Genomic DNA, 144,179 nt, shown 5'->3' with positions numbered 1-144,179 from the left:
GGTAGTCATGACATTAATGATAGGTGGTTGAGGTGGATGGGAGGAAGAGACATAAAAGGGGAAGGATGATGAGCGGAGAGGAATAAATCCTTGGTTTTGGAAGATTTTGTTTTGGGAGGAATGTGGAGAAAGAGAAGGGAGAGTGTTGGTTTAATTTGTACACACTGCAACTGGTTGAACTTGGTCTCGGAGGGCTAGGGAACCTGTAGAGGTTTCCCAGGCTAGGAAATCATTCCTAGTTGGCTGAGAGGTAAATTCAATCAGGTAGTCCAGAGGAGTATCCCAACAGAGTCAGGAGCATCTTAACCAAGCTGTTGGAACATGTATTCTTCCATTTATTGATTACTTATGTAAATGGTTGTAAGGAAATTTTTACTTGTTTAATATGTTGTAAATAAATTTTAATTGTATATTGTCATCAAATAAATGTTGAGTTATAAATAAGTTATTTCCCTTCTTATTATGTTTAAATTAAATAAATTTAGTTTTTAGTTAGAGGACCCAAGGATGGATCCTCACATATGGTATCAGAGCCTACGTTCAAAATTTAGACCTTGAAACCTACCTACTAGCAAAAAAATAACAACAAACAACATTGCAAACAAATTTAATTATATTAGAAACCAAAATAAATTGAATTATTAAATTATTAAATGACATTGACCATAAATTTAAATGATGGAAAAATAATATTTTTATATTTTTTATTTTATTATTTTCCATATTTTCATCAAAATCAATATATATCTATCTATATATATATATATATATATATATATGTGGGGCAAAATGTCACGTTTACTTTTTCCCTACAATTTGTAAAGTTACAGAATTTTACCATTGCCATATGTAACCACGATGTAAAAAAAAAAGGTATAGATTTAACTATCAACATTTTGAAAAATTAAAATCTATTGAAAATAAAAATTATCACAAAACAATGGTGTTAAACCAGAGAGCAAGTATATAAAATTTTAAATTTGAACTAAGTTTTTAGCGTGGAGCTTGTCTCCTTTCAATGATGAAGAATGAGAGAATATGGAGCATGTTTCCTTTGAATGATGAAGAATGAGAGAATATGGAATAAGTAAGGGAATTTTAAAGTTAAATCAAAGGTTACATGTCTCAAAGATCCCAGAAATTAGAAACTTCCTCCCTGCACATCCTATACACTTTGGTTGGTTACAAAAGTACAGTGCAAAAATTTTGCCTCTATCTTAGCCCTCATATCCCAACTTTTGCATCTATCATCAACATATAGAAGAAACACCCATGACTAAGATCAAGTCGAAGGTTCCATGACCATCGTACACCTATCCTCACCATCTTTGAAGTACTGTCACTAGCTTGGGCTGGATTTTGAATATTGTTCATCATTGCTCAGAAACAGGGGAAACTCCCAAAGTTCCACTGCAAATATTTAGTTGCAAATGTGTAGGATATCGCTGCTACTTATAATGAAAAAACTTCGAAGAAATCAAGTTTAATATTTTTTTTACTCGAAAAAAATCAAGTTTAATGTAACCCAACTTGTCGTATATGATTTCCTAACAAAAAAAATTAAATTTAGTTACAATGATAAAAAAAAGGGTCATAAATATTTATAGGGAGGAAGATCGCAATGTTTTGTGATGGAACTTGGTTACAAGGCAACTAAAAAAAGGGTTATAAATATTTACAGGGAGGAAGATAGCAATGGTCTGTGATGGAACCTGGTTACAAGGAAACTAAAAATAAGGGTTATAAATATTTATAGTCATAAATATTTACAGTGAGGAAGCTCACAATGTTTAGTGATGGAACTTAATTAAAAGGTAGCGAAATAGGGTTATAGAAAGGATATTGGCACACCTAATATCAAACCTTGAATTTCAGTTGGATCATAACCATGAATTTTCGTGAGATTATAATCATGAATTTTGTTCAAACTTAGTTTGAAAAGAAAGAACAACAGCAAAAATATCTTCCTGGTCTTTAATCACTTTGCCATTGCTTGCACAGTATGTGAATGCGTTGGTAGTAACCACTTTGTCATTGCTTGCACAATATGTGAATGTGTTGGTACTGAGAGGAATTCTTAACGTGGTATTTGATGGTGAGCATCTTGGTGTGTGTGAAATATTGCACCCTGTACAAGCTTTTGAGCCACACACATCCTCTGCAACACCATCTTGGAAGAAGACAATAGAAAATCTATTTACATCAATAATAACTTTATGGGATCACAAAAATAACTATTTTACTGTATCTTAGCTCTGCGGCGAAAAAAGTAATTCTTAGAATCACATGTAATAACTTATTCCATAACTCTTTTATGCTGGTGAAAACAAACACACTTTATTATACTGCTATCAACACACTTTGTTAAATTCTACTCTTTTACGATGGTGAAAAAAAAACACACACTTTGTTATATTTCTATCAACACACTTTGTTATACTGCTACCAATATCTTTGCATATTGTGTCAGTTGGCTGCATATGAAATTTAGTGTCTCTCCAGAAATTATTAAAAAAAAATATTAAGAAACCATATAATTTATAAATTATACAATTAATAATTATAATACATATAATTTTAATTTAAATATTTTTACATGGTAAATATATATATATATATATATATATATATATATATATAAGAAAATTAAAAATTACTTTATTTAAAAAAAAATAACTTTGAACTAAAATAATAAAGTGAATTAGACTTGGTGAAGTTACCTGGTTTTGAGCATATATGTGTGTGGATAGAATAAAATATTAAAGTCAAAGCATATTCATTTAGATTTGAATTACTCATAATATTTTAACTTTAGTTGAAATTGCTTTTAGAATCTGTATATTAAAGAGGAAGCCATGATTTAAGGGTTTTAACATAAGAATATAGAGGTTATAAAAATTAAATAAAAGTGATATATTCAATTATGACATAAATTTATGAGAAAATTATTTGTAAAATTAATATTGCAATAGACATAAAATTGTTTTTAGTCATATATCATCTAGAGGAATTTAGTAACTTTCATACTATTTCAATGTGTTATATATTCTTTATATTATCATCAGTTAAGAATGATTGGGATTTGAAAGGGTGGAGTTATAGAAGTATAGTTTGAAATAACCACTTGTTGTTGATCTATGATGTCAATTGATGGAAAAAAATACAACATACATTCATGGTTATTTCCTAAACTTTGCTTCAAAAACCAATTGTCTATATGACCTCTAGGAAATCTTAAGATTCATAAAATGGATATAAATGATTTTAAAACATGGTATAAAGGTTGGGAAGAAGCAACTAATTCCCATAGAAGGAAGACAAGACTAAAAGGGTATTTTTCACATTAGTATTTAATCTAATTATTTGAATATATCAAACCAATTTATTAATTAGCTTTAATAAAAAATTAAATAAATAACTATGGTTACTAAAGAAAGCAATTTTGTGTTAATAAAGCATTAGAGCATGACTTACAAGTACATTGCACTAGTACCCTAGCTAGTATCAAGAAAATTTTGTAAGTGATGTAGAACTCACACATGAGAGGAATTGGTAGATCATTGGGAATCTGCTCAGTATTAATAATGCTTGTTTATGAGAATAGTAAAAGAAAAACTTATGACTATCGTTATATACATGTGTGTGAGTCAACTAAGAGTGGACAAGTCTTAAGTTGAATTAATAAGTCTCACGTATCATACAGATATTTGAACAATTCAAAATGGCGAGGACGTGAAGAAATCAAAGTCAAGGAGGGTCATCACAAGGACCTCCTACAAATAACCCATTACCATCATCGGAGTTGGCTCTCCTCTTGCGTTTTCTAGAAGCAATTAATGAGACTTTAAGAGGGCACCAAACAATTGAAGTGGAAGTAGAGCACCCTCCATCATGGTTGGGCAATCTCGAGGGATCAAGAGACTCTGATAGAGGACCTCCAATCAAGGACATTACTAGGGAGCTCCAAAAGATTAAGCTCCTAGAGTTTGCTGGAGGTTGTGCCAGCGAACGCGCATAACCCTAGTTAGAAGGAACGAGAAGGTGCTTCACTCTAAGAGATTATACTTCCAATTCAAAAGCTAAAATAGCATATTCCAATTCAGAGATAGTGCTCTGAATTGGTGGGGTAACTTAAAGCGTCAACTACATTTCACTCTGGACACAGTTACTTGGAAGTTATTTGAGGAGAGATTTAGGAAAAAGTACCTACCACCATATTATGAAGAAAAACAGGTAGGAGCCTTCCATGCTTTGGTACAGGGAAATCGTATGGTAGAAGAATATGAGATTAGATTCATGGAATTGGTCAAGTATGTCTCCTACATGGATACTGATCAGCACCAAGCAGATCGTTTCATTTATGGATTGAACCCTAAGATTAGGGAAATGGTGCGGATGTGGAAACCATCCTCAGTTGCAGAAGCTGTGGAACATGCTCGTTATGTTGAAGAGAACTTAGACTTAAAGGGTGGAAACAAAACCATTTTTCCACAACAACCAAGGTTTATGGGGAAGGCCCCTCGTACCTTCCCCAGGGGAGGAAGTTTGAGGCCACCACCATATGGAAACAGGGTTGTACCCAGAGCACCGACAGTGGGGATTTCAATGGTTACTAGTGCAGCTTCACCTGCAGCTTCAAGGGCGTGTGCAAATCAAGGTCATACACGAGGAGAAACAAGTAGGGGCAAGGGTCCCAAGGGAAGGAACTCTTTCCAAAGAACTCCACAACATTCTGTTCAAAGTCTACCATGCATCACTTGTTGGGGATGTGGGGGACCTCATTACCAGCATGATTGTCCTGAGTTACAAACTGGTAACAACCGTAGAGAAGGAAAATCACCAATGGGGGAAGCAAGTAGCCACCATAGAATCTATGCAGCAGTCGATAACCAACAAGTGGAACACCAATCTGCCCAACTCTCTGTTTACCCCTGAATGCGTTCGTTCAGCTCGTCGAACGAACCGTGTCGTTTGCCCAACTTGGGCGCCCACCCATGTCACCGTGCACGCCTGCCCGGCACGTTCGCACGTCGATCACACTTCGTTCACAAAAACAACACTTCGTTTCGTTCGCACCTTACCTGGCTCGTTCATCGTTCGTTCAGAAAACGCCTTCACCGTGTTACCCTGCCCGACATTATCGTTCAACCACCCATGCCTTCGTTCAGCGAGCGCACACGCACCTGTGTTGCCTCTCACCTGAACTCCCGTTCACAGACTTGACCTCCCTTTGTTCAGTGGGCCACACGTAGTACCACCTGCACGAACTCTTGTTCACGCCCTCTGGTTCACCTGCTCTTCGTTCGGGGGACGCCCTCACTGGGTCACCCTATACGAACCTTCATTCGGCGGACACCCTCACCGGGTCACCCTGCACGATCCTCCCGAACGGCACCTGAACGACGCCCTTTCACGTCCTGTTCAGTTCGCCCGTCGTGCGGGCACATCTGCCTTGCGTCCTGCACTCATCGCAGTCCTGAACGAATTCCTAGCTCACACCTTAGACTTCGTTGTTCGGTTGATCTTTGAATGTCCTCCCAACCAACTCGTCGTTTCCTATATGTATGCCCGCCCACGTGTTGTTTGGTTGTTCAGCCGACCTGCCACCATGTCACACAACTATCGGTCTGTTCCATGTTTTGTCCGTCGGCCCGCTCGTTCACTCGCCCGAGACCGCCTACCCATGTGTTGGTTCACCCATCGGTTCGCCTGCTTGTCGGGTCCCCTGGGACCACCCACATGGTATAAACATACTAACACTCAAAACACTTCGCTTTTTCTCCTGTTTGCTTTGCGTGTCTCCCATCGTGTCGCAGCTCGTCCACTCGCCTGCGCGCCTGAATGCCCTGCAGCTCGTGGGCCTTATAGAGGAGGGTGAGAGAAGGAGAGAGGGAGGGAGATAGTGACAAAGTTCGAGGGTAGAGAGAGATATGTGGGGGTAAAAAACAAAGGGATGTGGGAGAGAAAGGGAGAGAGAAGAAGGAAGAGAGAGAGGAGAGAGGGAGGGAGAGAGTAGAGCAAGATGGAAGAGAGAGATTGAGCGAGAGAAAAAGAGAGCCAAAGATAAATCTACCCTAAATATGGTATGTATGTATATAAAAACTAGCCTAGATAGTCTTAACCCTAGATCTATTAAGAGCTAGAAGAATCAAATCATTTTTCACCTTAAAAATATTTGTATTTGAAGATATTTGATCCCTATCAAAACTTGATAACTCTGAAATTAAAATAAATCTAAATTAATTTCAATTAATTCAATTTTCCATATAATAATATATTAATATTATTTGATTTGACATAGATGGAATAGTTAAGTTTTATCGACATTATAAAAACAAAATCTCGATTTAGATATAGATTATGGAGCACAAAGTTTTCCGTTATCTTTGAATATGGAATGTGTGATAGTTAATAAATAACAAAGCTTTCACTTTATCTTTGGAATGTTTTCAATTTGACGATAATTTTAATTAATATAGAACATTCACTTTATCTTTCCAAATGGAAAATTCCGAATAAGGTTGGGCCGTATTTTTCACTTTATGTTTCAATGTTGGGCCGTGATCATCACGTGGATCCGAAGCTTTCACTTTAGCTTTGCATCAATGCGGCCTTGCATGATGTTTATAAACGACTCCTTCAATAGGGTAATTGTCATGAGTTCCCACTATCGATACCCACACTCCAGTTTCTATCGTCTCTCACTTTAGCTCTGCATCAATGCAGCCTTGCATGATGTTTATAAAAGACTCCTTCAATGGGGTAATTGTCATGAGTTCCCATTATCGATATGCACACTCCAGTTTCTATCCATCGTTCGAAGCTTGCAATTTTCAAATTTGTTTCTTCATACGTGTACTGAATTTCCAACCCAGCCTTTCATACTCATAACAATGGCAAAAAAATGCTGATGTTGCTCAAGTTTCTTCTGATGCCTTGCAAGCCTTTCAGGAAATACACGCCCACCTATTGATTCAACTGAAAGTGCCCCCGTTCTCGAGGATACGAGTGCCAATAATGTTCTAAATACTAATCCAGAAGCCCAATCTTCTTCTTCTGCCAATGCTACTACTAATGTTTCTCCGGCAACTACTCCGGAAGAAACCGATCGAAGGGGGGATGACCCCAGTACCAGCTTGACATCAGTTCCTCCTATTCAGACCTCTATGCAGGTTGCCTCCACTTCTGTCGTTCCAACTGCGATTGATGAAGCCGATGGACGGCGGCATGACCCTAGCACCTGTTGGAAATTTCTGGTAATTTCAAACAATTACTGAACAGAGAATGATACTATGTTTTGCACAGGATCTTAACACAGGGAAGCAAAAAAAAATTCTCCAGAGAATAGAGTTTCAGAAACACACATAAAACTTTCTATTCATTAATAAGCTGCCTGTTACATATTTCTTCCTCTTTCTCAGAGGGATTCACCAAGAACTTCCACAAAAAAAATACTCTGTTTCTTCTTGCACAAAATTACACTGTTGTGTGTGTAAGATTTTTACATTTACTGCTACGTAAAATTTCTTTACATATGCCCTGCTGTTACATACATTTCAACAAAAAAAAAAAAAAAATCATACAGTCATTCGCACTCTATGCGTTCTTCCCCTTTTCCTTATCGCGTTGTTGCGCCTCCACTTTCATTACATTACATTGGACAACCAAAAAAAACTTACCTCACACTGCTGTGTGTATTTCCTCTCACGCACTGCCTCACTTACATTACGCAAAAATCTACGACCATAATAAATTCATTTATTACTTCGGCATGGTGAAAATTAAATTTCTCGTCCTTTTGCTGACAAACTTGGCGGTCAACCAAAACATTCACTTCACGCAAGTTCAGATGGTGCAGGTCCGTTGATTTAATTGGATGGTTGACGGCAATCCCCCGGAGGTCCCTATCTGCCGAACTTTACCGGTTGGGGAAATGGTGGTTTTGAAACCGTACTGTGGACACGCGTCGGCATATCGCACTGATCGGAGCCCCTTCGGAAAATACCATTGATGCGTGAAGGCGATGCGGGGAAATCAGCCTGGTTTCCGGAATTAAATGACGCAGCAGTTGGAAATTAATATTTCAACACTCCCCTTTAATTTCAACTGCTGGGTTATCAGTCATACCCAGACATTTCCTCAAAAATTCAAAACTTTTCTGCCCCAATGGCTTGGTCAAAATGTCTGCTACCTGCTCTTGAGTCCTGCAGTGTTGTAAAACAATTTCTCCATTGCTTACCAATTCCCTGATGTAATGAAACTTTGTGTCTATGTGTTTCGTTCTCTTATGAAACACTGAATTATTGGATAATGCAATAGTTGAGCTATTGTCACAAAAAATCACAGTTGCTTGTGCTTGCTCTTGGCATAAACTTCTTAACATCCTTCTCATCCAAACTGCTTGACATGCTGCTGCTGTAGCTGCCACATATTCAGCCTTTGCTGTAGACAACGCTACAATAGGCTGTCTCTTAGAATCCTATGAAATAGCTCCTGAACCCATGTGAAAAACATAACCGAATGTGCTTTTCCGATCATCTACACTTCCAGCCCAATCACTATCAGTGTATCCAATTAAATCTGAACATTCTGAGACAGTATATAAAATGCCAAACCTTTTAGTACCTTTAACATACCTCAGAATTCTTTTTGTTGCCTGCTAATGTGCTTCTTTTGGCCTCTCCATGAATCTGGAAATTAAACTAACAACATGCATTATATCTGGCCTATTTGAATTCAAATAAATGAGGCTGCCAACTATGCTCTTATACAAACTAGGATCAAATCCTTGCTGCTGTCCTCTTTGCTGAGTTTTAATCCCATTACCGTGGGAGTGATTGCTGCCTTGTTGTCCTGCATATTAAATCTTTCCAACACTTCATTTTCATATTTATCTTGTGAGATAAAAATCCCATTTCCATTTTGTTCTACTTCTATTCCTAAGAAGTATCTTAGCAAACCCATGTCAATCATCTCAAATTCCTCTTTCATGACTGCTTTGAAATTCTCAATAAGATAATCATAATTACCCGTGAAAATAACATCATCAACATATAACACAACAATTAGAATTTTACCATCCTTTTCTTTGATGTAGAGGGTGGGTTCTCCCTCACATTTTTCAAATCCATTTTCCTGTAGATAGGAATCTATCCTGCTGTACCATGCTCTTGGTGCTTGCTTCAGCCCATAAAGAGCTTTCTTCAATCTGCACACTTTGTGCTCTTGGCCTTTCTTTTCATAGCCTGGAGGTTGTTCAATGTAAACCTCTTCCATTAATACTCCATTTAGGAATGCTAACTTCACGTCCATTTGGTAAACTTTCCACTTGTTTTGTGCTGCTATGGACAGCACTGCTCTTACGGTTTCCATTTTTGCAACCGATGCAAAAGTTTCCTCATAATCTTTCCCATATTGGTGCTTATATCCTTTGACAACAAGTCTTTCCTTGTGTCTTTTTATTTTGCCTTTAGCATTACTCTTGGTCTTGTAAACCCATTTAACTCCAACGACTTCTTTTCCTTTTGGTAATTCAACTAAATCCCATGTCTTGTTTCTTTCTATGGCATTGATCTCCTCATCCATAACTTCTATCCATTTCCTATCCTTAATTGCTTCTTCGAAATGAATAGGGTCATCAACATGACAATATAAAGCAAACAAAGAATTCATACCTTCATCATAAATGTCACTTAAATTTCTGAACTTCTTACCTCTTTCATTTGGTGTACAAGTGCTTGAAGAAGCACTTGAATTTCCTCCTTGTGATGTGCTTGGAGAAGCACTTTCATTTCTCCTCAAGGGTGTCTCTTGCTGCCCTTGTGTTGGCGTTGCTATTTGGGGATGTATTTCAGCCATCTCCTCATCATCTTCATCATGTGACAAAGAGGTTTTAACATTCACTGTTTTCTCTATGCTTCCATCCCAAGCTTCCTCCTCAATGAACTGAACATCTCTGCTCACAAAAAACTTCTTGGTGGATGGGTTATACAACCTGTAAGCTTTGGATTCCTCACTGTATCCAATGAAAATACATTTCTCCCCTTTGCTATCCAACTTCTTCCTTAGCTGATCTGGAATGTGTGCATAAGCCACACATCCAAAAACTTTCATGTGGGTGACTCCTTGCTTTCTCCCACTCCATGCTTCTTCTGGCACTCTGTTCATGACTGCTTTTGTAGGGCATCTATTCAAAATGTACGCTGCACAGTGTACAGCTTCAGCCCAATAATCATTTGGCAAATGCTTTGCCTTTAACATACTCCTCGCCATATCCATGATGGTCTTGTTCTTCCTTTCAACAACTCCATTTTGCTGCGGAGTGTACTTAGTGGTAAATTGCTTATGAATTCCATTTTCTCTACAAAAACATAGAAATTCTTTGGAGATATACTCACCTCCTCTATCAGTTCTTAGAACTTTGATATGCAGCCCACTTTGGTTTTCTACAAGTGCTTTGAAATTTCGAAATTTTTCAAACACTTCACTTTTGTTCTTCATGAAATAAACCCAAGTTTTTCTAATGAAATCATCAACGAATGTTAAAATATATTGGCTGCCTACTAGTGATGGAGTTTGCATCGGTCCACATAAGTTTGAGTGGACAATCTCTAAGGGTGCTTTTGCCCTTATGCTTTTCCCTGATGGAAAACTTTCTCTGTGTTGTTTCCTCAAGATACAACCTTCACAAAGGCTATCCGGTTTTTCTATCAATGGTAATCCTCTTACCATTCCTTTTCTATGCAACAAGTTAAGACCTCCAAAGTTGAGATGTCCAAATCTCAAGTGCCACAACCAATTTTCATCCTTTGGTTCGCTTTGGAAAGCCTCTTGTGTAACTGCTGCAATTTCTACTCCATCTTTCAAAACTGCTTTTATCCTGAGAGGGAACATCCTGTTCCTTGTTATCTTCACTTCAGCAATACATAGTTTGCTGGGTTTTCTATCCATGATGGTGCATACATCATTCTCAAAGAAAACATTGTAGCCCTTTTGAACAAGCTGTCCAATACTTAAGAGATTACATCTCATTCCAGGAACATAATAGACATCTGCTATGGTTTTCTTTTCACCTTTCTTTGTAAATATTTTTACATCTCCTTTTCCCATAACAAAAACTTTACTATCAGTCCCAAGTGTGACTTGTGACTTCACACTCTGATCTAACTTAGAAAACAGGGCTATTTTTCCTGTCATATGGTTACTGCAACTGGAGTCTAGAAACCATATATCTAACTTAGAAAACAGGACTATGTTTCCTGTCATATGGTTACTGCAACTGGAGTCTAGAAACCATATATCATCACTCTTTGTTTCAGCCATATTACAAGCTAACAACAAATTATCTTGGCTGATATTTTCTCTAGTGAAATTTGCACTAGATCTATTATTCATATCATGCTGCTTCTTCCTACATTCATTTGCATAATGCCCATATTTTTTACAATAATAACATTGGACATTGGATTTTTCATACCTTTGTCCTTGAGCATGATGTTGTCCACTTTGTTGACTGCTGCCTTGGCCTTGGTTCTGATTTGGATTTCTGCCTCTTCCTTGAGTGTTTGCTAGACTGTTTCTTCCACCTCTGTTTTAGCTTCTGCCTCTTCCTCTCTTGTTTCCTCTACCTTGACCTCTTCCTCTTCCAAAGGACATCTGGGTCTTAAAGGCTTGCTCTAGAGATGAGTTTCCATTTCTACTCAATCTCTTCTCATGTGTTATCAGTGATGCATGTAGTTCATCAACTGAGAAATTTGTGAGATCCTTTGTCTCTTCTATGGTGGTGACAATCACATCAAACTTTGAGGGTAGGACTCTCAATAGTTTCTCCACAATCCTCCTTTCTTCAAGAATCTCTCCATGAGACCTTATTTGTGTGACCAGACCAATGACTTGTGTGAAGAATGGGTCAATATTATCTGATTCCTTCATGCATAGATTCTCAAAATCTCTCCTTAGCAACTGTAGTTTTGCTGTCTTCACTTTCTCCATGCCTTGATAGGTTGTCTTGAGAGTTTGCCATGCTTTTTTGGATGTCTTGGTTGCTGCTATCCTTGGAAACACACTCTCATGCACTGCTTGATATAGGAAGAGGAGGGCTTTAGAATCCTTCTTCTTATAGCTCTTCAACCGTTCTTTCTTTGCCTGAGTTAAATTATTAAATTCATTTTCATCTGTTGGTTCTTCAAAACCATCCTCAACAAATTCCCATAAATCTTGTGAGGCAAACAGGGCTCTCATGGTTATTGCCCAATAGTCATAGTTTTTTCCGTTAAATTGTGGGAGCTGAGTATTACAGATACCCATGCTAGGCTGGTGCTGGTGCTAGAGCCAGCCATTCTTGCACTCTAAACTATGCTTCTAAATCCTTGACTATGTATTTAAAAGTAACTGACTGTCTTCAACAGCTACACAGAAAAAAACTTTGAGAAATACTTTGGATTCTTTTGACTGAGTCTTCACTCTGCTGGAGAAGCTACTGCAGCAAAAATCCTTCCTTCAGCTTCTTTGACACCTTCAAAGAGCCTGGACAAGCTCTGATACCATGTTGGAAATTTCTGGTAATTTCAAACAATTACTGAACAAAGAATGATACTCTGTTGTGCACAAGATCTTAACACAGGGAAGCAAAAAAAATTTTCTCCAAAGAACAGAGTTTCAGCAACACACATAAAACTTTCTATTCATTAATAAGCTGTCTGTTACATATTTCTTCCTCTTTCTCAGAGGGATTCACCAAGAACTTCCACAAAAAAAATATTGTGTTTCTTCTTGCACAAAATGACACTGCTGTGTGTGTAAGATTTTTACATTTACTGCTGCGTAAAATTTCTTTACATATGCCCTGCTGTTACATACATTTCAACCAAAAAAAAAAAAAAACTTCATACAGTCATTCGCACTCTGTGCGTTCTTCCCCTTTTTCTTATCGCGCTGCTGCACCTCCACTTTCATTACATTACATTGGACAACCAAAAAAAACTTACCTCACACTGCTGTGTGTATATCCTCTCACGCGCTGCCTCACTTACATTACACAAAAATCTACGACCATAATAAATTCATTTATTACTTCGGCATGGTGAAAATTAAATTTCTCGTCCTTTTGCTGACAAACTTGGCAGTCAACCAAAACATTCACTTCACGCAAGTTCAGATGGTGCAGGTCCGTTGATTTAATCGGACGGTTGACGGCAATCCCCCGGAGGTCCCTATCTGCCGAACTTTACCGGTCGGGGAAATGGTGGTTTTGAAACCGTACTGTGGACATGCGTCGGCATATCGCACTGATCGGAACCCCTTTAGAAAATACCACTGATGCGTGAAGGCGGTGCGGGGAAATCAGCCTGGTTTCCGGAATTAAATGACGCGGCAATTGGAAATTAATATTTCAACAGCACCAGCTCAGCATCAGCTCCTCCTTTGCAAGCCTCCACCTCTACCATTCCAATGCAGGATGCTCCAGCTAGGGGTAGCTCATCCTCCAGCGCTTCAACGATTTCTGATACCATTGACGACATACAGAAAGCTGCTCATGGACTTTCTGCTCATGGAGTTGATGGCGACAATGGGAACGTCAATCTAGAAGAACTCATTCAACATATATCGGAACTTTTAGCATTAATCTAGGGTGAATCACTATTTTTGATATCTTACATTCTATTGTTAAATTTAAGCTTCTGTGATCTATATCAAGTTTAATGAAAAATATTTGGGCGAAAATCACATTGAAATATTTTTGAGGCGGAACCAACAAGTGTGGTTCATCATCAGGATAATGAACCACACTCGTTGGTTAGAAATGCCTTGACAAAAATATTTCAATGTGATTTTCGCAGAAATATTTCTCATTAATCTTACATTCTATCGAATAGCATTATTAAGATCAGAGTTGTTTTTAGTGTGATTTTTTTGGATGTTTTAGTCATTTGATGTGAAATTTTGATTTATGTTATTTAAATTAGTTTTTTTTTTATTGTATATATAGATTTAGCATTTTGAAAAACTCTAGGTAAAGATTACCCATAAAATTTGTGATTTCAATAAATTCCTATCAAATTTGAGAGAAATTAGATAAGAAAAACAGATATACAAAACTTCCAAAAAAAACCTCACTAAAAACAACTTTACACACCCATTTTAACACCATATTTATTCTGTTCATAGAAAAATGAGTTTACACATCAATTTTAACACCATATTTATTCTGTTCATAGAAAAATGAGTTTTGACTCATTACACACCAATTTTAACACCATATTTATTCTGTTCATAGAAAAACGAGTTTGATAAAAAACAATCTACTGATCACCACTGGCCGAAAAGTTCTGGCTTCCTGAAGTTAAAGGAGGTCCTGTCAGAGGGAACAGAGGCAGCGTCCTCTTTGGTGCGTATTAAATGTTAGTGGAATTTTGATGATCAACTAAAGTTGTAATAACCGAGTATAAATAAGATTAGATCTAAATGCCCTTGAAATTCTCTCTCTTTCTTATGTTCAAAAGGATATTATCCCAACAACGAAGAGCCTCCTCAAAGGAATAGGGCAGGCACACTAGGCTATTGCAGGGCTTCTTGTAGTCTCGAAGGCTTTGCAAAGATTCGAAGCCGTTTCTGCAAATCGAGATGAGTGCCTCCATCTTTTGGACGAAATGTACAATTTGGCCAAATATGTGAAGCAGCTTAAAGAACGGCCTCTATTGAAGCATGGAATGAACGATTTAATTCAAGAATCACTAGAGATGATAGTCAAAGCTTCTATCATGTGCTGCGTTCAAATTAATTCGTCAAAATTTTCCAGGCGAGTACTGAACGCTCTCATGCCCATTTTTATGTTTTCTTACATCTCTCTTATCAAATAATCCGGTAAGACTAAATCTAAATTTGTTCAAGGAACTTTACTCATAGGTTTTTCTCAGCGCCTGTCGACAAGAAAGAGCTGGTTGAATTTCAAGCAGAGTTAGAAAAATTTTACAAGCATATGAAGACCCGATTCGATATCTGTCTTTACTATGCCATTGATTGTAGGGCGGTGCGTCCACCGATACCACTGGAGCGAGAATATCCTACATATGCAGGTAAACTATGACACATTGTGAGTGTTGATTGGTTTTGTACAAATATGAATATTATTTTTAAGGTTTTAGGAGAGTTTTTTATATGTTTTTATATGGTTAAATAGTGGGAATTGAAGAACCCATAAAAGAAGTTGTTAATCTTCTGGAATGGGAAAGTGAGAAAAATGAAATTGCAGTTATCGTGTATGGTTTTGGTGGAGTGGGAAAGTCTACTCTGGCGGATGCTGTGTTTGCTAGACTTGATATTGTAGGCTGTAAATATTCGATGGTCAGATTGTTTGATGATATAACATCAACTCCAAATATTGTAGAGTTGCAAAAATGTATATTGAGAGATTTGATGGTGGGCATAGCTGAAGAAAAGGCGGCAAAGCTAGATATTAGAACGTTTGAAATTGGACAGCATCAAATTAATTGGGAGCGTGTTACAGAAAGAAGTAGCCTTTCTCTACGTAGACAATGTTTTGGACGGTGATAAGCTGCAGCAGCTTTTGCCTAGGGACATGCATTTGGCCAAAAAAGTGAGGGTGCTCATCACTGCGCGGGAAATGGGTGTGCGTACTGTGTGTACAGGGTGCAAAATGGAAACCAAACAGTATCCTCTGAATGGTCTTCCCACATCTGAAGCGAGGATTCTTTTAGAGAGGGAAATGAAGGAGGCACAAATAGAGTCTAGCCAAATGGAGGAGATAGTAAAGATGTGCGGTGGAATCCCAAAACTTTTGACAGTGGTTGCAAGCTTTATAATCTCCGAAGAGGACAAACAGAAAGCCTTTCGGATAGTGATGGAAGACAAATAACATTTGAAGGGTCAAGCACTGGGGGACATAGAGCGCTATGTCTTCGCCTATGATCATCTTCCTGAAAGGTGCAAGGGTCCATTTCTTGACATCTGCGTATTTTTCAAGGGAATGAATTGGAATTCTGTGGAAGATGTTCTGGGAGAGTCTGAATTGGATATGCTAAAAAAGAGAGCACTGGTTTCTAAAGGCAGATTCATGCGCCTAAATGTGCACGATGTGATTTTGAAGATTGGTACCATAAGGGCAGAGGAGACTAGATTTAATTTCTGTTGGTTATTTTTAAATGGAGAAATACCAAAACCAGCAAAATATTCACCACAGAGACAATGCTCTGTTTCTTCTGTCCAAGATCTTTTGACAGGGATCCTCTTAAAACCAAAATGACTCACAAGACAGCATTACACAGTCACAAAGCATTTCTATTAATTAAAACAAACATTCTGTTACATATTTCTTCCTCTGTTCAAAGAGGGAATCACAAAAAAAAACTCCGCTGCTCTCACAGATTTTCCACTGTTGTGGATATTACAAAATCAATTTCAAGGAACTCCTGTATATTAACAATACCATATGACTATTACAACCCCTGTTCCATTATATTCTCGCACTGCTGTGCGTTCTGTGCTTACAGGAAGAAGAACAAAAAAAACTACTTCAAAACTACCGCACGTAGACATACATAACAATATATAAAGAAAACATATAAAAAAAATATCGTATATGATATGTGACATATGCCCATAACCAAAATTAAACACATGCCCATAATCATATTAAAAGCATGGGACGTATGCCCATCACCATAATAAAAGCCGCCACCCAATTCTACGTAAATGCATTAAAACTACAACGTTTCCTCCACGGCGGTCAACGAGGAAAACGACAAAATTTGATGTGTCGTGGGCGGACAGCACCTTCGGAAAATTGACGGCTGAGATCACGCGATCAAATCGCTGAGCCGATCCTACGTGGTTCGCACGCCAACCTCCAGCAAACCAAACGAACTTTACTGTCCGGGGAAAGCGGTTTTGGTGTTTGTACAAGGGACGCGTGGCGGAGAGTGATTGCGGCGGCTCCCTTCATACGGAAACAGCTTTTTCGGAAAAGCGGTGCGATATCCCTTCAGCCGGTTTGTGGTTTTGTTTGGTGGTTTTGGGCTGCGTTGAAATTACAAATTTAACACTCCCCTTTAATTTCAACAGCCGCGCGTTCGGTCATTCCCAAACACTTTCTCAAAAATTCGAAACTCTTCTGAACCAGTGGCTTTGTCAAGATGTCTGCAACCTGTTCCTGGGTCCTGCAATGTTCTAGGACAATTTCTCCATTGTTCACTAATTCTCTGATGTAGTGAAACCTTGTATCGATGTGTTTCGTTCTCTTATGAAACACTGAATTCTTTGACAAAGCAATAGCTGAGCTATTGTCACAAAAGACCACTGTTGCTTTTGCCTGCTCTTGGCCTAAGCTTCTCAACATTCTTCTCATCCAAACTGCCTGACATGCTGCTGCTGTAGCTGCCACATATTCAGCCTCTGCTGTAGACAATGCTACTATGGACTGCTTCTTAGAAGCCCATGAGATGGCTCCTGAACCCATGTTAAAAACATAACCGGAAGTGCTCTTCCGATCATCTACACTTCCAGCCCAATCGTTATCTGTGTACCCAACCAAATCTGAATGTTCTGAGGCATGATATAAAATTCCAAACATTTTGGTGCCTTTGACATACCTCAAAATTCTCTTTGCTGCCTGCCAATGTGCCTCCTTTGGCCTCTCCATAAATCTGGAAATCAAACTAACAGCATACATGAAATCAGGCCTAGTTGCTGTTAAATACATAAGGCTGCCCATAATGCTTTTATACAAGCTAGGATCAAAATCCTTGCTGATGTCCTCTCTGCTGAGCTTTAATCCCATCACTGTGGGAGTGATGGCTGCCTTGCATTCTTGCATGTTAAATCTGCCCAAAACTTGATTTACATATCTTGCTTGAGATATAAAAATTCCTTTTTCATTTTGATCTACTTCTATGCCTAAGAAGTATCTCAACAAACCCATGTCAGTGATTTCAAATTCATCCTTCATGACTGATTTAAAATTCTCAATGAGCTGATCATCATTACCTGTGAAAATAACATCATCAACATATAAGACAACAATTAAAATTTTATCATCCTTTTCCTTGATGTAGACTGTGGGTTCTCCTTCACATTTGTCAAATTCATTATCCAATAGATATGAATCTATCCTGCTGTACCATGCTCTCGGCGCTTGCTTCAGCCCATAAAGAGCTTTCTTCAATTTGCACACTTTGTGCTCTTCTCCTTTCTTCTCATATCCGAGAGGTTGTTCAACATAAACCTCTTCCATTAACACTCCATTTAGGAATGCTGATTTCACATCCATTTGGTAGACTTTCCATTTGTTTTGAGCTGCTATAGACAACACTGCTCTCACGGTTTCCATTCTTGCAACCGGGGCGAAAGTCTCCTCATAGTCTCTTCCATACTGCTGCTTGTAGCCTTTGACAACCAGCCTTGCTTTGTGCCTTTCAATCTTGCCTTCAGCATTGCTCTTGGTCTTGTAGACCCATTTCACACCAATGACTTCTTTGCCTTTTGGTAACTCAACCAAATCCCATGTTTTGTTTCTCTCTATGGCATTGATCTCCTCATCCATAGCTTCTATCCATTTCCTATCTTTGATTGCTTCTTCGAAATGAATAGGATCATCAACATGACAATACAAGGCAAATAAGGAATTCATTCCTTCTTCATAAATTTCACTTAGATTTCTAAATTTCTTACCTCTTTCACTTGGTGTGTAAGTGCTTGAAGATGCACTTGAATTTCCTCCTTGTGGTGTGCTTGGAGAAGCACTCTCATTTATCCTCAATGGTGTCCCTTGCTGTCCTTGTGTTGGCGCTGCTGTTTGGGGATTCATTTCAGCCACTTCCTCTTCATCTTCATCATGAGACAAACAACTTTTAATGTTCACTGTTTTCTCTATGCTTCCATCCCAAGCTTCCTCTTCAATGAATTGAACATCCCTGCTGACAAAGAACTTCTTTGTAGATGGAATGTACAACCTGTAGGATTTGGATTCCTCACTGTATCCAATGAAGATGCATTTCTCCCCTTTGCTGTCCAACTTCCTCCTTAGCTGATCCGGAATGTGTGCATAGGCCACACACCCAAAAACTCTCATGTGGGTGACTCCTTGCTTTCTCCCACTCCATGCCTCTTCTGGCACTTTGTTCATGACTGCTTTTGTAGGACACCTGTTCAGTATATACACTGCACAATGTATAGCTTCAGCCCAATACTCATTTGGCAAATGCTTTGCCTTCAACATGCTCCTTGCCATCTCCATGATGGTTCTGTTCTTCCTTTCAGCAACTCCATTTTGTTGTGGGGTGTACCGAGTTGTGAACTGTTTATGTATTCCATTTTCTCTACAAAACTTTAGGAATTCATTTGAGATATACTCACCTCCTCTATCAGTTCTCAATACTTTTATGTGCAGCCCGCTTTGGTTCTCCACAAGTGCTTTGAAATTTTGGAATTTCTCAAACACTTCACTCTTGTTTTTAAGAAAATATATCCATGTCTTTCTTGTAAAATCATCAATGAATGTCAAGAAATATAGGCTGCCAGCTAATAATGGAGCTTGCATTGGTCCACACAAATCTGAGTGGATAATCTCTAAGGGTGCCTTTGCCCTTATACTTTTCCCTGATGGAAAACTCTCTCTATGTTGTTTGCCCAATATGCAACCTTCACAAAGGCTGTCCGGCTTCTCTATCAATGGTAATCCCTTTACCATTCCTTTTCTGCTCAATAAGTTTAGACATACAAAATTTAGATGCCCGAATCTCAAGTGCCATAACCAGTTCTCATCCTTTGGCACGATTTAGAAGGCCTCTTGGGTGACTGTTGCCATTTCCCTTTTGTTCTTCATGTCTGCCCTAATCCGGAGAGGGAACATCCTGTTCCTTGTCGTCTTCACTTCAGCAATGCATCTTTTGTTGGGTGGTATGTCCATGATGGTGCACACATCATTTACAAAGTAAACCTTGTAACCCTTTTGGATAAGCTGTCCAACACTCAATAGGTTACATCTCATTCCGGGGACATAGTAGACATCTGCTATGGTTTTCCTTTCTCCTTGCTTTGTAAATATTTTTACCTCCCCTTTTCCCATAACAGACACTTTACTATCAGTTCCTAGTGTGACCTCTGATTTCAAATTCTGATTTAAGGCTGAAAAGAGGGCTATATTCCCTGTCATATGGTTGATGCAACCTGAGTCTAAAAACCATATGTCCTCACTATGTGTTTCAGCCATGTTACAAGCTAACAGGACATTTTCTTGACTGCTGTTTTCTCTTGTAACATTTGCATTTTGTCTGCTGTTCATATCATGCTGTTTCTTTCTACAATCACTAGCATAATGTCCATACTTTTTGCAATAATAGCATTGAACATTAGATTTATCATACCTTTGTCCTTGAGCCTGATACTGATCTCTTTGTTGGCTGCTGCCTTGACCTTGGTTCTGATTTGGATTGCTGCCTCTTCCTTGTGCATTTGATGGGATGTTCCTTCCACCTCTGTTCTGACTTCTGCCTCTTCTTCTTTTGTTTCCTCTTCCTTGACCTCTTCCTCTTCCAAAGGACATCTGGGTCTTGAAGGCTTGCTCTAGAGATGAGTTTTCATTCCTACTCAACCTCTGCTCATGTGTTATCAGTGATGCATGTAGCTCATCAACTGAATAGTTTGAGAGATCCTTTGTCTCTTCAATGGTGGTGACTATGGCATCAAACCTTGAGGGTAAGACCCTCAATATTTTCTCCACTATTCTTCTATCTTCAATTGTTTCTCCATGAGTTCTCATTTGTGTGATTACACCAATCACATGAGTGAAGAATGATTCAATGTTATCTGACTCCTTCATGTTCAAGTTCTCAAAATCCTTTCTCAGCAATTGTAGTTTTGCTGTCTTCACTCTCTCCATGCCTTGATAGGCTGTCTTGAGGGTTTTCCATGCTTCATTTGATGTTTTAGTTGCTGCTATCCTTGGAAATATACTCTGGTCTACTGTTAGATGCAACAATAAAATGGCCTTTGCATCCTTCTTCCTATTGCTCTTCAGGAGATCTCTCTCTCCCTGAGTTAATGCATTGAACTCAGTTTCATCTGCTGGTTCTTCAAAACCATCTTCAACTATTTCCCATAAATCTTGAGAGGCAAACAGGGCTCTCATAGTTATTGACCAGTAGTCATAGTTCTTCCCATTAAACTGTGGGAGCTGGGTATTAAACATACCCATACCAGTGCTTGTGATGGCCATTCCTTGACTGTGTATTTTTTTAAAACAACTAACTGTCTTCAGCAATAACAAAAGAAATGCTTTTGAAGAATACCTGAATCCTGCGCTGTCTGAGTCTTCTGTCTGCCTGAGAAGTTTTGCTGCAACTACAAACCTTCTCTCTTCAGCTTCTTTAACTTCTTTAAAGAGCCCGAGCCAGCTCTGATACCACTGTTGGTTATTTTTAAATGGAGAAATACCAAAACCAGCAAAATATTCACCACAGAGACAATGCTCTGTTTCTTCTGTCCAAGATCTTTTGACAGGGATCCTCTTAAAACCAAAATGACTCACAAGACAACATTACATAGTTACAAAGCATTTCTATTAATTAAAACAAACATTCTGTTACATATTTCTTCCTCTGTTCAAAGAGGGAATCACAAAAAAAAAACTCTGCTGCTCTCACAGATTTTCCACTGCTGTGGATATTACAAAATCAATTTCAAGGAACTTCTGTATATTAACAATACCATATGACTATTACAGCCCCTGTTCCATTATATTCTCGCACTGCTGTGTGTTCTGTGCTTACAGGAAGAAGAACAAAAAAACTACTTCAAAACTACCGCACGTAGACATACATAACAATATATAAAGAAAACATATAAAAAAAATATCGTATATGATATGGGACATATGCCCATAACCAAAATTAAACACATGCCCATAATCATATTAAAAGCATGGGACGTATGCCCATCACCATAATAAAAGCCGCCACCCAATTCTACGTAAATGCATTAAAACTACAACGTTTTCTCCACGGCGGTCAACGAGGAAAACGACAAAATTTGATGTGTTGTGGGCGGACAGCACCTTCGGGAAATTGACGGCTGAGATCACGCGATCAAATCGCTGAGCCGATCCTACGTGGTTCGCACGCCAACCTCCAGCAAACCAAACGAACTTTACTGTCCGGGGAAAGCGGTTTTGGTGTTTGTACAAGGGACGCGTGGCGGAGAGTAATTGCGGCGGCTCCCTTCATACGGAAACAACTTTTTCGGAAAAGTGGTGCGATATCCCTTCAGACGATTTGTGGTTTTGTTTGGTGGTTTTGGGCTGCGTTGAAATTACAAATTTAACAATTTCACCAATGCAAATAGGAGTCAATTTCAAGAGCTTTTAGAAAAGGTAATAGAAATTGGAAAATAAATGCGGTCAATTATCTCATACAATCTCTATCTCGATTATTATGACTAACTTAATTATAATTGCAGGACATCTCAGGAATCGAAGGCCTCTGGTTTTATCATTATGGAGATCCATTGGAAATGCCGGCAACAAAATTAGATTCAATGTCTAATTCGTTGAGAATTCTTCGGTTTGGAGTTTTAAATGTGAAGGGTAAATGTGAGAAGAGATTTGAGAAGCTGATGTTTTTCCAAGGAAAAGTTGCCGGTCTCCCATTTAGTATATCTCAGGTAAACGAATTGAGATATTTGAATGACAAATCTTTGATAAAGCAACTCGGCTTCATATATTTATATACGCGTGCTCATTTGCTCCAATGATTTGATAATGCTGTATAAGTTGCATTCATTTAATTATGTGCAGATGACTTCCAACGTGAAACACATGGAATTAAATGGAAAGGGCTCTTCCCATGATTTTGAAATCTCTCCGAGTGATCTTCAGCGGCTCCAGAATTTACGGGTGCTCCGATTAATCAATTTTGAAGCATGGAGAAAATTGCCTGGAGAGTTGGGAGAGATAATACATGAGTTACGAGAATTAACTCTTTCCCGGTGCACATCTATAGAGGAAATACCAAGATCCATATCAAAGCTTCAATATTTAAGAGTATTGAATATGGAGGAATGTTATGGATTGACGGGGTTGCCTGAGGATATTGGATCATTGAGTTCTTTACAGAAACTCGATCTCTCAAAATGCAAGCATATAGAACTACCGGAATCAACTTCAAAACTTCGATCTTTAAAAGAATTGAGATTAGCGGGTTGTGAGAATCTAAAGCTTTTGCCAACAGATTTTGATTCATTGAATACTTTACAACTATTAACATTATATGGTTGTAAAAGTCTTCAAATTGATCTAGAGATTCTTAAAAAATATGAAAAAGTTATAACACATCTTTCACTTTCTCCTCGGGGGGATAAAACCGAAAATGTTGAGTTCCCTCCTTTTGGAGATGTCACAATTCACCATTAGGGCCACATAAGATGTCACAATTCACCATTAGGCCCACATAAAATGTCGCAATTTGTGGAAGATCCAAAACTTTTTAGAGATTTTAACCGTAATAGATTTTTCAGCTGCCGTTGCCTTTTCCAATCGTTTTATGTCTTATGTGATATATTTATTAACGGTGGCTCAATGAAAAAAATTCCTATACATATTCTGAATTTTGTTTAATTTATACTTGTATTTGTTAACGGTGGGTCAATGAAAAAAACCTCTATACATACTTTGAATTTTGTTGTTTTAATATTTTTTTTCAATTTATATAAAAGTTATGTTTAAATCTTTGGATAATTTATAAGAACGACCAAAAGATTTTTGTTATTAATGAGTGTTATAAATTCAGGAAATTTATTTAATATTATTAATAAAATTATAATTAAATATTATTTAAAAATATATATTTTTTAATAATGAAAACTCATTATTGTTAATGTTGGTGTCTTATTAATAAGATATATAAAATCAATCTGAGCAATAAAATTATTTATCTTATTTTTTTTTATTATAATGGAAAGAAAAATGTCACAAAAATACATTGATATCTTTTACATAAAATAAATGAATCCTAAAAAAATACTTTATAATTTGAAAATTATATATGTATATATATTTATAATTTGAAAATTTAAAATTATTATATATATATAAATAAATTACGCTAAAAGGCATAACCAACCATTCATACAATGCTTGCGTTTATCAATGGCGTTCTATGATTTGAGGCTTGAGTATGCCCTTGATGGCAGTTCAAACTATATAGCTTGGAAGGATCGCATGGAGGCAGTTTTGGAAGATAATGGCTTTAAGGATTTCATTGATCAAGAAATTTCTAAGCCTATTGACAAGACTGAGCAGGTGGAATGGAGGAAGTGTGTGGCTAGAGTTAGGAGAATTCTCTTGGAGGGAGTGCAAGATCACAATGTCTCGAGCCTCCATGGGAAAGAAACTCTGCATGCAATGTGTAAAACATTGAAAGATTTATATCAGAATAGCAATAATCAAAGGAAGTTGGCACTGAAGGACAAGCTTCGAAAGATCAAGTGTGAAAGGGATGAGACGATCTCTATGTATCTGACCAAGCTCATCACATGCAGTGATGAGCTTGCAAGTGTAGGGGTCATGACATCGGATGAGGATATGGTGAGTCTAGCACTCCTTGGCTTTCCTAAAAGCTGGCATAGCTACCAGGACTCTGTGAATGGAAGGGAGAAATTTCCATATTGGAAATGACTATGGTCGGATTTGACGCAGGAGGAGAACAGAGAGAGCACCAGACACAGTTCTTCATCCATGCATGATGAGGAGAACTGTGCCTTAGCGAGTTAAGGCGAAGAAGGGGAAGGCGAAGGTTTCTCTTTCCGAATCCAGTTCTTCCAATGATGGGAAGAAGGTTGACAAATCGAAAGTGCGATGCTTTTGTTGTCATGAGGTGGGCCATTATGCTGCAAATTGTCCATGGAGGAAATCCAAGAAGGGATCCGGGGAAGGATCCGAAGGTGGGGAACTTGTTTCACAGTTTGAGTTGGATTTCACACTCTTCGCATGCATGGTTTCATCCATGGTGGGAAGTGGTTGGTTTCTTGACAGTGGAGCTTCTTTCTACATGACCGGCGATGAGAGTATGTTCAGTACTTTGGAGGAGAAGGATCTCCAAATACTCATAACGATGGGTAATGATGAGAAGTATAGTGTCTCAGGTGTAGACACGGTTATTTTTCAAAGGGAGCATGGAGGTCGCCTTACCTTGACCGATGTCAAGTATGTACCTGGACTGAAGAGAAACTTGGTGTCGTTCGCGATGCTGGAAGACAGGCTATGATGTAGTCTTCAGTAAGGGAAAGGTTTTCCTTAGACACATCATCACTAGACAGGTGAAACAGATTGGTTCACGGGTCAAGAACTTGTATGCTCTTGAGGTTCAAGATGCATGCAAAGCCTTGAGCAGCAAGGCAACTGATGGAGACTTGGTGGTTGAGAGGGAGGGTATATTACCTCTCAACATGCAGAGCCAGAAGAAGTCTCAGACGATTGTGGAAGAGCCACGATTGATGCAACAGCTTCAGGAGATTGTGGAGCAGCCACAACAGGGGAAGTTGAGTGGAGATCGAGTAGAGACATCTACTCATGCAGAGACCTCCAGTAAGGGGGAACTTTGAGCCAGGTGGGCTGAGAGATCACATGCAGCCATACCTCCAGGTAGGAGGTGGGGCGATATAGAGTGATCGTCCCAAGGAGGAGGGGTAGGATTCTTGAGGTACTCAACTTCTTGGATGAGACCTTGCTACAGGAGTCCCGATGTGAAGTAGCAGGAATTCACTGATTGGGTAGAGATATATGCGGATGGAGCGGCAAAGAGAACAACAGTGCAGGGAATCCCAGGATAGAGCATAGCTAGCAGGCTACAGCAATGCGAGAGGCACAAGTGTTTTGCACAGTGCTAGGTGGCACAGAGAGGTGTGCAATGGTGCGAGATGCATGGAGATGATGCAATATCGCAGATGTCAAAGAGGGAGCACTTGTCAGCAGCAAGTAGAGCTTCAGCATCAGAGTATGTTCCTAGCCCAATACGAGTGGTCCATTGGGAGTGTTTTTGTTCCAAGTGTTGTTGGAGCAAGTGGACCGGGTAGATGTGTTGCATGCAGAACATTTCAAAGTTACATGATCAGGTTCGAGAGAAAGCCTTTCTTGTTGAGAGGGAGTGTTGAAAAATGTGCAACAAGAAATGTTAAATTTAGAATGTGCTAAAAATAGCATGTCTAAAAATAGCAGTTTGGCCAGTGAGGTCATTGGCCACATTGGGTGAGGTGAAACTGCTAAAAATAGAAATTTCTAAAAATAATATTTCTGAGTCCCTTCCTATTTATAGCAGTTCTTAGTCTATCTATAGGAAGTAAAATTAATTTTGGTCTTAACAGCAGTTGGAAATATTAATTAATTAATTCAATTGAGTTAATTAGTTAAGGAAATTCGAATGTGAAGTCTTTGTGAGCATGCACATGAGTTGCCCCACTGATTGAGGAATTTATCTTTAATTTCCTCCACTGATTGAGGGAATAAGTATGAGTTCTATAATGAGAGAATCATTTGACTTAGTTCTAACTAGTCAAGTCCAGTTAGATTATTTTAACAAGTTGTTAAAATAATAAAATATAGTTTGTTAATGCTTGCATGCATGTGACAACTATTATCTTAGATAACTGAGAATTCACTCATGGATAACCGTTGCATGTCAGTTCTGTCAAAGACCCAGTTGAGATCAAATGTGGGACAATGTACTATTAGATGCTTGACTATTTCTAGTATGTAGTTTTTGTATGGTTGAGGAACTAATGTCCTCAAGGATTGCGTAGTTGGACCATTGGTTAACTTGGTATGTTTGGAATTAATTGCATATGCTTTTGCTATTATTTCCTAAGCAAATTGTGCAAGGAAATAGGGATTGAACCATAGGTAAAGCCTTTATACAGGGCTTGGTTGGTTCATGAGATATAACTTCATATCTTCATAGTTTATTGAGAACTGAATAGCTTGAGAGCTAATTCCTTTTGTATTTTGAAGAGGATTTCCACTTGATTGATAATACATGGTTGGGGTTTTATGTTGGTGCTTTCCCGTGGATATATCTTGCGTTATGTGATTATTTCTCTTGATCAGTTATGCATGTTTTTACTTGGTGTTGCTTATGAATTCGATTATGCTTTCGCTTAATTTTTTGTAAAAGTAGAACAAGTATTATGCTTTAGGACATTGCATATATCGGTTTGTTCTACAATTGAAATTTCTACATGGTATCAGAGCACATGTGATCAAGCAAGAACAATATACTAGCAGGATAAATTTGAAGTTTATTATTCGGGATATAGATCTCAAGTTCTTATCACATCTATTTCATCGATGGCGTTCTATGATTTGAGGCTTGAGTATGCCCTTGATGGCAGCTCAAACTATATAGCTTGGAAGGATCGCATGGAGGCAGTTTTGGAAGGTAATGGCCTTAAGGATTTCATTGATCAAGAAATTCCTAAGCTTACTGAGAAGACTGAGCAGGTGGAATGGAGGAAGTGTGTGGCTAGAGCTAGGAGAATTCTCTTGGAGGGAGTGCGAGATCACATTGTCTCGAGCCTCCATGGGAAGGAGACTCCGCATGAAATGTGGAAAACATTGAAAGATTTATATCAGAATAGCAGTGATCAAAGGAAGTTGGCACTGAAGGACAAGCTTCGAAAGATCAAGTGTGAAAGGGATGAGATGATCTCTATGTATCTGACCAAGCTCATCACATGCAGGGATGAGCTTGCAAGTGTAGGGGTCATGACATCGGATAAGGATATGGTGAGTCTAGTACTCCTTGGACTTCTTAAGAGCTGACATAGCTACCAGGACTCGGAGAATGGAAGGGAGTAACTGTCAGATTGGGAATGATTATGGTCGGATTTGATGCAGGAGGAGATCAGACGGAGTACCAGAGATAGTTCTTCATCCATGCATGATGAGGAGAACTGTGCCTTAGCAAGTAAGGCGAAGAAGGGGAAGGAGAAGGTTTCTCTTTCCGAATCCATTTCTTCCAATGATGGGAAGAAGGTTGACAAATCGAAAGTGCGATGCTTTCGTTGTCATGAGGTGGGCCATTATGCTGCAAATTGTCCCCGGAGGAAATCTAAGAAGGGATCCAGGGAAGAATCTGAAGGTGAGGCACTTGCTTCATAGTTTGAGTTGGATTTCACACTCTTGCATACATGGTTTCATCCATGGTGGGTTGGTTTCTTGACAGTGGAGCTTCTTTCCACATGACCGACGACAAGAGTTTGTTTAATACTTTGCAGGAGAAAGATCTCCAGATACTCATAGCGACGAGTAATGATGAGAAGTATAGTGTCTCAGGTGTAGGCATGATTATTTTTCAGAGGGAGCATGGAGCTCGCCTTACCTTGACCGATGTCAAGTATGTACTAGAATTGAAGAGAAACTTGGTGTCAATCGTGATGCTGAAAGATAGAGGCTATGATGTAGTCTTCAGTATGGGAAAGGTTTTCCTTAGACACATCATCATTAGACAGGTGAAGCAGATTGGTTCAAGGGTCAAGAACCTATATGCTCTTGAGGTTCAAGATGCATGCAAAGCCTTGAGTAGCAACGCAACTAATGGAGACTTGGTGGTTAAGAGGGAGGGTATATTACCACTCAACATGTAGAGCCAGAAGAAGTCTCAGAAGATTGTGGAGGAGCCACGATTGGTGCAGCAGCTTCAGGAGGTTGTGGAGCAGCCACAATAGAGGAAGCTGAGTGGAGATCAAGTAGAGACATCTCCTCATGTAGAGACCTCCAATAGGGGGAAACTTCGAGCCAGGTGGGCTGAGGGATCACATGCAACCATATCTCTAGGTAGGAGGTGGGGCGATATAGAGTGATCGTCCCAAGGAGGAGGGGCAGGATCCTTGAGGTACCCAACCTCTTGGATGAGACCTTGCTACAGGAGCCCCGATGTGGAGTAGCAGGAACTGACTGATTGGGTAGAGATATATGCGGATGGAGCAACAGAGAGAGCGACAGTGCAGGAAATCCCAAGACAACGCATAGCTAGCAAGCAGCAGCAATGCGAGAGAAACAAGTGTTTTGCACAGTGTTAGGTGGCACAGAGAGATGTGCAATGGCGTGAGATGCATGGAGATGTTGCAGTAGCGCAAATGTCATAGAGGGAGCACTTGTCAGCAGCAGGTAGAGTTTCAACATCAGAGTATGTTCCTAGCCCAACAAAGTGGTCTGTTGGGAGTGTTTTTGTTCCAAGTGTTGTTGGAGCAAGTGGACCAGGTAGATGTGTTGCATGCAGAACATTCCAGAGTTACAGGATCAGGTTCAAGAGAAAGCCTTTCTTGTTGAGAGGGAGTGTTGAAAAATGTGCAACAAGAAATTTTAAATTTAGAATGTGCTAAAAATAGCATGTCTAAAAATAGCAGTTTGGCCAGTGAGGTCATTGGCCACATTGCGTGAGAGGTGAAACTGGTAAATATAGAAAGTTTTAAAATAGTATTTCTGGGTCCCTTCCTATTTATAGCAGTCCCTAGTCTATCTATAGGAAGTAAAATTAATTTTGGTCTTAACTGCAATTGGAAATATTAATTAATTAATTCAATTGAGTTAATTAGTTAAAGAAATTTGAATTTGAAGTCTTTGTGAGCATGCACATGAGTTGTCCCACTGATTGAGGAATTTATCCTTAATTTCCTCCACTGATTGAGGGAATAAGTATGAGTTCTATAATGAGAGAATCATTTGACTTATTTCTAACTAGTCAAGTTCAATTAGATTATTTTAACAAGTTGTTAAAATAATAAAATATAGTTTGTTAATACTTGCATGCATGTGACAACTATTATTCTAGATAATAGAGAATTCACTCATGGATAATTGTTGCATGTCAGTTCTTTCAGAGACCCAGTCGAGATCAGATGTGGGACAGTGTACTATTAGATGCTTGACTATTTCTAGTAAGTAGTTTTTGCATGGTTGAGGAACTAGTGTCCTTAAGGATTGCGTAGTTGGACCATTGGTTAATTTGGTAAGTTTGGAATTAATTGCATATGCTTTTGCTATTATTTCCTAAGCAAACTGCGCAAGGAAATAGGGATTGGACCATAGGTAAAGCCTTTATATACAGGGCTTGGTTGGTTCATGAGATATATCTTCATATCTTCATAGTTCATTGAGAACTGAATAACTTGAGAGCTAATTCGTTTTGTATTTTGAAGAGGATTTCCACTTGAATGATAATACATCGTTGGGGTTTTTGGCTTGTGCTTTTACCTGGATATATCTTGTGTTATGTGTGATTATTTCTCTTGATCAGTTATGCATGTTTCTACTTGATGTTTCTCATGAATTCGATTATGCTTCTGCTTAATGTTTTGTAGAAGTAGAACAAATATTATGCTTTAGGATAGTGCATGTATCGGTTTGTTCTACAGGTGAATTTTTTACATGGTATCAGAGCACAAGTGATCAAGCAAGAACAATATACTAGCATGAGAAATTCGAAGTTTATTATTCGAGATATAGATCTCAAGTTCTTATCACATCTATTTCATCGATGGCATTCTATGATTTGAGGCTTGAGTATGCCCTTGATGGCAACTCAAACTATATAGCTTAGAAGGATCGCATGGAGGCAATTTTGGAAGATAATGGCCTTAAGGATTTCATTGATCAAGAAATTCCTAAGCTTACTGACAAGACTGAGTAGGTGGAATGGAGGAAGTGTGTGGCTAGAGCTAGGAGAATTCTCTTGGAGGGAGTGCGAGATCACATTATCTCGAGCCTCCATGGGAAGGAGACTCTGCATGCAATGTGGAAAAAATTGAAAGATTTATATCAGAATAGCAGTGATCAAAGGAAGTTGGCACTGAAGGACAAGCTTCGAAAGATCAAGTGTGAAAGGGATGAGACGATCTCTATGTATCTGACCAAGCTCATCACATGCAGGGATGAGCTTGCAAGTGTAGGGGTCGTGACATCGGATGAGGATATGGTGAGTCTATCACTCCTTGGCCTTCCTAAGAGCTGGCATAGCTACCAGGACTCGTTGAATGGAAGGGAGAAACTGCCAGATTGGAAACGACTATGGTCGGATTTGATGCAGGAGGAGATCGGATGGAGCACCAGAGACAGTTCTTCATCCATGCATGATGAGGAGAACTATGCCTTAGCGAGTAAGGCGAAGAAGGGGAAGGAGAAGGTTTCTCTTTCCGAATCCAGTTCTTCCAATGATGGGAAGAAGGTTGACAAATTGAAAGTGCGATGCTTTCGTTGTCACGAGGTAGGCCATTATGCTGCAAATTGTTCACGGAGGAAATCCAAGAAGGCATCCGAGGAAGGATCTGAAGGTGAGGCACTTGCTTCACAGTTTGAGTTGGATTTCACATTCTTTGCATGCATGGTTTCATCCATGGTGGGAAGTGGTTGGTTTCTTGACAGTGGAGCTTCTTTCCACATGACTGGCAACAAGAGTTTGTTCAGTACTTTGGAGGAGAAAGACCTCCAGATACTCATAGTGATGGGTAATGATGAGAAGTATAGTGTCTCAGGTGTAGGCATGATTATTTTTCAGAGGGAGCATGGAGCTCGGCTTACCTTGACCGATGTCAAGTATGTACCAGGACTGAAGAGAAACTTGGTGTCGATCGCGATGCTGGAGGACAGAGGCTATGATGTAGTCTTCACTAAGGGAAAGGTTTTCCTTAGACATATCATCACTAGACAAGTGAAGTAGATTGGTTCACAGGTCAAGAACCTGTATGCTCTTGAGGTTCAAGATGCATGCAAAGCCTTGAGAAACAAGGCAACTGATGGAGACTTGATGGTTGAGAGGGAGGGTATATTACTTCTCAACATGCAGAGCCAGAAGAAGTCTCATACGATTGTGGAGGAGCCACGATTAGTGCAACAGCTTCAGGAGGTTGTGGAGCAGCCACAACAGGGGAAGTTGAGTGGAGATCGAGTAGAGACATCTATTCATGCAGAGACCTCCAGTAGGGGGAAACTTCGAGTCAGGTGGGCTGAGGGATCACATGCAGCCATACCTCCAGGTAGGAGATAGGGCGATATAGAGTGATCGTCCCAAGGAGGAGGGGAAAGATCCTTGAGGTACCCAACCTCTTGGATGAGACCTTACTACAAGAGTCTCGATGTGGAGTAGCAGGAACTGACTGATTGGGTAGAGACAGATGCGGATGGAGCGGCAGAGGGAGTGACAGTGCAGTGAATCCTAGGACAGTGCATAGCTAGCAGGGTGCAACAAAGCGAGAGGCACAAGTGTTTTGCACAGTGCTAAGTGGCACAGAGAGGTGTGCAATGGTGCGATATGCATGGAGATGTTGTAGTAGCGCAGATATCAGAGAGGGAGTACTTGTCAATGCAGGTAGAGCTTCAACACCAGAGTATCTTCCTATCCCAACAGAGTGGTCAGTTGGGAGTGTTTTTGTTCCAAGTGTTGTTGGAGCAAGTGGACCGGGTAGATGTGTTGCATGCAGAACATTCCAAAGTTACAGGATCAGGTTTGAGAGAAAGCCTTTCTTGTTGAGAGGGAGTGTTGAAAAATGTGCGACAAGAAATGTTAAATTTAGAATGTGCTAAAAATAGCATGTCTAAAAATAGTTGTTTGGCTAGTGAGGTCATTGGCCACATTGGGTGAGAGGTGAAACTACTAAAAATAGCATTGTTGGGTCCCTTCCTATTTATAGCAGTCCCTAGTCTATCTATAGGAAGTAAAATTAATTTTGGTCTTAACAACAGCTGGAAATATTAATTAATTAATTCAATTGAGTTAATTAGTTAAAAAAATTCGAATTTGAAGTCTTTGTGAGCATGCACATGAGTTATCCGACTGATTGAGGAATTTATCCTTAAATTCCTCCACTGATTGAGGGAATAAGTATGAGTTCTATAATGAGAGGATCAGTTGACTTAGTTCTAACTAGTCAGGTCCAGTTAGATTATTTTAACAAGTTAAAATAATAAAATATAGTTTGTTAATGCTTGCATGCATGTGACAACTATTATTTTAGATAATAGAGAATTCACTCATGGATAACTGTTGCATGTCAGTTCTGTCAGAGACCCAGTTGAGATTAGACGTGGGACAGTGTACTATCACATGCTTGACTATTTCTAGTAAGTAGTTTTTTCATGGTTGAGGAACTAGTGTCCTCAAGGATTGCGTAGTTGGACTATTGGTTAACTTGGTATGTTTGGAATTTTGCTATTATTTCCTAAGCAAATTGCGCAAGGAAATAGGGATTGGACCATAGGTAAAGCCTTTATATACAAGGCTTGGTTGGTTCATGAGATATATCTTCATATCTTCATAGTTCATTGAGAACTGAATAGCTTGAGAGCCAATTCCTTTTGTATTGTGAAGAGGATTTCCACTTGATTGATAATACATGGTTGGGGTTTTATGCTGGTGTTTTCCCCTGGATATATCTTGTGTTATATGTGATTATTTCTCTTGATCAGTTATGCATGTTTCTACTTGATGTTTCTCATGAATTTGATTATGCTTCCACTTAATGTTTTGTAGAAGTAGAACAAGAATTATGCTTTAGGAGATTGCATATATCGGTTTGTTCTACAGGTGAAATTTCTACATGGTTTCAGAGCACAGGCGATCAAGCAAGAACAATATACTAGTAGGAGAAATTCAAAGTTTATTATTCGGGGTATAGATCTCAAGTTCTTATCACTTCTATTTCATCGATGGCGTTTTATGTTTTGAGGCTTGAGTATGCCCTTGATGGCAGCTCAAACTATATAGCTTGGAAGGATCGCATGGAGGCAGTTTTGGAAGATAATGGCCTTAAGGATTTCATTGATTAAGACATTCCTAAGCCTACTGAGAAGACTGAGCAGGTGGAATGGAGGAAGTGTGTGGCTAGAGCTAGGAGAATTCTCTTGGAGGGAGTGCGAGATCACATTGGCTTGAGCCTCCATGGCAAGGAGACTTTGCATGCAATGCGGAAAACATTGAAAGATTTATATCAAAATAGCAGTGATCAAAGGAAGTTGGCACTGAAGGACAAGCTTCGAAAGATCAAGTGTGAAAGGGATGAGACAATCTCTATGTATCTGACCAATCTCATCACATGCAAGGATGAGCTTGCAAGTGTAGGAGTCGTGATATCGGAAGAGGATATGGTGAGTATAGCACTCCTTGGCCTTCCTAAGAGCTGGCATAGCTACCAGGACTCGGTGAATGGAAGGGAGAAACTGCCAGATTGGGAACAACTATGGTCGGATTTGATGCAGGAGGAGATCAGACGGAGCACCAGACATAGTTCTTCATCCATGCATGATGAGGAGAACTGTGCCTTAGCGAGTAAGGTGAAGAAGGGGAAGGAGAAGGTTTATCTTTCCGAATCCAGTTCTTCCAATGATGGGAAGAAGGTTGACAAATTGAAAGTGCAATGCTTTCGTTGTCATGAGGTGGGCCATTATGTTGCAAATTGTCCATGGAGGAAATCCAAGAAGGGATCCGGGGAAGGATCTGAAGGTGAGGCACTTGATTCACAGTTTGATTTGGATTTCACACTCTTCGCATACATGGTTTCATCCATGGTAGGAAGTGGTTGGTTTCTTGACAGTGGAGCTTCTTTCCACATGACCGACGACAAGAGTTTGTTCAGTACTTTGGAGGAGAAAGATCTTGAGGTACTCATAGTGATGGGTAATGATGAGAAGTATGGTGTCTCAGGTGAAGGCATGGTTATTTTTTAGAGGGAGCATGGAGCTCACCTTACCTTGACCGATGTCAAGTATGTACCAGGAGTGAAGAGGAACTTGGTGTCGATTGTGATGCTGGAAGACAGAGGCTATGATGTAGTCTTCAGTAAGGGAAAGGTTTTCCTTAGACACATCATCACTAAACAGGTGAATCAGATTGGTTCACGGGTCAAGAACCTATATTCTCTTGAGGTTCAAGATGCATGCAAAGCCTTGAGAAACAAGGCAACTGATGGAGACTTGGTGGTTGAGAGGGAGGGTATATTACCTCTCAACATGCAGAGCCAGAAGAAGTCTCAGACGATTGTAGAAGAGCCACGATTGGTGCAGCAGCTTCAGGAGGTTGTGGAGTAGCCACAACAGGGGACGCTGAGTGGAGATCAAGTAGAGACATCTACTCATGCAGTGACTTCCAGTAGGGGGAAACTTCGAGCCAGGTGGGCCGAGGGATCACATGCAACCATACCTCCAGGTAGGAGGTGGGGTGATATAGAGTGATCGTCCCAAGGAGGAGGGGCAGGATCCTTGAGGTACCCAACCTCTTGGATGAGACCTTGCTATAGGAGCCCCAATGTGAAGTAGCAGGAAATGACTGATTGGGTAGAGACAGATGCGGATGGAGCGGCAGAGAGAGCGACAGTGCAGGTAATCCAAGGACAACGCATAGCTAGCAGGCTGCAACAATGCGAGAGGCATAAGTGTTTTGCACAGTGCTAGGTGGCACAGAGAGGTGTGCAATGGTGCTAGATGTATTGAGATGTTGCAGTAGCACAGATGTCATAGAGGGAGTACTTGTCAATAGCAGGTAGAGCTTCAGGATCAGAGTATGTTCCTAGCCCAACAAAGTGGTCATTTGGGAGTATTTTTGTTCCAAGTGTTGTTGGAGCAAGTGGACCGGGTAGATGTGTTGGATGCAGAACATTCCAGAGTTACAGGATCGGGTTCGAGAGAAAACCTTTCTTGTTGAGAGGGAGTGTTGAAAAATATGCAACAAGAAATGTTAAATTTAGAATGTGTTAAAAATAGCATGTCTAAAAATAGCAGTTTGGCCAGTGAGGTCATTGGCCACATTGGGTGAGAGGTGAAACTGCTAAAACTAGAAAGTTCTAAAAATAGCATTTCTAGGTCCCTTCCTATTTATAACAGTCCCTAGTCTATCTATAGGAAGTAAAATTAATTTTGGTTTTAATAGTAGTTGGAAATGTTAATTAATTAATTCAATGGAGTTAATTAGTTAAGGAAATTCGAATTTGAAGTTTTTGTGACCATGCACATGAGTTGTCCCACTGAATGAGGAATTTATTCTTAATTTCTTCCACTGATTGAGGGAATAAGTATGAATTCTATAATGAGAAAATCAGTTGACTTAGTTCTAACTAGTCAAGTCCAGTTAGATTATTTTAACAAGTTGTTAAAATAATAAAATATAGTTTGTTAATGCTTGCATGCATGTGACAACTATTATTTTAGATAACTGAGAATTCACTCATGGATAATTGTGGCATGTCAGTGCTGTCAGAGACCCATTTGAGATCAGATGTGGGACAGTGTACTATCAGATGCTTGACCATTTCTAGTAAGTAGTTTTTGCATGGTTGAGGAACTAGTGTCCTCAAGGATTGTGTAGTTGGACCATTGGTTAACTTGGTATGTTTGGAATTAATTGCATATGCTTTTGCTATTATTTCCTAAGCAAATTGCGCAAGGAAATAGGGATTGGACCATAGGTAAAGCCTTTCTATACAGGGCTTGGTTGGTTCATGAGATATATCTTCATATCTTCATAATTCATTGAGAACTGAATAATTTGAAAGCTAATTACTTTTGTATTGTGAAGAGGATTTCCACTTGATTGATAATACATGGTTGGGGTTTTATGCTGGTGTTTTCCTTTGGATATATCTTGTGTTATGTGTGATTATTTCTCTTGATCAGTTATGCATGTTTCTACTTGATGTTGCTCATGAATTCGATTATGCTTCCGCTTAATGTTTTGTAGAAGTAGAAAAAGTATTATGCTTTAGAACATTGCATATATCGGTTTGTTCTACAAGTGAAATTTCTACAGTTTTCTCCAATTTATTCCAAATTAAATATCCATATCCCAAGGTGTCTTCTCAAATCTAGTTTTGAGAAGATATGGTATTAGCTAATTTATTCTAAATCAAATATCCATATCCTAAAGTATTTTTTCAAATCTAGTTTTTAGAGGATATGGTCTTCTCCAATTAATTTTCAAATTAAATATCCATATCTCAAGGTGTCTTCTCAAATCTACTTGGGAGAAGATATGGTATTCTCCAATTTAATTCTAAATTAAATATCCATTTTTTATTCTCAAAATGTTTTCTCAAATATAATTTGAATAAGATATGGTAAGAAAATTCAAGGATATTAAATGAAAGGATGAGGGGGTAGTCATGACATTAATGATAGGTGGTTGAGGTGGATGGGAGGAAGAGACATAAAAGAGGGAGGATGATGAGAGGGGAGGAAGAGACATAAAAGAGGGAGGATGATGAGAGGGGAGGAAGAAATCATTGGTTTTGGTTTTGTAGGATTTTGTTTTGGGAGGAATGTGGAGAAAGAGAAGGGAGAGTGTTGGTTTAACTTGGACACACTACAGCGGATTGAACTTGGTCTCGGAGGGCTAGGGAATCTGTGGAGGTTTCCTAGACTAGGAAATCATTCCTAGTTGGCTGGGAGGTAAATTCAGTCGAGTAGTCGAGATGAATATCCTAACAGAGTCAGAAGCATCTTAACCAAGTTGTTGGAGCATGTATTCTTTCATTTATTGATTACTTATGTAAATAGTTGTAAGGAAATTTTTACTTGTTTAATATGTTGTAAATAAATTTTAATTGTATATTGTCATCAAATAAATGTTGAGTTATAAATATGTTACTTCCCTTCTTATTATGTTTAAATTAAATAAATTTAGTTTTTAGTTAGAGGACCCAAGGATGGATACTCACATATGGTGTCAGAGCCTAGGTTCAAAATTTGGACCTTGAAACCTACCTACTAGCAAAAAAAAAACAATAAACAACATTGCAAACAAATTTAATTATATTATAAACCAAAATAAATTGAATTATTAAATTATTAAATGACATTGACCATATATTTAAGGGAAAATAATATTTATATATATATATATATATATTTTATTTTTTTTTATTTTTCATATTTTCACCAATATATATATATATATAGGGGGGGAATGTCACATTTACTTTTTCCCTAAAATTTGTAAAGGAGCAGAATTTTACCATTGCTATATGTAACCACAATGTAAAAAAAAAGTATAGATTTAATCATCAACATTTTGAAAAATTAAAATTTATTGAAAATAAAAATTATCACAAAACAATGGTGTTAAGCATGAGAGCAAGTATATAAAATATTAAATTTGAACTAAGTTTTTAGCGTGGAGCTTGTCTCCTTTAATGATGTAGAATGAGAGAATATGGAGCATGTTTCCTTTGAATGATGAAGAATGAGAGAATAAGGAATAATTTAGGGGTTTTTAAAGTTAAATGAAAGGTTACGTGTCAAAGATCCCAGAAACTAGAAACTTCCTCCTTGCGCATCCTATACACTTTGGTTGGTTACAAAAGTACAGTGCAAAAATTCTGCCTCTATCTTAGCCCTCATATCCCAACTTTTGCATCTATCATCAACATATAGAAGAAACACCCATGACTAAGATCAAGTTGAAGGTTCCATGACCATCGTACACCTATCCTCACCATCTTTGAAGTATTGTCACTAGGTTGGGCTGGATTTTGAATATTGTTAATCATTGCTGAGAAACAGGGGAAACTCCCAAAGTTCCACTGCAAATATTTAGTTGCAAATGTGTAGGGTATTGCTGCTACTTATAGTGAAAACACTCCGAAGAAATCAAGTTTAATATTTTTTTTTTTACTCGAAAAAAATCAAGTTTAATGTAACCCAACTTGTCGTATATGATTTCCTAACAAAAAAAATAAAATTTAGTTACAATGATTAAAAAAAGGGTCATAAATATTTACAGGGAAGAAGCTCGCAATGTTTTGTGATGGAACCTCATTACAAAACAACTAAAAAAAGGGTTATAAATATTTACAGGGAGGAAGCTAGCAATGTTTTGTGATGGAACCTGGTTACAAGGCAACTAAAAAAAAGGGTTATAAATATTTATAGTCATAAATATTTACAGGGAGGAAGCTCGCAATGTTTTGTGATGGAACCTAGTTACAAGGCAACGAAATAGGGTTATAGAAAGGATATTGGCACACCCAATATCAAACCATGAATTTCAATTGGATCATAACCATGAATTTCAGTGAGATCATAATCATGAATTTTATTTGAACTTAGTTTGAAAAGAAAGAGCAACCACAAATTTTTTTTCCTGGTCTTTAATCACTTAACCACAAATTTTTTTTCCTGGTCTTTAATCACTTTGCCATTGTTTGCACAATATGTGAATGTGTTGGTAGTAACCACTTTGTCATTGCTTGCACAATATGTGAATGTGTTGGTAGTAACCACTTTGTCATTGCTTGCACAATATGTGAATGCGTTGGTAGTGAGAGGAATTCTTAACGCAGTATTTGATGGTGAGCATCTTGGTGTGTGTGAAATATTATTCTATACAAGCTTTTGAGCCACACACATCCTCTTCAACACCATTTTGGAAGAAGACAATAGAAAATCCGTTTACATTAATAATAACTTTATGGAATCACAAAAATAACTATTTTACTGTATCTTAGCTCTGCGGCAAAAAAAATAAAATTCTTAGAATCAAATGTAATATCTTATTCCATAACAAACAATTTTTTTTCTTAGAATGAGGTGTAATAACTAATTCCATAACTCTTTTATGCTGGCAAAAACAAACACACTTTACTATACAGCTATCAACACACTTTGTTAAATTCTACTCTTTTACGCTGGTGAAAAAAAACACACACTTTGTTATATTGCTATCAACACACTTTGTTATATCGCTATCAACGCACTTTGTTATACTGCTACCAATATTTTTGCGTATCGTGTCCATTCGCTGCATATGAAATTTAGTGTCCCTCCAGAAATTATTAAAAAAAATATATTAAGAAACCATATAATTTATAAATTATACAATTAATAATTATAATACATATAATTTTAGTTTAAATATTTTTACATGGTAAATATATATGTATAAGAAAATTAAAAATCACTTTACGTAAAAAAAAATAACTTTGAACTAAAATAATAAAGTAAATTAGACTTGGTGAAGTTACCTGGTTTTGAGCATATGTGTGTGGATAGAATAAAATATTAAAGTCAAAGCATATTCATTTAGATTTGAATTACTCATGATATTTTAACTTTAGTTGAAATTGCTTTTAGAATCTGTCTATGAAAGAGGAAGCCATGATTTAAGGGTTTTAACATAAGAATATAGAGGTTATAAAAATTAACTAAAAGTGATAAACCATAATGGATATATTCAATTATGACATAAATTTATGAGAAAATTATTTGTAAAATTAATATTGCAATAGACAAAAAAAAAATAAAAAAAAAAAATTAGAAATTAGTCATATATCATCTAGAGGAATTTAGTAACTTTCATACTATTTCAATGTGTTATATATTCTTTATATTTTCATTAGTTAAGAATGATTGGGATTTGAAAGGGTGGAGTTATAGAAGTATAATTTGAAATAACCACTTCTTGTTGATCTATGATGTCAACTGATGGAAAAAAATACAACATACGTTCATGGTTATTTCATAAACTTTGCTTTAAAAACCATCTATATGACCTCTAGGAAATCTTAAGATTCATAAAATGTATATAAATGATTTTAAAACATAGTATAAAAGTTGGGAAGAAGCAACTAATTCCCATAGAAGGAAGACAAGACTAAAAGGGTATTATTCACATTAGTATTTAATTTAATTATTTGAATATATTAAACCAATTTATTAATTAGCTTTAATATTAAATTAAATAAATAACTATGGTTACTAAAGAAAACAATTTTGTGTTAATAAAGCATTAGAGCGTGACTTACAAGTACATTGCACTAGTACCCTAGCTAGTATCAAGAGAAAATTTGTAAGTTATGTAGAACTCACACATGAGAGGATTTGGTAGATCCTTGGGAATCTGCTCAGTATTAATAATGCTTGTTTACGAGCATAGTAAAAGAAAAACTTATGACTATCGTTATATACATGTGTGTGAGTCAGCTAAGAGTGGACAAGTCCTAAGTTGAATTAATAAGTTTCACGTATCATACAGATATTTGAATAATTCTGTTAGCGCCTAAATCTACTTCAAGCTGAGAAAGGCAAGATCTAGGGTAACATCAAACCACGCTTAACTTAGTAGCTAGCCCTACCAGGTCGGGAGAGGGCTCTCTCCTTGTCAATCTCAGGAAAAGATGGCCAATAAAGCTTGAGATAACTGATATAATCACTGATTTTAGGCTAGGTATGTGTACAGAGATGTTTGATTGAATTTAATCATGTTTTGTTGGCTCAAATGTGAAAGGCAGATTTGGGTTCGGGGAATGAGGCTCAGTTTTGCAGAGATCTCTATGGGGCAAGGTAGGCAAATGGTTTGGTACTTCAAATTGAGTGAGATTGAGAGATTTTAGACCGGTGAGGAGTTGGAGAGGGCATGAAAGTCTTAGGGATCCTCTTCAACAGCTGAAAACATAGATAACTAAACAAACCCTAGGTAGAGCACTGCAATTTCAATGTATTCTACCTTTTATCCTTGTTTGGTTTAGTTAAAATGAAGCAAAGAGAGATAATGGTATACATAAATCACATGTGAACTTACAATTATAGAAGGAAACACAATACCAAAGCAAGATGCCACAGGAATCCCATAAAGTGCTGCAAACCCTCGACTATTCCTTTTCCAAAACTGCTGAAATGAATATACAATGAAGCCCCAAGCTTTCCCAAAAGTCCAACCATGCTAATGATTGAAAAATTACAAGATATAGGCATCCAACAACTCATCCTAGCCTCTAGGGGTCGAGTTCATAAGTTTAAGAGTTGTTCTAACAAAATCTAAACTGAGAACTAAAAAGTAGGCAATGGAACAACTTTCTTCTAAAAACTAGGGAACTGATTCATTCAGTTGCAAACTACCTTTTCATGGATGAATCTACCTCTAAGAGTGAAAATTTAGCATAATTACATCAAAATCCATCATGTCACATTAAATTACATCATGAGTTTGACAATTAGAAGGAGAAATGTCAAACTGTGAAAAAACTAGGTAAAAAACAGAGTTTTTGGCCAAAAATGAGCAAAATTCCTCCAATTCGCTGCGCTGATTTCCCTATGCGTAGCGCCTTTCTGTAGCTGATTTTGGAGGCCTTCTCGATGTCCAAATTTGCTCTAAGTGGGCTTGTTGGAAAGGTCTTCCTGTCTACTTTCCAGAACAAGTGGAATTTCTGAATTTGGCCTCCAGTTGCCACTCCAAAACTGAGTTCTCCCAACACTATTTCCTGTGTGTCCAAAAAGTGGCAGAAAGATCATTTTTGAGGTGTTTGTGACCTTTTTGGAAGCTCAAAACTTGTCAAAATTTATTGGCCATTTGTGGGCATTCATATATTTTCATGACAAATCCATAAATTCTGAGTTTTCCTCAAAAGGACGTCCCTAGGAAAAGCGCGCGCTAGGTGGCGCGGCGCATCAGGCAGAAAGACTTGTTTTTTAGGCCAAAAATTTTAAAATTGCAAAAAGTGTCCCAAATTTCTTGAAATTTGGGCTGAGTGTCCCTCATCAAGTGTTGTGTTGGGCCAAGGAAGCCTTCGCCAAGTTCTGAAGTCTATCTTGCTCTTTTCGCTTCCTTGATGCCTTCTTCAACTTAGCCTTCAAAATCTTGATTATTGCTTTGCACACTTTGTTTCTCGCTAAGTAATGATGTGCCATGTGCCTCAACATAGTTTCATCTCTGTTGGCATTCCCTAGAATCTTTTCCAAGTGGATATTTTCCCTCTTAAGCCAAGATTCACAATCAGCATTGATTTCTTGTTTAAGTGGTGTGAACTTGACTTTCCTCCTCTTGGCAGCTTGTCGGTTTTCTCGTATGTTTTGTAGCTCCATGTATGAGTGGGACTGATGAGGGGAGGATTTGATGCTAGCTGTAGGGTTTTGGGGAATGAAAGGGTTTAGGGAATAGTATTTAGGCTTTGGGATAGCAATTAGGGTTTGGGGATATTTGACTAGGGTTTGGGAATAGTGGGATTAGGTATTAGGGTTTTTAGTTTTAGGGATAAGGGGATAGGTGAGTGTGAATGAAAGGGGAGAGGGAAAGTGATATGAGTGAAGTGTAGTGAGAGCAAAATGAAAATGGGGATACAACAGCAAAACTGCAATTTTGCAAACCCTAGGCAATTTTCTCAACACAACTTTGCAAGGAACTAGGGTTTTGTTTTTAACCTATTGAAACACCATAAACACTGATGGAAACTCATACATTGGCAATATGGAGGTGTTAACTTACTTGTGGAATGAAGAATTTGCAATTTTGGAGCTTTGGAGGAAGATTTGAATGGATTTCAGGCTTTTTAGACCTATGCGCCACGCTGCCCCAATGCGTAGCGCCAGTTATAAAATTACATTGTAAATCATTGCCTAATGTGTAGCGCCAGATGAATGCGTAGCGCCTTTTTGCAGAAAAGTTTTGGAGGCCTTCCCGGTGTCCAAATTGGGCATGGGATAGCTCGTTGGAAAGCTTATTGAGTCTAATTTCCAACCCAACTTGAATTTTTCAATTTGGAGTTCATTTGCCTTGTCAAAAGTCAAATCTCCCAAGACTGGTCAAAATGTGCAAAATGAGGTTGCCTCAAGGCAGAGTGCTGTTGCAGTCAAATTGTGAAGGTCTTCCTTAACCCCAAATGGAGCTCATGATAGCTCATTGGAAAGCTATTTGTGTCTAGTTATCATTTTACTCATCAAGCAAGTCATTTGGCCAACCAAGCTAGGAGAAATTTTGATTTGCCCAAGGTCATTTAGAGGTGCATAAATTCTCCTGAGGCAACTGTATTTTTGACATTTCTCTAAAACCATGACACCTGTGTAAAAAGTGAAGGAGTTTTTTCTTCCTTGGCCTATTGTGGACAAAAACCTCTCTCAGTTTTCTAAAATTCATCTTTTCTTGCTCAGAAACATCATTGGAGTAAAACCTATCCTAATATGTGGAACAGGGGATTTGTCAAAATGAAGTGAAATGAAGGGGATAAGGAGCTTCTAAATTCTTTGAGAAAATTTTGGGAAGTAGGGAGGGATGTTAGGAAGTAGGGGAAAGTGGAATTTCAAAGATTGAGTGAGGAGAAGGGGTCCAAAAGGGAAAAACACAGGCCTAGCCTAGAAAATTGTCAAGTTGTAGCAAGAAACTAGGGTTTGTGCGAAAATGAGGAATTTGAGGGATATTAGTGATGGGAAATGTTTAATAAGGTACATTAAGGATAGGGGAAGGTGTATGAACATCAGGATACAAGTTTTGCTGATGATTTGACCATCCAAGAGAAATTATCTTCAAAACCCTAGGAGAGGGAAATGAACCTTACCTAGGCACAACTGAAGCATGAACAAGGTGTAAAATGACCCATTGGAACCTGACGTGATGGTGAAAACCCTTTGAATGATGGCACACTCAGCTGAATGGTGACATGGACCGACATTTGGAAAACTTTTAAGGGAGTAAAAACAAACCCTAGACCTAATACCTAGTGACCAAATTTTGCTTGAAGACTCACTGAAATGACAAAATTTGACCTTGACACTTTAAAATCACTTTGTAAGAGCATGTTTGATCATTGGAGGAAGGCTGCAAATACTGACACTAACAAATTCAAAATGGCGAGGACGTGAAAAAATCAAGGTCAAGGAGGGTCATCACAAGGACCTCCTACAAATAAACCATTACCATCACCGGAGTTGGCTCTCATCTTGTGTTTTCTAGAAGCAATTAATGAGACTTTAAGAGGGCACCAAACAATTGAAGTGGAAGTAGAGCACCCTCCATCAGGGTTGGGCAATCTCGAGGGATCAAGAGACTCTGATAGAGGACCTCCAATCAAGGACATTACTAGGGAGCTCCAAAAGATTAAGCTCCCAGAGTTTGCTGGAGGTTGTGCCAGCGAACGTGCAGAAGCCTGGTTAGAAGGAATGAGAAGGTGCTTCACACTAAGAGATTATACTTCCAATTCAAAAGCTAAAATAACATATTCCAATTAAGAGATAGTGCTCTGAATTGGTGGGGTAACTTAGAGCGTCAACTATATTTCACTCCGGACATAGTTACTTGGGAGTTATTTGAGGAGAGATTCAGGAAAAAGTACATACCAACCTATTATGAAGAACAACAGGTAGGAGCCTTCCATGCTTTGGTATAGGGAAATCATATGGTAGAAGAATATGAGATTAGATTCATGGAATTGGTCAAGTATGTCTCCTACATGGATACTGATCATCACCAAGCAGATCGTTTCATTTATGGATAGAACCCTAAGATTAGGGAAATGGTGCGGATGTGGAAACCATTCTCAGTTGCAGAAGAGGTGGAACATGCTTGTTATGTTGAAGAGTACTTAGACTTAAAGGGTGGAAACAAAACCGTTTTTCCACAACAACCAAGGTTTATGGGGAAGGCCCCTCGTACCTTCCCAGGCGACGAAGTTTGAGGCCACCACCATATGGAAACAGGGTTTTACCCACAACACTGATAGTGGGGATTTCAATGGTTACTAGTGCAGCTTCACCCACAACTTCAAGGACATGTGAAAATCAAGGTCATACATGAGGAGAAACAAGTAGGTGCAAGGGTCTCAAGGGAAGGAACTATTTCCAAAGAACTCCACAACATTCTGTTCAAATTCTACCATGAATCACTTGTTGGGGATGTGGGGGACCTCATTACCATCATGGCTATCCTGAGTTACAAACTGGTAACAACCGTAGAGAAGGAAAAGCACCAATTGGGGGAGCAAGTAACCACCATTGAATCTATGCAGCAATTGATAACCAACAAGTGGAACACCAATCTTCTATGGTAGAAACCTTAGGTATGATAAACAAAGTAAAAGTTAAAATTTTGTTTGATTCAGGTGCTACAGATAGTTTCATTTCACCAGTTGCATTATAAAAATGTGGGTTGGAAGCCTATGAGCACGATGATTTTAAGAAAGTTGAGATGGCTTCTAGGATAAAACAAGTAGTAGGACCTAGCGTTGACCAATGTCAGGTAAACCTCAGGGTGTGTATAACTAAGTTGAAGGCATACATCACAGCATTGGAGATGTACACTGTAATTATTGGAATGGAATGGCTGGAAGCTCATCGAGCTTTGGTGGACAGTTTCAAGAAGAAGGTGATTTGTTTAGATGATGAAGGTAGGTCGCTTGAGATTTGTGGAATCAATAGAGGAGTGTCCCTACAATTCATATCCATGATGAAGGTAAAACATTGTCTTCGACAAGGTTGCAAACTATATGTGGTTGAGGCTGTAAGTGACCAGAAAGGACCCTCCCTAGATCAACACCCAATTTTGTCAGAATTCAAGGATGTTTTTCCTAAGGAATTGCCTAGATTACCTCCTGTAAGGGAGATTGATTTCACAACAGACCTAAAACCTGGTGTAGAACCAATATTTAAGACACCCTATAGGTTGACAACTCCAAAACTTTGTGAGTTGCAGATGCAGTTAAAAGAATTTTTAGACTTGGGATTTATCAGACCTAGTATTTCACCTTGGGGTGCACTAGTGATTTTTTTCAAGAAGAAGGATGGTTCCTTAAGGCTATGCATAGATTATAGGGACTTGAATAGAGCCACAAAAAAGAATAGGTACCCGATACGTAGAATAGATGACCTATTTGATCAAATGAAAGGAGAAACAGTTTTCTAAAAGATCGATCTACAATCTGGATACCACCAATTGAATATTAAGGAAGGTGACATCTCAAAAACTGCATTTCGAACTCAATTTGGGCATTATGAGTTAGTAGTTGTTCCATTTGGTTTGACCAATGCACGAGCAATATTCATGAGCCTCATGAATGGTGTGTTCAAGAAGTATTTGGACCAATTTGTGCAAATCTTTTTAGATGACATTCTTGTGTATTCCAAGAATGAAAAAGAGCATGAAAATCACCTAAGGTGTTATGAAACCAGCTCAAGAAAAGATAAAAAAGATAGATCAACGCCTTAGAATTCAACCTCTTCGAGGGGGCAACCTCCTTTACATTACATAAATGAACAATTCTTCGATGATTCAAATGACAAAACCTCCTTTCTATATATAGGAGTCTAAGGAGTCACAATATAATCCAGCCAACCTAACAATAATAATATAAAGCCACAAAAATAACAATAGAGGGATTCTATGGGGCACAGTAATAACACTATGGGGGCAATAGGGGCACAACAATATTAATAAGGGGTATAACTACAATAGTCATGGGGTAATCACTAGTATTATAGGGACCCAACATGCCCCTCGCCTTCAAAAAAGTGTTGTCCTCAACGCTTGAGTAGTTCTGGATACTTCTGCATAAAATTCTCATCCTCCCATGTGGAATCTTCAGTGGATAAGTTCTTCCACTTGATAAGATACTCTGAAATTGATCGATTTCGTAGCTGTCGAGTTCTTGTTTCTATGACTGCTTCCGGTTCCAATATAATTTTTCCTTCCTCATCAAGTTCTGGCAATATTGTTTGAACTGGGAGCTTGTCGCCTATAACCTTCTTTAAACATGAAACATGGAAAACTGGGTGCAATCGAGAAGCTGCAGGAAGCTCCAATTTGTATGCCATAGTACCAATCTTTTGCAACACCTTGTACGGACCATAATACTTTGGTGATAATTTATTATCCTTCTTAGCTTGCTTGAGGGACATTTGCTTATATGGTTGTAGTCGTAGGAATACCCAATCACCTACATCAAAACTTCTTTCACTGCGATGTTGATCTGCCTATTGTTTCATTCTATTCTGTGCCAACACGAGGTTATCCTTTAAGAGTTGGAGGACTTGTTGTTGATGTTCGATGTGATGTTCCACTGCCTGAACCTTAGAATTTTCTCTTAAATATGATGTGATGGATGGTGGTTGATACCCATAAAGTGCCATAAATGGGGTCATTTTTGTTGTTGTATGGAAGGAAGTGTTATACCACCATTCAGCCAGAGGCAACCATTTGACCCATTGTGTCTGTTTATCAGATACAAAGCAACGAAGATATCCTTCCAAACATTTGTTTACTATCTCAGTTTGCCCATCAGATTGAGGATGATAAGATGAGCTATGAGCTAACTGAGTACCAAGACAAGAAAATAATTCTGTCCAAAAATTTCCAGTGAAAATGGGATCTCTGTCACTTACAATAATCTTTGGGTTTCCATGTAGCTTTTGAATTGTTTCCATAAATGCAGTAGAAACTGTACTGGCTTTAAATGGATGTGATAATGCACAAAAGTGTGCATACTTGGTAAGTCTGTCAACTACCACCATGATGACACTCTTTCCCTCAGACTTGGGAAAACCTGTGATAAAATCCATTGAAACCTCCTCCCAACGTTGGCTTGGAATGGATAAAGGTTGTAATAGACCCAGTGTCTTAATTGTTTCAACTTTATTTTGTTGGCAAACCAAACATTCCGCCACAAACTTTTGAATATCTGATTTAAGGCCATCCCAAAAAAATTCCTTCTTAACCCTGTGGTAAGTTTTTAAAAATATTGAGTGCCCTCCTAAGGGAGAAGTGTGCAATTCCATAAGAATCTTTTGTTTTAGCTGGGAATTCTTACAGAGGTATAAGCGATCTTTGTACCATAACGAATCATTTTGCCAGCTAAATGTATCAGACGTACTGGAATCTTGTTGTAGCTTTCGAATAAGTGCCCACACTTCTTCGTCATTCTTCCATTCCTCCCTTGCTTCATTTATCCAATCTGGTTGGATAATAGAAATGGCGCACAACAATGCTTCCACATCCTCATCCTTTCTTGAGAGTGCATCTGCCACCACATTTTGCTTCCCTTTTTTGTAGATGATTTCAAAGTCATAACCCAACATCTTTGTGACCCACTTTTGTTGCTCTTCAGAGGATAATCTTTGTTCTAAAAAGTATTTAAGGCTATCATGATCCGTTTTTACCTTGAAGTGTCTTCCCATTAGGTAGGGTCGCCATTTTTTAAGTGCATGGAGTATTGCCAACATTTCCTTCTCATAAATAGCTTTGCTTAAAAACTTTCCCTTGATTGGACGACTTTCAAAAGCAATGGGTCTTTCATCTTGCATTAGAACAGCACCAATTCCATTTCCTGAAGCATCACATTCCACAATAAAGGTTTTTGTGAAGTCCGGTGTAGCTAAGACCGGTGCTTGGCACATTGCCTCTTTAAGATGTTCAAAGGCCTTTGTTGCTTTCGGAGTCCATGAAAATGCATCTTTCTTCAATAATGTTGTTAGAGGTGTTGCTATTCTCCCATAATTCTTAACAAACTTGCGATAATACCCTGTCAACCCAAGAAATCCTCGCAGATGCTTTATGGATGTGGGGATTTTCCATTCCTTAATGGCTTTAATTTTGCTAGGGTCTACCTTAACTCCTTCATGAGATACAATATGACCCAAATATTCCACCTCCTGGACTCCAAAGAAACATTTGGATCTTTTTGCATATAATTGTTTCTCCTCCAATAGTTGTAGCACCCTGTCAACATGTTCAACATGATCCTTCCAAGACTTGTTGTAGATTAGTATATCATCAAAAAATACTAACACAAATTTTCTAAGGAATGGTTTGAAAATTGAATTCATCAAACCTTGAAATGTTGAAGGTGCATTGGTAAGGCCAAAAGGCATGACCAAAAATTCATAATGACCCTCATGAGTTCTAAATGCTGTTTTCGGAATGTCTTCAATCTTCATTCTGATTTGATGATATCCTGAACGAAGATCCAACTTGGTGAAGTAAATTGATCCATGCAATTCATCCAGTAATTCATCAATGACAGGAATGGGGAACTTATCTTTAATAGTGAGCTTGTTGAGCTCCCTATAATCCGGACACATGCGCCATGATCCATCCTTCTTGTGCACCAATACTACTGGAGCAAAGAAAGAACTTTGACTCGGTTGAATTATACCAGCCTCTAGCATTTCTGCAACCATACGTTCAATTTCACTCTTTTGGACATAGGGATATCTGTACGGCCTGATGTTTGGAGGAACACTTCCTGGAATCAGATGAATAGCATGATCATGATCACGCATAGGTGGGAGACCTTTGGGAGTCTCAAATACCTTGGAATGATTGTCCAGGACTTTTTGGAGATCTGGAGAAATAGATGATTCCAATGTGGAAACATCTAGCGAACATAATTGTGCAATTACACCTCTTTGCTCCTTTTTTAGAAGCTTTGTCATACCATTAGAGCTGATTATCTTTCCTGGTTTCCCTGCAATACCCCTTAATTCAACTTCCTTTCCTTCCGTAGAAAATTTGATGAAAATTTCTTGAAAATTAAAAGCTATTGTACCCAAGGATTGTAGCCATTGGACTCCTAGTACAACATCAGCACCTCCCATTGGAATGGAAAGCATTGGGCTAGTCAATACATATTCTCCCATGGATAGCTTGATATTATGGCACTTTCCAGAGCAATTTATTGTTCCTCCATTTGCAATCATCACTTGACACTCTGGTGCTGGATATAGGAAGCAATTCAATTCTTTTGCTACCCTACAATGAATAAAATTGTGGGTGCTTCCTGAATCAATCAACACTATTACCTTTTTCTTCTTGATTTGTCCTTCTATCTTGATGGTTTGAGGAGTGGTAATTCCCGCCAATGCATTACAAGATATGGTCGGATTTATTTGTTCTTCATCTAGGCTTTGTTCCTGGAGTATATCCTCTTCTTTTGACCTTTCTTGCTCCTTTTCTTCTTCCTCTTCACAATCTATGTAGAATAATTTCTTCTCAGCACACTTATGACCTTTAGTGTATTTGCTATCACAACTGTAACAAAGCCCTTTTGCTCTTTTTTCTTCCAATTGTTGTGGTGTCAACCTTATAGGTTGTGGAAGACTATGGGCAACAACACTTCCGTCTTTATAGTTGTGAATGGTATGCTTCCTAGTTGCCATAATTTTGCTTTCCATTTTTCTTGCTAACCTGAATGCCTTCTCTAATGAATCAGGTTCCCAAAGGCGAACATCATGTTGGATATTATCCTTTAAAGACCCTATGAACACATCAATCCTATGCTCCTCTGGAATATCTTTTACCCTTATGTTCAATTTTTGGAACTCCTCAATGTGCTCCATTATTGAACCCTTTTGTTTGAGACTTATCAATTGGCTAAAAAAAGTGTTGCTTTTTGTATCCTCATAATGTGCTATCAATTCTTCCGTAAAAATTGCCCAAGTGATAAATTGTTTACGAGAGCAAAGCCATTGATACCATACAAACTGATTTGGTTCCAAATATAAAGTTGCCATATGTACCTTTTGTGTGTTTTGCACATTATTGAGATCGAAGAATTGCTCCATCTGTAATATCCATGTGGCGGGATCCTTGCCATCAAACTTCCCATATCGATTTTTGGAATATGGTGAGTCTTCGATCCAACATTAGAGTCTATGGAGTCATGATTAACATTTCTTTTGTTCTCATCATGAGTTTCCTTTAGTACCCTTTCACCCTTAGACAATTTCTTGTAGCAATTTATTCATATTTATCTTCAATTCTTCCATCTTATCATCCATGCCATCAATTTTAGCTTCTACGCATTTTTTTAAACCATCCATCTTAGCTTCTACATCTTTCCTTAAACCATCCATCTTAGATTCTGTTGCTTTTTGTGCAAGTGACACTTGTTGCACTTGTTCTTGTAATTTTGATATATCATATAGCATTTCTTCTTCTTCTTCATGAGTCATGCTAGAGCTTCAGGTTCCTTACTAGGTGTTTGCATTTTCTTTCCTCGGGGCATCAATTACCGATAATAATGCTCTATTATGCCCTTTGAATTCCTTCAAAATAAATTTTCAAACCAAGCTTAAGCAAAAATTTAAGAAAATCTACACACCTTTTTTCACTTTGTAGGAGCTTGATATTGCCTCTGATGTATCTCTGTACTTTCCGATCATCTAGTTCTGAATTTGTGACCTGTAGTAGCCCTTTGTGTCATCTTTCCAATGCCACAAGTATGACCCAAATTGGTTTCTCCAAGGAAGAGTTATGCGAAATCTCCCACAGTGACTTGATTATAGACTAGTTCAGTAGAGCGAACTTGTACGACGTGCCACGAGTCACTGTTTCGAACTTTGGATCTGAAAAATGCATACAAGAAACTAGAGTCTGTCCTCTTTCTGTACCTTCTTACGAAATTTCAATCTGATCCCCAGAGAGAAAGTTATGACGATTTTCCCCAGGTCACCTGTTTGGAATGTAATTCAAGAGTCTGCAAAAAGACCAACTTCCTCAGATCATATCTCCGCAAATGTAGCGGGAAAAGCTCTGAAATTCAGACCCGATTTTCAGCGCGATTTCTTCTCAAATGGGTTTTTTTTGCAACTTCTGAAATTTCATAGAAAAAAAGTTATAGCGAAATTCCACGATGACCTGTTTGGAGTAGCGAAACCCTAGAATCCAAAGCTCTGATACCAAATGTTATGAAACCAGCTCAAGAAAAGATAGAAAAGATAGATCAACGCCTTAGAATTCATCCTCTTCAAGGGGGCAACCTCATTTACATTACATAAATGAACAATTCTTCAATGATTCAAATGACAAAACCTCCTTTCTATAAATAGGAGTCTAAGGAGTCACAATATAATCCAGCGGACCTAACAATAATAATATAAAGCCACAGAAATAACAATAGAGGGATTCTATGGGGCATAGTAATAACAATATGGGGGCAATAGGGGCACAACAATATTAATAAGGGGTATAACTGCAATAGTAATGGGGTAATCACTAGTATTATAGGGACCCAACATAAGGGTTGTATTGACTTACTTAAGGGAAAATCAATTGTATGGAAAATTGTGAAATTGTTCCTTCTTTCAGGTGAAAGTTCATTATCTTGGGCACATCATTTCAGGAGAAGGGATTTCAGTTGAGCCGGAAAAGGTAAAGGCCATAATGGATTGGCCAGTACCAAAAAATTCTCACAAGGTGCGTAGTTTTATAGGTCTAGCAGGTTATTATCGCAGGTTTGTCGAAGGGTTTTCGAGGATTGAAAAACCCATCACCACATTACAGTAAAAATGGGTCAGGTATGAATGGACATATAAATGTGACACTACATTCACTGAACTAAAGAGGTTATTAACTAGTGCATCAATCCTTCGAGTACCGGACATGGAAAAAGACTTCACTGTCTGCGTCAATCCTTCGAAGCAAGGATTGGGAGCAGTATTTATGAAAGAAGGCGAAGTAATAGCTTACGCATCTAGAAACTTGAAGAAACATGAAGAGTTGTATGCTACCCATGACTTAGAGTTAGCATCAGTGATGTTAGCTTTGAAATTGTGTAGACACTACCTCGTTGTGAGAAGATTTGAGTTAAGAACAGATCATCAAAGCCTGAAGCACTTCTTCACTCAAAGGGATTTGAATGCTAGACAAAGGCGGTGGAGTGAATTCATGAGTGAGTATGATTTTGAGATCTCATACATTAAGGGAAAGGAGAATGTGGTGGAAGATGCACTAAGCAGGAGGCCACGAACCTTCCCCTAGTAGCTGTGAGGGTCAATTTGAGGGAACGTGTGTTGGAGAAACTCTTTGAAGATAGTTGGTATCTAAAGGTTATATCAGCACTCCAGAGTGGGAACCAGATAGAACCAAAGTTTGAGAGATATGTCCTTGAACTAGATGGACTATTGAGATTTCAAGGGAGAATGTACATACCTAAGGAAGGGAGTATAAGAAGAACCATCCTCGAAGAGTCACATAGATCACTCTATTGCGCACATCCTGGAGTGAAGAAGATGTATGTGGACATGAAGAAACTCTTCTTTTGGGCAGGCATGAAGCATGACATAGTCTAGTTTGTCGCTAAATGTCTCGAATGTTAAGGAGTGAATGCTCATCATCTCCATCCAGCATGACTCCTACAACCACATGACATCCCTATGTCTAAATGGGAGGTAATTTCTATGGATTTTGTTGTGGGTTTGCCACTCACTTCACAGAGGCACAATGCTATATTGGTTGTAGTTGATAAATTGACCAAAAGTGCCCATTTCATCCTAGTGAGAGACACTTATGATGTTACTGATGTGGCACGAGTTTTTATAAGTGAAGTTATTTGACTACATGGGTTACCCACAAAGATCATTTCTGATAGAGACTCTTGATTTACATCTAGGTTTTGGACAAGTTTGTAGTTAGCACTAGGGACTCAGTTGAACCTGAGCACTGCATATCATCCAGAAACATATGGGCAGACTGAAAGAGTAAATCAGGTTATGGAAGACATGCTTAGAATGTACGCCATGGATAATCAGACTTAGTGGGAAAGGTACTTACCATTGGTAGAGTTTTCCTATAATAACAATTACCACAGTTCAATCGGGATGCCTCCTTATAAATCTCTATATGGGAGGCCATGTAGGACGCCATTGAGTTTGGAAAAGTTGGAGGACCGAGTAATAGTTGGGCCGGAATTAGTTCAAGAAACGGAGGAACAGGTAAGAAATAAATCAACGCATATGACAGGGAACAAGCAATGGTTTGATTTTTTTTTTTAAAGAAATCAACGACGAAGCACAAATCTACCTAGGTGATGATATAATCATCAGAGAGGGTGTGGGAAAATTTCTTTCATTTTACCTAATGGTACTATAAGACAAATTCATAATGTCATGTATGTGCCTGGTGTAACAAAGAACTTGATTTATGTATCCATGATTACAGATCAATATCTTAAAGTTGAATTTTTTAAATCTAACTATTATATTAAAGATCTGCTAGATGGCATGAAGACTATTGCTACAGGAATTCGAACAGGAGGTCTGTACAAATTGGATGTAAGACCAGCACCAGTTTGAGCTTTAACAATAGTGGGTTTGACTACAGAAGAGCTGTGGCATCAGAGATTTGGTCATATCAACTACAATGATTTGCTGTTACTTCAGAAAAAGGAAATGGTAAGAGATATTCCTATGTTAAAACAAGTGCATAATGATTGTGGTGCCCGTACATTAGGAAAGATGCATAGAGAAGAATTCCCTATTCGAGTAGAGAAGAAACAAAGAGATATACTTGAATTAGTGCACACAAATCTTTGTGGACCCATGCAAACAAGGTCATTAGGAGGTGCATGTATCTTTTACTGTTTATTGATGACTGCACAAAGTTTTCTTGGGTATATTTTTTGAGTAATAAGAGTCACACATTTGAATACTTTAAGCAGTTCAAAAACATGATTGAAAAGCAAACATGGAAGCAGATAAAAATTCTCTGCTCTGATCAAGGGGGAGAATACAGGAAGGATGAACTTATCAAGTATTGTAAAGACCATGGGATATGACAACAATTCACAGTACTTCGTACTCCTCAACAGAATGGAGTAACAGAAAGAAAGAACAGAACATTGGTGGAATGCGCTAGAAGCATGTTGAAAGGTAATAATCTTTCAAATGGTTTTTGGGCTGAAGCATTGAATATTGCAGTTTATTTGAAAAATAGGAGTCCTACAAAGATTCTTGAGTTTAAAACTCTTTATGAAGAATTATATGGATTTAAGCCTGTAGTGAAACATTTAAGAGTATTTGGGTCTAAAGCATTTGCCCATATTCCAAAGGAAGACAGAAGAAAACTAGATTCAAAAGCCATCAGATGTACCTTTATAGGGCATTGTTCACAATATAAATCTTATAGATTATTTAATCCCTCTACTCAAAATTTTTTTGTTAGTAGAGATGTCATATTCCATGAGCAGGATCATGAAGAATCTGATAAGCACAATGAGGAATGGGATATTCCATTCTTGGTGGAAGAAGAAAGTGAAGAAACAGGAAACAATCAGGATCAGCAACAGACAAAGGCAGAAGATGAACAACAGTAGATACAACAGCAACAACAGCAGATACAACAACAATAGCAGCAACAATAACGGGAAGAAAAAGAAAATGATGATCAGACAAGGTTTGAAGCTACCCCACCACTCAGGAGATCAGGTAGGAAAGCTCAATTTCCTGCAAGATATAGGGAAAATGCTTTTATAACTAGTATGATGAATGTTGTTGAACCTTCTAGTTATAAGGAAGCAAATGAATGTAGTGAATGGAAAATAGCTATGGAATAGGAATATGAATCTATAATCAGGAACAACACTTGGGAATTGGTTGAAATTCCTAAAGGGAAACAAACCATAGGTTGCAAATGGTTGTATAAACCCAAGATTAATGCATATGGAACCATAGATAAATTAAAAGCTAGATTGGTAGCAAAGGGATATTCACAAAACGAAGGCATTGACTATGAAGAAACCTTTGCCCCTGTAGCTAAACTAAATATCATCAAAATCTTGATTACTTTAGTTACTAAGAAACATTGGATGATTCACCAACTAGATGTAAAGTCTGCATTTTTAAACAGAGAATTGAAAGAGGAGGTTTATTTAGAGCAACCTGAAGGGTTTTTCCAGAAAGGGAAAGAACATTTAGTCTGTAGATTAAAGAAAGCTCTTTATGGACTAAAGCAAGCACCCAGGTCTTGGTATGAAAAGATTGATTCATTTTTTCTGCAATTTGGCTACAACAGAAGTAAAAATGACCCTAATCTATATACCATGCAAGATGAACAAGGGCGCATAGTGTTGATTTCTTTGTATGTAGATGATTTGATTATTACAGGTGATGCTACTTATCTAATCAAAGAAATCAAGCAACAGATGTCACAGGTGTTCGAAATGAAACACCTTGGTGAATTAAGATATTGTTTGGGTCTTGAGATCTGGAGAGATTCAGGACAAACATTTATGTCCCAGGGAAAGTATGTCAAAGGTCTATTAGAAAGATTCAGGATGGATCAGTGTAAGGCTGCAGTAGTACCATTACAGCAGAACATCAAACTACAGAGTGAGGATGGCTCTAAAGAGGCAGATGCGACACTTTACAGACAGCTGGTTGGGAGCCTAATCTACCTGACCACTACTAGACTAGATTTGGCTTATGTAGTCAGTGTGCTAAGTCAATACATGTCCAAGCCACTTGAAAGTCATTGGAATGTAGAGAAATGTGTTTTGAGGTATCTACAAGGTACTGTAGATTATGGTATTATTTACATTGATTCCTCTTATGTTAGATTGACAGGATTTACAGACTCAAAGTCGGCTGGAAATGTAGACAACTACAGATCCATAATAGGTTATGCATTTAGCATTGGATCCGGGGTGATTACATGGAGCAGTAAGAAACAAAACACAGTTTCCTTGTCTTCAGCGGAAGCAAAGTATCAAGCTATGTGTGCAGCAACATGTGAGGCAGTTTGGTTGCGGAGACTTCTCCAGGATGTTGGGGAAGAACAGAAAGATGCAACAACAATCAGATGTGACAATCAGAGTTCAATCAAACTTGCTAATAATCTGGTGTTTCACAAAAACACTAAACACATTGATACACAGTTCCACTTTGTCAGGGAGAAAGTGCAATCAAAAGAAATCCATTTGGTATATTGTAATACATGTGATAATGTTGCAGACATTTTCACTAAGCCTCTTGGAAAAATCAAGTTTGAAATGTTTAGGGAGATGTTAGGCATATTTGTGAACCCCTTCTCCATTAAGGGGGAGTGTTAGAGATAATGGAGAATATCTTAGAATAGTGAGTTGGTTCACGAGACCTCAGGATAGGAATTAGTTTCTATTTTTTAGGTTATGGTTCTAACTTCCCTAAATCTATGACTACTATATAATGTGTGATGTACATGAACAATGTAGAGAATTCTGCAGAGCCAGACTCTCCTGGTTCAGACTCTTTGTCGTAGAGCTGACTAGTGGGTGTTTATTTCATTTAATACAAACATCGCCTTTTTTAACAGGATGACCCCAGCACCAGCTCGGCATCAGCTCCTCCTTTTTAGACCTCTTCGTAGGTTGCCTCCACTTCTTCCGTTCCAACTGCTATTGAAGAAGCCAATGGACAGCGACATGACCCTAGCACTAGCTCGGCTTCAGCTCCTCCTTTGCAGGCCTCTACCTCTGCCGTTCCAACAGAGGACACTCCAGCTAGGGGTAGCCTGTCCTCCAGCTCTTCAATGGTTTCTGATACCATTGACAACATATAGAAAGCTGCTCAAGGAGTTGATGGCGACAATGGCAACGTCAATCTGAAAGCACTCATTCAACATATATCGGAACTTTTAGCATTAATCAAGGTAGGGAGAATCACTATTTTTGATATCTTACATTCTATCGAATAACATTATTAGGATCAGAGTTGTTTTTAGTGTGATTTTTTTTGGATTTTTTAGTCATTTGATGTGAAATTTTGATTTGTGTTATTTAAATTGTTTTTTTATTGTATATATAGATTTAGCACTTTGAAAAGCTCTAGGTAGAGATTAGCCATCGAACTTGTGATTCCAATAAATTCCTATGAAAAACCGATATACAAAACTTCCCAAAAAACTCACTAAAAACAACTCTATTAGGATCTCTTTACACACCAATTTTAACACCATATTTGTTCTGTTCATAGAAAAATGAATAGATTTAGCACTTTGAAAAACTCTAAGTAGAGATTACCCATCGAACTTGTGATTTCAATAAATTCCTATGAAAAACCTATATACAAAACTTCCCAAAAATACTCACTAAAAACAACTCTATTAGGATCTCTTTACACACCAATTTTAACACCATATTTATTTTGTTCAGAGAAAAATGAATTGGATAAAAAACAGTCTATTGATCACCACTGGCCGAAAAGTTCTGGCTTCCTGAAGTTAAAGGATGTCCTGTCAGAGGGAACAGAGACAACGTTCTCTTCGGTGCGTATTAAATGTTAGTGGGATTTTGATGATCAACAAAAGTTGTAAAAACCGAGTATAAATAAGGTTAGATCTAAATGCGGTTTAAATTCTTGCTTTTCTTATGTTCAGAAGGATATTATCCCAACAATGTAGAGCCTCCTCAAACGAATAGGGCAGGCGCACTGGGCTACTGCAGGGCTTCTTGTAGTCTCGAATGTTTTGGAAATATTTGAAGCCGTTTCTGCCAATCGAGATGAGTGCCTCAATCCGTTGGACGAAATGTACAATTTGGCCAAATATGTGAAGCAGTTTAAAGAACGGCCTTGATTGAAGGATGGAATGAACAATTTGATTGAAGAATCACTAGAGATGATAATCAAAGCTTCTATCATGTGTTGCATTCAAATTAATTTGTGAAAGTTTTCCAGGCTGAGTACTGAATGCTCTCATGCCCAATTTTATGTTTTTCTTACATCCCTCTTGTCAAATAATCCGGTAAGACTAAATCTAAATTTGTTTGTGGAACTTTACTCACAGGTTTCTCTCAGCGCCCGTCGACAAGAAAGAGTTGGTTGAATTTCAAGCAGAGTTAGAAAAATTGTACAAGCATATCAAGACCCGATTCGATATCTGTCTTTACGATGCCATTGATTGTAGGGCAGTGCGTCCACCGACACCACTGGAGCGAGAATATCCTACATATGCAGCTAAATTATGACACATTGTGAGTGTTGATTGGTTTTGTACAAATATGAATATTGTTTTTAAAGTTTTATGAGAGTTTTTGATATGTTTTTATATGGTTAAACAGTGGGAAATGGAACCCATAAAAGAAGTTGTTAATCTTCTCAAATGGGAAAGTGAGAAAAATGCAGTTGCAGTTATCGTGTATGGTTTTGGTGGAGTGGGAAAGTCTACTCTGGCGAATGCTGTGTTTGCTAGACTTGATATTGTAGGCTGTAAATATTCGATGGTCAGATTGTTTGATGATATAACATCAACTCCAAATATTGTAGAGTTGCAAAAATGTATATTGAGAGATTTGATGGTGGGCATAGCTGAAGAAACAACGGCAAACACAGATGGTGTGAGAATGTTTGAATGTGAATAGAATCAAATTGGGAGCGTGTTACAGAAAGAAGTAACAGAGAACATAATCGCACTCAGAACATATCTCTTTTATTACTAAACCCTGCAATTTATAGAGGTTTTGAGCCACAAAGGAGCAATAACTGCGCCGAATAACTTTATTATCTATTGACATTAGCTTACTTCCTAACAGTGATCGTCGCCGTTTGAATAGTGAGCGGCACCGTTCATGATTAATACCCGACACCTCCCCTTAATCATGATCTACATGTTAACTTGCCTGCTGGTCTAAGTCTCAGCTAGGCTTACAACATAATTTGGATTTTCTACAACACATAACTTACTTCTACACATTTCAAATTTAGCCTTTCCAAGAGACTTGGTGAATATGTCAGCCACATTTTCATTTGTATTACAATATGATAAGTCAATTTCTTTTGATTGCAATTTTTCTCTTACAAAATGATGTTGTGTGTCAATGTGTTTTGTCCTTGCATGATATATAGGATTGTTTGCCAATTTGATAGTGCTTTGATTGTCACATCTGATTACTGTAGGTGCTTGTTGTGTTTCTCCAACATCTTCAAGTATCCTTCTAAGCCATATTGCTTCACAGGTAGCACTGCATAATGCTTTATACTCAGCTTCAGTGGATGACAAGGAAACAGTTGGTTGTTTCTTATTGCTCCATGATATTGGTCCTGAACCAATATTGAACACGTATCCAGTAGTAAATTTCCTATCATCTAGATTTCCAGCCCAATCAAAATCAGAATAACCTGCCAACTCAACATCAAATTCATCAGTATACATAATACCAAAATTAAGTGTTCCTTTCAGATATCGAAGGACTTTCTTTGCTGCTTTCCAATGGCTTTCACAAGGCTTAGCCATGAACTGACTAAGTATGCTGACAGAATATGCTATATCTAGCCTGGTAGTGGTGAGATAGTTCAGACTTCCCACCAGTTGACGATACAAAGTTCCATTCACCTCTTTGGTTCCATCATATTGAACCTTTTAAGGATTTCCCTTGTATATTTGCTTTGTGTGATTAGTGTCTTACCAGATTCCCTCCAAACTTCAAGACCTAAACAATAATGCAATTCACCAAGATCCTTCATCTCAAATACATGTGACAACTGAATTTTAATTTCTTCAATCAACTTGCATGCATTTCTTGTTATGATAAGATCATCAACATATACAGATATTAAAGCAACATTCCCACCTTCATCTTCCTTGATGTACAAGTTAGGATCATTTTTGCTTCTCATAAAACCTTTCTCATAAAAGAAAGAATCAATTTTCACATACCAAGATCTTGGTGCTTGTTTCAAACCATATAAAGCTTTCTTTAACCTGCAAACCAAATGCTCTTGTCCCTGTTTTACAAACCCTTCAGGTTGAACCAAATAAACTTCTTTTTTTAACTCACCATTCAAAAATGCAGATTTGACATCTAACTGATGCATTTTCCAATTATATTTTGTAGCTAATGCAATCATGATTCTAATTGTGTTCAACTTAGCTACAGGTGCAAAAGTATCTTCATAATCAATTCCCTCCTTTTGTGAATATCCTTTTGCAACCAATCTAGCTTTATGTTTATCAATACTTCCATCAACATTAAACTTGGATTTATACAGCCATTTGCATCCTATGGGAACTTTTTTTTTAGGCAATTCTGTTAATTCCCTTGTGTCATTCTTCATTATAGAGTTATATTCTTCATTCATTGCATCTCTCCATTCTTCATATTCTTTAGCTTCCTCGAAGGTTCTACAACATTCATAACAAGAGACATTAATGCATAACCTTTATACCTTGCAGATACTTGACTTTGACGTGATGACCTTCTTGGAGTTTTACTGCTTTCATCTTTCTTTCTGCTTTGTGGAGTCTCCTCTCATTTTCTCAGAGTATCATGACTTCTTGATGCTCGTTGCTCTTGAATTTGTACCTGTGCCTGTGCTTGTTCCTGTTCTTTTTCAACACTTGTATCTAATTTGACATAATCATCAATATCATGCCATACACTAGTATTATTCATTTTATCACCTTCATTTGCATTCTCATGAAACACCACATCCCTACTTGCAAGAAGTCTATGAGTACTGGGATCAAACAACTTGTATGCTTTTTGATCATCACAATAACCAATAAATATGCACTTAATGGACTTTGCATCAAGTTTTCTTCTTTCATCTTTTGGAATATGAGCAAATGCCTTGCAACCAAAAACTCTTAAATGACTCACTTTTGGTTTGTACCCATAAAATGCTTCAAAAGGTGTTTTAAGCTCTAAACTTTTGGTTGGACTCCTATTTTTCAAATAAATAGCAGTATTAATAGCTTCAACCCAAAAACCATTAGAGATATTTTTACCTTGAAGCATACTATGTGCACATTCAACTAATGTTTTGTTTTTCCTCTCAGCAACTCCATTTTGCTGAGGTATATGTGGCACTGTAAATTGTTGCAGAATCCCATTGCTTTTACAATATTGATTAAATTCTCTTGATTTGTATTCTCCCCCCCGATCAGATCTCAAAATTTTGATGTAATTACCAGTTTGTTTTTCCACCATACTCTTAAACTCTCTAAAGTACTCAAAAACATCACTCTTCTTTCTTATGAAATAAACCCATGTATACCTAGATCTATCATCCACAAAAACAAGAAAATACCATGCTCCACCAATAGATCTAGTTTGCATAGGTCCACATATATCAGTATGAATTAATTCAAGTATTTCACTTTTCCCTTTTTCTTTATGTATAGGAAATTCCTCCCTATGTTGCTTGCCAAGTACACATGCTTCACATTCAACGTGATCATTCTTCAAGACAAGAAGACCTTCAACCATTGTGTTCTTTTGAAGTAGCATTAAATCTTTGTGATTTAGCTGTCTATACCTTTGATGCCATAAATATTTTGTTGATATTGTTGTAGATGCCAACACTTGATGACTTTTCCTCGTCACATCCAACTTATACAAGCCTCCAACTCTGGTACCTGTGGCAATAACCTTGTACTGATCTTGAATGTCTTTCACTACACACTGTGATTTAACAAATTCCACCTTCAAATCTTGGTCAACAATAGTAGAAACAGAAATTAAATTCCTTTTGATACTAGGAACATACATCACATTATGGATCTGTCTCTCTTGTCCATTAGGAAAATTCACGTCTATTACTTCATAACCTTAAACTTTAAGTGATCTGTTATCTCCTAGATAAACATATGTTCCATCAATGTTTTCATAATATTCATCAAACCACTCCTTATTACAAGACATATGGAGTGATGCACCAGAATCAATGAACCAAGCATTCACATCATCATTTTCCACAGACAATGCAGCGTCAGAAACAAACAATTTAAGATTTTTAAATCCATCACTGATTGAGGTGTCTTTGTCCACAAAATTTCCATTATGCCTTCTATTTCTTTGCCTAGACTCATTATATTTCCTTTTATAGAAATCTTTAGAATGATGCCTAGGTTTGCCACAATAATAACAATCATCATTTCTCTTATCATGGATTGGAAATTTAGACTGTGTCATACCTTTCTGTTTTGCTTGAAACTTGCCTCCTTTGTTCTTGTCCCACAGCTTGCTTCTGTATGGATGTTTTCCCTTGGCTACCAACACCAGATATGAAATACTAGAGCCCAAATTAAAGCTCTTCATCCTCTCCTCCTCTTGTAGAAGAATTCCTATCAATTCATCAAATGTAGGGGGATTCTCTCTAGCGAAAGACTTGTAACAAAAATTTGATAATCTTGCACTAAGCCATTTAATGTGATGGTGACTAAGTCAGTACTAGACACCTTTTCACCAATATCTCCTAACTTATCACTTAAATCTTTGACACGAGATATGAAATTGCTTATATTTTCATTTTCTCTCATTTTTAGAGATAAAAGCTTAGTCTTCAAAAACAAGATCCGGTTTTCATTTGTTGTTTCATACAAACCCTTTAGCGTATCCCATGTTTCTTTTGATATCTTGCAATCTCTGATGTGAGGAATAATGTTGTCCTTTACGGACATACGCAACAACACCTTTGCTTTCGTCTCCCTTCTCTCCCAATCTGGAATAGAAGCTGCAACAATGGGTTTGGGCTCATCCCCACTCACAATGGACCACAAATTATAACCTTCTAAAATAGTCAGCAACTTGAATTTCCAATTCACATAATTTCCTCCCTCAAGTTTGGCGGATTCATTTAAATAAGTATCAGCCAAAAAATTTGACATGATGGAAAAAAAAACTTTCTCCAATCAACAAAATGCCACCAAATCTAAATCCAAATGTACCCAATTTCATCAAATCCCAGAAAACTTTCATCACACATGCACCATAAAAATCTTTACCAACTCCTTTTCACTATAAAAATTATTTTTACCACTTAAAACAAAAGTGAATATTTAAAAAAACTTATATTTCCATAAATAAAAACAAACTCAAACATTGAGTTGCCTTCCAACAACGATTTTTGTTTTAGTAATAACGTCAAACTTTTAAAGTAAAACAAGGAGTGCACTGTGGCAAAAAATATGAAAGGCACCATGAATCGCTGCCACAGTAAAACAAGGAATGCACCAATGGACTCGTTCAACGCAGCCGACCCTCCACAGAGATCCGATTGACTTCACCAATGGTCAGTTTTGTGGGTGGCCAGAGAAAATTGCAACTCGCTGAGCACACAGCTCCACAACTCGATGACCACACAGTTGAGCACATAGCTCCACCACACGCAGATAATTTCACAACGCTCTTCCACAACGCTCCACCACATGCAGATAACTCCACTTGCATTGAACTCTGCTACTTCTCTACACAGCGGCGGCTCTTAAGCAAGAATCTTCACAATTGTTCACGGTTCCAGGGTTACAGAGCCCTCACGACTCCTCAACGCCTTCTTCCTTACATGGAGCTCAACTCAATGCACGAAAATTCACATGGCTCTGATAGCCTCTCCCACAGGTTAGCTCACCCTAGCTCTGCCTCCTCACAGCTCACTTGAGCTCTGATACCATAACAGAGAACAGAGTCGCACTGAGAACATTTCTCTTTCATTACTAAACACTGTAATTTATAGAGGTTTTCAGCCACAGAGGAGCAATAACTGCGCCGAATGACTTTATTATCTACTAACACTAGTTCACTGCCTAACAGTGATCGGCGCCGTCTGAATAGTGAGCGGTGTTGTTTGTGATTAATACCTGACAAGAAGTAGCCTTTCTCTACATAGGCAATGTTTTGGACGGTGATAAGCTGCAGCAGCTTTTGCCTAGGGACATGCATTTGGCCAAAAAAGTGAGGGTGCTTATCATTGCCTGGGAAATGGGTGTGCGTACTGTGTACAGGGTGCAAAGTGGAAACCAAACAGTATCCTATGAATGGTCTTCCCAGATTTGAAGCGATGAGTCTTTTAGAGAGGGAAATGGAGGAGGCACAAATAGAGTCTAGCCAAATGGAGGAGATACTAAAGATATGCGGTGGAATCCCAAAACTTTTGACAGTGGTTGCAAGCTTTATAATCTCCGAAGAGTACAAACAGAAAGCCTTTCGGAAAGTGATGGAAGACAAAGAACATTTGAAGGGTCAAGCACTGGGGGACATAGAGCGCTATGTCTTCGCCTATGATTATCTTCCTCAAAGGTGCAAACGTCTATTTCTTGACATCTGCGTTTTTTTCAAAGGACTGGAGTGGGACTCTGTGGCAGATGTTGTGGGAGTGTCTGAATTGGATATGCTAGAAAAAAGAGCACTGGTTTCTAAAGACAGATTCATGCACCTAAATGTGCACGATGTGATTTTGATGATTGGTACCAAAAGGGCAGAGGAGACTAGATTTAATTTCACCATTGCAAATAGGAGTCAATTTCAACAGCTTTTAGAAAAGGTATTAGAAATTGGAAAATAAATGCAGTCAATTATTTCATACAATCTCTATCTCGATTATTATGACTAACTTAATTATAGTTGCAGGACATCTCAGGAATCCAAGGCCTCAGGTTTCATCATTATGGAGATCCATTGGAAATGCCAGCAACAAAATTAGATTCAATGTCTAATTCATTGAGAATTCTTCAGTTTGGAGTTTTAAATGTGAAGGGTAAATGTGACAAGAGATTTGAGAAGCTGATGTTTTTCCAAGGAAAAGTTGCCGGTCTCCCTTTAGTATATCTCAGGTAAAAGAATTGAGATATTTGAATGACAAATCTTTGATAAAGCAACTCTGCTTCATATATTTATATACGCGTGCTCATTAGCTTCAATGATTTGATAATGGTGTATAAGTTGCATTCATTTAATTATGTGCAGATGAATTCCAATCTAAAACACATGGAATTAGATGGAGATGGATCTTCCCATGATTTTGAAATCTCTTCGAGTGATCTTCAATGGCTCCCGAATTTACGGGTACTCTGATTAACCAATTTTGAAGCATGGAGAAAATTGCCTGGAGAGTTGGGAGACATAATACATGGGTTACGAGAATTAACTCTTTCCTGGTGCACATCTATAAAGGAAATACCAAATTCCATATCAAAGCTTCAAGATTTAAGAGTATTGAAGATATATGGATGTTATCGATTGAGGAGTTTTCTAGAGGATATTGGATCATTGAGTTCTTTTTTTCTTTCAGAAGAAAAAGCAGTATGGTGTATTTATATTATGTTCAAAAAAGAGATCTGAATATACAGAAAATATTAGCAGGCTTTTGACCCGGATATGTCCTCCTCTTCAGTCAGAGTTTCTATCTATCCATTCTTCATTTATACATATACAAAATTTTGAGCTGCATATATTTCGTATACATCATAGAAATTTAAGAGACAAAAACTATGAATATCCCTGTAGGTCAGCGATCTTTTCCAGTAAATTAAAGCATGAAGCATACTAGGTTATGTCCATCTAAATGTCGGGCATAGAGAAAGGTTGTATGTTGTATGAGTAGGATTCCGTCGAGATGCTGAGGAGCCACTTACCATATGGAGCTTGCAATCCTTTCTTTGATAGTTTATCTGCCTCCTCATTGTGTTTGCGCTTTATGTGGGAGATTGGGAATATATCAGGTTTCCATAGAACAGCTATGCTGCCCAGCCATCCTGAAAGGCAGTCATTTTTTATGTGTTGATTGCGTTTTACATGTTCAATGATAATCTTAGAGTCACCATAAACTTTGGTGGGGTAGATATCCATGAATGTACATAAAAGTAGTAGACCATGAAGGGCCATGGTTTCTGCTTTGTTATTTGTCCCATAGCCACCATTCCAATACATGTAGTATTGGAGATCACTTGAAATACCAATGTAAACACCACAAGCACAAACGTCGTCTTTTGCCGCACCGTCAAAATGTGCCCTTGGGAAGTTGAGCTGTAGCGAGTCATAAGCTGATACCTGTTAATATTTCTGTAGGGGGGAGATTTGGAGAATGGAGTCATAAAAAGAAATAACCTTATCCTGAATACGCCCGAATTGCTCCTTGTTGTTTTGGAAGATTCTTTTATTTCTCCACTTCCATATGAACCAGAAGACAATTAATGGAATGGGGCGCCAGATAACTTTTTGAGAAACCCACCATTCAAATGCTTCGGTAATGGAAGAATGAGAAATATTAGGAAAACCAAAATAAGTTGCCAAATTCATCCACAAGCTCTAGGATTGTGGGCAATTTAAGAATATGTGCAGGTTATCTTCAGTGTTGGCAAGACATATCATGCAAATGGCAGGTTCATACCAACCCCTTTTCTGCAAATTTGACCATGTAAGGTTCCTATTATGATATAACAACCATGAAAACATGACGATTTTTAGCGGGCAACACACCTTCCATAGAGAGTATGGAAAGATTTTCTGCGAGGTCTCTACACGTTGTTCTATCAAGGATTGATATATGTCTGTTACTAATACAGTGGACCTGCCTTTCTTAACCTGCCAATCAATACTATCTCTATCCTTTATTTTATAAAAACCTGCATACTTCATATTGCAAATGATTCTTTTCCATTGGGTCGCCATGTCTCCTTCTAGCCCCAGATCTCTGTCCGATTTCCATTGTGGAATGGCATCCTTCCACCCTTAAATGACTTGAGCCCAATAGAAATAACCTTTTTGGTGGAGGAGCGTGATAAATTGTGGAGAAATTGTTTGAACCATTTCAACGCCCATAATTGCATCAACACCGATAAGGATGTTGTTTCCATTTTGAAAATTCCATATAAGGTTCCTGCAGAAAAAAGGTAGAATCTTTTGTAAACTTCTCCAGATCGTCGAACCATTGGAGGGCCATTTAAAGTTGTTCCTGTACCAGTAGTATATATCCTCATTCTTCAGGTATTTCATTTTGATGGTTTGACTCCATATACCATTCCCGAAGATTGCTTGCCACAAACATGTACACAGAAGAGCCATGCCAAAAAGCAGTAGATTCATTATGCCCCAGCCTCCCTTTTTTTTTGGGAGGGAGATGTTTTCTAATTTTGTCAGATGGTATTTTCTCTGGTCCTTGCATCCTCCCCAGATAAATTTTGCCATTAAACAGCTCAGTGTTTTCATTGTAGCCGATGGAATGTAGAACAGGTGCGCCCAGTATACACAAATTTGAGCAAAAACCGACTGAGTTAATATCATTCTGCCAACAAGTGATAAACATTTAAATTCCCACCCTGATATTCTCTTATAGAATTTGTTGATGATCCATGTCCAATCGGAAGTATTATAACCTGTGGGTTTAAGCTGAAACCCCAAATTTAAACCCCTCCATTATGGAAATAACCTGAATGTTAAAAAGCTGAGAGATGTATTCCAATTCAAACGCATCAACCATACCATGATGAAATGTGGATTTATCATTGTTGACATATAAGCCTGTGGCCGTTTGGAATAAAGTAATTATTTCATGCATTTTATGCCAAGAATGTCTACATAGCATAGCGAACAAGAGAACATCATCCACAAAAAGGTTGTGTGTTAGATAGTTACCTCTGGAGATGGGAGGAGGACCAATATGCCCTGCCGCAACCGCTTTTTCAATGTGTAGACTGAGGGTATCCATGACCAAGATGAATAAAATTGGAGATAAAGAGCATCCCTGACGGAGACCTCTTTCAGCCGGGAAAAAGGATGTGGGGAGTCCATTAATGAGGATCACGTAGTTAACTCCTTCCACACATGCCATGATCCAATTAGTGCAAAGGTCGTTCAGCCCGGTTTTGATAAGTAAACATCTCAGATAGCTCCAGTCGAGGTAGTCGTAAGCTTTTTTTAAGTCAATTTTAAGAATGGCAGCACCAAGCTTTTTTGTCTGCATTGAATGCAAAGCTTCCTGAGTTATGGCCACAGCTTCTAATATGTTCCTGCCGCTAAGGAATCCATGTTGTTCTTTTGAAATGTGAATTGATAAATTGCCTCGAATTCTCTCTGCTATAATTTTGGAAATGACCTTATAGATGACATTGCATAAGGAGATCGGCCTGTAGTCTGCAAAAGTTATGGATTCCTGTATTTTTGGAATTAGAGCTATATAGGTGGAAGAATTTTTTTGGTGAACTTTCCCCTGTATTCTGGTTCCTTCCACCATCTCCAAGATGTCATTTTTCATAATGTCAAAGAAGTGGATGAAAATGTCTATGGTCCAACCATCTGGACTAGGGCATTTGTCCTTTTTAAAGGATTTCATTACAGAGAGCAATTCCTCCTCCGAAACAACGGCAAATAGTCTTTCATTTTCTGCGTCATCAAACATGTTTGGGAAAGGATCAATGGCCCATAAAATATCATTTATCTCCCTGTTATTCTCCCGGTTGTATGCTTTTTTGAAGTGGCAAACAGCTTCATTTGAAATGTCTTCTTGGGATTGCAGCAGTTCTCCCTCTTCATTCTTAATTTGCCAAATAGAATTTGTAGCTCGTCTTTTGCTTGCAAAACGGTGAAAGAACTTGGTGTTTTTATCACCCTCCTTCAGCCAAGTGGCTCGGCTTTTAAGACGCCAAGAGATTTCTTCAATCTTTAAAATGTTTTGTTTCTTTTTTTCAAGTTCCCAAATCCGAACACGAGTGTTCCATGGAATGGAATGGGATTTCATGCCATCGGCTATTTCAGTCAACTCTTTTTCAATCATCTTTAGTTCAATACGATTAGATTGCTTTTTTTGTATTTGCCATGCTTTCACTTTGGCTTTTAGGTTGTACATTTTGTTATTCAGGTTCTTCGATGGAGAGGTTATCATTGAGCCATTGCTATCCTTCCAAAACTCTTGAACCATGTTATTAAAAGCTTCCTCTTCTAGCCAATACCTATTGAATTTAAATGGATAACTTCTTCGCGAGTTTGGATTCATCCATTGTAAAGAGATCGGCCGATGGTCCGAAATAAAAAGAGGTAGAGTGTGTGAGCATGGGAAGCCATGTTTCTCAAGCAGGTTCTCGTGCATGATAAATCTGTCCAGCCTCTTTGCAATATAGGAATCCCCCGAACGACCATTGTCCCACGTGGGGGACAGAGATGATGGACAGATGTCGACATAATTATATTGCAATATTGCTTCCCTAATTTTCTCTCCGATAGGGTCCGTTGTTCTCCCCTTCCCCCAGACTTCATATGGACCCAAAGTGCAGTTTAAATCACCGGCTATGAGAAGTGCATCATTCTCCAAAATTCCACAGGCAATAAAATTGTTCCAATAGGCGGCTCTGTCCTTGTAGGGAGCATAGAGATTCAGAATGAGAAACCTGTCGGCACATCCTCTATATTTAACAGAAATCAAGATTCCCCCGAGGCATTTGAAGGTTTTAGCAGAGATCCACCTCGGATCCCAAAGCACCGCAAGCCCACCAGAGAGTCCCGAAGCCTCCCGAAGCCTCCGTTGCCGCTAACTCGATCTCTCATATTGCAAGCATATAGAAGAACTACCGGAATCAACTTCAAAACTTCGATCCTTAAAAGAATTGAGATTACGGAGATGTGAAAATTTAAAGCTTTTGCCAGAACAATTAGGATCATTATATTTTTTACAAATATTGAATTTATTTGGTTGCACAAGTCTCCGAATTGATCCTAAGATTTCTGAGAAATTTGGAAAAACCAAAACCATAGAACCCTTAGCTAATTTGCGACAAGCCGTACAAATGTCCCTAGCTGCACGAAAATTTTTGAGAGGAACACGCCTGCAATATGAAAACAAGTCTTATTATCAAATCTAATTTTTGGAGTTCTATCAATTCTGGCTTGTGGAATTTTAGTATGTGGTATCTATGTACAAGTAGTCCTACCCGTGTTTTGAAATCCATTCAAGAATGAATATAAAAATATAATTATTATTATTGTTAAAATATTTATGTTTGTTTTTTAACTATATTTTTTTTATGATATTCATATCTATAGTATTTTTATTTATGTAGAAATTTAGTATTGTAGGGTCTTTTTCTCAATGAGGTCATAAGTTTGTATAAAGAATTAGTTAATCAAGAAATAAATAACTATTTTTAATGTGATTATTATTGTTTCTTTTATTTTATTTTAGATTTAAAGCAATGCAATTCTATAATGACAATTAATAGGAATCTTGATAATCATAATTAATAAGAAAATATTTTTTTAGGATGGCTTGATTCCCGTGTTCTTATTGGGATTATCTGACTAAATATGTCACATTCCCAACTAGGAAAGTCTATCCGACTTCCTATTCCTAGGAACCTCCACATGTTTCCTAGGCCTTATAGCCCAAATCCAACTGCAACTATAGTGTGTTTGAGTTCTTGATCTAACACCCTCCCAATTATAAATTCCATCGTCCAAATTAAAGTACTTCTCCTTGTCCTAGTTTCCTCCCTTCTCTTGGGTCTCCCTTTCCGACTTCTTCATTCATCATCAAAGCCAAAAATAATTCCCCCAACTTCCCCTGCACTTATGCCTCTTCTCAAAATAAACCTTGCCAACTCTCTACCCAATGCTTCTCTTCAAGCCCCTCCCACTTTTTCTTATTCTTGAATTAATTCGATGAAACCACCATGTAAGGGCCTCTGGGATAAATAAGAAAATAATAATCATAAAAATAACGCATTAATATTTTATCATAATAATAATAATAAAATATTAATTTCTTATTATGTTAGTTAACTTTATGGATTCATAGGAATACTATTAATTCACATATTAAATAATCACGTTAAAATATAACTTATTAATTATAAGTCGAGCTTAAGGGTTAAGTAAGCATTAATCAAGTTTTAATACTAAGTAAGTTTAAGGCCAATCATAAGCTTGATCATTAATCGAGAGCAAGGTTAATCATGTCTTATTCACTAATCAAACTTAACCACTAAATAATAGTATAACATAATAGGCTACATGATATTAGTGTATTGGTTCAAGGTGTGAGATGAGGTCAAAGAATTAACTCTTTATGTCATTTTACTAACCTAATTTTGGCCATTTTATCTTTCAAGAAGCCATCATAACCATCATTTTCCATACTTTTGCCATTATTCATACATACAAATGTTATAAGAGCTACAAAGGTTATAAACAAGTATTTTTAAAGGTAATATGTCCATTTTTCTATTGTTATATATGGTTTCCTTGTAAAATCAAGCTAAAATGTAAAAGTTGTAGAAATTGACATATCTATAGCTATTCCCTAGTTTTGTAGCAAAATTACAGGTTGTTAACCTCAAGGAACAAATTAACAAAACCAAATGATGGAGAAGGGGAAAAATTATATCAAGATGGTTATCAACTCATTAGGCGGACCCAAAAGACAATAGTGTCATCACTACAACTTGCTCAACACCTCAGTCAACTAGGAAAGTGGTGACAGATTGCGTCAAAAGTTCACGAGGTCATGGAAGAGTACCATGTCATATGTTATCACTCAGGTTGTCCCTTGGCTCCTTAAGGGATACGGCCGAGGCAACTACAAACCAATCTTTGGACTGCAAGTCCTAGCCTACCTGCAATCAGAGAGGGCTCTCTCTTTATAATTTAGCTTTGTTTTTGCGTTGATTTTAGGCTAGATGTGATGCTCTTGGGTTTTGTTTAAGTTTTGGTGGGAAGGATGATGCTTTCAAACAGAGTTGGACTGCAAAGTGTGAGAAGTTTAGACCATTGGGCATGGAGTCAAGGATTAAGGCTACTGGTGCGTTTTCTTGGTCACAAGAGGAACTACAGAGCACTATAGTTTAAACAAGGAACAATATCAAAGCTGGAATAAGGATGAAATGGATGTCAGGGAATGAAAGATAGCTAAGCAGCTTTCATTATGCTAACAGAGGGAAGGTGAGTGAACATTATATAGGAGCAATCAAGGTTTCCTAAATAACAGTCATATATGAAAGAACTAGTGTAAATATGAGCAAATAAGCATTCATATCTAGGACTAATTCAGAGGAAAACATGGAGAAATAACAGGAATTGAGAACAGAGTACAACTAAGCAACATCTGAATTATTATTTCTTCCTGCAATTTAGATCATGACATATAGATGATATAGCATACATAGAAACTGAAAAACAAGGGAGAAAGACTTATTGTTCCATGAAGAAAGCATTAGAATTCTGCAATCTACTCTTCGGCCATCAAATCCACATCAAACAACCCAGACACAAGGTATTCCAGCAATCTCTGTTCATTAAATCTCTCAAAGCATACAGCGCAAGTCTCGAAAGAGGATTATCAACCAACCAACCCTTTAAACAATGAATCAGGGTGGTTTATATAGGGAAAATATCCAAAAATATCTATTACAGCAGATCTTAAACAGATCTGATAAAATGAGTCCTTCTAACCTAACATATGCTTGAAATAAATGCCTAAAAATATCTACATGAGTTGTGCAGGGGACAACAGCCTAAAAAATGGATTAATACAGTCCTTTGCTGCTATGTGCTGGCTCTTTTATCATAACTGTGCATTGGGCCTGCAGCGCTGCCCTCAAGGGCGGCCAAATACATATTTTTTGCAATAACTATGCTTTGAATTCATTCATCTGTGCCTGCAAGTGATTCTGCTGCCTTAAGTGGCCAAAACTGTGAATTGGTGAGCCTTTATGGCTCAGAGCTGCTTTATTGACTTTACTGGGGCCTTTTGAAGTTCACCTGCTTCGGAATTAAAGTCTTCCACTGATATTTCTTCACTAATACACTTTTAATTGAATCTGGGCTTTATCTTTCCTCTGATACTCTTTAAACTGTCAAATCGCCCCTTTTCTGCCCTTTCAAGGCAAAAATAACTGCTGCAATGATTTCCGTGGCCTTTGGGATGCTATCGGCGCTGGCCGATCAAAAATAGTACTAAAATCTGAAGAAATGCTGCAAAAAGGAGGATTTGTATGCTGTTGACTGTGCTGAGGCCGAGGCTGGCTTTCTGGAACAAAACTGGGCTTGGAGCGATCCAAAATGGCTTAAGGATGCATGAATTCCCTTATCGGGAGCGCGTACAGGCATATATGTGAAAATATGAAAAAATGCCGCCTTTTCCTTTTACACAGAAAAGACCCATTTCTATGCAAAAATCATAAAAAACACAGGCGGGAGTGGCACTGTAGCGGGGATTAAATCCTGGCCGTTGGATCGCGCGAAGGCAGATCCAACGGCTGGCGCTAAATTGGCGATCGGTAGATCGGAGGTACCAAACTGAAATACCTTCGACGAGCGATGAACCCCGCGGACTCGAAAATGCATTAAGGCCCTCTTTATTTGAAATCGGGTCTGGCCCATCGGCGAAGCCAAATTGGCGGAGTTTAATAAAAACGAGTCATCAGACCCGAAATCCCTTCAAAACTGCACTTTATAACTTTTCGGGCCCGGAAAAGGAGCGTACAGTACTACCTCTTTTCGGACCCGACACACTTTAGGCTCTGCTTTATTGCATTTCGGCTCCGGGATATCGGAGCACTCCCTCTTTGCTGTACAAAGGGCTCCTTTCGGACAAGAAACTTTTATATGTCGCGCTTTATAACTATTCGGCTCTGCCAGTCAGAGCCATATGGGAATGATGCGATTAAACATGAGCCGTTGATCTGCGGGCCCGAATGGGCGGCTGAGATTAACTCGGCATTTCGGTAATCGGCGGGGCAGAGGGCTTAAACATATGCGATCGCCGAAATGGGCGAGCGCCGAAATGATGTGGGCCGTTGATCTGGGCAGGACGATGGACGACTGTGATCACATTGGTGCTTTACCATCGGGAATATTGCGATAAGGCTTGCGATAGATGAAAATGCGGGTTTTTGCGACAAACTTAAGTTTTATGAAAAACTTAGGTTTATGCGGTAAAACATGATATATGCGGTAGAATGGGAAATTGCGATATGGAGGGCTCCCAATAGCGATATCGCTTCCGATGCGATAGCGATATCGCATCGGCGAAAAGGGGAAGGAGCATGTATATGGGGCATATGACATTGTGAAATGCCGATCGCCGAAATCGGATCGGCGGCGCATCCATCGGACATACAAAATATAAGCCAACACTTGATTGCCGCGATCTCCGACAGTGATATCGCGTCGGGGGGGGGGCAAATGAATTCAGAGGAAGGCTTGAGGCAAGCGATGATGGTTTTTATGATTCGGCAAAGGGTTTTTAAGGCCTTTGAATGGTTTTTGGGTGTTATAAAGGGTCTTTAAGGCATCGGAAGGGGCTCGATAGCCTAAAAAGAGGGATTTCATGCCTTGGAGGAGTTCAAAGGCACTTGAGAGGGGTTTTATGTGCTTTGAGAAGGGTTTAAGGCCAAAAAAGGAGTTTTATGCCTTGGAAAAGGTAAAACAAGGCCAAAAGATGGATTTTATACATTTGGAGGGGGATTTTATGCATGGGAATGAGTCCTAATGCATTTGGAAAGGGATTTGAGAGGCAACTGAGGGTTCTTGCTAAGTTTCAGATAAACTTAGCAATTCCCAAGCATGCTTATGGTTATTTTTCAACCAGAGGGAGGGGATATGTACATAGGGGAGCTATTTAACATATTTTTAGTAGGGGAAGGGGAAATAGATAGGGAGTTACATAGTATAGTTAGAAATTAACATGAGCATGATAAGAAAGTGCTAAGCTTAGGGATCTTAGGCTATTTAAAGGGGAAAATGACTCAAAGAGTGAACAAGAGTATTCCTAAGTAAAGTAGATCTTTACTTGGGCAAGTGAAATGGAAAAATGATGGATTTAAGAGATATCAAGCAGATCTTGACCTCTTTGGGGAGGTTAGTGAATGATTTGGGGAATAAGAAGAAGGGGGAGTTAGACATGCCTCGCTTGAGCTCCTTCAAATGGAAAATTGCCTTGCCATTGTGATCTGAATGGATATAACACTTGAAAACATGAAATGGATCACAATTCATCATTCTGCTACCACAGAACTACCTACCCGGCCTACTTACCTAGCATTTTTCTTCTTTTTGGTTTGGGTGCACTTGAACTAGAAAACCCAGCTTTTCAACTTTTCTTTTTGCTATCCTCCTATCTAAATCGATCCTTATTTCTTCCGGGGCTCAAATTAAGCTGTTGAGCGCCCTAGTTTTTCTACCTATCTACAAATCTGCCAAGATTAAACAGTTTGGATAGATATTCATTCTCTATTTTCTAAAACAAGCAATTTAAACCTAGGGAGGCCAAGATTAAGCTGTTTGGCCTTCCTTTAACTGAAAAACTCTTCAAAAATGGTATGATTCTTCAAAAATGGAACTTGATGGAAATATGGAACTTTGCAGCATGAAAAGATGACATATTTGGCATGTAAAACAATCAATCATGAAATATGAACACCTGTTGCAATAGGAGGCTAACAGTGGCTCCACTTAGGGATGGCTTTTCCTTGTGAAAAGTCAAGAACAACAGGTCAGACTGCCTTGATCTTCTATTGTTGTTGTAGACTGAAACACTTCTCTGTTGGCTGCTAAATGACTTGAATTTTGAGGCCTGCACACAGCACTCTCATGAACTGAATTGCTGTGAATATATAGCACTGCCTGCTTTTTTCTGCGTGCTTATTACTACCTGCACCTCTGCCTGAGCACAGCCTTTGAAATAGATTCAAAGCATGGAACAAAACTGGAGTATTTCCCTTATTCTGTCTTGAAAAGTTGCTGATGAAAAAACTGAAAATACTCCTTTCTTTTGATACTATTGACTGAAAAAACTGCCTGCGCTCTTTTGCTGAGATTAATGCAAAGACAGAGATCTGAAATGGAGGAATTGCTTTGGTTCTGCCTTTAAAGAACTTTGTTGCACTGTTCCATTATTCGGCCTGCTAAAAAAAAGCAAAACAAAGTGCTGAAAATACAAGTATTTATGTACAAATATAATACAGCTGCGTTGTGTTCAACAAAAGGGATCATGATAATGCTTTAACATTCGGCCATTAACAGGGCCTTCTTCAGCTGCGCTGCCATCTGTAGTCTTCAGGAAATATGTATTGTTGCCCTGCACAACTGAAATAATAAAGGGACCTTTCCACAGGGAGTCAAATTTGCCATGTTTACCCTTGTCTTCTCTTCTTGAGTCCTATCTTAAAACTTTGTTGCCGATGAAGAAATCTTCGGCTTTGGTCCTTCTATCAAACATTTTCTTCAGCTTCTCTTGCAAAGACTGCGCTCTGTGATAGAATTTCTCTCTTTTCTACTGCAAATGAAATATTTGATTTATCCTCCTTTGTATATCATTTGGCTCAGCTTGAATCTCTTGCAGCAGCTTGATAACAGGGATTCCCAAAGATGAAGGAAATCTGGCCTCCATGCCATATACTAGCTCATATGGGCTCATTCCAATGGATCTCTTGGTTGACAATCTGTCCACCCATAGGGCATTTACAAGCTTTTTGTGCCAGTGCTTCTTGTTTTCTTCCAACACTTTCTTAATGATGTTAATCAGACTCTTGTTGGATGATCTGGCCAAGCCATTACCTTGAGGGTAATAGGCTGTGGAGTGACCTAATGTAATGTGGAATTTGTGGCAAAAACTGATCATTTTCTTGGATTTGAAGGCAGCAGCGTTGTCTGTAATGATCTTTTCAGGGCAGCCGAATCTGGACAGAATGTTGGTTTCAAGGAATTGGATAATGGTGGAGTCATTGGCTTGCCTACATGGGATGGCTTCAATCCACTTGGTAAAGTAATCTGTGGCTGTTAGAATCCACTTGTGATGGCCAGAAGAGGATGGATGGATTTATCCAATGAAGTCAAGACCCCATTGTTGAAAAGGCTTCTCGGTTGAAATGGGCTTAAGGGGCAAGGGCATAAGCTTTCTTTTTCCTTCAAAGATCTGGCACTTATGGCATGAAACAACAAATTTTCTCACATCAGAAAACAAAGAGGGCCAATAGAAACTAGCCCTTAAAATCTTGTCAGCAGTGGACTTCCAATATAAGTGCCCTCCATAGTGTCCTGCATGGAATTCTTTCATGACACTGTCAGTTTCATTCATAGTTAGACAATTCAGCAATATTCCTTCATGATTTTTCCAAAACATGGCACTATCTAAGACACAAAACTTTGATGCTTTCATCTTTAAAAATCTCTTTTTGGTTCTGGACAACCCTGGAGGAGCACATAGGTTTAACAATATAAAACATATATCAGCATACCATGGGTATTGCAAAAAAGCTTCACTGATCTATGGATTCGCTAGCTCCTGTTCATTGTTCAGTTCATTAATGTCTAAGGCTTGAAAATTGGTTTCGGACATCAGTTTGGCTAAACCTTGTCCCTTTATGAGCTTGGTGGGTTTTATCTCAATGTCATACTCAAGGATATTGGCAATCCATTTGCCTCTTTTGCCTTCTATGCCCTCTTGAGTTAATATGTCTTTTACAACAGCATTTGGCACATAAGCAATCACATGTGAATATAAAATGTAAACTCTGAAATCTTTGATTGCTTTAACAAGGGCATATGCTTGCTTCTCCATGATTTGGTACTTCAAGGGTGCATCTCTAAGGGCTCGGCTGAAAAAAGCAATAGGATTTTCATTTCCTTGATCATCCTTTTGCAAAAGGACAGCAGCTATGGTGTGTTCAGATGCAAATGAAAAAATGATGAAATCCTTATCAAATTGAGGGCTTGTGAGGACTGGTGCTTGGGTTAATGCAGTTTTTATGCCCTCAAAGGCTTGCTTGGCCTCTAAAGTCCATTTTACCTTGGAATCCTTCTTTAACATGTTATTTAGCATTCCTATTAACTGAGCTAAGTTTGGGATGAATCTCCTTAGGAAATTGATCTTTCCTAGGAATGCTTGCAACTCTTTGATGTTTCTTGGATAAGGGACTTGCAAAATGGCTTGGATCCTTTCCGGATCGATTCTAATTCCATCTTTTGAGATTATATGGCCTAGCAATTTGTCTTCTTCTAGGCCGAAAAGAGACTTCTTTGGATTTAAAGATATGCCATATTTCCTACAAGTAAGGAATACTTGTATTAGATGTTTCAAATGTTCTTGATCTGATTTTGAGAATGGGGTAAGATCATCAAGGTAGACTACTAAAAAATCATGGATCTCTTTGGAAAATGCAATGTCCATGGCCCTTTGAAAGGTAGCACCTGCATTCTTAAGCCCGAAAGGCATTTTCACATATTTAAAGGTTCCCCACGGTGTTGTAAAGACTGTTTTGTCTTGGTCATCCGGGTGAACAAGTATTTGATTGAAACATGAAAAGCCATCAAGCAATGAAATTCTAGATGACCCCACTACTCTTTGTAGAATGTGGTCCATTTTTGGCAATGGGTAGTGGTCTTTAAGGGAGACTTGGTTCAGATTTCTTAAGTCTACACATAGCCTAATCTCACCTGTTTTCTTTCTTGTGGGAACAAGATTGGATACCCACTCTGAAAATCTAATGGGTGATATGATACCAGCCTCAAACATTCTTTTCATTTATTTTTCAATCAAAGGGAGAAGCACAGGATTGGTTCTCCTTAGTTTCTGTTTGAAAGGCTTTTGATGTGGCTTTAAGGGAATGGTATGTTGAATAACTGAGGTGTCATAAGACTTGAGGTCCTCATAACTCCATGCAAATACATCTTGAAACTCTTTAAATAAATCAACATATTTTGGTTTTTGATCGGGAGGCAAAGACTTGGACAGTTTAATCATTTTGGGCTTCTCTGCTGTCCCAATATTACAGTCTTCCACAGCCGCGTTTAAGGGCTGTATCTTTGGTTTTTTAGGAACATCGTTTGCATAAAAAATATCCTCTAATGGAGTGAGACCAGCAAGCAGAAAATTGTCCTTTAAATCCATCGCTTCGGCTTCTGCTTCAACTATTCCATCCAAATTCATTTGTTTCAGCTCTTGAATTTTTTTGTCATAAAAAATAGTTGGGTGCAGCATTTGTTTTGCTGCTTCAGCTGTTATGGTTCGCTCATTTTGGTTTACTGCTTGTTGTGGATCATCCATGGCATCCATATCAATGTTTAAGCTTGAAAATTCTTGCTGTAAAGTCAAGAAATTGTTAATCTGTGCATCGTTTTCAAGCACTTGCCAGTCTTTGACATTGTTAGGGATTGCAGGCCTGTGCTTTATCTCAGCAGTAAAATGGTGATTGGGTTCAAAGGGTAACTTGCAAGTGCTAGCAAAAGTAGCTAGGCTGTGTGCATGTAGATTATGGCTTCTTGGAATTTTAGCAAGCTGGGATTCAGTGAAGGTATTGAGTATTGCAGTGGCAGCAGTCCTATAAGCTCTTAGCCTTCTATCATTAGTGACAAAATTGCCTTTCATTTGCTGTATGATTAGGTCGAAGTCACCTAGAATGGAAACTTTGGCAGCTCCTAGAGATTTGATTAGATTAAGGCCTAAAAGGAGGGCTCCATACTCCTGCCCTTGCTCCTAGCTTATTAACTGAACCATCAAACTCCAAATACCATAGGATTTCTTGCTCTTGACTAGTATTGAGAGTTTTAACCATTTTAGGAGTGGGCAGATTTGAATTTTCTGTTTTAGGAGGTTCTTCTTGTGTGCTGGTTGCATTGATTGTTTTGACAGTTTCATGGGTATGGGCAACCGATTCCTCACTTATGCATGTTTCTTGTTCTAAAGCCAAAGGCTTATCATCAATCGGAGGACAACTATCATCATTAAACAAAATAAATAAATCCATATCAGAGTGGATTGAGTAAATTTGAAAGTTTTGGGGCTTTTCCTCACTATTTACCACATACTTCATCGATGTTTCTCTATACAGCCTCTTTGGTTGCCCAAAGACTGATATAGTGGCATAAGAGAGGTCTAATTGCAAAGATCCCTTGAGTTTTGCTCCCCAAGATCTTGATAAGAGCATGCCATACTTTGGTGGAATGTCAGCAACCACCACGTCCATTAGGATTGTTTTGTTGGGATATTGGACTAAAGACACACATAAGTATTTGATTAAGCCTAAACACTTGACCTGACTTGAGTCAAAGGAAAATAAGTCTTTGTAGGGTCTTGTAACATCAAGGTTTAGCTTCTCCATTACAACTTTGGGCATAAGATTGTGTGAGGCACCTGAATCAAACATGGCATTATGCAAGACTTTATCATGTATGTGTAAACTGACATAAAAGGGTAGAACAACTCCATGTGCTGATTTTCCATCGACTTCAGGTCTGAAAAGAAACTCAGGTTGATCATCTAATACATTAACATCATCCCTATTCTCTGGCATTTGCAGCGATCTTTTGATTTTCTACCTATAGATATCATGCTTGGCAAGTTCAGAGAGAGGCATAGATATCTCCAGTTTACCTATTTCGGCCTCTAAATCAAATGTTTTCTCTGATTGGGTTTTAGTATTGTGACAGGCAGATTTTGCTTTTTCAATTGCACTTTCAGTGATTTTCTCTTGTTCTTGAGTGTTATTTTGAAGTATCTCTGTTTTGGGAAGGCTTTGAGGAGTGCTGTTTGGATTCTCTTTTGAAGGAAAAGATACAAAAGGCTAGTTGTTAGAGGGTTGAACATCTGTGACATCCTCTATGGTCACTTCTTTTGGATTTGGGACTATTTTATCAGCAGGTTCTGTTAGAGCAGCCTTGTCTTTTATCTTTTTGGGCTGCTTGGAATCCTTAGGCTTGACATTTTCAGGCACATCTATGGTTCTTGTCCTCAGCTTATACTGTTTGTGGACCTCATAAACAGCTAAATCATAACCTTGTTTAAAGTCAAAAGACTCACCAGACTTAGTCTGAAATTGATTTATATCATGGTCATCTTGGTCTTCTTGGGTTAGAAAAATTTGTTGCTCACCCTTCAAACCCATCAAGTTTATGTGAGTGTCCTCTGTCTGCTCACTAGATGTGGATGCTTCAACATAGTTTTCATGAAAAGGAGGTCTTATATCATGGTCAGGACTAGCCCTTCCAACGTTTGGGTTTTGGTTTTTCCTAAAATTTGGGTTTCTGATAGTATTGGCTTGTTGTCCATCCCATGATGTTTTTCTTTCCATAGTTCCCATTCTATCTTCAAAACTGTTCACTTTATTTAAGATTGCATCCAACTTTTGCTCAGATAGTGGAGGTTCTTCTTTAAAAGTGGTTCTTCTCTCGGCTCTTGCTCTGTTTCTCTTGGCAATCAGATTTTCCTCCACACTAACAGCTACATTCTACATGTCTGCTAAGGTTTGAGGGGCTCTTTCCCTCAATTGATATGCCATGTCGGTATCAAAACCATCTGGGAATTTATACAAAGCAAGATCAGGGGGAGGTCTGAGGTTCTGTGGGATTGCATTATAAACATTGTTAAATCTTGCACAATAATCTAAGACAACCTCTTGAGGGCCTCTTTTGATAGTATCATATTCTGATAATATGTGCAGGGGATCCTTCTTTTTCTCCCATCTGTTAAGGAATGTTTGGTAAAGGGCATCTGGGTTAGCTATGGAATTTGCAGGGAGAGCTCTAAACCAGGGCCTAACGTCACCTGTGAGACTTTGGACAAAAATCTTCATTCTTACATGATCATCATCTATTTCATAACTCTCAAAATAGTCCTGCATTTTCTTGGTATGTTGCAGGACAGTGCAAGAACCAGTACCATCAAAATATGTGATTTTAGTTTGGTAATCCTGAGGCATAGCCCCAGGATTAGCGGGCAGCTGTAAGGGTGCATATCTATTTTCCATATTTTCCGGGATAAATGGAACGACAGGGATAAATGGAACGACTGGAACAGTAGTAATAATAGTGGTGATGGGAGTAGTATGTGCAGTGAATGGAGGAGTGGAGAAGGTGCTTGGAGAGGTGGATGAAGAACAAGGGGAAGTAGGGGTTGAACGAAACAAAACTTTAACAGGGGTTGGAACACAGCCTGGCTGAACTATTTCAGGACTAGAATCAGCAAAATCTTCTCTTCGCTCTAACTTCCTGAGGTTCCTTGGGATTATATTGGGGTTTTCAAAAGCAGTTGGGGGATTTGGGTCTGGATTTGACCTAGTATTATGTGTTTTCTTCTTGGGAACCAGCTTCTAACTTGTTTTTTGGAATTTTCTGAAGATTTCCCCAGTGGAGTCGCCAGTATGTTATCACTCAGGTTGTCCCTTGGCTCCTTAAGGGATACGGCCGAGGCAACTACAAACCAATCTTTGGACAGCAAGTCCTAGCCTACCTTCAATCAGAGAGGGCTCTCTCTTTATAATTTATCTTTGTTTTTGCGTTGATTTTAGGCTAGATGTGATGCTCTTGGTTTTGTTTAAGTTTTGGTGGGAAGGATGATGCTTTCAAACAGAGTTGGACTGCAAAGTGTGAGAAGTTTAGACCATTGGGCATGGAGTCAAGGATTAAGGCTGCTGGTGCGTTTTCTTGGTCACAAGAGGAATTACAAAGCACTATAGTTTAAACAAGGAACAATATCAAAGCTGGAATAAGGATGAAATGGATGTCAGGGAATGAAAGATAGCTAAGCAGCTTTCATTATGCTAACAGAGGGAAGGTGAGTGAACATTATATAGGAGCAATCAAGGTTTCCTAAATAACAGTCATATATGAAAGAACTAGTGTAAATATGAGCAAATAAGCATTCATATCTAGGACTAATTCAGAGGAAAACATGGAGAAATAACAGGAATTGAGAACAGAGTACAACTAAGCAACATCTGAATTATTCTTTCTTCCTGCAATTTAGATCATGACATATAGATGATATAGCATACATAGAAACTGAAAACAAGGGAGAAAGACTTATTGTTCCATGAAGAAAGCATTAGAATTCTGCAATCTACTCTTCGGCCATCAAATCCACATCAAACAGCCCAGACACAAGGTATTCCAGCAATCTCTGTTCATTAAATCTCTCAAAGCATACAACGCAAGTCTCGAAAGAGGATTATCAACCAACCAACCCTTTAAACAATGAATCAGGGTGGTTTATATAGGGAAAATATCCAAAAATATCTATTACAGCAGATCTTAAACAGATCTGATGAAATGAGTCCTTCTAACCTAACATATGCTTGAAATAAATGCCTAAAAATATCTACATGAGCTGCGCAGGGGACAACAGCCTAAAAAATGGATTAATGCAGTCCTTTGCTGCTATGTGCTGGCTCTTTTATCATAACTGCGCATTGGGCCTGCAGCGCTGCCCTCAAGGGCGGCCAAATACATCGTTTTTGCAATAACTATGCTTTGAATTCATTCATCTGTGCCTGCAAGTGATTCTGCTGCCTTAAGTGGCCAAAATTGTGAGTTGGTGAGCCTTTATGGCTCAGAGCTGCTTTATTGACTTTACTGGGGCCTTTTGATGTTCACCTGCTTCGGAATTGAAGTCTTCCACTGATATTTCTTCACTGATACACTTTTAATTGAATCTGGGCTTTATCTTTCCTCTGATACTCTTTAAACTGTCAAATTGCCCATTTTTTGCCCTTTCAAGGCAAAAATAACTGCTGCAATGACTTCCGTGGCCTTTGGGACGCTATCGGCGCTGGCTGATAAATAATGGTACTAAACTCTGAAGAAATGCTGCAAAAAGGAGGATTTGTATGCTGCTAACTGTGCTGAGGCCAAGGCTAGCTTTCTGGAACAAAACTGGGCTTGGAGCGATCCAAAATGGCTTAAGGATGCATGAATTCCCTTATCGGGAGCGCGTACAGGCATATATGTGAAAATATGAAAAAATGCCGCCTTTTTCCTTTTACACAAAAGACCCATTTCTATGCAAAAATCGTAAAAAGCACAGGCGGGAGTGGCACTGTAGCGGGGATTAAATCCTGGCCGTTGGATCACGTGAAGGCAGATCCAACGGCTGCGCTAAATCGACGAATCGGCAGATCGATGGTACCACACTGAAATACCTCCGACGAGCGATGAACCCCGCGGACCCAAAAATGCATTAAGGCCCTCTTTATTTGAAATCGGGTCCGGCCCATCGGCAAACCCAAATCGACGGAGTTTAATAAAAACCTGTCATCGGACCCGAAATCTCTTCAAAACTGCACTTTATAACTTTTCAGGCTCGGAAAAGGAGCGTACAGTACTACCCCTTTTCGGACCCGACACACTTTAGGCTCTACTTTATTGCATTTCGGCTCCGGGATATCGGAGCACTCCCTCTTTGCTGTACAAAGGGCTGCTTTCGGACCCGAAACTTTTATATGTCGTGCTTTATAACTATTCGGCTCCGCTAGTCGGAGCCATATGGGAATGATGCGATTAAACATGGGCCGTTGATTTGCGGGCCCGAATGGGCGGCTGAGATTAACTCGGCATTTCGGCAATCGGCGGGGCGGAGGGCTTACACATATGCGATCGCCGAAATGATGTGGACCGTTGATCTGGGCGGGACGATGGACGGCTGTGATCACATCGGCGCTTTACCATCGGGAATATTGCAATAAGGCTTGCGATAGATGAAAATGCGGGTTTTTGCGATAAACTTAAGTTTTATGAAAAACTTAGGTTTATGCGGTAAAACATGATATATGCGGTAGAACGAGAAATTGCGATATGGAGGGCTCCCAATAGCGATATCGCTTCCGATGCGATAGCGATATCGCATCGCATCGGCGAAAAGGGGAAGGAGCATGTATATGGGGCATATGACATTGTGAAACGCCGATCGCCGAAATCGGATCGGCGGAGCATCCATCGGACATACAAAATATAAGCCAACACTTGATCGTCGCGACCTCCGACAGCGATATCGCGTCGGAGGGGGGGCAAATGAATTCGGAGGAAGGCTTGAGGCAAGCGATGAAGGTTTTTATGATTCGACAAAGGGTTTTTAAGGCCTTTGAATTGTTTTTGGGTGTTATAAAGGGTCTTTAAGGCATCGGAAGGGGCCCGATATCCTAAAAAGAGGGATTTCATGCCTTGGAGGAGTTCAAAGGCACTTGAGAGGGGTTTTATGTGCTTAGAGAAGGGTTTAAGGCCAAAAAAGGAGTTTTATGCCTTGGAAAAGGTAAAACAAGGCCAAAAGATGGATTTTATACATTTGGAGGGGGATTTTATGCATGGGAATGAGTCCTAATGCCTTTGGAAAGGGATTTGAGAGGCAACTGAGGGTTCTTGCTAAGTTTCAAATAAACTTAGCAATTCCCAAGCATGCTTATGGTTATTTTTCAACTAGAGGGAGGGGATATGTACATAGGGGAGATATTTAACATATTTTTAGTAGTGGAAGGGGAAATAGACAGGGAGTTACATAGTATAGTTAGAAATTAACATGAGCATGATAAGGAAGCGCTAAGCTTAGGGATCTTAGGCCATTTAAAGGGGAAAATGACTCAAAGAGTGAACAAGAGTATTCCTAAGTAAAGTAGATCTTTACTTGGGCAAGTGAAATGGAAAAATGATGGATTTAAGAGATATCAAGCAGATCTTGACCTCTTTGAGGAGGTTAGTGAATGATTTGGGGAATAAGAAGAAGGGGGAGTTAGACATGCCTCGCTTGAGCTCCTCCAAATGGAAAACTGCCTTGCCATTGTGATATGAATGGATATAACACTTGAAAACATGAAATGGATCACAATTCATCATTCTGCTACCACAGAACTACCTACCCGGCCTACTTACCTAGCATTTTTCTTCTTTTTGTTTTGGGTGCACTTGAACTAGCAAACCCAGCTTTTCAACTTTTCTTTTTGCTATCCTCCTATCTAAATCGATCCTTATTTCTCCGGGGGCTCAGATTAAGCTATTGAGCGCCCTAGTTTCTCTACCTATCTACAAATCTGCCAATATTAAACAGTTTGGACAGATATTCATTCTCTATTTTCTAAAACAAGCAATTTAAACCTAGGGAGGCCAAGATTAAGCTGTTTGGCCTTCCCTTAACTGAAAAGCTCTTCAAAAATGGTATGATTCTTCAAAAATGGAACTTGATGGAAATATGGAACTTTGCAGCATGAAAAGATGACATATTTGGCATGTAAAATAGTCAATCATGAAAGATGAACACCTATTGCAATAGGAGGCTAACATCATATAATGGAGAAAAAAATATTAAGAATGAGATTTGATTCATACTTACGATGGCCAACATTTGGATCTCCAAGATTCATAAAGATGAACGTCGTTATACAATAAAATTCTGAGCATCATACCCTGCTCTGAATTATAACATTAAAACTGTTACTATCATTTTCTGATTTTGAAATATAGGTATAGAATTATGAAGTCTATTGTTCTAAGATTCTATAAATATTGTAGTTTCACTCATAAAGGGGAGAAAGACAAAATTTAAGATATATTATATGAACTCTTTGCTATTAATATTGTTTTCGATCCAACAAAGTTATATCACTCATGTGTGTAAATGCATTTGTCATTTGATTTGATCATTAGGTTTTGAGTTACTCTAGTTCTTGTGACCAAATTAAGAGGGACCCTTGTGCTGGGGTGCACAATACTTATTTAATCAGTTTGTCTATTTTCATAGCGTAGAGTAGTCTTTCTTTCTTACAATCAATTCTATTACAACTAGGTCTTTTTTAGTTGTTACTATGTTGGTTCTTGGATAGCCCGAGTAACTAATAATAACCCGAGAAGATATTCACTGAGGATTCGAAGAATCCTCCTGCTTTAGGTGACAAAGGATGACCTCTCTTTCACCACAAGGGGTATTCCTTGTTCTAATGTTGATTAAATAAATATTATTTAAAAGCACATTGACCCCCTTGGTCAAAATCTAGTCCCCCGAGTATAAATAACTTAATTAGGCCTCACAAAGTTATTAAATTGCATAACTTTACATTATGAACTCCTCATGAATTTAGTTTGTACAACACATGTAGGTAGACTTTTCCCAAGAGCGAATCCTTTCTCCTAAAGTCTCTCCATTGGTTATTACTATATGACCCTCATAAATGAGTTATGAGGGTTTTTATACATATTAAATGTTCGATAATTGAAATACAATTGCTCGTATAGTTCAAAGAAAAAGAAAAAGAAAAAGAAAAAGAAAAATAATTTATGAAGATAGTTCCATAACTCCTTCCTCCTTAGCGTTAACTCTCTTTCTAATCCCCTTATTTAATTGATTTGTTCAAATTGTTCACATTAAAAAGTCTTTACATAATTTTTCCTACATTAAAAAAAAAGACATGAATTAGTTCTCTAATATAAAACATTAGGTTATAAAACATGTATTTAATGTGAATGTATTTTTCAGAATGTTCAACGCAACATAGAATCCAAAATATTAAATTTGTATTAAATTTAAAATTGTTTTTCCTTTAAAACATTGAATTCTGGTCTTTGCAACAAACCTGCAACAATGCAAATGAGAAATTTGTTTTTAAATATATAAAGCTAGCTTAAATTTTCGCAAATTATTCAAATTGTTGTTGAATTTCCTTCAATACTCCTCTTATGCTACAAATAAGTTTATGCTTGCACAATCTCCCCATTCAACCATTAGAAATAAAATTCTAAATTTGAAATAAAGTGAAATCCAATATTAAATACAAATACAAATTATAAATCTCAAATCTCTAACTTGATATAAAATTTAAATAATTTATAAATATCATATATAATCTTATATAAAATCTTAATAATATATGAAAAAATTATAATAATATATATGTATAGTTTATATTATATAGATATAAATAACTTCTATACATATAAATTTATATAAATCATTAAACTTATAAGTTTATCCTTGCACAATCTCCCCATTCAACCATTAGAAATAAAATTCTAAATTTGAAATAAAGTGAAATCCAATATTAAATACAAATACAAATTATAAATCTCAAATCTCTAACTTGATATAAAATTTAAATAATTTATAAATATCATATATAATCTTATATAAAATCTTAATAATATATGAAAAAATTATAATAATATATATGTATAGTTTATATTATATAGATATAAATAACTTCTATACATATAAATTTATATAAATCATTAAACTTAAGCTATTAATTGTCAGATTGTGAGAGGAGAGATCCGATGAGGGCAAGAGCTAATGGGCTTGCATTGGGCATTAAATGCCAGGTTACATGCGTTTTTGATAGCTGTTTAACACACACGCCATTATTTTTTGTTTATCTATCACCGCGCGCGTGTGTTAAACAGCTATTGAGAACGTATGTAGCCAAGCATTTAATTCGCAATGTCAGGCCCGTTAGCTCTTGTCCCCGATGAGCTCTCTGTGAAATCTTTGTCATTGAGGGGCATTATAGATATCGGTTTAAGACCTATCAGTTGGTAAATATTACAAACAGACCCAACAACATTCAATTCACGTGCAACGTTTAATTCTAATATCCTTTTGGAGAGTTCAAAAGTTCATATTTTGTTTATTTATTTAAAGCAACGTATTCTGAGGTAGGGAATGGAGAGAAATAGGGTGGGTAAGTTTTTTATATTTTATTTATAGGTTTTTTTAATTATATTTTTAATTAAATTTTATCCTTTTAAATAAATTTAATTTATTTTAATTGGTTATATTATGTATTTTTGTTATAAATTTTAGTTTGTTTTATTATGTTTTGTTTATTTAATATTACATTGGGTTTATTTAATTTATTTACCTTATAATTTATATTTTAATTTTAATTTTATATTTATAATTATTTTAATAATAATTAAAATTTTGTATTGATTATTTAATTTTAATTATTAAATAATTTTATTTTGTTTGTAATTTATTTATTATTCATTATTTAGTTTGTATTTCTAATATTTTTATTTTAATTTATTATAATAATAGTTATAGTTTATAGAAAGTTTATTTAATTATTAATTGAAGATTAAGGTTTTAATTTTGTACTTAATATAATAATGATTATTTACAATGATTGTTATAGTAATAAATTTAATACAAAGTAAAAATGGACATTTTGTTATAAAGATTCAAGCATACAATTTTGATTATAAGATTATGAGAGAAAGTCATATGGCGAGGGAGACACAAGGCGAAAACAAAAATATAGCCAATTTCTAAAAGAGGGTCAAATCAAGCACCAACATACTCACATAGTTTAAATTTTTTTATAATAGTTTTGACAGAATTTATAGCCATAAAATAGTATATTCAAGTGATCACTTAGGTTTACTTCTTGCAATGTGCTTTGAATTGATTCAATAGTGTGATTTTAATTTCTTATGTAATGAAGACTAATCACATGAATATTCCAATTGAATAGAAATTGAATCTTTTAAGCTACAAAAAGTTATAACTGAAATCTTTAAAAGCAATTTGTTGTCAAAATCATTGGAATGCTCTACATGGTTATGAGAATCTAGAATTGTTTTGTAACCAAAATTATATTGAGTAGTTAATTTCAATTGCTTTTCATAAATTAACATTTATTTTAATGTGCATTTTTATTAGATAGTAGAGAAGCCAAATCCTAACATATATTTTGCATCATACTTCACAAGCTTACAAACCCAGATTGATAAGATTAAATGTAATTGAATTTTAGTATAATTGAATTGACCAACATTTTTGGTGTCATTGTCAGAGAAGTGTACAAATGATTTATCTTTTAATTTAGGTTTTTTTTACACAACTTTTGGAAAGGAGAAATGGTAAAACGAGAGGTAAGAACATGTGCATCACCGTAGTGAGTTTTCTCCTAAACCTTAGTTGTCGCATCAATTTTGAGTAGTTACATAAGTTAGAATGCATGTATAGAGAAAGGGATTCAAGAGGTAGATTTATTAAAGGTAAAACTATTTTAATGTGATCACCTACCACCCCCTTTAGTTCACATGATGTAGTAAAAGTTGTTGAGAATTCAATGGGACAATGTATATGTTAATTCTCTTAACTTGATAACTACTTGTGTTGTCTTTTAACTTATTAGCTTTGATCTTACTTATTCCAATGTGCAATACATCAAACAACTATCAAAACATTAATAACAATGACACAATATGTAGGCTACAAGAAAGGGCCAAAACCCCTCCTCTTAAGGGGAAAACCCGTAAAATCTCTTCTTATCTTTTAGATCATTCAATTGACGAATACCATGACCTAGCTTCAGACAAATACCCTCCAAGATTAAGTCTTCCTCAACCTCCTGCTGAAATATCTTTGACCTACAAGTAGGTCCAAAATTCTTCTCCCCAACAACTGTTGCAACTGTTGTTGCTTCTCTAGGAGACTTCGATCTCCAGTTAACTTCTCTTCCCTTGACCTCACTTGCCTTGATTTGAGTCTTAGGGCTAGAAGGAAACCTGAAGAGACCTTTGCTTGCCTTATTTCTCTTCTTTCTTCCAAAATCAAGCCTTAGACTTGCCCAATGAAACATCCCTAACTTCACACTTCCAAAAGAAAGTAGAGAGACCCAAACACTTCGAATTTTTCTTGTCATTCTTCTTCACACTTCCTTTTTCGTCCTTCTCCTTCTTCCTTCTTCATATGAGAGATGAGTGAATGAATTATCCAAATGGAGGACACGTTCCTCTTATATATAGGCTTCCTTCAAGGATGGACATGGCTCTTCATTTAGATCGACTTGACAGCTTATGTAGGCCGACTCGATCTTGGAGGTATTATGAAATTTTCAAGAGAAAATCATTTTTCTTTGACAATTTACAATGTGCCCATAGGGTCTTCCATATATGATAATGACTCTTATACCTAGGAAAAACTCCAGAACTACTAAATGGGTGCTTGACCTATAAAATAAAATAACTTGATCATGAAACTCATGCTCTAATAATAATAATATTTTCTTTTTCATTTTATATATACAAGAATATATTTCATACTAATGAAGGCCAAACCTAGTTGCACATTTTTCAACACTCCCTCTTAACTAGGAAGGTATTCATAGGAGGTATATGGTCATTCTCAATCTGAAGAGATCTCATAAGAAGAGTCAGATTAGTAACCCATATGTCTAGCATCATAATAACCAGCATTTTCATATAGCAAGGCCTTGACTGACAACTATATCTCTCCACAATATCATGGCACAATGTTGGTGAGACTGATGATGTGTAGACACCATCATCATTGTCTCTCCAAGATACATACCCACCTAAGTGTTCCCAGAGTATGACCTATCATTGGACTATTCTTATCTTGGGTAGTTAATCCTGAAATAATATCGATCCACAACTACTCTTGTCTTGAATTCCCTACCACATTCTCAAAGGGTAGCGAATGCCAAATGGTTACCCAATCCTCCATTCTTTTTTCTCAAGTGAAGACAAGAATGTTGTGTCTATCCCTCCCTCTCAATTTGGGAGGACAAATCCACCAAACCAAGCTTGTCCCTTAAGTATACAAGCTTCTTGTTTGGAAGTGATTTGGTCAATATGTTAGCTACCTTCTCATCAATGGAGATATATTGTAGCTGCACTACACCATTTTGCACTAGCTCTCGTATAGAATGATAATTGTTGTTGATATGATTTGTCTTCCAATGAAACACTGAGTCTTCAGACAAACAAATACAATTGATGTTATCACAACGTATCAATTCAGTTTTCATTGGTCCTTCAAATAAGTCAGACAACAACTTCCTTAATCAAATTGCTTCTCGACTAACTTCACATGCTGCAACATATTTTTCTTCAACACTACTCAAAGAAACATTGTTTTGTTTTCTACGCATCCATGAGACCATGATGATCCCAAACTAAAACATCCTCCTATAATGCTTCTTACATCTTGTTCACTGCCTCCCCAATTGGAATTTGTATAACCAGTCAATTGGAAATCATTCCTTCTAGCATATTTCAGGAAGTAGTTGATGGTTCCCCGCAGATATCCCACGATATGTTTTGTTGATATCCAATGCTCATGCTTTGGCTCCACTTGGAATTGACTAAGTACATTTACTGCAAAACATATGTCCGAGTGAGTATTCACCAAGTACATTAATAAGCCAATCAATTGTCTATATCTAGAAGGATCCATAAGGATTGATTCATAACTCCTTAGTATTTTCAAGTTTGTGATTTGTTAGGGTCCTATAATAATAGGACTCATAATTTTGAATTGGCTATGGTTAGTCTTGTAATATTGTACATACTTTTGCTTTCTGCAAAATGTTTTCCATATTAAAAATAAAAAAATGTAAAGATGGTATGTCCTAAAAGAATAATCAAAGGACAAAAAGAAAGAAAAAAATAAAAAAAGTGAAAAATATGAACCCCAAAAAGAAATAAAACAAATCATGGAAGTGTAAAAATTTAAATGCCACTACTTTTTAATCTACTATGCAAAATAAGATTGTGTGCATCTTGTCAGGAAGACCACAATCCATGATGGTCAAATAGCTTAATCTTGACTCATTCATGTTAATAGATAGAGAATAAAGATCTAGCCAAATTGTTTAACCTTGGCAGATCAGTAGTTAGGTAGAGAATAAAAATGTGCTCATCAGTTTAATTTGAGCCATTTGAAGTTATAAGGTTAGAATTAGATAGTTTGCTTGTCAAAAGAAAAGGAAAAAAAGGGTCAGCAAGCTTAAATGCACCCAATAAAATGAAGAAAAAATGTTAAGATAAATAAAGGGTAGGTAGAAGAAATGTTACAAATGCACAAGGTTGCTGAGTCAAAAGCACATTTATCATGCTTAATCCTATGTTTCATGTGAAGGAGGATTTATGAGAAAGAAAGGATATTCACAAGCTTGTTTACTAATTTCTCCTCATTTCACTACACCCCCATATGCTTATTTGCTAATTTACCCATTATCCCTTCATCACTTATAGATACCCTTTTCCCCTCATTTTGACCCTTACCCCTTGGTTTCACACATTTCGCTAGTAATTACCCTTCAAAAATCATCCCCCTACCCAAAACCCTTTTCCCTAGTGTGAAACCCATTCCCCATTGTAAATATTACCTTCCCCCCTTATTAATTTCCCTATTTCCCTTCAAAACCCACAAAAACCCCTTTATCCTATGTTTTTATGCCTTCGCTTCATATTTCCTCGACAAACCTTTTTAACCCACCAACCCTTGGTGCGGTTAAAAAACCCTGCCACATAACCATAACCCAATGCTTATGTTTAAAAACTCGACTTTATTGGTTAATTAATTACATTTCTGTGTAATTAAACCTCGGGCCCCACAAATCCCTTTCCCGATTCCCTCCGTGCATCTTAATCGTGCAATAGCCATTTGATCTCCTACCCCAATATCTGATGGTGCGCATCCATATCGCACGGGTTCATTATTTGGCCGATAATAGCCCGAGAGCATGCGAGATTCATAGTTTTTCCTAGGCATTGTTCTGTTATGTGGCGGCACTAGGTGAGATCACATTCTCGCAAAAAATACCGCTTACCCTCCAAAAGAGGTGTGATGGCCCAAAAAACCAGCTCCCTACCCAAACTGAAAACTGCCCACTATTCATTTATAGTTTCCACGCCAAAATGTGACCGTTACCCGTTAAAAGGCCAGAAAAGCCCCAATTCACTCTTTTTGCTCATTTTTCACTTCCACTGCTATTTAGCCATTGTAACACCCTAAAACCTCTGCGACCAAATTGACCATCGTCTATCGCCTGAAGAACCTTCGGATACCCAATTGAAGCAACCAGTTGACATATGAAGCCACCGTACCTTCTGCATTCACAATTGAATCCAGTTTGCAAGCCAAACCATCGATTTTCCAAGTATTCTTGGGAAAAACTAGAACAACCCTTCAATTTGAAAACGCACAGTTTAATTGAAATGGTTAATTAATTGAATTAATTAAAGAAGATTTCCTAAATTGAAAAGAAGCATGTTACACACCCCAAACCCTGTTTATAGACTGTAATTACCCTCTCATTGTACCAGAAGCTTATAAAACTCACTCCTGAAACCCCTCAAAGACTAATTCAAATCTATAAACTCAGTTATGGCTTCCCAAACCTCTCTGGATGTGAAACCTCTACAAACCCCTCACATGGACATCAACCACCTTGCATTAGCAAAAAGAGACTTCCAAATAAAGGATACTGCTTCCCCAGCCTACCTTCTAAAGCTCCACTGCTAGAGTAAGGACAAATTATTGAACCAAAACGATGAAATTCACCTTTGGGAGTCTAATTTTCCCAAATATTTGTTTCCAGAGGTACATCCCTTCCTAGACATCATCCGCTTCTGTCATGCTTGCTACATTCCTAGCCAAAGGGCCTTTGTCGCCCTTGACCAGCAAGTTTTGTTTACCATAACTGTAGAACACATTAACCAAATGTTGTAGGTCCAACTAAGCCCTAATGAGACCCCACTGTCTGTTGGAGACTTGATGGACCTCTTTATCAAGTTAGACCTACCCAGAATAGCCCAAATTTTCCAAACTTTCATAATAGATGAATGTCATACTCCCACAGATAGTCCCCCTTATTCTGCCACCATTTTTTCTGAGAGAGGCAGACATATTATTACCATGCTCTCTTGCATTTTAGGATATACCATAGATGAGCATGTGGATGAGGTTGTCTTGGCCTTCCTTTCCATCTTTAGCCCAAGCAAGCCTCTTGTTGTTATTTACAACTATGCTCAGTTCATTGCAGACAGGATGCATGAACAATTCACCAGATTACCTACTAAAAGAGTCTTCAAGTACTCTTCTGTATTATTTCATATGTTCTTGTATTATCAATCAGACAAATTCCCTGTCAGCATCTAGAAGTTGGATACCAAAGGAAATCAAGGTCAGATATCTATTGGACACCCTTGATCCAGAAATACTCCACTACATTCACTTACAAGGACTTCATAGATTCATTTGTCCATCCAGTCATGAATATGCTAACCAATAGCCCTCAGCCAAGAGATCAAAAGGGTGTTACAGTTGGCCAAGAATAGTAAGGTGGGAGATTGGCATCTATACCAGAACCACACAAAAATAAGAATTTATGGATGCCAACTTGCCCCTTACAAACTACCCAAATACCTCCTCATGAGGATATTTGCACTAGAATACTTTAGGAAAATTATCAATTCTGATGAAGTCAACTTCCTAGCAGCTAGGAAGAAAACCCAATTCAAAATGAAAAATCAATCGGACCCCTTCATTTGTAACACTAGAGAAGTTGGACCAGAGGCTGATAAAATGTTGTAGCAAATGAAGTTCAAAAAAATCTTTATGTAGTTGTATGACCTTGATGGAGTCATAAATAAGTAACTGAGGATCAAAGTCAAATTGGGACCTTTTATCCATCATCCCAGACCAAACATTGAGAGGTTTGCCAACCAATAAGAAAGGTTGGAAAACAATCTAATTGATATGGATAGCACTGTAGTTGATGTAGAAAATACATTGATTAATGTACAAAGACATATTGATGAAAGTTCCTTCCTGCAGATTCCAAAACTAGGAGAACCAATGAATAGTGCTTTTGTTTTACAGACTCTAGCAAATGAAGACATGAACCCAACGAGAAATAGGGAGGAGGGTACCAATTCAGCTATGGAAACCACATATGAGCAGTTTGAGATCAGTAACAGGAAAAGGCCCAAGCTTAATCTTTAACTGAACAGGAAGACACCATTGAATTAGTGGAAATCACTGACACTGATACAATGGTGGAAAGAAGAAAAGGTACAAAAACTTCAGAAGAAACACAACAGCCCTCAATATCTAACACTCAACTGATTGAGAGACAAATCAGTGTTGAGGTTTCTTCATTCACTAGGCCAACTGATAAAGAAAAGGATATCAAGGGCATATACAAGGAAATCAAGTTGAGAAATGAGAATTTGAAGGCTAAAAACTATGCTCAATATTTCAAGCACACACCAACAAATCAAAGCAAGTTGATGTCAGCTTTTGACATAAAAATAGGAAAAATGCAGGTGTCCTTGGTGCAGCCTACTGTCTACTGCCAAAGACATCAGCTGACTACAGAAAAATAGACTTTGAGGTGTTGGCTAGGGATGTTCATCCCATTGACCAGATTGAATTCCACAAGCAAGTGAGATGATCTACTCCACCTTGACAGGAAAGGCCATGGTTGCACATAAGCTGCAAAGTTCATTGGACAACATTACAGCTCAATACAAATTGGAAAAGGCCTCCTCACAGGCCAAGGACAACAGGATCAATTCATTGGAAGACTTGGTGATTGAGATGGGACATGATCCCAATGACATCAAAGCTGCTGAGAAATTGATCAAGAAGAAGAATAAGGAAATTAAAGCTCTCAAAAAAAAACTAAAACTTCCTCATTCAAATCACCCACAGACAAAAGAATTCCTTGAGAGCCAAACTCATTAGGAAGAGATGATTGACCTGGTTTAACAATTGAATGATCATCTAAAGGAAATGAAAAAGGAGTTAGATAACTTGATAGAGTTAAAACAAGCTAGACTTGACACTGCCCCTACCACTGTTATCCCAATAGTTACTACAATAGTACCATCCACCTTGGCAGCATCATTAGCTCCTTCAGCACCAATGGCTATAACACTCCCAGCTTCCACAACATCTACATCAGCAACAGGGTCAACAGCAGCAGCTCAGCCAAGTGATGAGGCTAGTAAGTTGGTCAAGGCAATGGAATACATGTCCATTCAGACCACAGAAATGAACAAGCTCAAGGAAAAGGTAACCAGTCTAGAGACTGACTATAAGCTTGCATAGATTATGCACAAAGAAGAAGTGCAGAAATCAACCAGGATGAATGAAAGAATAAAAATCTTGGAGAAGGAATTGACTTTGAAGGAACCACTTGGCCAAGCCAAGGAACAATTGTGGGCCAATATCATTGACTCTATCAATGATATTTGGTCATCCATCCAAGTAATTTTTGAGCAAACTGACTTAGTGAAAGAGGCTACAGAATCCATACAAAGACTTAAAACAGAACTGGGAGACATGCCAAAGGAAACCACTAGGATCATTCACTTCCTTAACTCCAAAAATAAGTATGAATTGTAGGAATTGGAGATACCTGACAGGACAGGTACAATAATGGAAGTAAAAAGGGTCCTCACCAAGAGAAATTTAATGCTAAACCTTGAAGATAAGTGCCAAACCATGTAGTTGGCTATAGATAGATTCATGGTTAAGTTTGAAGTTTTGAGGCAAAAGGGTTTACCAAATCCCTTAGTAATAAATAATAAATTAATGCCACATGAGGACTACAATAGAAGAATTAGAGAAGTGGCTATAGATCAGGTAAATACTTCCTCTATGAAGGGGATGCCAACTGGCAAGGTCCTATACCAGACTTTTGAGAACTTGTTTTACCTCCAGCATGAGGTAAAACACCTTTTTGTGAATAAGCCCACTTTTTCCAAGTACACAGAGGCAGATGAAATTTACAGGAAAATGATCCAATTACCAGATGCAGAAACATGGGAGAAATTGAATGACTTACTGTAGAAATACACAGTCAAAATGTAGAAATGTACAATAAGAGTAAAACAGCTCAGTAAAAGGAAAATCAACAGGCCAGCCAGGTAAAAGAGTATCCGTTGAAAGTGTATCAATTGAAAGGTCAAAGCTAAAAGAACATCCAACGTGAAGACCAACAAAAAAGCAAAGAATAAAAAGCAAAAAATCAGAGTATAAAGACAACACAACCTAATAAACAGGGGCATCATACAATAGTTGAAGATATGTCTCTATTTTCTTGCATGAAGATATTTCTTTCTCCTAAATTAATTCCCAAAATAGTTTGGGATATTTTGTAAACTATCTATGTATAAATACTTCATAATTCGAAGTATTGAGTGTGGATTGCTATACATTTGTAGAGTTGTATTGATTAGAAAACCTGAGGGTTATTGTACCAATTTTTCAAGTCAACAAACTGGACTAAGTAATAAAGAGATTGCATTACAGATTCGTGTGTTGAGCTATCACAATGAAGTATTTTCTTTGTCAAATTTGTTATTTTCTTATGTATTTCACAAACTTAAATGTTATCTAAAGTTGAATGAATTAACTGGAAATTTATTTTAGAATTTGTTTAAGTACACTCTGTTTTGAATAGTTGATCATTTCTATGTTTTCTTCTGATACCTGGATCTGAGAATCCTTAATTTCTCTCCCATCTTGGTTGACCTCTTTCACTTTCTTCATAATATAGCCTAAGGAACCCTTAATTTCTCCCTGGATCCGATTTAAAACCACTTCACCATCCAGCTTTGAGATCTGAAGTAACACAATTATCTTGCCCTATAGACACTTATTTGTAGAACTTGATCTAGTCATGTTTTCTTGACTTTTGACCCCATAGCCCAATGGTAAAAGACATCCCTCTATACATCTAAGTAAGTGATCCCACCACCAAATCCAATTCAAAACCCAAGTACAATCATAACTAGCCTAAAATCAATTAACTAAAACAAAGTTATATCATAAAGAGAGAGCCCTTTCTGAGCATTAGGAAGGCTAGATCCTAATCTCTAGAGTAGGTTTGTGGTTACCTCTATCATTTCTTTCTCTAACAACTTCTAAAGAAATTTTGGAGTGATAACATGATCATTAGAGTGGTCATCGCTTCACAGTCCGTCATGTTGAACTTCTTCAGAATCTCAATCACATACTTTCCTTGACCTAAATAGACTTCATTAGGTTCCTTCCAGATTTCTAGTCCTAGATAGTAATGCATCAATCGCAGACCTTCATGTCAAATTCTGCTACCAATTGCTTCTTAGGTTCTTCAATTCGACCTTCTACACATCTCAGGAGAATATCATCTACATACAAAAGCATAATTACAGGTTCATTGTTTACAACCTTAATATAGAGGTTTGAGTCAACAAATTGTTTTATGAAGCCTAGTCTCTGTAGATGTGCATCCATTCTGGCATACCATGCCCTTGGTGCTTGCTTGAGGCCATATAATGCTTTCTCTAATCTACAAACATATGCCTTCCTATATTTTATTTCGAATCCCAAGGGTTTTCTATGTAGACTTCTTCATCTATTGTGCCATTCAGAAACACAGTCTTGACATCCATTTGGAGGATGTTTCATCCCATTGATGCTGCTAGAGAGGCTAATGATAGAATTGTTATATATATCTTGTTGTTGGAGCAAACATTTCTTCATAGTTGATGCCTTCATGTTGAGAGAAACCTCTTGCCACAAATATTGATGTATACTTATCTATACTTCCATCAACTGCATGCTTGATCTTATAGACCCACTTGGAAGTAACTAAAGATTTGTTTTCAAGCCTAGGTACGATCTCCTAGATTCAATTCTTCATTATAAATTGATATTCTTCATTCATGGCATCTTTCCATTCTCGATGTTCTATAGCCTCTTAAAAGTGGATGGTTACGATTCTATTAATTTTTTCATGTATGCAGCATACCCAGAGTATCTCTTGGGTATTTTACTTTCTCTAAATGGTCCTTGAGCTGCCCCGTGACCTTCTACATTAAATAGTGTATATTTCAACCAATTAGGTATTTTCCTTGTTTCTTAAATGACCATAGGTTGAACAAGTTCACTAGGTCCTTCTTCATCATGGTGAGAAACTTCTTCCTTGTCAACTTCTTCCTCAAACATAGGAATTTCTTCGTCATCAGAATCTATAGAAAGTCCTTCTTATTTCTTGAATGTTATTCTCTCATCAAATATGACATCACAACTAACTTCAATGTGATGTCCATCTTTCATATAGATTCTATAGGCTTTCAATGAGTTACTATACCCAAAAAATATACCTTTCACACGGGAAGGATCCAACTTCTTTCTTTTGTCCTTTGGTATATGAATATACATATGACATCCAAAGATTCAAAGATGATCGACATATGGATTCTTACCAGTGAACACTTCTTCATGAGTTTCTTTTCTAGAGATATGTGAGGACATCAATTTTGTATGTAGAATGTTGTCTTAGTTGCCTCACCCCACAAAAAACTTCAGTAGATCTTGATTGTGTATCATTGCTTTTACACTTTCTTCAATGGAACCATTCTTTCTTTCTGCAACTCCATTTTGTTTGGGATTGTATGGAACTATTAGCTCCCTCTTAATCCTACATTCTTTACAGAATGTTGTGATTTCCTTGGATGTATAATCTCGTCCATTATCAGATCTTAGTATCTTGAACCTTCTTTCTGTAAGGTTCTCCACTTCGACTTTGAATTCTTGAAATTTAGTAAATACTTCATCCTTGGTTTTCATTATGTAAACCCAAGACTTTCTTGAGTGATCATCTATGAATGTGACAGAATAAAGATGTCCTCCAAGTGATTTTGGAGTCATAGGGCCACATACATTAGAGTGAATGAGATCCAAGATTTCTTTCGACCGTGAAGTACTGCTTCCAAATGGTCTCTTGGTATTTTTTCCTAATGCACATCTTTTGCAGACACCTTCATGATCCTCCTTAAGATTTGGTTTACATCTACTATGGAATTTAGGGTTGGAATAATTTTGAAATGTAAATGACCAAACCTTCTATGCCAAAGTTCACATTGACTTATCTCAATTTGAACTAGGGCATGATTTATGGGATATATTAATCATTAGGGGAGTTTGGAGGTCTAAAATGGGCCTCCTAAGGAAATTATAAAATAATGGTGGAAATAATAAAATAATATTAGATTGCATCATCAAATTTTAGAGGAAAAAAAAACTATTTTTTCAACTCGTATTTTCAACTTATCTCCCTATGGTTTTACTCAAATCTCGAGAAGAAATACTCGTTGGATGTAGAATTTGACTCCTCATCCAAGGAGTACCCATGTTGCATGATTTCGATGGACCCTACTAAAAGAAAAATGAGAAATACATGAAAAACGTGATTGCAATCACGTTTTTCATGTATTTCTCATTTTTCTTGTAGCAGGGTCCATCGAAAGTATGCAACATTGGTACTCCTTAGATGAGGAATTTAATTTTTCATCGAACGAGTACTCTTGCTCGAAATTTGAGTAGAACCTTAGGGAGATAAGTTGAAAATACAAGTTGAAAACATACTTTTATTATTTTATTATTTTTAATCTTTTTACTTTTTTACTCCAAAAATGGTGAATCACCCCCCATGGCTGACATCATCATCTTGAATCCTATTGGTTTGTATAAAGTTTATTTTGGTTGTAAATTTTTCTTAGGAGGCCATTTTAGACCTCAAAATTCCCCTAATGATGTAGAGCTTTCCTTCTCGGATACCAATCACTTTAGCTTGTTCTATGCTTGAGTCTTTTGCCCATACAACTGATTTTCCATCAATGAAGGCTACTCTATCTCTTTTATTTTCTATGTTTGAAATAGAAAGTATATTTTTGTGCAAACCTGGAACAAACAAAATGTTGTTGAGGTGGGTGTTGCTTCCATCTTCTAGCTTTATGAATGATGATCCAATGCCTTTCACATGATAGATCTTGTTGTCTCCAAGTTCCACAAAGTATGCAAATTTTCCTTTTGCTAAGGTCTTCAATTCGTGAGAGTGACCAGTCATGTGCCTTGATGCACCACTATCAATTACCTAGATGTCCTCATCTTGAAATGTTGCAAAGAAAGCAGAGAAGAGTCCTTCATCCTTTTCTATTATTGATTCTTTCTTTGAAGAGAATATGAGATTCCATACCTCTTTGATGCCTTTCTTGAGATGGTTACCAATCCTTTTGATGACCTTATTCATTGTAGAGGAGATCTTCATGATGCCCTTAGATAACCAAAGCTATGATACCATGTTGATAATTCAATAAGGCAATTATATATTAATTCTCTTAACTTGATAACTACTCGTGTTGTCTTTTTACTTATTAGCTTTGATCTTTCTTATTCCAATGTGAAATACATCAAACAACTACCAAAACAGTAATAACAATGACACAGTATGTAGGCTACAAGATAGGGAAAAAAACCCGTAAAATCTCTTTTTATCTTTCAGATCTTTCAATTGACGAATATTTTGGAGGGAAAAGAAGGGAACTGTTTTAATTGTATTTTTGGTTTATTTTTTTATAAGTTTACTCAAATGTCAAGTGCAAACATTCATTGGATGTGTAATTAAAATGTCAATCGTAGGCACTCATTGGATGTGGAATTAAATTCCACATCCAACAAGTAAACACTTTGGGAATTTCTGAATAGACCCACATCGAAAAAATATGAAAATACACACTCTACGAATCTCTGAATAGACCCACATCGAGAAAAATTGAAAATACACAAAAAAAAAAAGTGGGTTCAACGCACTTTTCCTCGTGTAGTTTTTTTCTTCTCGATGTTGGTATACTCAAAAGTATGCAAAATGGCTGCTTGTTGAATGTGGAATTTTGCATTCAATAAGTGTCTACACTTAATATTTAAGTGAACCTACATGTTTTTTTCATGTATTTTCATTTTAGGTCTACCTAGAAGTATACAAAGTGAGTATTCATTGGATATGAAATTTAATTCCACATACAATTAGGGTGTATATTTAACATTTGAGTAAACCTATAAAAAAAAAAAAAACAATTAAAAGAATAATTTCATTTATCTTTCTTTAAAAATTCACATCTCTTATTTTATAAGAGGCCCATTCTAGACCTCAAAATCATGTCCATCAAAAGTATGAATGGTTGGCACTCACAATTATAATGACATTCATTTTGGTTTAAAATTTGGCTAGTCTTATTAGATATGGTTTGTAGACTATCATATTGATCTAGAGTTTTTTTTGAGCAACAATTCTACGCGATTCTAGGTGTCAACCATGGTTGCATATTTTAGTTAGTGATTCACCCTCTTGGTCAATATTACTAGTTATGATTTGCAAACTATCATATTGAACAAGGATATTTTCTTAACAACAATCCTATGCGATATTCTCAATGATAACAATGATGGTATATTTTAACAACAATCCTATGCGATATTCTCAATGATAACAATGATGGTATATTTTAAATACTATTCTTTGATATTTACAAAAAAATAATTTTTTTTAATCAAGTAAATATTCTAAATACCATGTAGATATTCTAAAGAGTCTTTCTAGTTATATTTTAATATTTCAAAACCCAACAGGGAGTAAACAAATGGATATAGTATTTAGATAAATAAAAGACAAACTCACCACATTACAATAAATGAATAACTAATTGTACAAGGCCTAGTGTTATTATGTAAATTACATTTACATTATTTCCTTTATCTTATTCGATAAAATTGTGATTTTTTAATTATGAATAAAAACAGTGCTCAAAAGTCATCCTTTTTCACCTACGAAAAGCATCCTAAAAATATTAAATGTTCTTAATCTCCCATTTTAATTATTATTAAGATATTTATAATCTCCCATTTTAATTATTATTAAGATATTTATATTTGTATGATACTGAGATATTTATTTAAATATTATATCGATAATATTTTTATATAAGTAATTTTTTTTTTTTTTTTTTTTTTTTTATATACAATAACTTTTATATTATATATGTAAGTATTACTTTAAATTATTTATAAGTTTTAAGGATTTATAATATAGATGTGTAATTAATTTATTATTATTATTATATGTTTATAATATTTTGAATTATTGAATTCCTTAAAAGTTTTAAAGATTTATAATTTGAGTTTTTTTAATCTAATTTAATATTGAAATTATTGAGAAATTTGAAAATATGTATTTACGTCGCAGAATTGTGACAACCCTTTTTACAAAAACTCTTCTCTTCCTCATTTTCCATAACACCTCCTTAAACATTTTTAATCTTTTTATATTTAATATCCTTTTGCCTAAGAAACAAAGGCTAATGGAGGTCAGGGACTTGACCTCGTCAACTCGTTATGCTTTGCATCTTACCCAACTACACCTATAATGCCCACACGAAGTGGGGGAATGACATTACGGATTTGTTTGGGGTCAAAGCCTCCATCCTATATTTGATTTATTGCACCCGAATTCTCCTCAGACCTAACTATACGATGTATAATCAACAGTCTTTAAAGTCTACCCTCATTAGTTTTCTCAAGAAATTAAATGCTTCTTTTTACGCTACAAAACTTTATAAATGTGTATTTCTTAATTGGTTCAGGAATTTATAGGACCAACAGGGTCATATGATGAAAATACTAGTTCATCTACAGTCATTTGGAGGAGTCTCCTTCGCGAAATCTCATCAGTGTTGATATCAACATATTGAAAGGAGAAAGTGCATGTACAATGTTTTTTTAGCCAATTGATACATCAATATGAGATTTTAGTGAGAAAACTTAACTATGCAAAGGCACCATAATGCATATATTTTTTTTGTTGCCTCGCACTCATCAGGCCTTTCGAGATATATGTATATATATGCAACAAAGAAATTATTTTAAAAAGTAGAACAAGGAGACGTTCACTAATACTAGCTTCCCTAAAAGCAATAGTTAGGATTCTCAAAAGCTTTCGACTAATGACCAAAATAGTTTTCCTAGACAAAGGGACACGTAAATAAACAGAAAACAACATTTTGGTATAGTTATTCATCAAGGGACACCTAAGCAAACAAAAAACAAAGTTTAAGGACATTACATGAGAAGATATTTTTTTTAGGAAAACAAAATGTGGAGCGATGCTCCTTCATCAAACTCCCTTAGAACAAATGATTTCATGGACTCCTATCCATGATGTCAGCAACAATGTTTCCATATTTCAAGATCTGTCCTTTGCTCATCCAAACTATGTCTTCAGCTCGAAGACTCTTCTATTTGACCAATTACTCGAAGTACTATTTGTTCCTAGATTGTTTGATGAGCTTTTGATCAAGGATCATCTCCATCTGCAGCTTTTGGGCCATAGGTAGCTAAGCTTCCCGTTTAATTTTCTCTTTTCCATCCTAGTCCTCTTCTCCAAGTTCTTATAATGGTATAAATCTGCAACATTAAATATAGGAGAAATCCCTATATCAGGAGGTAACTCAATCTCATAAGCATTTGCTAAGAACTTCCACAAGACTTTACATGGACCAATTTTCTTTAATTTTAGTTTATTATATTCATGCTTTGAGAACCTTTCCTTCTACAGATATACTAAAACTAGATCCCCAACTTCAAAATTTACTTCCTTCTCTTGAGATCAACCCTCTTTTTGTATTTAAGGCTACTTTCTTATAGTTTTCCTTTGACTTGTTCATGTATCAATTGCATGGTTGTAGCAAATTCTTCTACATCAAAACTTCAAGATTCTTCTTTCCCCAAATTTCTGAGTTCAAAAATACCTCTGGGGTGCCTATCTTACATAATTTGGGGTTTTTTCATGTACTATTAGGAGAATCATTATATGAAAAATCATCTTGTGGGAGTATTTGATCCCACTGCTTGTTATGCTCATCGACAAAACATCTTAGCAGATTTGCCAAACTTTTATTAACAACCTTAGTTTTTCCATTTGTTTGGGGGTGATAAGTTGAGCTATAGGTTAATTTTATTCCTAATCTCTTCCACAATGTCCTCTAAAAATTTCCAACGAACTTGTGTCTCAATTGGAGACTATACTTCTTGGCAATCCATGTAGTCTCACAACTTCACTGAAAAACAAATTAGAAATCTGAGTAGCATCATTTTCTTTTGAACAAGGAATAAAGTGTGTAAACCTAGAAAATCTCTCCACTACTACAAAAGGGAGTCATTTTTTATCTGAGCTTTTGGCAAACCAAGAATAAAGTCGATACTAATGGCTTCCCAAAGGCCTATTGGGTATGGGTAGTGATTGATATACTTTAGCATTTTGTTGTCTTCTTAACATCAGTCCTCATAACCGGCAAAAAATAAAAAGAATTAAAATGTGAATGTCTTACGATGGCCAAAATGAATAGCTAGTCCTCCATATTGCTTCTCTTTCAGTAGATTAACTCTCGCCAACCCTTTAGGAATGTACATTTTGTTTCCCTTAAACAATACTCCCTCTTGAATCATGTATTCAAGTCATCGATTTCGATCTTTGATCACAAGATTTTCACAAACTTCATAAATTTCCGTGAAATATGAATCTTCCTTCTACAATTATTGGAGGTGTTCATACCCCAAAGTATTGACTTGTAGCTCCTAAAAAACTATACATCTCCATACATCTCGTGCTAAAACCATCAACAAATTTGTTAGTGTTTTCATTAATATGTTTTCAAATAAAATAAAAAATTTGCATGCATTCAACCCATTTATCATGTCCCTGGTTCAACTTTTCTTATCTAGTTATGAACTGTAATGCATGATTATCTATGTACAAATGAACTCTTTGGGCATAAGGTAATGCCTCCGCTTTTTGAGGGATTGAATTAATGCATAAAATTCCTTGTCATAAGTGGAATACTTCTTCTTGGTCTGATTTAGTTTCTCATTGAAGTATGCATTTGACTTATCATCTTGGCTAATAATAACTCCAATAGCCATTCCACTAGCATCAAACTTCACTTGTAAAAGGCTTTTGGGAATTAGGAAAAGCCAAAATTGGTTGTTTGGTTTAGTAATTGGAATTCCTATCTATTTCTACTATCCATCTAAAAGGTGGTTTCTCCTTGATAGTTTCTACTATCGATGCACAAATGTGGCTAAAATTTTAAATAAACTTTTAGTAAAAGCTAGCCAACCCGTGGAAGCTTCTCACTTCATGGATACTTGTTGGAGAAGGCCAATATTTAATGGCTTTCACCTTCTCAGGGTCCATTTTCAACCCTTCAGAAGAAATCAAAAACCCCAAGTAAACTAATTCTATCTCAAGAAAATAACACTTTTTCATATTTATCAAAAAAAATATTGCTGCAATTTCTTCAATACTAGTTTTAAAAATATGAGGTGTTCTTTCTTGGTTTTGTTGTACACAAGGATATAATTTAAATAAACAATCATGAACTTACAAATGAACTCTTTGATGACTTTATTCATGAGCCTCATAAAAGTATTTGGGCCGTTGGTTATTTCAAAATGCATAACCAACCATTCCTATAGGCCATCACTTGTTTTGAAGGATGTCTTCCACTCATCCCCTTCTCTCATTTTGATTTGATGATACCCACTCTTTAGATCTATTTTTGAAAAATATTTAGCACCACTAAGACAATCTATTATGTTTTCCATGTGGGATAAGGTAAATATGTACCTAATGGTTATTTTTTTTATGGTTTTGGAACTGTTCGCCAACCTCCATCTTTCTTTTGGCTTAAGACTATGGACACAACACAAGGACTCAAGATTTACATAATAAAACCTTTGTCTAACATGTCCTGGACTTGCTTCCGATTTCTTCATTCTCTTTAGGTGTCATCCAATAAGATTCCTTATTGGGTAAACTGGCTCCCAAAATTAAGTCTATATGATGGTTGATGTTCCTCATAGGTGGCAAGTGATATTTATGTTTGGAAATTACTGAAGGGTGGGGGGAGTGAATCAGTCATTTTAACCCTTCAATTTTTGCTCAAATTAAATTTTTTATTTATGCAGCGAATGATTTATGTATATACTAAATTATTGATGGTTTCCTTTTGCAATTACCAAAGAGAAATTTAAGAGATATACTTATTCCAAATTCAAGAGCATTCACACAATATTCAAGAAAAAACACATGAATACACCAAATATACATGGAAAGCCATAAGGGAGAAAACCATGAAATTTTGGCTAAAAATGATGTGAAGGCAAGCTTCTACTTCGTCATTACTTCATATTTTTGTAGGCTCCAACCTACAAGAGGCTCCTACCTCAAAGGAAGCTCCAACTCCCACAAATTTTTTGCATGCTCCAACCCACATGAGGCTCCTACCTCAACAAGCTACAACTTGAAAAGAGACTACAATCTCTCAATCACAATACCAAGTCAAGAGTTTTGGTTACCTGATATAAATTTATGTTGTCAAGTCTACTGCACATCTTCTTTGCTTCTCCTCTTCAATTTTGTTCCTCTTTTGTTGCTCTCATACCAACTTCTTAACATCAAAAGTCCTTTTTCCATTCAACAATGTATATTTTACAAGAATGGATTCTTAGTTGTTTTTATTCTATAAAGGAATATGAAATGAGAAGTTGTCTCTTGGTCTTCCAAGACTATTCACAATCTGCCTCTTCATTTTCAATACTGAAAATTAGAATTTTGTAATATAAAATAAAGTTGCAATAAAATGGACCAGCAACAATGATTGTATAAGACAAATCTTGAAACTTCTTAGTTTGTATTGGTTACATTTTCCATATTTGTACCAGCTACTTGTTAATGATTAATAAAAGCATACATTTTCCAACTAGCTGTGTCAAGATCCATTTTCTACTTCAATAAATATATTTAACCATGTTTTAGCCTTTGCACTTCACATCACTTTCACCTTTTGCATTCAACCATAAATTATCACCAATTCAACATTCAATATGCATGTGCACTTCACGTTCAAAATAAATTATTATCAATTTGATCAATGACATCAATGTCAATATTACCAACATTCTTCCCCTTTGGCATTGATGGCAACACAACTATTCCTACTCCTGGACAAAAAAATATCTCTTCTTCTGCCTCCTTTTTCCTCATACCTTTGCTTACCTCCCATGTTTGCATCAATGGAAAAGGGTGGTTGTAACCAATCAATCTCTGAGTTTCATGCCAAAAAAGAAAACCTTCACAACCTAGCATGTAATAGATAACAAATCTAGAAGAGTGAAAGTTACTCCAATGTGTATATGGTAAAACATAATAATTTGGAGATGATAGCTATTTTCATACAGTTAGATTTGACTTTAGTTCCGATGCTACTATCAATTCATTGTTCCAAAGGCTGCCATCAACACTTTGTGCCAACAATGTTATCAAAATTTTGTTCCAAATATGAAACCATTTGCAATATGTGTAAAATCATTATTTCAATGCTCTCCATAATATATGTATTGCAAACACTATCCAATATATTAAGTGAAGACTGCCATTAAATAAATAAATGTTGCCTTTAAATGAACTTTTCTCCAAAACGTTATATAATGTTGTTTCCAAAAAAAATATATCATTGCTGCTCCAAATAAGATATCGTTGTTGCTCCGAACAATGATCAATATTTCCCCAACTTAGTTATTAAAACACAACAAACATATAACATTGATATGGAATGTCAATTAATTACAACAATGATCCAATGATAATGGTAATTTGCTGTTGAAAGTGGCAATATGAAGTATTAAGGCAAGTGAAATGATAGCATCGTATTCCATATTCAATACACTTGTTCCAATCACAATGATACAATGTATACAACTTTGTTCCATATTCCAACATTGTTCTCATATGAATGTTGGCATATTAAACACTCAAATATTAACACTCTCATATGAAAACTCTCCAACGCTACTCATATATAATCATATATCAACCATAACATTATAGGTATTAATGTTGGTAAACTAGGTATTAATGCCATAACATTGTTAGGGCTGCATATTATTCGCAGCCAATATTTATCTTGAGTAATTTCATATGCTTCAAACAATATTATGAAACTGATGGGACCAGCCCTTTACTTAAGGATTAACGCTAAACAACAATGATTAATGCAACGATTGCATAAAAGTAATTATGATTAGCTGGTAATCAAAAGGTTAGCGCAAATATTTGTTTGTATTGATGACTGTATTTATTGTCGGTACGCTAGTAGGTGAGAGGACAATTTTCCTTGTCTTGGTTCTCCTTCCCACTCTTTGGCTAAACCCTAACCCTCACTTCACTTTACTCTTGCATTTTCATTTCTCTTGGCTCGTGATGAGAGATATTTCCATCAGTTTTCTTGTGACTGTAACGAGCTCGAAACTGATACTCCGCCCACTCCTGGCTATGGATTACTCTGTTGGGTGGTTGGATAACTCTGCTCAATCTTCTTCTTCAACTATCTGGCTAGTTTGGCTCAGTTACTATGTTGTTTGCTTTGTCGATTTCATGAGAGGGTTTACTCTATTTCTCTGTGGTTTTGTGCTCTTATTGTGGTCACTGTTTCTCCTTTTGTTACCTTAGCTCGCTTTACTTGGTTTCTCCAATGGTATTTTCTGGTTGCCTGTGTGACTATTTCTTTGGTTAACTTGTTGGTAAATTGTTGTGGACGCAAGTCGTGGCCACAAAGGACCCTTTCCTCAATGCCGTTCGGCTCTAGCAAGGTAAGTCTTTCCTTCCCTGTTATAGTTGATTTCCTCAACTTTTCTTAAAGACTAACAATAGTCTCTCCGCGTGAGCAGGCTTCCTTTCCGTGGCTGCGACCCAAGGGAAAGTTCGTTCCTCCGGCACTGTCTATCACTTTGGTAAGTCTGTTATGGCATGTTTCCACTGCTCATCATTTGGTACCATGAATTCTGGAATGTCGTTGCTAATGTGCCTCTGTTGTCTTTTGCAGGTTGGGATTGGCTCCTAGTTGGACTACTGTTCGGATTTCAACCCTGTGAAATCTGTAGGGTCGCTCCCTCTTACAGTCTTTCCATTCATAGATTTCCTTATTTGGTTTCTTTCTTCTTTGGCGTAGACTATTGTTAGGTTAGGAATAGAGGGTCTTAGCACTGTCCGTCTGCTATTTATGTTCAGTGGCCTCTGGGTCTCAGTTGTGTATAATCTTTCTTTCTTCTATAGCACTGTGACTGTTCAGGGTTATAATCCTAACCCTCATTGTCTATTTTTCCACCCAAAAGAGGGGTTCTTTCAGCCTTACGATTGTGGGTCTCGAGCACTTTACATTTGTATATTTTGTATGCCAGCATTAACGCTAAACTGTCTATAAAGATGAAGGAAAAGAAAGAAATTTCAAAGCTCAGGATTACCTTTCTCATGAATACATTTTACAGTGACTATATTTGTTTAGTTAGATGTTGTGGCTATTGCTTGCTCACATGCTTCTAGAATTTACAATGTTGCTAGAACTGCTTGTTCGGCCTCTCGTTAATATTGTGTCTCTTGTCCGTCATTTGAATTCTGAAACCATGTCTCTGCTTGTCTAGAATGATTTCTAGTAATATAAAAATGTACAGCTTGTCTACTTGTTATAGATAATAATTAGAGGAAAAGATAAAGAAAATAAATCTTGGACTATTTAATAACAGATGGATTCAAATGCTCAGGTTTTGAAAATTGTCTCTTTCTGTATTACTTTTCCTGTGCTGGTATATCAAACCCTTTTCAAAATGTGTTACATTTGCTTTTGTATTGTTTTGATACAGTTACCCAAACTATTCACAGTTAGTCTTCAGTTATTTCTACAGTTACATGGTTGGTAACCACTTTGGTCTTTTCGGGTTTTCTTGCTCTGTAAGATATACAATATGTATTTTTTAAAATAAAAATACAGTTGTAAGACATATGAACAAAAGACAAAACAGTGTGGTGGTAACAACCCTAATCTAACTGTACTGTTCCTAAATATCACTTAACTAATAGTGAAATAAAAGACAAGCCCCTAAATGTTGTTTTGATCAACAAACATAAATGAACCAAATGATAATTAACCTGTTCTCCTTAGGTGAGACCAAACACCAGTCCATGGTACCCTCATCTAGATGCTCCTACATCAGGCTCCTGGGGTAAGAAAAATTCATGGCTCCGGTCCATGTGCTCCTCGACTAAATAGCCTGCCTGCTATATTTGCTCGGCGTCAAGCCATGAACTGTCTTCTATGGGACGATTCTTCCACTTGACTAGACACTGTAGGTATTCCTTTCGCCGAGTTCGCCTGGCCACCTGAGTGTCAAGGATCCTCTCGATCTCAAGGGGTTGAGCTGAAGGCATTTGTCTCATCCAAGTCTCGCTCCCTTCCTGTGTGTCCTGTGTAGGTCATGTTGTACTGTCATCTTCAGGACTGGCATTATATGGAAACAAGTCTACCACGTTGAAGATGGGCAAGATGCCTATCCCTGGTGGCAGTTGTAATTCATAAGCATTGGCTGAAAATTTTCGGAGAATTTTGCAAGGGCCAATGCTATTGTATTTCAGTTTGTTGTATGCACCCCTAGGAAAATGTTCCTTTTGCAAATGCAGGAGGACTTCATCCCCCACGTTAAACTGTACCTCTCATCGTTTCAGATTTGCCCACTGCTTATACTTTTGACTGCTGTCCTGTAACTTCATCTTTACCTGCTCATGTAGGTCATTCATTGCTTTGGCGAAATCTTCCCCATCAGCACTCCATCTTTCCTGTTGTCCTAGATCTCATAACTCATGCACTCCATGAGGATGCATGCCATATAAGATCTAAAAAGGACTGTATCTGTGTTGCGATTTGGTGAGTCATTGTAAGCGAACTCTGCCTGGGCAAGTACACAATCTCACATTTGTGAATTTTCTCTTTTCAAACTTCATAACAGGTTTTCCAAGCTCCTATTTACCACCTCTGTTTTCTCGTTGATCTGCGGGTGATAAGCAGAGTTGAAACTTCATTGTGTGTCCATCTTCCTCCACAAGGTGCGCCAAAAGTGCCCTGTAAATTTCACGTCCTTGTCGAAAACAATGGACTTAGGAAAGCCGTGTAGCCTGACTATCTCTGTGAAAAATAAGTGGGCCACGTGAGTGGCATTGCTGGTTTTTTTACAAGGGATGAAATGTACCATTTTTGAGAACCGGTCTACTACCACCATCATAGAATCGTAGCCCCGCTGCATTCTTGGTAGACCCAAGACAAAGTCCAAGTTGACTGAGTCCCACAGTCTACTTAGAATGGGTAGTGGTGTGTAGAGTCTCGTATTCTAACTATGTCCTTTTGCCAACTGACACACTTTACATCTAGTTACAAATCTCTCCACATCCCTTCGCATTCTTGGCCAATAATAAAAATGGTTGACGTGATCTAAGGTCTTATCAATGCTAAAATGTCTGGCTAGACCTCCAATGTGATTTTCCTTGATGATGTTCTCTTGCATCGAACAGTCGAGAATTCATAGTTGTCCCCCTTTAAACAACAGCTTCTCCTGTAAATTATAGTCCAGCTACAGACTATTGTTCCTCAACAAAGGATTTTGGCAGGCTTCATAAGCCTCTTTGAAATCCACATCTGTCTGATACAAGTCTATCAAATGTTTGAATCCCAACACTTGTACTGTGCTCTCTTGTAAGAGAAAATCTCTTATGCTCCATGCATCTGCTACCTTGTTGGCCTATCCACTAATGTGCTTCAAGACAAACGTGAAACTTTGCAAGTGCTCAACCCATTTTGCATGTTTATGGCTCAATTTATGCTGCTGCATCACGTATTGTAATGCAAAATTATTAAAAAACAAAACATATTCATTTCCCAGCAAATAGTGTCTCTAATGCTTCAATGCTGGGATGACAACATAAAATTCCTTATCATAAGATGAGTACTTCTTCCTGCTTTCGTTTAGTTTTTCGCTAAAGTAAGCAACAGATTTGTGTTCCTGGCTGAGTACAGCCCCAATGGTTGTACCATTGGCATCATAGCGAACCTGGAAAAGCTTGTCAAAATCTGGTAATCTCAGGATTGGTCTTTCTGTAATCTTCTTCTTCAGTAATGGAAAGCTTTTCTTTGCTACCTTGGTCCAATGGAAAGGCTGACTTGCCTTTTTTTATAGTATCCAACATAGGTGCACAGATCTCATTGAAATTCCTTATAAATTTGCGATAAAAACTTTCCAACCCATGAAAACTACGTACCTCAAACAGAATTTTTGGGGATGGCCAGTTAATTATTGTTGCAATATTCTCTAGGTCCATCTTTAGCTCATGCTTTGCAATAAAAAAACCCAAATACACTAATTCTTTCTGAAGAAAAGAATATTTTTTCAGATTTATCAGCAACTTGTTTTGCTGCAACTTCTCCAGCACACTTTGAACATGTTGAAAATGTTCTTCTTTGGTCTTACTAAAAATTAGTATATCATCCAGATATACAATCACGAACTTTCCAATGAACTCCTTTAACATCTCATTCATTAAGTGCATAAAAGTACTAGGGGCATTACTCAACCCAAATGGCATTACCAGCCACTCATACAATCCTTCATTGGTCTTGAAGGTTGTCTTCCATTCATCCCCTTCCCTGATTCGAATATGATGATAACCACTCTTCAGATCAATTTTTGAGAAATATGCTACCCCGCTCAAACAGTCCATCATGTCATCCATCCATGGTAATGGAAACCTGTACCTAATGGTGATCTTGTTGATGGCTCTTGAATCCGTGCACATCTGCCATTCTCCTCCTTTCTTAGGAGCTAAAACTATTGGAACTGCACAAAGACTTAAAATTTCCCTTATCAACCCCTTATCCAGTAATTCTTGTACCTGTTTTCTAATCTCCTCATTGTCTTTAGGACTCATTTGGCATGCTACCTTATACGGAAAACTAGCTCCAGGTATAAATTCAATGTGATGACTGATACTTCTCTTAGAAGGCAATTTCTCTGGTAAATTGTCCACTACAATGTCGTTGAATTCCTGTAGCATTTTCTGAATTTTTGCAGGTAAATCAGACATTTTTGTGTGCAACAGCACCGTTTTTGGCCTTCTCACAACAACATAGTTCACGTCACTATCTTCAATCTACTTCAAAAACGGTTTTCCACCCATGAGTAACACATTTGTCCCTCTTGTTTCTGCGACTTCCTCCTCCTTGATGGGCACAAGGGTGTGCTTAATGCCATCCTTGACAAACTTGTAACAATTTGTCTTTCCATCATGAACTATCTTCCGGTCATACTGCCATGGCCTTCCTAGCAGTATATGACATACGTCCATTGTCATAATGTCACAAATAACCTTGTCCTTATACTTGCCAATATGGAACTCAACTTCACATTGTTCGTATACCAATAGCTGATGGCCCTTTTGCAACCATGATACCTTGTAGGGAGTGGGATGCTTCAACCACTTCAAACCCAACTTCTCTACCATCTTTGTGGCAACAAGATTATCCATACTCCCACTTTCGATAATCAACTTGCAACATTTTCCGTGTGACTTACAAACTGTCCAAAATAATGCCTTCCTTTGAGTTTGTTCAGCGGTCTCCTTTGCTGGTTTCAACAGTACTTTATTCAGTACTAAGGCTTCCCCTGTTTCCAGCACATTTTCTACTTCCTGGGGTGGTGCCTCTGTTTCCTCTAGTTGTGCAACATACGCTCCTCTTTGACCAGCTTGTTCTGCTTCAAGACACTCAAAAGACATGTGCCCCCACTTGTGGCACCTATAGCATTGATAGGCAGCTCCTCTGCCCCTGCCATTTCCCCTTCCTCGCTGATATGTCCTTCCTCCTCTAGTGTTGTCTCCTTTTTCCGTTGTTCCTGAAGTTTTAGAACTACTACCCACTTCACTATTGTTGGCAGTTCATCCTCTGCCATAGGATTATCCTCTTCCTGTGTCGGTTCCCCGTCCTCTCCTAGCATTCTGTTTTTTGGTGATCTTCTCCTCTGCCTTCATGGCACTCTAATAGGCTTCCTCTATATTTTTTAGGGAAAGAATACTTATTTCATCCAATATTTCGAATCTCAGACCATTTACATACCTTGTTGTTTTTTCTGGGGTATCCTCCGTGTAACCAGCTCTTAAATTTACCTGGTAGAATTCTTCAGTATATTCTTTCACTATCATCCCTTTTTGCTTCAAATTCTGCACTTGCCGATGCAGAGCAATCTGGTAATCTTTGGGCAAAAATCTGCCTTTCATCTTGGCCACCATTCTTGGCCATTTCTTTATTGGCAACTTATTCATCCTTCTTCTCTCTGCTTGGACACTGTCCCACCACAAGGCTGCATGTCCTTTCAGCTTGGTTGCAGCGAATTTAACTCTCCGATCTTCGCTGACCTCTTCACATTCAAAATATTTATCCAACTCGCTAATCCAATCTAACAGAACTTTTGTGGATAAGTTGCCAACCCAATTTGGAATTTCTGGCTTAGGCTTGCTGCTAGCCAATAGGACTGACCTCAACAATATAATTTCAGGTCCTTCCTCATCTGATCCATCTGTCGCAACTACAGCTTCTTCTTCATTGTCATCTCCTACCTCCGGATCCCTTCTCCTTCCTACTTCAACTGCCTCCAAACGAGCAGTAAGGATCATAATCTCCTCCCGTAATCCTTCCTCTGCTACTCTTTGAGCACCTCTTCCACTACCTTGTCTTCCAACTTCCATTTCTTAGGAAAACTCCAAATCCTCCTCTGATACAACAATATGATGGGATTAGCCCTTTACTTAAGGATTAATGCTAAACAACAAAGATTAATGCAACGATTGCATCAAAGTAATTACGATTAGTTGGTAATCAAAAGGTTCGTGCAAATATTTGTTTGTATTGATGATTGTATTTATTGTCGGTACACTGGTAGGTGAGAGGACAGTTGTCCTTGTCTCATTTCTCCTTCTTATTCTTTGGCTAAAACCTAACCCACGCTTCACTTTACTCCTGCATTTTCATTTCTCTTGGCTCGTGGTGAGAGCTCTTTTCGTTGGTTTTCTTGTGACTGTAATGAGGTTAAAATTGATACTCCGCCAACACCTGTCTATGGATCACTCTGTTGGGTGGTTGGATAACTCTGCTCAATCTTCTTCTTCAGCTATTTGGTTAGTTTGGCTCAGTTACTATGTTGTTGGCTTCATCGATTTCATGAGAGGGTTTACTCTGTTTCTCTATGGTTTTTTTCTCTTCTTGTGGTCATTGTTTCTCCTTCTGTTACCTTAGCTCGCTTTACTTCGTTTCTCCAGTGGTATTTTCTGGTTGCCTGTGTGACTATTTCTCTGGTTAACTTGTTGGTAATTTGTTGTGGATGCAAGTCATGGCCACAAAGGACCCTTTCCTCAACGTCATTCGGCTCTGGCAAGGTATGTCTTTCCTTCCCTGTTACAGTTGATTTCCTCAACTTTTCTTAAAGGATAACAATAGTCACTCCTCGTGAGCATGCTTCATTTCCATGGCTGCGACCCAAGGGAAAGTTTGTTCCCCCAGCACCGTCTATCACTTTGGTAAGTCTGTTATGGAATGTTTCCACTGCTCATTGTTTGGTACCATGAATTTTGGAATGTCATTGCTAATGTGCCTTTGTTGTCTTTTGCAGGTTGGGATTGGCTCCTGGTTGGACTACTGTTTGGATTTCAACCCTATGAAATCAGTAGGGTCACTCCCTCTTGCAGTCTTTCCACCCATAGATTTCCTTATTCAGTTTCTTTCTTCTCTGGTGTAGACTATTGTTAGGTTAGGAACATAGGGTCTTAGCACCGTCCGTCTGCTATTTATGTTCAGTGGTCTCCGAGTCTCGATTGTGTATAATATTGCTTTCTTCTACAACACTATGATTGTTTAGGGCTATAACCCTAACCCTCATTGTCTATTTTTTCTCCCAGAAGAGGGGTTCGTTCAGCCTTACGATTGTGGCTCTCGAGCACTTTACATTTGTATATTTTGTATGCCAGCATTAACGCTAAACTTTCTATAAAGATGAAGGAAAAGAAAGAAATTTCAAAGCTCAGGATTACCTTTCTCGTGAATACATTTTACAGTGACTGTATTTGTTTAGTTAGATGATGTGGTTGTTGCTTGCTCACATGCTTCTAGAATTTACAATGTTGCTAGAACTACCTGTTTGGCCTCTCGTTAATATTATGTCTCTTGTCTATCATTTGAATTCTGAAACCATGTCTCTGCTTGTGTGGAAGGATTTCTAGTAATAGAAAAATGTACAGCTTGTCTATTTTTTACAGACAATAATTAGAGGAAAAGATAAAGAAAATAAATCTTGGACTATTTAGTAACAGATGGATTCAAATGCTCAGGTTTTGAAAATTGTCTCTTTCTGTATTACTTTTCCTGTGCTAGTATATCGAACCTTTTTCAAAATGTGTTACATTTTCTTTTGTATTGTTTTGATATAGTTACCCAAACTGTTCACAGTTAGTCTTCAATTATTTCTACAGTTACATGGTTGGTAACCATTTTGGTCTTTTCGAGTTTTCTTTCTCTGTAAGATATACAATATGTATTTTTTTAAATAAAAATATGGTTGTAAGACAGATGAACAAAAGACAAAATAGTGTGGCAGTAACGACCCTAATCTAACTGTATTGTTCCTAAATATCACTTAACTAACAATGAAATCATAAAAAAGCCCGTAAATACTATTTTGATCAACAAACATAAATGAACCAAATGATAATGAACCTGTTCTCCTTAGCAGAGACCAAACACCCATCCATGGTACCCTCAGCTAGATGCTCCTACATCAGGCTCCCGGGGTAAGAAAAATTCATGGCTCCGGTCCATGAGCTCCTCGACTGAATAGCATGCCTATTGTATTTGCCTGGTGTTAAGCCATGAACTGTCTTCTATGGGACGGTTCTTCCACTTGACCAGATACTGTAGGTATTCCTTCTGCTGAGTTTGCCTGGCCACCTGAGTATCGAGGATCCTCTCGATCTTAAGGGGCTGAGCTGAAGGCATTTGTCTCATCCAAGTCTCGCTCCCTTCCTGTGTGTCCCGTGTAGGCCGTGTTGTATTGTCGTCTTCAAGACTGGCAGTATATGGAAACAAGTCTGCCACGTTGAAGATGGGCGAGATGCCTATCCCTGGTGGCAGTTGTAATTCATAAGCATTGGCTGAAAATTTTCAGAGAATTTTGCAAGGCCAATCTTTTTGTATTTCAGTTTGTTGTATGCATACCTAGGAAAATGTTCCTTGCACAAATGCACGAGGACTTCATCCCCCACATTAAACTGTACATCTCGTTGTTTCAGATCTGCCCGCTGCTTATACTTTTGACTGCTATCCTGTAACTTCATCTTTACTTGCTCGTATAGGTCATTCATTGCTTTGGCGAAATCTGCCCCATCAATGCTCTATCTTTCCTGTTGTCCTAGATCTCGTAACTCATGCACTCTGCAAGGATGCATGCCATATAAGATCTGAAAAGGACATTATCCTGTGCTACGATTTGGTGAGTCGTTGTAAGTGAACTCTGCCTAGGCAAGTACATGATCCCACATCCGTGAATTTTCTCCGATCAAACTTCGTAGCAAGTTTCCCAAGCTCCTGTTTACCACCTCTGTTTGCCCGTCAGCCTGCGGGTGATAAGCAGAGTTGAAACTTAATTGTGTGTCCATCTTCCTCCACAAGGTGCACCAAAAGTGCCCTGTAAATTTCACGTCCTTGTCAAAAACAATGGACTTAGGCAGGCCGTGTAGCTTAACTATCTCTGTGAAAAATAAGTGGGCCACGTGACTGGCATCGCTGTTTTTCTTACAAGGGATGAAATGTGTCATTTTTTAGAACCGGTCTACTACCACCATCATAGAATCCTAACCCCGCTGCGTTCATGATAGACCCAAGACAAAGTCCAAGCTGACTGAGTCCCACGGTCTACTCGGAATGGGCAGTGGTGTGTAGAGTCCCATATTTTGACTGTGTCCTTTCGCCAACTGACACACTTTACATTTAGTTAGAAATATCTGCACATCCCTTCGCATTCTTGGCCAATAATAAAAATGACTGAGCTGATCTAAGGTCTTATCAATGCTTAAATGTCTAGCTAGACCTCCGCTATGCTTTTCCTTGATGATGTTCTCCCACATCGAACAGTCGAGAATGCATAGTTGTCCCCCTTTAAACAACAGCTTCTCCTATAAATTATAGTCCAGTCGCGGACTATTGTTCCTCAACAAAGGATTTTGGTAGGCTTCATAAGCCTCCTTGAAATCCGCATCTGTCTGATACAAGTCTGTCAAATGTTCGAATCCCAACACTTGTACCGTGCTCTCTTGTAAGAGCAAAGCTCTTCTGCTCAATGCATCTACTACCTCATTGCCCTGTCCACTGACATGTTTCAAGACAAACGTGAAACTTTGCAAGTACTCAACCCACTTTGCATGTTTGTGGTTCAGCTTATGCTGTTGCATCACGTATTGTAATGCAGAATTATCAAAAAACAAAACAAATTCATTTCCCAGCAAAAAGTGTCTCCAATGCTTCAATGCTTGGAGGACAGCATAAAATTCCTTGTCGTAAGATGAGTACTTCTGCCTACTTTCGTTCATTTTTTCACTGAAGTAAGCAACAGGTTTGTCTTCCTGGCTGAGTACAGCCCCAATGGCTATACCACTGGCATCACAGCGAACCTGGAAAAGCTTGTTAAAATCTGGCAATCTCAGGATTGGTCTTTCTGTAATATTCTTCTTCAGTAACTGAAATCTTTTCTCTGCTGCCTCGGTCCAACGGAAAGGTTGACTTGCCTTTTTATAGTATCCAACATAGGTGTGTAGATCTCAATGAAATTCCTTATCAATTTGCGATAAAAACTTGCCAACCCATGAAAACTACATACGTCAAATAGACTTTTTGGGGATGGCCAGTTAATGATTGCTACAATCTTCTCTAGGTCCATCTTTAGCTCATTCTCTGTGATCAAAAAACCCAAATACACTAATTCTTTCTGAAGAAAAGAACATTTTTTCAAATTTATCAGCAACTTGTTTTGCTGCAACTTCTCCAGCACACTTCGAACATGTGGAAAATGTTCTTCTCTATTCTTACTAAAAATCAGTATATCATCTAGATATACAATCACGAACTTTCCAATGAACTCCTTTAACATCTCATTCATTAAGCACATAAAAGTACTAGGGGCATTACTCAACCCAAATGGCATTATCAGCCACTCATATAGTCCTTCATTGGTCTTGAAGGCTATCTTCCATTCATCCCCTTCCCTGATTCGAATATGATGATAACCACTCTTCAGATCAATTTTCGAGAAATACGCTGCCCCGCTCAAACAGTCCATCATGTCATCCATCTGTGGTAACAGAAACCTGCACCTGATGGTGATCTTGTTGATGGCTCTTGAATCTGTGCACATCCGCCATTCTCCTCCTTTCTTAGGAGCTAAAACTGTTGGAACTTCACAAGGACTTAAACTTTCCCTTATCAACCCCTTATCCAACAATTCCTGTACCTATTTTCTAATCTCCTCGTTATCTTTAGGACTCATTCGATACGCTGCCTTATTTGGCAAACTAGCTCCAGGTATAAAGTCAATGTGATGATTGATACTTCTCTTAGGAGGCAATTTATCTGGTAAATCATCCACTACAATGTCATTGAATTCCTGCAACATTTTCTGAATTTCTGCAGGTAAATCAGACATTTCTGTGTGCAACAACACTGTTTTTTGCCTTCTCACAATAACATAGTTCACGTCACTATCTTCAATCTGCTTCAAAAACTATTTTCCACCCATGAGTAACATTTTTGTCCCGCTTGTTTTTGTGGCTTCCTCCTCCTTGATGGGCACAAGTGTGTGCTTAATCCCATCCTTGACAAACTTGTAACAGTTTGAATTTCCATCATGAACTACCTTCCGATCATACTGCCATGGCCTTCCTAGCAGTATATGACATATGTCCATTGGCATAATGTCACAAATAACCTTGTCCTTATACCTGCCAATATGGAACTCAACTTCACACTATTCGTCAACCAACAGCTGATGGCCTTTCTGCAACCACGATACCTTGTAGGGAGTGGGATGCTTTAGCCACTTCAAACCCAACTTCTCTACCATCTTTGTGGCAACAAGATTATCCATACTCCCACTGTCGATAATCAACTTGCAGCATTTTCCATGTGACTTACAAACTGTCCGGAATAATGCTTTCCTTTGAGTTTGTTTAGCTGTCTCCTTTGCTGGTTTCAACAGTACTTTATTCAGAACTAAGGCTTCCCCTGTTTCCAGCACATTTTCTGCTTCCTGGGGTGGTGCCTCTGTTTCCTCTAGCTGTGAAACATATGCTCCTCTTTTACCAACTTGTTCCACTTCAAGACACTCAAAAGACATGTGCCCCCACTTGTGGCACCTATAGCACTGATAGGTAGCTCCTCTGCCCCTGCCATTTCCCATTCCTCATTGATATGGCCTTCCTCCTCTAGTGCTGTCTCCTTTTTCCGTTGTTCCTGAAGTTTTAGAATTGCTGCCCTCTTCACTATTGTTGGCAATTTGTCCTCTGCGATAGGATTGTTCTCTTCCTCTGCTGATTCCTCGTCCTCTCCTAGAATTTTGTTTTCTAGTAATCTTCTCCTCTGCCTTCATGGCACTCTAGTAGGCTTCCTCTATATTTTTTGGGGAAAGAATGCTTATTTCATCCAATATTTCGAATCTCAGACCATTTACATACCTTGTTGTTTTGTCCGGGGTATCCTCCGTGTAACCAACTCTTAAATTTACCCGGTAGAATTCTTCAGTATATTCTTTCACCATCATCCCTTTTTGCTTCAAATTCTGCCCTTGCCGATGCAAATCTGGTAATCTTTGGGCAAAAATATGCCTTTCATCTTGGCCACCATTCTTGGCCATTTCTGTATTGGAAACTTATTCATCCTTCTTCTCTCTGCTTGGACACTGTCCCACCATAAGGCCATGTGTTCTTTCAGCTTGGTTGCAGTGAACTTAACTCTCCAATATTCACCAACCTCTTCACATTCAAAATATTTATCCAACTCGCTAATCTAGTCTAACAGAACTTCTATGGACAAGCTGCCATCGTAATTTGGAATTTATGGCTTAGGCTTGTTGCTAGCCAATAGGACTGACCTCAACAATCTAATTTTAGGTCCTTCCTCATTTGATCCATATGTCGCAACTATGGCTTCTTCTTCACTGTCATCTCCTTCCTTCGGATCCCTTCTCCTTCCTGCTTCAACTGCCTCCAAATGGGCAATGAGGATCCTAATCTCCTCCCGCAATCCTTCCTCTGCTACTCTCAGAGCACCTCTTCCACGACCTCGTCTTCCAACTTCCATTTTTCATGAAAACTCCAAATCCTCCTCTGATACCACAATATGATGGGACCAGCCCTTTACTTAAGGATTAACGCTAAACAACAATGATTATTGCAAATATTGCATCAAAGTAATTATTATTGGTTGGTAATCAAAAGGTTAGCACATATATTTGTTTGTATTGATGACTGTATTTATTGTCGGTACGCTGGTAGGTAAGAGGATAGCTGTCCTTGTCTCGGTTCTCCTTCCTGCTCTTTGGCTAAACCCTAACCCTCGCTTCACTTTACTCCTACATTTTCATTTCTCTTGGCTCGTGGTGAGAGCTCTTTCCGCCAGTTTGCTTGTGACTGTAATGAGCTCGAAACTGATACTCCGCCCACACCTGGCTATGGATTACTCCGTTGGGTGGTTGGATAACTTTGCTCAATCTTCTTCTTCAGCTATCTGGTTAGTTTGACTCAGTTACTATGTTGTTGGGTTCGTCGATTTCATGAGAGGGTTTACTCTATTTCTTTGTGGTTTTGTGTTCTTTTTGTGGTCACTGTTTCTCCTTCTGTTACCTTAGCTCGCTTTACTTAGTTTCTCCAGTGGTATTTTCTGGCTGCCTGTGTGACTATTGGTCTGGTTAACTTGTTGGTAATTTGTTATAGATGTAGGTTGTGACCACAAAGGACCATTTCCTTAGCGTCGTTCAGCTCTGGCAAGGCAAGTCTTTCCTTCCTGGTTACCTTTGATTTCCTCAACTTTTCTTAAAGACTAACAATAGTCGCTCCTCATGAGCAGGCTTCCTTTCCATGGCTGCGACCCAAGGGAAAGTTTGTTCCTCCGACAACGTCTATCATTTTGGTAAGTCTGTTATGGCATGTTTCCACTGCTCATTGTTTGGTACCATGAATTCTAAAATTTCGTTGCTAATGTGCCTATGTTGTCTTTTGCAGGTTGAGATTGGCTCCTGGTTGGACTACTGTTCGGATTTCAATCCTATGAAATTGGTAGGGTCGCTCCCTCTTGCAGTCATTCCATTCATATATTTCCTTATTCGGTTTCTTTCTTCTCTGGCGTAGACTACTGTTAGGTTAGGAACAGAGGGTCTTAGCACTATCCATTTGCTATTTACCTCCAGGTCTCGGTTGTGTATAATCTTGCTTTCTTCTACAGCACTGTGACTATTCAGGGTTATAACCCTAACCCTCATTGTCTATTTTTCCTCCTGGAAGAGGGGTTCGTTCGGCCTTACACTTGTGGGTCTCGAGTATTTACATTTGTATATTTTGTATGCCGGCATTAACACTAAACTGTCTATAAAGATGAAGGAAAAGAAAGAAATTTCAAAGCTCAAGATTACCTTTTTCGTGATTACATGTTACAGTGACTATATTTGTTTAGTTAGATGTTGTGGCTGTTGCTTGCTCGCATGCTTCTAGAATTTACGATGTTGCTGGAACTGCCTGTTCGGTCTCTCGTTAATATTATGTCTCTTATCTATCATTTGAATTTTGAAATCATGTCTTTGCTTGTCTGGAAGGATTTCTAGTAATAGAAAAATGTACAGCTTGTCTATTTGTTACAGATAATAATTAGAGGAAAAGATAAAGAAAATAAATCTCGAACTATTTAATAATAGATGGAGTCAAATGCTTAGGTTTTGAAAATTGTCTCTTTCTGTATTACTTTTCTTGTGTTGGTATATCAAACCTTTTTCAAAATCTGTTATATTTTCTTTTGTATTGTTTTGATACAGATACCCAAACTGTTCACAGTTAGTCTTCAGTTATTTCTATAGTTACATGGTTGGTAACCACTTTGGTCTTTTCGGATTTTCTTGCTCTATAAGATATACAATATATATTTTTTTAAAATAAAAAAACAGCTGTAAGACAGATAAACAAAAGACAAAACAGTGTGGCAGTAACTACCCTAATCTAATTGTACTGTTCCTAAATATCACTTAGCTAATAATGAAATAAAAAACAAGCCCCTAAATACTATTTTGATCAACAAACATAAGTGAACCAAACGATAATGAACCTGAGACCAAACACCCGTCCATAGTACCCTTAACGAAATGCTCCGGCCTCAAAAACGCTCTCTATAATAATTGATTGCTGCAAACAATATTATTGAGTGCTATCCATAATAATTGAATGCTCTCCCTATTGTTTTGAATTCTCTCCCTTATTGACTTGAATGCTCTTCATATTGTTTTGAGTGTTGTAAATAATAATACCATAATAATTATATTGTTGAACTTGAAATATTATTTAACGTTCCATTCGCTGCATATTATTCACCAACAATATTTATCTTGACTAATGTCATATGCTGCAAACAATATTATTAAACGCTCTCCATAATAATTGATTGCAAACAATATTATTAAACGCTCTCCATAATAATTGATTGCTGCAAACAATATTATTGAGTGCTCTCCATAATAATTGAATGCTCTCCATATTGTTTTGAATTCTCTCCCTTATTGACTTGAATGCTCTCCATATTGTTTTGAGTGTTGTAAATAATAATACCATAATAATAAATAATATTGTTGAATTTGAAATATTATTTAACGTTCCATATTGTTTTGAAAGATGCAAACAATATTATTATTTTCAATGCTGCAAATGAATATTGTGCAAACAAGTCTGCAGAGGTTTAGTCTTGTGGTGAGTGAATAATCTGCTAAGTCGTTTGTGCTGCTGTGCAGGTCACGAGTTCGAGTCTCGTTTTAACCGAGAGCTGTCGGTTCTTCTTAGAAGTTATAGTAGCCTGTGGGATTCGACCCCGGTGTAAGGCGAGTACGGTTCTTCTTAGAAGTTATAGTAGCCTGTGGGATTCGACCCCGGTGTAAGGCGAGTATGATACCACCACCGTCGCTGATTCCCCTAGTCACCAAAAAAAATATTGCACAAATAATATGTTTCCCTATGGAAAAAACTATGTAAAATTATGCAAACAATGTGCTGCACAGAAAAAATAAGCTACCCATTATGTGCAAACAATTGCTGCTCAAAACAATACGCTACCCATAACAATACGCTGCGCATTTTGTGCAAACAATAGGCTGCCCATTATGCAAACAATATGTTGTTCCAAAGGCGTACAACTTTGTGTGTTGCTCTAATAAGGCTATGCTGCTCCAAAGTCTATTCAATAGATTGATAAACATTTGAAATCCCTTCAGGAATAAGAAACAATTTCAATGCTATTCAAATTTGAATGATATTGAGGAACATTTGAATGTTATTATATAACCATTTCAACGTTATCCAAATGAAAGTTGTAAAAATAAAATAATGTTGTATTGTATGCCGGAAAGAATAATGCTGGAAAGCAGCAATGATATTAAGGAGAATAATGTTGTTGCAATGATAATGACGCGATATAACGTTTTAGTGGAAAATATAACGATACCAATGTATTTAGGCTCTCCAAGAATGATAACGTTGCTCCAGCACTACTCCAAGTAAATGATCCAACACTTCTCCAGATAAACTATCACGCTACTCTAGATAAACTATCACACTGCTCCAGATATCCAACACTCCATTTTAAGCTCATTTATGTTGCTCCATATGCAACTAATTAACACTCCATATGCCATTTATCAATTGTTGGGTATCTACGCATTCAATTTTACACTAGAGGATGGTATTCCATGTTGGAGGATGGTGTTACAATTGCTAGGCATCAACATTGGAGGATGGTATTACAATTGTTGGGCATCAACCCATTCACTTCTTCACTGCTCAATACTATTGTAATTTTAACTCAATGCATTCAATTCAAGGCTGCTCCAGGCCATTGTAACGCTAAATTAACGTTGGGGACACCACTGCAATACATATCACATAGCATCAGAAGCGATTTCTCTTGGAAACGTTTGTCATGTCATTAACATTTATTCTCACACTTGTGTTTATACCAACTAATTTCAGGTTGTCATCACAAGAGGCGGGAGTTAAGGAAGTTGTTCAAGAACAATGTCCAAATTAGGGCATAAAACCCTAAAGGCTCTTTCATTTGTAAACATTGCTCCAATTTCAAATTTGTTGCTGAGGGATGAATAAATGAATGTTATTTTGAATGTCGTTCTATCAAGGCATATAATTTTGTCAAGGGATATTAATGCAATAACATCAATTGTTGCTTTAGTGCATAATGCTGTGAAAGTTAATTGGAGCGCTATTTTTTGAATAAGGTTGCCACTGAATTGTTTAACTCATAAAATTGAATAATGTTGCTGCAATATATGTATTGTGAACATAGAAATGTAGAGTGCTCATCTAAATTCATTGAATAACTATCTCACCTAAGTCCCATAAGATAATGTATAAAAAAAATAGGATTCCAATAAATCATAGAGTTGATCTCCAAATAAGTCTAATAATTTATAGGATTCCAATAAATTATAGAGTTGATCTCCAAATAAGTCTAATAATTGAAGCCAATGTTCCAATGGGATGAGAACAACTTTCTATTAAATTATTCCAATAATGTCGATTGTTAAAAAAATTGCCTAATATATTCTGTCATGCATACCACTGTCATATTCCTTTATAAGTCAATAAGATTTGTACTATTGCTCACAAAAACCCCTGTAGTATTGTAATGAGCAATATACAGTTGAGAATTGTAACACATAGCATAGGAGATAACATCAACCAATAAATGTACTAATTATTTTATGTGACTAGTTGACATTTGCTTCTCTGTCTCTACCTTTGTTTAGTCTGTCTAAGACCATGTGTTCCATCTTTGTGAATCCTTTTGTGAAATACATATATATATACCCATTCTTCTTGTTTTTTAGTTCTCTTTGACCCAATTTTTTAATTTCTCTATTGTGATCTAATGTATGTGAATGTCTTGTTCTCAGAGGTTTGTGTCCACAATCTCAATCAAGACCATTCAAAGTCTATTGGTATTTGTTTGTGATTGATTCACACAAGATGGATCTAAATCTTTATGTTTAGGGTTCTGTCTTGTTTGCTTCATTTTTATATGTAGCATTTCAATGTACATAGTTATTCAATGTTTGGTAATGCCTTTGCAATAGTAGTATTGCTTTGAACTTTGCTTCATTATTTGCTTCAATGATGTACACAAAAATATTCTGTCAAAAATAGTCCTCTTCTAGAGATATGGAGAATGATCTCTTCATATGATGCTATCTTTTACAAATGAACTCTATGTTGCAAAAGCATTTCAAGGAATTTCTTCTTCAATAATTCAAGTATCTGCCACTTGTTTACATTTAACTCTAGCATCCAAATATTTTCTCTCAAAATACAAAGCTGAAGGATTTAGAGAGATCCTAATGATGCATTAAGTTGTAGCAGTGTAGACTCAATTTCATGTTGACCTTCTGATTGCAGAACCATTTTTATTGATTTCTTCAATAACAGTCTTTTATGATCATAAGAGATATATGCATGAAATGATCATTTACACCAATATTGTACTTGCAAAGAATATGGTTGAGAGGTTGATTTCATGATGTTTCATGATGAAGGCTTCTAGAAGCCAGACATAAGAATATATAGGATCTTCTCTTGTGCTCGATGACAACACTTTTTCTTTTGCTTGCATGTATATATATTTGGATAACATAGAATCTGCTCTTCTGCTTGATGGAAATACCTTTGATTTTGCTTGCATGTATATATATTTGAATAGATCACAATTTTGGTTATTTTTTTTATAGATCAAATGTCAGTTGAATACATGAACTATACAATGATGCATTCCATATACAGAAGCTGAAGAATTTTAAGGAAATTTTGATGATGCAAATGTCTAACTAGACTATGTAAATTTGAGAATGCTTATATACAGAATATATGTACAATTTTGAAAAAAAAAACTTGAATCAAGAATGAGCCTATGAATGAAGAACATGATTTATGTTGCTAGTTTATGAAGGAGATTTCTTGATCAATTTGATGATCGTCTTTTTATCTTGCTTCTTCTAGACTGCTTCAAGTTCTACACACAATCAGATGCTTCTTGTTCTTCTTCTTTACTCATTCTTTCGTATGTAGTCTCCCCCTTATATAGTGCACTCAATCTCATATTTTCTATAATGTTTTAGGTTCTCCTTTTGAAGTCACATTAGTGAGAAGAATCTGCAGGAACTATCCCTAATTTATTTCTCATATATTCAAAAGGTTATCTAGCAAGAGGATTTGTAAATATATCTGCTATTTTTTCTTTTGAGGGTATGTATTCCATCTTCACTTTTTGTTGAGCCACATGTTCTCTAAGGAAGTGACACTTTATAGGGATGTGTTCAATTTTTGAATGAAGCACAATAATTTTTGAAATTCTTATTACACTTGTATTGTCGCACTTAATAGATATAGGTTCACTGAAATTTACCTTAACATCTTGTAGAGTCGGTTTCATCCACAACATGTGTGCAACAAGCAACAACTACTATGTATTTGGATTCTACAGCAGATAGAGAAACCGACAATTGTTTCTTTCTTAACCATGCAAGGAGAGACTCTCCTAAGTGGAACTCACCACCACTTTTACTTTTTCTATGATCCACACAATTGGCGTAGCCCGCATCTGTGTATGTTGTCAATGTAAAGTTTATCCCTTTTGGGTACCATAGTCCATAGTCTGTAGTCCCTTTCAAGTATCTGAATATCCTCTTTGTTGCTAATAGATGACTATTTTTAGGTGTTGATTTATATCTAGCCACTAATATGACTTCCAAAATTATATCTAGTATAGAAATGTTTAGGTATAGCAGACTCCCTATCATAGATCTGTAAATATTTTATCCACATCCGGATTCATCATCCGCACATATGTTGCATCCAATTTCCATGGGGGTTGATACAGGTTTATATTCTTCCATTTGGAACTCTTCAACATATCTCTTAGGTATTTCTCCTGACAAATGAATATGCCTCCATATTTTTGTAGGATTTGTAACCCTAGGTAAAAGGTAAGTTCTCCGATCATTAACATCTCAAACTCAGACTTCATCTCTTCAACTAACCATTTCACTAGATGATCTTTATTTCTTCCAAACATAATATCATCCACATACACAACCATAATTATTAATTCATCTCCATCAGCCTTTATGCATAGATTATTATCAACTCCTCCTCTCTTGAAAACCTATTTTTGAAGGTACTTGTCCAATCTAGAATACCATAGACATGGTTCTTATTTAAGAGCATACAATGCCTTCTTTAAACTGCAAACATAGTTAGGCTTATTTGATAATAAAAATCCTTCGAGATGTTCCATATAGGCCTCTTCCTCAAGTTCTTCGTTTAGAAAATAAAACTTCATGTCCATCAATATACTTTGAAACTATTGTAACAAGAAAAGGCCAAAAACATGTTTATTTCCTCCAATCTTGCAACTGGTGCAAAAGTTTCTTCATAGTCAATACCTTCTACTTGTGAGTAACCCTTGCACACTAATCTGGGTTGTTTCTAACAATTTGACCCTATTCATACATCTTGTTTTTGAATACCCATTTTTTGTCAATCACATTCTTTCCAACATGTCTTGGTGTTAGTTCCCAAGTATTATTCTTCTTGAATTGATCTAACTTCTCATTCATAACATCTATCCAATTTTTGTCTTTACTTGCTTCATCAAAGTTCTTTGGTTCAATCTGTGACAACATAACAATATGAATTTGGTCTGATTTTTCTGCAAGTTGCCTCCTTGTTTGCACTCCTTCACTTTTATCTCCAATGATTTGAATTTTAGGATGATTCTTTTGTGTGTGTCTTGAAGGACATATTGGCAAAGTCTCTGTATTTTCTAATTCTTCATGTTGTACTTCATTTTATTTACTGTCATGATAATTGTTAATCCTTACAATTTCCTAGGCTGAAAAGGAAATCGAGAAGGGTAACCTCAAACCACTTCAGCTCAGTAGCTAGCCCTATTGAGCATGAGAGTGATCTCTCTAAGTCTCTTATCAGTGATATGACTTTAAAGCAAATGAGTCTTAGGCTAGATATATATAAATGTTTGTGTGTTTGTGAAAATTTGGATTTTAAGGTTTGCTTGACCAAGGTTTGGAGCCACAAATAGGTCTAGGCTATAGGAGTGTAGAAGCAAATATGAGAAGGAGCTAGATATAAGAAGCTATGGTGTATTTAGATAATTGTAAATGTAGTATAGGAGAGAAAATGTAGAAGAAACTAATGAGAATAAACAAACATGATTTCATTAGTTTAGAAAGACATGAACATTACTATGAAAACCAGATAAACAAAGCTTGAGAAACAAGAATTTTGTATATTTCACTATAAGACATCCATAGAAAGAAGAGATATCATGTAGATAAATATGTTTTAACCATTAGAAAACAAATAGAATGAAGAACAAACACCATGAACTCACTGGGCTAGAGTTCCTTGAAAATAGCTACAACTATCTCTGTATTAGCTGAAAAGATGATTACATGCAAGCCTCCTCCACAAAAAGTCCAACCCTTCTCTCTGGAAGAGAAATGATACATATAGACTCTCCTAGACCACTTTCCCACCTTCAGGAGTCGAATTCCTTGGTGGAGGAACTGACTCCAAGATTCTCTCAACCAATAGGTGAGAGTGAGAAGGTGAAACTCAAACACTTCTTGGAGAGTTTGTTTAGGAGTTTGCTTCCTTTATGAGGCCTAGTAAACATAAAAACAACCTATGATGTACATTTATTCATCGCTACATCACCTAGCCTTGAAACTAGTGCCATTACATAGAGAACCTTGACTTTGACTAAGTCAAATTGGAAACTAGAAATTTTACATAGTGAAATCTACAATTTAAAACACAGAAAAGTGTAGAAATGTAGCACCGACTTTGAGCTGATGTTCAGGTGCCTTCCAGAGGTCAAAATGAAAATCTGAGAGAACAGTTAACTAGCCATTCAAGTCTAGTTTCCAGAAAAGTTTAAATTTGTACCATGGGAAGGCGTTCAAAAACCCATTCTCCCAAGGTCTCTCCAGGTGCGCAGCGCCTGTTAAAAAAGGGTACATAATGCTAGTTTTTTGCCACTTTTTGCACTTTTCTCCAAAAATGAGCCACTTCTATAAAATCTAAGCAAATGGGTTTTTAGAGGATGGCAAGAGCTTTCCAAAAATATAAAATTTTCCTGAAATATATTTCTGAGGAGAAAGCATTGCTGATTTTCTAAATTTAGCTCCAAAATTCACAAAAGACTAGAATTGCTCAGAAATAGCTCAAAATTGGCTAGAAGCTATAAAATTATGTATGTTAAACCTTCATAAATGCTTTAGCAAGCATCTCCAAGTTTCCCTCATCCTTTTGGTCCTTTTTTTCTTCTTTGAGCTTGTTTTCAAGATGCTTTACCTTGACATTGGCGATCATGTTTTGATCCTAGTAGTGGTGCGCCATATGCCTAAGACACTGATTATCTTTGTTTGCCTTCTCAAGGGGATTCTCCAAGTGTTCATTCACCCTGTTGAGCCAATACTCCTTGTTTTGATTGACCTCAAGAGCAATTATGTCCTCTAGGTCTAGGCCTTCATTCAACAAATTATGTCTCTACATTGCTCTCTATTTAAGCCTTTGCCATGGTCTGCCTCTTCATCTGGTCTTGATGATGAACCACACTTGTTGGTTCGAAACGCGCCGGCCAAAAAATTCTCTCATGTGATTTCTACTAAAAGACTTTGTTTAATTCATTATGGATCACAGAAGCTTGAATACAGAAAATATGTTCTTCTTACTCTTGCAATGATTTCTTCAGCCCCTTTGTTCTTGGTCTTTTCCTCTTACCTTTCCCTTTTGCTCCTTTAGGATCACTTGACTCTATGACTTCTTTGCCCTTGCCAACCTGCTACAATAACTTGGTTTGTTTTTTTCCATTATCAATTCCTTTTCTTTGAGCCGACTATTCTCATGTTCAAGGAATGAAATGATGTATCTAGCTCTCACCATGTTGATTGTAAGCTCCTTGATCTGATAGTCTTTATCTCTAATTTTTTGCTGCATGCTTTGAAGTCTGATCCTTTGCCTCTAAATCAACTAGCTCAAACTCATGCTCAATTGTGTCTTTATCTTTCGCTGTCGATCCCTGTTTTGTTTATGAAGAAGGCTTGGCCTCTTTCTCACAATGAGAAGCAAACACAAGCCTCTACCCTCTCTTGTACATCTTGGTCACCTTAGGCTTAGGTGCTTGAGTTTCTCAACTGATTTGCTAGAGGACCCCACTTCCATTTGCTATTTTGGTATGCTAGAGGATTGAGGTGCTACATTTGGTTCATGCCATTTCAGGAATGTTACCAAAATGGTTTCTCAAGCCATACCTTTCTCTGCAAGCTGGTGAAGGACTATAGTCTTTATCAGAATATGATGAAACAAACTTTGGTAGTGCCCCTTGTTCTTCATTTGTATTTTCTCTGACATTTTGGAAATGCTCCTGAATAGGTAGTTACACATGTTGAGTGGCTTTTGAGAGGTAAAATGCATTAGGAGGCGAAAATTATAAGCATACAACCTAGAGAATCTTCCTTCACATGTAAAGAACTTCATTATAAGCTTCATCAAAGGGGCATATTTCTCCAATAAATATTTGAAAGGCATAGTGCGAGCATGTTTTTCCCTGTATGGTATTTTTAAGAAAGGCTTATAATATTCATGATCTAGGTTCATTCCCTTGAACCAATATTCACCATTGTCTGGTAGCCCTGTAGCAAGTGAAATGGAGGCCACTGAAAAGGCGAATTCAACACTAGCAATAACAACACTTTCACCCTTCAATTGAGTTGCCACCCAATTTGTCAATTGCTCATGAAAACCCACCTCACTCACCCTGTTGCAAAACTCCAAGAAATGTACATATTCAAAGCATTGTTTGATAAAGGGATATGAGTTGATTTCACTGCAATTTGATGGCTCATATCTGAGGATTTTCCCTCCCTTATGATGTATCTTCCTCTCTGATGAGCATTATGCTTCCATGATGATAAAAACCATAGCAGCAGGAAAATGAGAAAAATTGTGAGGTATGAGCGGAAAATGAAGTGATGTGAAGGTGGAGTTTGAAAAAATGGTAAAGGAGTTTGAAAGAGGTGGAAATGAACTTTGTAAATCTGATGAAAATGAGTGGAAAAGCAGTGGATGAATGATCTTCTTTGGAGGAGCAAAAACAATGTTTGTAGTGAAAGTGCCCAAAAACCTTAGGAATGAACTAGGGTTTCACTTTTGGAGAGGTAAAATTCTACTTTGAGTTTGATTGAGTGGTTAAAATAGTTTATTAAACATGTATACAGGTGTAGGGAAACATTTTTCATGTTTAGAAACCAAAAAGTACAAATGGCCATCATCAACCTATCATTCCCCATGAGAAATTTCACTACAAACCCTAATTTGAAAAATCATTGGCGCGAGATGATTTTGAAAAACAAAGAAGGAAGAATAATGGTATACTTACTTGTTGCTTGGCTTAGAAAACAATGAAATCAAGTTTGTAGGCTTAGAAATCAAATTTGGGAGAAATTTGGGTGTTTTCTGGACACTCGGCCCTGTGCGCAGCGTAGTTAGCTTGTGTGCATTGCAGTTAGCCTATGCATAGCGCAGTGTCTCTATGTGCAGTTCCAAGCTTCCAAGCGTAGCGCCTTGTCTCTGTGCGCAGCGCCTCAAGATTTTTTTCAATTTTGCCTAAAAAACTGACTTTTTCTCTCTTTTGGGTGGGAGAGCTTGTTGATGCCTCGAAAATCGCTGCAACAACATTGGGGATAACCACCCGGTCCGGACCTTAGTACAGCTCCTTTTCCGTTTGGAATAGTGGCTCCGACTGGGGATAATGGGACCAGTTTCCCATTAAGTGGATAAACGAGATGAATGGATGATTTATAAATTAAGCTAGCGGTGAGCGAATAACTAAAACTATTAACAAGAATACATAAACTATGATCTATCCCGGGGATTTATTGAACTTTAAAGTGCAGCGCTTGATGATCTGTGTCTATAAACAGGCATATAGATGACTCTATTTAATAGACATAGACATTATTTCATTCATGATTACTATGCTAAAATAGTTAAGCAAAGCGATTGAAGCGATATTACCACACTTATCATTTATATCATTGACATATACATGATTAAAAAGAAAGGCACATCATAAAACATCCAATAGTGGAATGAATGTAGATCTGCTGTTACAGCGCATGCATATAATCAATAATAGCAAGAATAATCACATAACAATTCATATGAAAGGAATGAATTCAGACATAGATAGAAATACCATATGAGCTGCTTGACACTCCCAATATCAATCGCTACTTGTAATTCTTCCTTCAACGCAAAAATATTCTCAACAAAGACAATAGTGCACAATTGCATAAAAACCTCCTTGTTGAATTAAGAACAACTGGTCCAGTTTCATAAAAGAATATTGACTGAAGCACAATAGTGCAAACTTCAGTCTTTAAGTCTGGTACAAAACTTTACGACCCTTTCCAAAACAATGAAAGGATCTATAAATACTAAATTAATCTAAATATCTAATAAACTAAAATCCTACTAAATCGGTATCAATAAATTTTGATCCTATTTTCCTCAGCGATCTGGCACTCGGCGGCATGATTCATCAGGTAGGCTGCTTGCCTTTAAATCTGAGCTGACTTATCGCAAGCATTGGCTCTACTTCAGGAGGTTTGTTGAGGCGCGAACTGAGCTGGGCGGCATAGGTGGCATCCTGAATATCGGGAATCATATACCGAATTGCATCTGTTAGGCACTTAAGGGCAGCTCTCTGTGTATGTGGATTTACCAGGAAGAACCAATATGTGTCCCAGGTTAAACTGTTAATCCCAACGATTAATCTCCCCTTTTCCTCTAAATCAGGATAACATGATTGCTCCAATGTGTTCGTTGTTGTCAACTTTCCTGGTGTGCATTGGGAGATCATGTTTGATAAATAGAGAGTGTTATTAACCAGTTCAACTAGATTGTTGGAAGTTGATTTACATCTTGAAGCTGCCCTCTCTGCTTTCATTAACTGGGACTGCCATTCTGTGAAGAGTATATCTTTATGTGGTTCTAGGATCCTGGGCAAATTCGTCGCTTGTCCTTGATCAGAATCTTGCCAGTCAAGAAATGTAGCTATGGTTTCCTCGGCTTGATCCAATTCAGTTCTGGCCTTTTCTACTGGTTTATTTATGGATGTCGTTAGTTCACACAGTGGCTCTGCCTGGGCGATTTGTTGACACAGAAGCCTAATTTGAGATATTAATGCAGTGTTTATTTGTAATGCTTCTGCTCTAAATTCAGCCACTTGTGGAACGCCCTTTGTCTTTTCAACTTGTGCTGATAATTGAGCGATTTGTTCATCTTTTGTCTTCACCATTTGCTCGTTCGCTGCCTTCAATTGTGCCAATGCCTCTGATAATTCCTTCTGTTTCTGGATCGCGCTTTGGTCGACCCTTTGCTTTTCTGCCTGCAATTGTTGAGTTAGTTGACTGTTCGCTTGCTGTTGTGTCAACAATTGCTGCTCTGCCTTCTGCTTTGTCTCAGCTAACTCTGCCTGTAATGAGAAAATGTCTTGATCCTTGGTTTTCAGTAGAAGACTTACCTCCGATGCCTTATCAATTGTCGGTGCTGAATAGGCTCCCGCATACTGCGACAGTTTTGTCAGGTCATCGGAGGGGTCAAATTCCTCCTTCCAAACCACATTTCCCGTAACAGTTTGTTCTGGGAAAAGGGAAGGTTGATCAGTCCTTCTTCTTTTCCTTTGTCGCTTAACCAATGCTTTATATCTTGGGCTGTAGAAAACATCTAGGGGAGGAATATCTTCTACCTGCAAAATGATTTGGTCGGAGGGGTCCTTTGGTATTATCTCAACGTCTTTAGAAATGGGTGGGCCGCTGGTTCCACTTAGAACCTGAGGTGAAGTGATTTCCGGTGTGTCCGTTGTCTTGGAAGTGTCTGTATCTTTTGAACATTCCAACCCACTGATGATGGAATCAAATTGCTTCCATTCCTGGAGCAATTTAGGGTCAATACGAGTATCTATATTGACATCAATGGTGGTTTGTTTTTTCTTTTCGGCTTGGGACTCCTTCCGCACTTTTTCTTGTTCTCTCTTCTGTTGTTCCTCTTGTTCTTTCTTTTTCCTTTCCTCATGCTCTTTCTTTTGCTTTTCATCTTTCTCTTTTCTCTGCCTTTCTTCTTGTTCTCTCCTCTGCTTTTCCTCCTGTTCTTTCTTATGATCATTTGTTATAACCGGAGGTTCCTTTGACTGTTGCCGACCAGGCTCGCTTGATGATGTCGCTAGGGTTGTCGCTAGTAAATCTAGAGGCAGAGTTTGCAACCTCTGTTCTCTAAGTTTATTAAATTCAGTCAACCCTTCATCATTATATTTCGCTTTGGCGAATTCTTTAACCTGATTTATTGATTCAGCTAAAGAGAACAGGTCGTCAAACATATCTTCCTTATGGTCAAATCTTGTCAATTTGGCTTGTTCTAGTGCATTATAGGTAACTTTATTTGGATCAAACTGCCTATTTGGGAGAGTCGCCAGAGTTAAGGATTGAATCTTTGTGGCTTCCTTTTCTGCATGTTTGAGATCATGCAAAGTATAGACACCACACCTCAAGGGAAAAGAGGGCCAACCCTTCTTCTTTTCCTTCTTGAGAGTCTGTGTAACACTCTCAGCCATAATCTGGTAAGCGATTTCCCTTGCCAGCAGTTTATCAGGTATGTATAAAGGGAGGACATGGGGGTCGGCTTGGCTACCGAAAACTCTTATGTAGGTAAATCTCTCCTCTCCAAACCATCTACCTATTGCGGTTAAATCAAATCCGGCTTGATAGGAAATCTTGGGAGCAGGTTTATCGAAAATGGAATAATAAATAGGCAACATAAAGCCATTACAGACTTGGTATAGATGATGTTTATAAGAAGATTTCCACAATTTCTGATGATATATATGAATAGGCGTGGGGTCTTGTGTAGTCCACCTCCAGCCGAGTACGGGGAATTCAGAGTTAAAACACAGGGTATCTAGAATATAGGCACTGTAGTAGAATGGGGGAATTACCCTTTCAGAAATACGGGTCTTGCTTCTAAACTCAAGCACAGCTGTTGCTAATTTGTCTGAGAGGATAGTGGCCCAATCCATAATTACACTGTTGCATGCTGCTTCCATTAGGGGAACCATTTCTATGGTAAAATTAGCAGAGTCATGCAATCCCCATAATCTACACATCATTATTCCAGCATAGCAATAAGGAGAAGCCAGAGAATCAACCGAGTACTTACCGGAAGATTCGTGTTTGTGCTTTGCCGGATTTTGTCTCCAATCCCGGATGGGTTCAGATTCAACTTCATTTTCGTTTGCGAATTTCTCCAGGAACGCCTTATTATATATCTTCTCTGGCTCGGGCAAATGGTACATTTGCCTTAGATCCTCTGCCCTGAATGACCCGAAAATTCTCCCGTCTCTGGTGCTGAAGGTTCTATCCAGGATTGGGATTTCTTCAATCGCCCATCGCACTACGTCTGTGTATGGGAGAATTTGCTCCCTAGCTGCTATCTGGTGAAGGAAGGAATCAGCTAAGTCCTTGAGAGTACCCTCAGACTTTCGGGTTAAATCCACAGTAGCTTCTACTGTTGTCACTGCTGGTTCTTCGGCTTCAATCAGGTTGTAGGTACCTTGCCAAGTAACTCTGACGAGACCCAAACATGTAGTATCAGATATCAATCCCTTCTTTTTGTCCACGACAGCTTGTCCTGCAGCTGGTGTAGCGGAAGCGCCTGTTGTCTTCTTGGATTTCTTCCCCATTTTGCTTGAGCTTTCTCCTTTGGATGAATTCTGCACAGAGGGGAAAATAAACGTAACACAGAGATATGCCAATGAAAATCCAATATGGGAAAGATATATTGATCAAAGCGTGCTGAGAGATTAACTCTAAAAAGTGGTCGCGGATACAATCCATGGGAAGATCTTACAATTACATTAAATGGCCGTTTTAAAACCTGCCACCCCTTAAATGCCCATTATACCATTATTCGGCCAAATGACCCGTTTAAGCGTGCTATGGATGTTTTGGCGGTTGGGCGCAGGTGCATCATTACTTAGCAGATTAAGCTTTAAATATGATTTGATCATAATATCCCTCCATTTAATGGCTTTTTTGAAATCCGCACTATATCATAATCGGGCATCGGGAATGCTTAAATCCTTATGTTGACAATTTTGAAACCCTGATCGCCGATAGCGATATCGCATCGCATCGGGAGAATAGGTATTATATAAACATATGGATAGCATACCACCGATCGCCGATAGCGAAATCGCATCGCATCGGGGTGAATGGGCATAACAATGTGCACAAATAGTGTATCGCCGATTGCCGATTGCGATATCGCATCGCATCGGGGGTATGACCTGGGCGCCATATTATTGTGCATAGGATATTGTCGATTGCTGATTTCGATATTCCATCGCATCGGGGTGAAAAGGTTGGGGTGCTTTAAGACTGCGTGAAGAGTATCGCCGATAGCCAATAGCGATATCGCATCGGCGGGAACCCATATGTCACTTATTTGTGTTTTCTATGCCATTGAGATATGCGATCTTGCGATCGCTTTATCGCAATGATAAAAGATTGTTTTATTTGATCAAAAATGGGTTTTTTAAAAGGTTTTATATAATGTCTTCATTTGGTTTGCGGACCTTTTTCAATTAATGCAATATTGATACCAACTAACTTCTAAAGGGACCCATTTCATTATGATAATTTTGTAAATAAAAAATGATATGAAATGGGGGGTTGTTGTAGGGCAGAACAGAGCTCCATACTCAAGAGTGAATAAGAGGTAAATGAAACAAGTTTGGGGCTTTTGAGTTTATATAGGCAAAAATTATGTCTATTTTTTAAAAAGAAATGGGACCCACAAACCTTTGAAAACTGATTTTCACTTTTGAAAATTGATTTTCACTTTTAAAAACAGAGTCACCTTTAATGTTGAAACCTGAGTTGTCTTTTCACTTTCCTGAGCACTAGAATTTCTTCTTCCAGAACTTTTCAAACATGAAAACATGATGAATGTATGATAACTCACAAACCAATACCAAAGAGTTGCTTGTCATGCTCTATTCACTACTGGATTTATTCATGAAAATGATGGACCTTGGAAACCCTAGCGACCTAATGAATGGCCTAAAACTAAATGGAATGATGATGATGACTGACTTGCCTTTATTGTGACACTTTCATAGAAATGTGATAGGTGAGTAGTATGAGTGAATTTTCAAAAGACTGACCTCATTTCTAGACTGACTGAACAATGACCAAATTTTACTGTATAAATATAGTGACATGAAAATTTTGATGTTGATAGTCCTGCCAAGCATTGTAAAAGCACATTTGATCCAGGTGACATGCTAACAAGACTGACACTAACAATGATGATGATCTAGAGGATTGATAAAACTTGTGCTCATTTTATTATCAGGTAGCTCTTCGTCAAACTTTATATCTATGCATTCCATAATATTATGCAGCCTTTTATTATAATATCTATATCCCTTACTTTTTTATGAATGTCCCAAAAAAATTCCCTGGTCTGATCGAGGATCAAACTTTCCTATATTTTCATCATTATTTTTGATATAGAATTTACTCCCAAATACTTTAACATGTTTGATTGAATTTATCTTACCGTGCCACAGTTCATAAGGTTCATTATCATAGTTTGATCTAATATTTTCCTTATTGAGAATATGTATTCATGTATGTACCACTTCTGCCCTATAGGTTTGAGAAATGTTTCTTTCTTGCATCACGGATCTAGCCATTTGCTAAACATATCAGTTTTGTCTCTCTGCAACTCCATTATTTAAGGTGTGTCTGCAATAGTATATTGTCTTTTTATGACAAGTTCATCATACAGGTCTGAAAACTCATATGAAGTAAATTCACCTCCTTTGTCTGACCTTATGTAGTTTATCTTGCACCCTATTTAATTTTTTGCCAATGCTTTGAATATTTTGAATTTCTCAAATGCTTCTAACTTATTTATGATAAATTCCACCCATGTCAATCTAGAATAATCATCAATTATTAGCATAAAATATTTTTCTCCTCCTGGTGCTTATGTTCTAGAAGGCTCACACAAATCTATATGAATTGGTTGTAAAGCATTACTACTTGACAATTTATCTTTAACTTTGAATGATGTTTGTGTTTGTTTTCCCATTTGACATGACTTGAAGGTAGTGTTTTGAGGCTTCTTTATTATTGGTAGATCTCTAACTTCTCTCTTCTTACTAAGCTTGATGATGTGATCAAAATTGAGATGCCCCAATCTCCTATGCCATAGCCAAGATTCATCTTGTTTTCTGATGTAGCATTCTTCACTCTCTTCCTTCAAGATATATACATTATTCTTTGTTCAAACTCCTTTAGCCAGAATCTTCCCAATAGTTGTTGACTTGATTTCACAGTCTTGAGCTCTGAAGAGAACATCACACCCTATGTCACATATCTAACTTACACTCAAAAAAATATGTTTTAGACCATCTACAAATAGTACATCATGAGCCTTTCCTCTTCCATTATTCAGACTAATTGTTCCCTTTCCTCTAATTCTTCCTACTTCATCATTTCCGAATGTGACATTTCCAGTTTTATTTTCATCCAGGGATAAAAACTTGCTTTTATCTCCTGTCATATGTCTAGAGAATCCATTGTCCATATACCGTTTACCATTTTTGATCTTGAGCATATATAACTAGGTCACGCTTATCGGATTTATTTTCTTCCTTCTTCTTTCTCCATTGCATGCATCCATCTATTCTATAATTGTTTTGAGATGATAATATATTGTCTTTAAGATGACATTCATATGACTTGTGCCCAAAGTTGTGATAATATAAACATCCAGTGATATCAAGGAGAGAGGAAATGCACTTTTGTCTATATTCATGTTTGTTTTGATGTTTTTTAATCCAATATTAGCCTTACTTCTCTTATAATTTCCCAGATCATTTATTTTGACATAATCTCTACAATCTATGGCTTTATGTCCAAAATTTTTACAATAGTAACAATATCCATAGAAATTTATTTTTACCTGGTAGTGGATGTCATTTGAGGATATAACCATCTTGACATTTGATAATCTTGTCTCCTGAAGAAGTATGGTCTCTGATAGTTTGTTGTTTTATTGTCCATTCCTTTTGTCTTTTGTACTTTTCTAGTAGTGTTTCTTTGTAGTTGTTCATTTGATGTTGAAGTGTTACTCAATTTTTTTTCTTAAACTAATGTGAATTATCATTGTCTTCCCTAATAGATTTTACAAAAGTGATTGTCCTTTTATCCTCTGCCTTGGATTCACTGGATTCTCCTTCATAGCCTAACCCAACCTTTATGAGTGGAGACCTCTGAGCATTTAATATCACATCTAGTTTTTCAAAACCTTTTATATGTTGAATATTCATGTTTAATTCAGTTTGTGCCTTCTCTAGCCTCTTTTTCAGACTTACCACCTCTTCTTCCAATCTTTCACACTCTTGGCTTTTCTCCTTTATTTGTTGCATCAAAATGTCTTCCACCTTCTTTGCTTCTTCAAGTTCAACTTTCAACTTGATAATTTCTTCTGAATTTGATTCTTCTTTTACATATTTCAATAAGATATCTTTCTACTTTCTATTCTTTTGTTTAAGTCTGTCTATTTCATCCAGGGCACTAATCAACTCCCCCTCAAGATCTACCTCACCTTCCTCTTCTTCTTCATATTTCTGACAATCATTTTCAAGTTCTTCCAAGGCCATCAAAATGAATTCATTGGTTCCATCTTCACTAGAGGATTCATTGTAACTTTCAGATGTATTTCTATCTTATTGAGCATAAAATCTTTTCCTTTTAAATTTTTTCTCTTTCTAGATGTTATTAGACTTGTTCTCTTCTTTCCCTTTAGGACGATTTTCTTCTTTCTTATAAGGACATTTTGAGGCATAATTCCCCACTCTTCCACAATTAGAACAATTAAAAGGAAGTTTTCCTTTGTATTTACCTATACTTTTCTTTAACCTTCTAACAAATCTTGCTTCTTCTTCATCAAAACCTGAGCATGAACATTCCTTTTCTTCTATGGAATTTTATTCCTTGAAAGTTGTCTCTCTAGTGACAACTTCCCTTTTGGAATTCTCATCTCATATGTTGTCAAAGAACCAAGAAGTCCCATTGTAAAAACACACATCAATGGAACTGAAATACCAAACGCTTTGATTGATCTAGGAGCAGCCATAAACATAATGAGCAAACAAACTATGGATAAATTAAAACTTCCTAATCTTCAATACACACCAACATTTTTACAATTAGCAGACAAATT

General features: G+C 37.5%; 1 long non-coding RNA gene across 1 annotated transcript; it reads left to right on the top strand.

Moving 5' to 3' along the window:
• The first annotated feature begins 22,337 nt into the window (after nucleotides 1-22,337).
• Nucleotides 22,338-23,197, top strand: LOC149198462 (uncharacterized). Its single transcript, XR_016253211.1, has 2 exons — nucleotides 22,338-22,381; nucleotides 22,468-23,197. It is a non-coding gene; the product is annotated as an uncharacterized LOC149198462 (long non-coding RNA).
• The last annotated feature ends 120,982 nt before the right edge of the window (nucleotides 23,198-144,179 follow it).

This window comes from Pinus tabuliformis, chromosome 2_1 (genome assembly GCF_031772625.1).
Source record: "Pinus tabuliformis cultivar Carrire ecotype Pingquan chromosome 2_1, CPIR1, whole genome shotgun sequence".
In the NCBI taxonomy this organism is placed as follows: domain Eukaryota; kingdom Viridiplantae; phylum Streptophyta; class Pinopsida; order Pinales; family Pinaceae; genus Pinus; species Pinus tabuliformis.
The sequence above is the reverse complement of the archived record's forward strand: the minus strand, read 5'-3'. Positions and strand labels throughout refer to the sequence as shown.